The 144,179-nt window shown below is 41.1% G+C and overlaps 3 protein-coding genes across 8 annotated transcripts; all 3 read right to left on the reverse strand.

The window, feature by feature from the left end:
- Positions 1–1,036: 1,036 nt before the first annotated feature.
- On the reverse strand, positions 1,037–9,139 carry si:dkey-118j18.2 (uncharacterized). Of its 2 annotated transcripts, none has more exons than XM_053861022.1 (5): positions 7,010–8,728; positions 6,540–6,612; positions 6,305–6,464; positions 4,053–4,185; positions 1,037–3,088 (listed from the first exon to the last, which is right to left on the reverse strand). In XM_053861022.1, exons 2-5 carry the CDS (start codon positions 6,557–6,559, stop codon positions 2,865–2,867), a joined length of 537 nt encoding a protein of 178 aa, XP_053716997.1. In that variant the 5' UTR covers positions 6,560–6,612; positions 7,010–8,728; the 3' UTR covers positions 1,037–2,864. The 2 variants fall into 2 exon arrangements, with proteins under 2 accessions (XP_053716997.1, XP_053716996.1); XM_053861021.1 differs by lacking the exon at positions 7,010–8,728 and adding an exon at positions 8,811–9,139 and having other exon boundaries at positions 1,038–3,088.
- Positions 9,140–10,104: 965 nt separating this feature from the next.
- timm21 (translocase of inner mitochondrial membrane 21) lies at positions 10,105–11,833 on the reverse strand. The gene is made up of 6 exons (XM_053861020.1): positions 11,354–11,833; positions 11,177–11,239; positions 11,018–11,115; positions 10,754–10,827; positions 10,480–10,585; positions 10,105–10,351 (listed from the first exon to the last, which is right to left on the reverse strand). Exons 1-6 carry the CDS (start codon positions 11,622–11,624, stop codon positions 10,259–10,261), a joined length of 705 nt encoding a protein of 234 aa, XP_053716995.1. The 5' UTR covers positions 11,625–11,833; the 3' UTR covers positions 10,105–10,258.
- An 861-nt stretch (positions 11,834–12,694) lies between these two features.
- On the reverse strand, positions 12,695–75,010 carry neto1l (neuropilin (NRP) and tolloid (TLL)-like 1, like). Of its 5 annotated transcripts, none has more exons than XR_008414137.1 (11): positions 73,560–73,946; positions 73,338–73,472; positions 71,293–71,541; positions 34,846–34,887; positions 34,541–34,668; positions 29,151–29,233; positions 28,547–28,692; positions 22,090–22,203; positions 20,127–20,751; positions 13,364–17,782; positions 12,695–13,268 (listed from the first exon to the last, which is right to left on the reverse strand). XR_008414137.1 is itself a non-coding variant. In XM_053859223.1 (11 exons), exons 1-11 carry the CDS (start codon positions 74,370–74,372, stop codon positions 17,722–17,724), a joined length of 1,668 nt encoding a protein of 555 aa, XP_053715198.1. In that variant the 5' UTR covers positions 74,373–75,010; the 3' UTR covers positions 12,696–17,721. The 5 variants fall into 5 exon arrangements, 4 of the variants coding, with proteins under 4 accessions (XP_053715198.1, XP_053715194.1, XP_053715195.1 ...); XM_053859223.1 differs by adding an exon at positions 74,345–75,010 and having other exon boundaries at positions 12,696–17,782; positions 73,560–73,616; XM_053859220.1 differs by having other exon boundaries at positions 12,697–13,268; positions 17,708–17,782.
- Positions 75,011–144,179: the final 69,169 nt, after the last annotated feature.

Below are 144,179 nucleotides of genomic sequence, written 5' to 3' on the forward strand. Positions count from 1 at the left end.
GGCTCCTCCACAAAACTAACTGTTCATTTTTAATGGAAATCATCATCATGTTTCAAATTATTTTGCAACCGACAGCCAAAGAGACGAACCAACAGTGTCAAGAACAAACCTTCATTGGCAAAGATACAAATATAGTATGGCTGTTCTGATGATCTAGTGATAAGTAGTGAGTAAGTTGTGGCGGTATGAAAGTCAACTGAAGACAGGACACGTGTGTGGAAGTTTAAGGTTAAAAGAATACGACAACCACAGGAGGAGGGCAGGGATGAGGAGGGAGGGAAATGTGTATGTACTCCTCTATCAACACAGCGTTTTTGTAAAAGTTTAAGAGCTTTTTAGAGCATAAACGTTCACGCTTTAAAATACGACAGGAAGGTGAATAAATGTGTCCGAAATATACTATATACACTTTTGATTGGTTTAATGCATAATGACGTCAAGCTACGTTGGTCACGTCCATCTTATCACCCATCGATTCAAAGGGCCAGTGAGAGTTTCTTATTTATTTTATCATTTAATTTAGTTTGCATAAGTAAATCTCACAGATGAATAGTCAGGGTAGGTTCTTCTGAAAATCAATTTGAAAACACATTACGCGCCCTTTTCAAAAATGCTATAAACTGTACCTTGAAAAGAGGAAATATTTAATACAAAAATTGAGAGAGCATGAAATATGAATTAAAAACAAATAAATCTCAGGGATCGGTGAAAAAGGTCATTGAGAAATCACGTCGTTTTCTTTTTTTTAATCATAGGTAAATGCGTCCTCAGTGAGTGCTAAAACATGTCTAAATAAATGGGCCATTTGTCTGTTGTCTTTAATTCCTTTGTTCTACATGAAAATCTACTATTCATTTAGAGCAACAGAGACGTCCAGTACGGACGTGTTGTGTGGCGCAGCACTGCCCTCAAGTGGCGGCTACTTCCAACTACCACCATGAGGGCGAGGTTAAGAGTTTCCAGGAGTAAATGCTACCTACTGCACCTTATGTCATGTGCGGACTATGCACAGATAAGCATTATACATAAATACACACCTACAAATGCTGCATGTCTATTTCCATTCATGTAAACAGTAACCGTTAAACAATGCTAATGATACATGACCAATTGAAACAGTTGTAAATGTCCACCTACTTCAGCAGCGGGTGCAACACCAACACACACAGCCTTTATGCTCCAATGATGAGCACCCGGTGTGACGCAAGTTATTTACATTGGCACTAAAGATCAATGTGTCCCATGATTAAAACATTCAACTAAACATTCTGCACCTTTATTTCATCATGTCTACGAAATATAACATTTCAGGAAGACAGAATCGCACATAACTCGCAGGAATATGAACAAAAGTTTAATACAGTAGACATGTTTGCCCTACATCAGGAAAAAAAAAGTAAGAAGTAAGAAAAGTCAAGTTCCCCGTTAATTCACAACAATACGACCTGGAAATACGTGATATGTGAGTCCACCATTTTGGAATGAACAGACTAGTGCAGGGCCACCCTGCAACACTGGAAGTGGAACTGCTGTTATATGTGAGACTGAAATGGGACGCTACAACTGCGGCCTCGTCTCCTTCGATTGTAGACTCACAGGATATACTTGGTAAAAAGGCCACGATTTGTCATCACAATACCAAGGATCACCATTAACACATCAACCTGAATTTCTTTCTCCATGTTTAGAAACTGTACACAATCTTTACTAACAGGAGTGGAGCTTCTCTTTTACAGTGAGTTATATAGGGTATCTGAAAGATCGTGACCCCTATCTCCACCACCATTTATTGGTCTAATTCAGCTGGATGAACATACCACATGGACACGATGCTGTTTTGGTTAGTTGCATGAAGTTATTGAAACCGTAAGAAGATTATAGCCCTGTGACCTCGCCTCAATGCAGCCCAGCTTCAAACTCGCAAACATAAATCTGATTACATCAGAGTCGGCACCGAAGCTACGTAACAGTCATGCGTTCCAGGACAGAGACATTGGCAGTAACCCTTGGGAGAAAAGGACAGATTCATTGGCACAGATTTCCTTTCTGGAAATATTGTGAATAAAATCAGATCTTGAGGCTCGTCCACAGGAATTCCATTCACGTCTGCAGCCCAAACAGTCCCGGCACAGAGCCACCTTGAGGGCAAAGACCACAAGAGAGTGGGAATGGCAAGTGTATGAAGCAGGAGAACTTGTGGGGAGATATATCAGCAACTTCTTGGTTTTCAATTTCATTTTGCTACAACTGTGCAACAGATTATGGATTTTACCATCACAGCACAGACACATTGGATATTCACTGGAGTTCATCATGAATATTGACGCTGTCTTTCACAAATAAAATCCACTTTTTCCACCAACATTTTGACTGAAAATGTCACAAGAAGTGTGGCTGGCTTTTTTTGTCATCATATTTTTAATGTGACAGTCTATTACACACCCGAGGTTGAACCCAAAACAGCTGTGGAATAAGCTGTTAAATTGGTGCTGTCACATGCGCATCATGATGAATAATGGCTGCTGCACTTCTGTTGCTCATGACCGCTGATTCATTTTTCAGGACAAGCCACAACTGCGCTTTCAAAGTCAACAATTGCTGCTCTGTGAAGGAAGGGAATTCAAAAGCCATTCTCGCATCGATTATATGAAGCCGCGGGGCTGGTTCTAAACAGACGTCATCAGCTCTTGGACACAATAGAAAGTAGAAAAAAGCATCGCGCACACACGCACGCACACACACACACACACTCTGGCTTCACATGAACATCTGGTCACGTGAGGCCATAGATAGGCTGGCACCGATTACAGAGGTTATATGTAGGAAGGCAGTATGTGGGGAAAAGGCAAACTGGTCTGAGGGTTTCATTGGGTGGGTCTGGCCTCTGACGGATTCTGGCAGGAGCTGGCTGGGACCTCTTGTTGATACTCCAGTGTAGAAGAGGATGGTGTGTAAGGAGGCGGGGCTTCGTTTACACTTGTGGAGTCGCCTTCATTGGTAATGAGAGGTGTGTCGTGTGATGGGTGGGCCGCGTCTGACTCGTCGCCGTAGGCACACTCGCTGTAGGGGGGCGGCTTCAGGTCGTCCTCTGAAAGCAAAACAGAAGACTTCATTAGAGTCGTCCTGCAGAGACTCGCAAAAGGGGTTTGAAGGTGAGGAGGGGGCGGTACATCGCACTTCACTACTGGGTGCATGCTGCCACCTACAGTTAGCACAGAGTAGCTGCACAGTGACATCAACACCGGCACAGTGGATAAATGCTGTGAAGAAATCACAACTGACTGGCAGATTTTATCAGAAACTTTTCGCTTCCAGAGGCACTTAAAAAACTACCCAGCGTGCACACAAGATCTTTCCTTTCAAGAGACACAGCTTTGGCTGTGCCAAAATAAGGCTGCGGGTCAATTTCTGACCACACCCTCCTGTCACAGACAACTGAGAATGACACTTCACACTTGCAACTAGCAGCTTCATGAGAAGCACAAATGTTAACAAAGCTGCCACCAGAAATACTTAAAGACGTGTGAAACCTTGCGGCCCAATGAAGCACATGAAACACCTGGTGGAATTGTACATACATTTAAAAATATATATCGACACTACAGTTGAACACTAACTTACGATCTCCATGTATTGTGAGTCTGGTTAAGCTGTGGAATGGAATGAGTTAAGCAAAGAATTATTTGTGGAGGGTGTCATTAGTCTGGTAATGCTTGTTGCAACACAGGGATTTGACCTCTGCTCCGACAGTGATTCGCTGCGTCTGGATGGGCGATAACCCGAAAATAAGCAACTGCATAGTGTGACTATGCAATCAATTTGGAAAACAAACAAAATGAGATGAATGAGTTTGTGTTCAGAGAGTCAGAGGTCAGTGGCTTCATGTCTCGAGGAGTCAGAGGTTCTACTCCGCCTGCTGTCCACAGTTTGATCACATGACATGAGCTCACACCAGCGAGCTGTCCAAAGCGTTAGTGTTTTTCACAAACATTTCCCACCTGACTGTAGTAAAGTCTGTTAGCAAAGGCAGCGAGAGAATGAGCGAGCGTTACCTCCCGAGACGGCCTCGTACGGTGGAGGCATGTCCAGCTGGCTGAAGGACGCGGCCGGCGGCAGATTTGCTGAAGGTTCTTCAATTGACACATCGTCTTGAACTCCATACCAACTTGGCCAGACGGAGGTTTGCTGCAAAGATAGAAACACGATGAATTCATGGATGCGATCACAGGATAATAACCACAGAGATCAATAATACCATTGGAGATGTGAAGATTATCAGTTTGAGTTACAAGTGTTAAAAAAAAAAAAACCTAAAACATAACTATACTTCTATCTGCAGAAAAGAAGGTCACAGTTTGAGAAAGTATCAGCACGCCATACTGGGCTGGTTTTAATGTAAACACCTGTGTTTCAGCTTCTCTTCGTCATGTCCCCCAGGGCTGTGTGTGTCAGCAAACTCATGAGCAAACACGCATTCTCAAGCAAGAGAGTAGGAAATGGATTTCTGGTAAGCTGGAGATTCTAAGTTACACAACCACTCATGGAAGACGGAATTACCGTATAAAAATTAACCACACATTGAAGATCAAACAGAATACACGGATTAAAATAAAATACGGATACGTTTCACCAGAAAAACTGTATTCCAGGGTTAGTATCTGCTAACTTAAATGTGTTGACATTATCATGCTGCTGAGACACTGACAAGCCAGACTGCAGTGACAGACCCTGAGTTACACCACATATGGTTCAGTAAACCAAGCATGGAGAGTTTATTGCAGTTTTGCCGCTGCATGTCCCTCACTTTCAGTTTTGTAAGCAATCCAGCTCTCTTTTACTCCAGATAAGGAGATGCTGACTTCTGCAAGAAATTGTCAGTCACATTCGCGCCTCAACACACGCACTTCCGAAGAAAGATCACTAAAAGAGCCACAGAACCTGAAATACAGAACATTTATTTTCAGCTTTCCTCTGACCTTTTAAGCACTTCGGTCTTCAAAATATCATAGTTGGCTCAGAATCCAGTTTTTCATAGCAGAACCTCATGATAATTACGGTTGACCAGAAATACCATTCCATATATACAATACCATACACGTATATATATGTGTGTCGTGTAGTATATAGTGGTGCTCCCGGCTTAGAAATGCATGAGGATCTCTTCTTAAGTAGTTTTCTAAGTAGTAAATCAGGTCCAGCATAGAGACTGACTCATGACAAAAAGCTTGACATTGTTCTGAACATGAATCATGAACTTTGTTTTTATATTAAAGCGCTCAAAATTCGCAGTTTTCATCCGAGTGTCCGTAGTTCCGACACCAAAGCCGGTCTCCGCTGCGGCTTCTTGCCTGCAGGAGATCAGCTCTGTGGGCGGAGCTGCGGACACGAGGGTGAAAACGGCGCATTTTGAGCGCTTTGTTGTAAATACACCAGTGATTTCGATTCCGATATTTGACGTGACAAGGCTCAATATTTTGGCAGCATGATGCTATTGAGGCTGTAAAAATCCATACATTAGCCGGGTTGTTGGATAAGCCACCGGGTTCAAGTCGAGAGAGAAAAAGTGGCATCTTACAGAAATTATGGTGTAAATTTATGACGGCCAGAAGTCATAGCTGAGCATTTGGAATTGCACTCCCCAGAATACAACAAAAGAAATTGCCTTGTCACACATGAAATTTAAGAGTGACCATAAAAGTTCTGCATGCACGAGAACACATGACCCTAAATTTCAATGAAGTAGCTACGCATAGCATTCTTAAGAGGGGAAGAAAAAAAACACTAAAGGGAGGGCTCAAGCTACTAAATCATTTCAACCAATGACAAAAAGAGAAAGAACCTTTCTGACAATTTTCTAGCACCTATTAGGTTATTATTATTAGTGATATGGAGCACAAAAGATCTGACAAAAATGTCAAAATTCACAAGCATGTGGACAAAAAACCCTTTGGGCGAATTCCATTCCAAATGAATAGATCAGGTCAGAGTTGACCTCTTCAATCACCATGGTCAGACACAGTGGGCGCTCTTTTTTTTTGAGTGTAAAACAACCTAAATAATAACCACAAGGTCTGAACAACAATGACAACCATTCTCACTGCAGCCCTGTCACATAATTCACATGGTGTTTTTACTTCTACAGAAGTAGCGATAGTAGATCGACATGTACCGCATCAGCCTTCCACTCACATTAGGTTTGTTATACCTTGACTCATGTGAAACACATTTCAAATGCACACCCCACATGGAACGTTGACAGCGCTTGTGGTTAAATGCAAAACAAGCAGTTGCACCATTCACTTACGCTCTGCCTCTCACACATCTGATGGAGGTAGGCCCTTCCTCCAACAATGACGATCTGTGCATTGCGTGGGTTGCTCAGGTAAGCCGCCAGCTGCCGCTGTCTGGACCGATACCAGCACACGTAAAAGAAGATCTTGATGATAATAAATATTATAACAACTCTGCCAAATGGAAAGAGGAAATGGGTTATTAAACACACCAGTTTAAAGTGATTTTGAGTCAATTGGTGGACTTACATATACCAGTAAAGCTCCATTTCGGTGATAAGTAAATCACTCAGGAGAGGTTCTCACATCTGGAGAACTGATCCTGTCAAAAAAAAAAAAAAAGAATAGCAATGCACAATGGTTAAAGGGATTGCTCACATATATAAGACAAGAACAAGGAATTGCAAATTGCTTCTTTCTTCCAGAACAACTTGGTTTATGGTTCTTGTGGAGGTTGTGAAGCGGTGGAGCAATAGTTCTCTGGCATTAGATTTTATCTGGAGGCTGTCTTTAATCTCAGTGTCAATTAATGACTGTGTAGCACAGACTGTTTGTTTTGGCTCCATTACACATGCTTTCCCTTATATCCGACTGATAACCAAGTTGTCTGACCACATGCATTTACATGTGTCTCCACATTGATCTTGGGTATTTGTATGTGGTCAGAGTTTTTCGCAGAACAGGGGACTGTGACTTAAGCCTGTCTCTGTTATACTTACATGTATAATCTGTTCGGACAGTAACAGCAGGATCTGCTCCCAGATTGAGCTCACTTTAATATTTGAGTCTGTCAGAAGCGCCGACTGTTGTGTGTCGAGCTATGTGTATATGTGTGAGTAGCTCAACTCTGTGACTTGCAGACAAGTAATAATGAATATAACACACAGGATACACCACACAGGTTTAGTTGGGATGGTGAGAATACGAAATATTAAACTGACTTTAAAATGTGTCTGTGAGAAAAGTGCAACTAGGAGTTGTAGTTATTAAAAAAATATTTAAAACTATGACAATGTATCTACAGTGTGAGCACCAAATATTGGGGAACAAAACATATCAATATGTAATCCTTGCTTAGAAGGAAGAAGGGTTTATATGCAGACTGTATCATTTTGTACTGGTCATATTGGAGAATTATTATGACTTGTGTTCAGTGAAATACTGTTGTGGTTTTATCTACTTTAGTGCACATTAGTCTTTTGGAAAGCAAGTTTCATTTGAAGGCCAACTATAAATGAAAAACATTGTTGTGCTCATATTGTTTTTTTCTAAAAAGCAAAGGCTACTCAGGTTTCCGCCAAGATTATTTGAATCTGTGGCTTTTGATATTTTCCCTTGACACTTTCCCCACCAACACATTTTCTGAAAGCGTGGTGGTTGTCATTAAAGCCATAGCGGGTCGCCACGCTTGTTTATACAGGGGGACTTGCTTTGAAAAACATGTCTAAAACCTTATTCTAAAATATTTATGCAATATATATTTTAAAAAACTATGAAAAACCAGTTGATCACATTTGACAAAGTTTTTAATTCTCCTTTCGGTGTATCAATGTACATTTTGGGATTGGTTATCTAAACATTTGGGTGTGTCTTCCAACACAGATCTTTTTCGGTGTCTAGTATCTGATATACTGCAAAACACAGCCAAGTGTAAAACAGGCCTAGTTGATTCATCTGTACAGATGTAAATTGGGCTACGGACCTAGCCTTTACTCTGTATGCTGTTAAAGCCTGCCGTTGGTTTGTTAGCATCAACATTACAAAGTCAACATCCGCCTGACCCATTTCAGATTTCTTCAGGTTATAATAACTTGAATGCTGATGGAGGAGGTGTGTGAATAAAAAGGAGGTGCATCCACACCTCTTCAACGGGCTGTTTGAAAGCATGAAGTATTTTACCTGAGGTGGAGAACAAGTGAAGTACAAGTCAATATTGTTTTGTTGGAACTAGAACAAGACCGTGACTCACACACGTGTACAAAGGAATTAGTTTGAATGTGAAAGTAAATAGCAAAGTGGATAACCTTGATATATCATACCCTTCTAAACACGTGCTTCCAGACGTGGACCCTTGTAATCGCAGTGTTTTAGGAACCCCTTTTGTCTTTACTGCCATGGCTGTGTATGTTTGCTATTCAACTGTAGCATTTGTTAAAGAAAACGTTGAACAGCTGGAAGAACAGTTCAGCTTACCCTAAGCAAATAAGAAGGGCGCGATTCTACAGGAACATGTCCGGACGATACATGCGACCCTCCGTGTATTGCATCATATTCAAGTCATTTCCCATTATCTTTCGAACAATTAATGAGGTTTGTCTACTTGTACCGAACAAGTTTTCAGAACTAGTCATAACACAGACGATAGAGAGGAGATTTACAGAATGCATTGTACGCAACAGAACAAGTTAGAATTAATGTTTAACTGCTTATTAAACAACAACTGTGCTCCAACACCTGAGCTAACGCACACTGTCGCAAAGAAAGCGGAGCAAACTAAGCGTTCAAAGTGGTGGAACTTACTTCACAGCAGCAGCTTGGCCTTGCCTGAGAAACCTGCAATGTAATACATTTCCCTTTTCGCGTCGTGGCTGATGTCGACTGCGGTGAGTTCCTGGAAGCTGAAGCTAGTTCAAACTAGCATCCGTCTAGCAGGCCACAACAATAACAACAGCCGCCTCTCGGTTCCCCCACGCCGCCGAGAAAACTACAGGAAGCGACGGCGCACCGCGCTGACAAGCTTTTGCTTGGCCTTGGTTACAAACAGTACCGACTAAAAGCACCGGAGTTCAGCACTAAAGAACCATCTCTAACGACTCCTCAGTGTTAGTTAGACGGACTGTTGTAAGCAAGAAGCACCCAGTGTGCTCGCTCGCGGCTGCCCACAGCTTCAGTGGGCGTGGTTCGCCTTGGTGTTGCGTTCACTGCTTCTCCCAAATCTGCATGCGAACCCCCCAGACATCACGAAAACAAAAGCCTCGAGCCCAACTGTAGCTCAAGAAGTACATAACAAAAGATTCACGTCTGCCTTGATCGATAATGACTGATATGTTAATGCTCAATTTGCCCCCGGGTTTTACTCTAAACAAAGCAGAATAGCAGACGATTACAACGTTCCATGACAATGAAGGCGACATCAGGTAACTGACGAGCTGTTTCTGTTTTACTGCCATAAGGGCGCCATTTCCTAAAAAAAAGACACATCTGCTTTCAAATAATCTCACCTGTACATTAACTTGATCTCGAAATTACTCAATATTTAATTTTCTAAAACGATACACACTGATCCATTTACGCAAGGTAAAAAAAACTGTCACTGTCAAAAGGTCATTTTAGGTGAGGAATAAATGCACACTGTCACCATCTAGTGTCTATATTACTGAATTACAACTTGAGCAACCAGCGAGGGCACTCAACCAATGGAATGACTGTATTGTTTTAGTTTCCCAGAGTGGACTAGACACCAAGGTAAGAATTTAGCTTAAGTGTGATTCAGTTTAGTCGAGACAACAACTGATCAACAGAAAAGAGACACGTTACTGCCAAGGTACTGCAAAGGTTCTCGCTATAATGGTGTACCCGACTGGTATTTTAAGAGGTGCTGTATCAGAAATCAGTACATGCAAACACTACACAATGAGCACATTGTGATTTCCTTATTCATTATTTTCTCTCTCTATCTTCTGGAACTGCTGTTGAAATTAATCTTTGCATGTTGTCTTCAAAAATATTTTTAAAGATGGAATTTGAAACAACACACTTAAGACTATTTACTGGGTATATTACTCAACTAAAAACAATAAATAAATAAATAAAATGCAGACAAAAACCTCATCTCACACACTCACATTCAAAACTTAAATTTTCATGTTTAGGGATGATGTTCAGTTAAGATGGATAACACTTGATTACCAAAAAACACATTTATTTACAGATTGTAATTCCCAGTGACAGAACGCGACCTTGATCTTTTATCTGTTGTCCTCCACAACGATGGTTCGCCTCGGGTAGGTGTCAACGTCCACAAATATGTAACGGAACTCAAACTTTCCAGTGTCAGGATTCTACAGGATGTTCACATTCGAGAAGAACAGGTTAGAATACAATCACGACCGTAACAACAATAAAAACAGACTTTATTGTGATGTAGAGGACGACAATTAATGCACTACAAAAATAAAATAAAGCCAACCTCTTTCGATTCTGAATGCACAGTTCCTTTTATGGCTGGCTCGGATCCTTCGATGTAAAACTTCAATCTCATATATTTAAGTCCATCTTTTTGGTACATCATATGACTGAAAGAAGGTTAATATATTGCATTATTATTTCAAGTTTATTTTGATTTCAAACAAAACACATTTCATTAAATGATGCCGAACACGATTGCTGAAATATGAGTCACTGAGATATTCATCATAATAACAGAAATTAATCTCTGCTTTTGAATGTTAAAACAAGATCACCTGACTTGCTGTCTTCTTCCTCTGCGCGTCGTCTCTCCATAACACTTGATAGGTTCTCCAAATGCACCGATCACCTTTATTATTTTCATAAACATAAAGTCACATAGTTAATGACAAGGCTTGGTGTCAAGCTGATGATAAACAGAATAGTTCATATGAAGTTAGAACATACATGTATTAAAAAAAACAACAACACACACACACACACACTCAAAAACAATGACCACAAGTTAAAGAAACATCAGATCAGTGTCGGACATATACCTCCGGGTGTGACTTCACTCGGTCAAAAGCTTTGCCATATATTTTATTCGGACTGGAGGAACTAAACAGCTCCTGGAAGACCACAAACAGAAGGCCACCTGAAATCAAGAGAAGAAAAGGAGATCACTTGTTGACTAGATTTTAAGATCTTTGCCTCACCTGTCACTCCAAGTCCAACGAGCACAACGATCAAGTAGGTAAAATCTCGACCAGCTTCCTTCACTGTAATATGCCATCAAACTCCAGTTAGATTGGATTTCTTTTAGTAAACCGACCTGTCAGCAGCAGTCTGTCCAGAGACCGAGTTGAATGGCAGCATTACCTTTTGAAGCCTACCTTTTTGTCCAGTCGAAGTGTTTGGACTCCCGTACCTGGAAACTGTCAGGTCGCTCTCTTTCGGTTTTAACTTCTGACTCCGAGCAGAGGAGTTGACAGCGAAGCTCCTGGCAGAAAGCACACACGCAGAAGACGGGAAGCCTCTGTGGATCAGAGCCGTTGCTGCGTGCGCGTGACCAGGAAGGGCCGCCAGGAGTTTACGTGGATTCAACACGTATCGTGCGGTCGTCTGTTTCCACTGCAGGGATCTCAGTATCTGTGCATAAGCCATGCTTATTTACTCGTCAGCTCGCTTTGGCGTCAGCGCGCAGCTAAAGAACTACGGACAGAATACAGTGATGCATAAAATTTGAGAGAATTTTGTCGCAAATAACGTAATTCTAGCGTTGTAACAACACCTGATGTTATAGCGTAAAAACACGGTGATAGGTTTAATGACAAGCCTCCACTGCGCTACAAGCTATTCTCTTCTTCTCGACCCAGAAATGTCGCCTGAGATGTTTACTACTGCCACCCAATGGCCAAAACTACTCAAAACTATTCAAAAACAACGTGTTCCAGCTAAATAATTACAAACTAAATCATACTTAAAAAAATAAAATAAAAAATAAAATAATGATAATGCCGTTTCGTATTCAGTTGGATAATTACATGACTTGTCAAGTCATTCCTGCTTATTTTTAATACCATTGTATTATAAAACTTTCACTTATTCAGTGTCAGTCAAAAAATCATTTTGTAAATTGGTGCCAAACGTAAAATGAAATGGTCCTTAACGTGTCTATATCTTAAGTGTAACAAAGCGATTTTACTGTATTTCAAGCATTACAAAGCCAAACAGCTGATGTGAGTGACAGTGTGGGATACAGCTCCCCCCTCCAGTTCTTCATCACCTTCTACAACAGGTTAAGAGCGTTTACAGCATGTTGAGTGTTGTCCCCCAAACCAAGCTACTACTAACCAATACAGTGGTACCTCGGTTTTCGGGATGAGGCGAGTCTGGGACAGAGCGTTACTTGGTTTATGACTTTGTCACAGCCAAACTGCACAGAAGCGCACATTCAGAGCTGGACACGCACCGGGCACCTCTTCACTTCTGGAGAGACGTCACTCACTCGGCAACCCCTCCCACATGCAGCGGCCACACACATAGACGAACAGCGCACCTGCAGCAGACACTCCACATTCATGGAACGCATTATTTCTTTTTCCATTCATTGTAATGGAAAAAAGTCGATTCAGATTTCGAACAAATTGCTTCTTGAACGGCCGTCTGGAACGGCTTGTGGTCGAGAACCGAGTACCACTGTACTACTTTTAAAACAATGGAGCTTGAGTTTCATTGGCGAATGGAGATACTAGAGGAAAATTATAAACCGAGTGAAAGCACAATGTTTCATGTCATCGTCGCTTTATTTCATACATCCCGTTTACATCAGCTCAAGAGAGTTTCCAGCAATTATTTGGATACAAAATACATCCAAGTAAAGAAATACAGAAATATACCTAAAAATAAATCAAATGAATCAGCGGCTCTTGGGAATACTCAGAGATATCAGAAACGTTGTCTTAAAAAAACCTGATTCGTTTCCCCAAATAACTTTACATTAAAGGTTTTCTATTAAAATCCAAAGTTCAGTCCCTTAGCTGGCGTTACAACAGCTACATGGCTCATCAATCTTTGCTGCTTAAGGAGCACAGGCAGAGAAAATGCACCTCTGTGGTCCAAGGAAAAGACAGAACTTAAATCCGGACATTTACAATCCTTTCCTTAAAATTCTCATCACAACAATCTACACTGTTTAAGTCGCACAGGGCAAAAGTTCACTCAAGATGCACAATGAAGAGAGACCTTAACTTCGAATGCAGTCAAACTTGGCAAGATGCAGGAAGAGGATGCATCTGTATGAAGTATCTGCAGAGAAATGAAAACACTATTACTGTAAATCTGTCCAACATCTTTCTGCTCTGCTGCCAGGGCAACGGGTGATTGATGCGGTTCAGACTTACTTAATTACAGAGTGTCTGGCTCCATCTATTTACTGGCAGAAGAGTTTGTGTTTGTCTGCGTTTGTGAAATAGACAGAGTGAAAACGGATTCTGTATAAACATTAATATTCATCCCAGAAAACCTTTCAGCTATTTGAGTGACTGACCTGACCTGGATGCATGATCTCTTTACTCTCTACTTACTCTGTGGTAAATATTCTAAACGCTACTTTTTATTACTGTCAGTGCAGCTGGATACTTTAAAGCACATGATTTTAAAAATGATGATTTTTGATTCTGGCTATACCAGATTAGAACACCAGCAACCAAAAACAGTTTTACACATTTACTTCAACACATTTTCTTCTTCTGATCATATTCATATTAATGACACCATATTATTTTTCATTGTAGTTATAAATGTTACTTTGCTGCGTTCAAGACAGACGTAAACAAACAGACATTAAAAAAGTGGCAGAAAACTGCAGCTGTAAATTAACATTATATTATTTATTATTGTCAGGGAAAGGAAACTTCATTGTAAAATGGCAGTGAGGGTTCACTAGGGGTCAGAGAGCCCAACCACTGTTTTGGAGAAAGCTTAAAGTCTTAAAGCAGGGGTCTCAAATGCAGTCAGTCTCTCTTCATGCAACGTCTGATGGGCCCAACTCACTAGCCGGCGTTCTAGCTTTACTTTAGAAGGGATTACTGAGTCAAGTCGTGTCAGGGTCCAGATGTGCCACTGATATTTGTAATGCTTTTGGTGGATATCTTCACCAACTGCTCAGTGAACCTCACCAGCATTTGTAGTCATGTTTCCTGTGGTTGTGTTATCACCAGTTTTTGGTGAAGCCCGGCCAGGAAACCAAGGCAACATATCCCAACACGATTTTCGTTTGGGGCTGGAGCTAAAAAGAGTCCTTAAAATTAAGGACTAATGCCACCAAAGCACTGGAGATATTACCATGTTGGTGATATTCAGAGGATTGAGATAGCATCAATAGAGAGGGGAAGAGAAAGAGAAACACACCGACGGACAGAGGGACCTTTCGGTCCTGCGATGCTGGGCTGTCAATACAAGGACAGCGCCCTGTGACTCCAGACTGATGTGGAGCCTCAACAGGGTCAACATAATTTTTCAACTAGTCAATGTTCTTATTCATTTAATTTTAATGCTGACCTTGTTTTGTGCTTGAATTCAAATCAAAGATCTAGATTGGATAAAACGGTTCAACTGTGTGAATTGGTTTCCGACCAATTTTAAGAAATGACCTGCAGAAAGGTAAACGTACAAGCCATGTTTCTGTTCTCGTCAGTGTTGACTCACTCTGCAAGTTTGTCAAGACTTGACCACTGATTTGAGACCCCTGTTTTACATTGAAAAAAAAATCTCCATTGCAATGCAGCCAGTGACTGCAGTGTGTCTGGCCTGGAGACAATACAAACTTAAAATGGGTGGAGCGGCGCACTGCAAACAAAAGCAGAGCAAAATTGATATTGTAGCAGTTTAACCATATGCCAGCTTATCATATTCTCACAACTAAATCATTGAATCATTTTCGAAAGAACCCAAGCATGATTTAAATCTTAATTCAAAGTTAATTCAAAAGTCCTCAGTTTACCAATGTCTTGGGCGCAGCAACAACCACTCTGTTTTGAAAAACCAACCGCAGCCAATGTGATAAACTATTAATGCTTATAATGTTGATTACTATTATTATTCGAATATATCTTGGCTATTATACTACATTAAATAAATAAAAATGTCGACTTTATTGACAAACTGTGCCATAAAAGTGTTATTGTTGTATTTTCTTATTTTAACCAAAAGGGCAATTTAAATATAAATAACATACATGTCATATATTGAACGCTACCAGAAGCAGTTCAGATTCAGGGCCATTGCTTTTGACAATAAAATTTCCAAAGCAAGAATAACTGGCTGATTAGATGATAAATAAGCTCGGTTAATAGATTTATCTGGTTATCAGGATTTATGTACCTCACACAAGTCAGTTTATATACATCTAGATGTCAATTTGAAACAAGAAGTTAAGATTTGATGCGTCACTAACACTACTGCGAGAAAAAGTTGCTGCTTAGTATTTATTATGACGATTACCTAAAAAAAAGCCATGGATGATTTAAATAACTAAAATCCTCATTTGCATTTCACCCGATATCACTTAGGGGTCAACAAACAGGTACTGCTCTACTTTTTGCCTTTAGTCTTTAATATGAAAGAGTGATTTTAGAAATGTGCAGAACTCCATGTCAGTTCTTTTGTCAGAATACCATCTCAAGTTCTGTGCATCACACTCATATGTTGATATGTTACGTTCATCATGAAAGAAATTAGAAACATTTTTTTACTAAAATGGCTTTTGTCAATTTTATTTGCTAAAATCCTACATAGTAATTTTTGAAAGGAATCTGTACTAAAGAAAGACATGCATTGGTATACCAAACTATAACGTGTGTGTCTTAGTAGTTTGGGGCGTTTATTCTTAGTAAATGTTAGCATATTAAGAGTTGGACTTTTTCATGCTCAAACAATGCACCTATGTTTTGTACTGCTGTTCGTACAGTTAAACAGAGTGGTGTGAATATCAACCAGTATTCTGTGACTGTTAGTAGAATAAACTTAAATGATGAGCAACTCGAAGTATATATAGTACAAATCCATGGCATGTAGAAACAAACTGAAATGAAAACAAACATCAGTGTTTCATCTAGCTAATGATCCATTTGTTTCAAGGACGACCGTGTTGTTGATCAAACACCGGTGTGTTCAGCTTCTCACGGGGAAACATATATTTTGGCTTTTCCTCAGAGTCCAGTCATCAGCAGCAGCATCATCATGCTGGCGCAAATCTCCACTCGGCTTTCTCAAATGACAGTGACGCTCGTTCGAACTGATCCAGGATCGCACTATTCTCAAGAAGTCTACATGATGGAGACAATGCAACATAATATAGAAAATAAGCACACAGACATACAAGACAGAAATATATCACACACGGACTAAACATTTTCATGTAGCACTTTGTGTGCGTGGTCCTGTCCAGGCAACCACAAAAAAATGATGTGGGCTACACTTTCTGTTGAAGCTTACAGTATTTCAACCAAATTTCGAAGAAAATTAAATACAATTACACTATTAGCTGTGGAGCCAATTGTCAATTAGAAGCATTATATTTCCATCAATCATTTGTATGTTCTAATCTCCTCTTAAGGTTTAAGGTTCCAGTCTTTGAAGTATTGCTTTTATCTATTGAATTATTTTGTTGACAAGAAGTGACATCCACATTTCTATTGCTTTACACACATTTATTTGAAATATTTTTTTGTTGCTATAAAAGAGATTTGCATTGTAATATTAGCAATCTTTAGAATGCTAACAAACACATTTTACTCATATTTTAAAGTGCACATTTAAACGGCATGATAATAAAACTGTCTCTCCTAAACCTCTTTAAGATTTAACTTGCACTTGGTGTTGTGTATTTGTTGTGTGTATATTTGTCTTCTTATATTTTACGGTTCGTGATTAAAAAAACTAAAAGTCAATTGTGTGGTAAACATTTTGCACATTGTTGATTTCGAATGACTGACGGTGCAAGTCTAATCATTGGACGGTAGGGGGCGCAAGCCCTCCATTTATTGGAACCGTATAAAATGATCGGGCTGCATGAGCACTATCTGACAGTAGAAACCACGTGAAGTGGCTGTCTAGAGTTCAGTTCAGTATAAACTTCCGTGATTCATTTAAAAATAAATGTCTTCAATTTGAAGTGTAGTCTTATGATGGCTGCCGGCTCTATCACGGACAACACACAAAATGTTACATACAGGCAAAAATGCTGTTCATAACATTACCAAACAAATAAAATATGACACTAAAAAAATACATAAATCATGCAAAACTATACTATTTTTGGCTCTACTTATTCTAGACCTTCCATGATGTGCTGGTGACGGGAAAAACCCCCACTGCACACAACCGCATTCATATTCAGATACTCATCCATCGGCTTGAAAAATATACACTTTAACAGACACAAATTAAACATAAAATGGTACAAAGGGTTCATGCTAATGGATTTCCACTGAGAACAAGATGCATGTCCCCCGGAAAAGAGAACATACAGCCAATTTAAGCATAACAGTCTGTTCAAAACAACATCACACAAAGGCCAAGATGGCTGCAAGCAGGAAATCCATCTTGGTGAAAACATCAAAAACTGCACACGAAAAGTGTAGAACAGAAAAATAAAAACTATGCACACAAAAAAATTATACAGTGAAAGAGCATGAGTTGAAGACAACATACAGAGATGTTGGTTGCTGGGTGATGGTTCTTACCTTGAGTGTGTCTCTTAGACCCTAGTTGTGTTGTACTCTGATTCATGTTTGCTCAAAGAGCCAATGAGGCAGAACCTGAAATGTCACGGCTCTTTCATTTAATGTCAAATTACTTTTGCATAGAAAGCATCATCAGAACTGATACGAGAAAAAGAAACACTTGTGCAATACTCTGCAGAAAAACCTCTCTGAGATCAACACTTGAAAGTGCATGCAGGAGAATCCCCTGTCACATAGTCATGTCACTGAAACGCATTAAGACTGGAGCTTCTCTTAACATAAATCAAACCTGAATAAATGGTGGACTCTATTCAAAAACAAGCCTATACTTTTGATTCCAGCATAGAAATATAAAGGGGCAGATTTACTAACATCCCGGTTTGCTTGTGCTAAAGCGTACAATACGTACTGTTTAGACATTTGCACAGAGGGTGGATTCAAGTGGCGAGTGAAACATGCCAGTTGCTAGCTTCAGATTCCTCAATGCTGTTTTTCAATAGCCACCCCGATCATGCCTGAGCTGGCCCGTGCATGATGGACAGTAGTGGGCTCTCCGTTGGAGATCACCTTTAGTTACCCATAGTTTGGGCTGTGTCCCGGTTGTGTTTTTCGATCTTTTTTTTTTGTCGCATTTTCAAAGCCCTTACAAGCAGTCGCGCTTGGAGAGACACTAGCACATGAAACTAAATGGCCACATGTCCACCTACAGTTTTAAATGGATATTATTATTCCACAGTGCTTGAATCGTAAAAAAATATAGAAATTAAACACACAAAAAAACGATTGTCTTTCAGACTCCGCTCCACTATATTCAGGATAGATGTTTTCTAGAGTTTTTTTCAGGATGTGTGGTCACCATAATCTCATTAAAGCGATAAATAGAGGTCAGGCAAACATCCCTCTGTTAAATACATAATGGATCTAACTACCTCCTTTTGTGCAATAACCTCCCCATCTGCTACAATGTTTCTGTTGTTTGTTTGTATAGTTTACATATAGGTCATTCTGTTTTCTGTTTCGGGCTTTTCTTTGCACTAGTAGTATTGTTTTTGCGCTCATTAGTATTTTGTTATTATTTGTTCCGGACATTTCGTTGCCAAGGTCTCACAGCTGCTTTTTTGTGCAATGACGATTAAAAGAAATCGAAGTCTCATCTCCAGACCATTGGTCACTCACTGGGACATAATGTTCACAGAACTTTGAGTTGAGCACGACAACTTCATCTCTGTCGGTCCCTTTGTCAAATTTTGCATCAATGCAAGGACGAATAATTTTTACGACAATTCCAATGGAAATGGCACATGACCAATGATTATTTGCATGTGACATCAGAACCATGACTATCTCACTCCCGAGGCGTAGACTAGAAACTATTTGCAAGTGGAATTTTGCGTCCACTGTCGATGCCAAACCCAGCCTTCCGTGGAATGTTCACGCATGGGTGTTTCAATAGGGTCAACTGTGTCCCCTCCAGTCTAAAAGGTGGGGTTGGGATCAGGACACTTGGTATATGTAGCACCCTAAATGGCTAAGCGTGTTAGTCGTGGTGCAAATTCAGGGTGGAAACAGTGCCACTCACACTAACCCCAACATCCCTCTTACTTTTACGTGACGTCAGGCTATGTCGTGCTAGGCAAAACATGCTTCACTGTAAAGCCTGACGCACCAACAAGTAACGTGGAATGCTAACCTCAGCGTAATTCTGAGTGCAAAAGTTCACTTGAGAATAATCGCCATTTGATGCAAAAGCAGTGAGAATGTATTGGTCAGAATGTGCAAAATTACGATGCAATTTCATCTGCAATAGCTTGGTAAATCTGACAGCCGGTGATAAATATACTCAGTTCCACTTCCTCCTCTTAGACAAGAAGGGGTTCGTATGTGTTTCAAAATACGCAAGTGCTAGTAATTCTGCCCAAGTATTTGGATCATAACCCCAAACTTCATTTCCAGCTATTCATATAATATAATATAATATAATATAATATAATATAATATAATATAATATAATATAATATAATATAATATAATATAATATAATATAATATAATATAATATAATATAATATAATATAATATAATATAATATAATATAATATAATAATACTGACCTAAATCAGTTCATTGTGACACTTAAAAATTGCTTCAAGAAACCTGATCGATGTCATTTATGTGATCAAGTATGAGCATGCAATGGGGTGCTTAACTGTATTATAAAAACACTCTTGCTGGAGAAATCAAAAGGCTTGAACGAAAAGAAGCACAGAGGTTCAATGAAAAAGAAGCTTGCTTTCATAAACGTTAAAATAATCAGATGATAACAAGACAAACAAAAGAGTCAACAGAAAGTACGAAAACCATCGCAAATCTATATCTCTAAAAAGTTGAGTGCGTCTCATCAGAAATCTATGGATACTGACCGCTGTACTGCCTTCTCGTGGCGTGAAAGCCGGTGGCTGGTGGTGGGAATTTCTTCCAGGTCATCGTCCAGGTCACATCCGTTGTCAGCCGCTTCCTGTGAGTAGCTGTGCTTCATGACCAAGATGCTCCTGCGGTTCCCTGTGGTGGGCAACAACGGTCTCACTGACATCGGCGGCTGAGGAAGGTCAGCCAGCAAAGTGGCAGCCGCTGCTTCACGAGCGCTCAGGTTTCCGCGGCTCCCTCGCCCACTGAGAGACAGCTGAGACAAGTGGGCGGAGCCCGGGTTCGACGATCCACAGTGGTGGTCGTGGATGCAGCGAGAGGAGGCACGGCGGAGAGCGTGGTAGTTCTCAAAGTCTTCTGCGAGGTCCACAAGGTCGGCCGAGGCTGCCGTGGCGGCCGTGGCACTCCGTAAAGTACACAACTCGTAATGAGGCGGCTCAAAGACCTCTTGAAACATGGTGGGGTCAAAGTCCTCACGCCGCAGAATGTACTTTTTCCGTGGCTGCTTTATCTGGACGATGACCGAGACGATGAGAAGCAGGAGAACGATGCAACAAGTGACGCCAATTATGGTCCCGTTTGTGTTGTTGAGGTTGTCCAGGATGTTGGCTTTCCTTTTCTCTGTAGGAACCAGGAAAACAGTGAATCAGACAACAACCACTGTATATAAATTTCATCAAACGTTGGTCTCCACTCTAAACCCTCGTTTTATCTGAGGCATTTCAATGGTATTTACCTAAATAGAGAAATGAATAAATAAAGAAGAGGAGGCTAGATTCCATCCATAAGCTCACACTGTATGGTTCCTGTTTGACCTGGAAATAGGGTTGCCACCCGTACCTTGAAATACAGAATGGCCCCATATTCGATGTGTATATGAAGTGCCTCTATAGGTGTCCTGAACACACCATGGTGCTGTGTGTCTCTCCTTTAGTGAGTGAAGAATCCACATCTCTGTACCTACCTGCCTAATTTAGTCATAGAACCAGAACACTTTTAAGCAAAGAGTTTGACTATTTTCTGACGATTGTGACTCAAAGTGCAGTAACATGTCGCGTTTTTGTGACAGAGAAAGGAAAAAAAAACCTCTTTTATTAAATGTTTCATGATTGGTATTATGAGTGCATCAAAACCACCCATTTGTGGACATAATTGCAAATAATTTGAAGACCAAGCTAATGTATAATAATTATAATAATAATAATAATAATAAACCTCAACTCTTTTCTTACATGTATTGATGACAAGCAGCCAACAGGTTTATCGCTAACATGTTTCTTTCACTTTTCTCAGAAAAACACCTTGAAGAGACGGAACTTGTCTTTCTCCATTTTCAACATTTAATGTATTACTCCAGTATGTAATCTTATTAACTGCAAGATTGGGGCCATTACATTCAGGACCCGCCAGTCGGATGGAGATAAGACATTTCCGTCCAACACTCTATCAATTCCAATGAAAGTTACAAAGCGTAACTGAGGCTAACCGTGTGTAAAAAGGCGATCTGTGAGGAGATCCCTGACATTTCAATACTGGACGAAGGCTTGGCAGAGCGCACACCTCTTCTATGACCGCTAATGGTTACATTTAAGAGAGAAAAGGAACGAGGAATAAATCCTGACAGTTTCCTGCTAATGAGGACAAATGTAATCTTGCATTACAGGGAAGGGAGGGATGCCAATGACAGTAACAGGATTAGATACATGGCCTTTTCTGGCTGAATTTTCAACACCTGTAGGCTGAAGATTGAAGTGTGGGGAGGTTTTCCACTGGCTCAGGAGGCACAAACAAGGTGCTCTAAAGTCACATGTATTCTATGTAAGAAACTGCAAATGACATAAATGTAAACAGAAGACGACCCTTGAGGTAAGAATCATATCATCTATGAAGTGTTATTCACAAAGACTTACATATCCTGCCACTCTCACGCATCGTGTTTTAACTTGGAGACTTTCTTACCCTTGCACTGATTCTCGTCCCAGGGGTAGACGCAGTTCTGCATGCCGTTGCAGACCAGCGTGCTGTTGATGCACATGTTGCTGTGGCAGAAGAAGGCATCTGCATCACACGGAGCTAAAAAAGAAACAACGGCTGGTCATTAATCATCAAGCTATGTCAAGACAAACGCGATTACGATGAATGTAAGTAGGGCTAATGCATTATGCGCTCCTTAGAATGCATTTTATCCATAATCTACGCGGTGATTCATGTTTGTCGTTTGTGCTGCCTTGACATCCAGGTGGAATAAGTGTAAAAGAGTGGATTTATATGGCAGGATTTCCGCCGGGATTTTGTGAGACTGTGGGAAAGGAAGGGAAAGTTTTGACTTTTCCTCAGTTGGTGACAATAAAAATGCCAGTTTTTAAATCTCTACAATCAGCAGCCGACCGTCTAATCACATGTCTGACTGGAAGGCACAACTTGAGGTCAGCGACTTCAGTCATTGTGATGTTTCTTCCTGGATTTTTCCACTAAAAGCCACCATAATCATGTCCACTTCCAGGATGCGTTACATCTTATCCACATTATTTCGATGTTTTCTCTTCGTTTGAGCACATGAGACTTCAACTTAAAAAAGACACAATTTTTCTGAAGGCGTGGCGGTGCGCTGCTATCGTTCACATGCAGCGGAAAGCCTGTACGGACTCTTCAGAAAGGCAGAAGGTTTACTTGGGACCTGAGCTTCTCTTGCTTTGAACTTTGATTTCTTACATGCACTTGTTTGAGATCACTTCTAAAAAGCTATTACTCCGCCCACTTGGATTTTTGTAGGTGTCCAATGAGAAAACCAAACAAAACCCCAAAAAAAAGAAAAATCAGTGTTACACTTTGGATGGTGAAAACACTCCTAGTTGGCTTTAAGTCAACATTTGACCCCTCAAACTCATGGCTCCAGCAAACTCAAAATTGCCCATCCTCCAAAGTAATCTATTAAGAACTGTTTGAAAGCTAAGTCAAAATTAAATCACTACTAATACAAATTACACTGCTACAACAAATTACAAAAAGACAAAACACTCCAAATTTATCCTCCAACAATGACAACATATAAACGACAATTAAGACACTTACTCCTGAAGAAATGAAAGTTATTGACAAATATTAATGTGTTTTAAATCCTAGCACTGGTGTGAGTGAGATTTTAACATCCCTGCCTGAAAATATCATTTCGCTTTCAGGCATGATAGTATTTTCAATAAACTCTTGGAACCTTTGACCTTGACTTCCTGTCTGAATTCTCTGGAAAGGGTGATGGGCAAACCTGGGACAAAAAAGATAAAAATAAGTTGCACAGCAGAAATGTGCTTCAGTGGCAAGCCTGCCGATAAACAGCCCTCAACATCGGGTCTCCGGAGTCAGGGCTGTGTTCTCTCACCATGGCTCTTCTCTCTGTACACTAACTGCTTCACCTCCAGCCACGAGTCCGTGAAGCTGATCAAGTTTGCGGACGACACCACCATCATCAGGCTCATCTCAGATGGAGATGAGTCGGCTTACAGGAGGGAGGTGGAGCGGTTGGTGTCCTGGTGCAGCCACAACAACCTGGAGCCCAACGCTCAGAAGACAGTGGAGATGGTCATCGACTTCAGGAGAGTAACAGTTTCTCTGTCCCCTATCATGTTGGCTGGTTTATCTATTCCTTTTGTAGACTCCTTCTGCTTCCCAGGAACCACCATCGCTGAGGATCTCAAATGGGAGCCAACCATCAGGTCCCTCATCAGGAAGGCCCAGCAGAGAATGTTCTTCTTGAGGCAGCTACGAAAACTACGACTGCCGACAAAGTTGCTGGTGGAGTTCTAGACAGCCATCCTCCAGTCCATCCTCACCTCCTCCATCACTGTCTGGTACAACAGCGCCACCTCCAGGGACAAGAGCAGACTGCAGCACATCGTACGTTCTGCTGAGAAGGTGATCGGTTGCAGACTGCCACCTCTTCAGGACCTGTATGTCTCCAGGACCCAGAGACATGCAGGTGAGATCAGAGCCGACCCTTCTCATCCTGGACATGGACTGTTTGTTCCTCTTCCCTTACTTCAGTACATTAATTTAGGTACGCATCACTCTTGTCACTGGCAAAAGCCCTTTAATCTTCACCCTAAATGTCCACCTCCATCAGTAAATCATCTTCTCTACCCAGTGTTCTCACTGTCTGGAGCAGCTTCTTGCAGCGCTCACGCCGAACACAACGCACAGCAAACCCATGATGCAAACATTACCTGCCCTCACAAAGCAGCGCGGCACATAATGCCATGTCTCCAACACTGCATGACGACAACACAAGGGCAGGAACACACATCACCATGACATGGTAATAAAATCACTGCCATAATGTCACGGGCTCCATCTTCCTATAGCGACATAACTCAAGGCAAGGTGCCCTTGATCTTAACAAGCAATCAAACTAATGCACCAGCAAACTGATTGGCCTGCTCTTTGTTACCACTGAAGAACAGTCTCACACGAAGTTAAACACACAAATGGATTCGATATAATCTAAAATACTGTGGATGCAAAATATCGAAACTCACGAGTTAATTGACATTTCAGAACATTACAAAAAAATAATAAATTCTTACAAATGTCAATATGTGTTTAAGGAACTCTGTTGCCATACAGTCCCCCATGTATCTTCAAGAAAAGAATGGGAACAAAACTTTTTATTTTTTTATTCATTAACTGTGAAAACAATTACCTTTAAGGTGCTTTATAACCATTTTGTTATTATTATTTTCTTCCTCCTCTTTTGTTCTTTTAGTAATGAGTGAACAATTGACCAGATCAAAACATCCACAAAGACTTGCTTCTTGAAGTCCAAAGCCCGAGCTGAAATACCATTTGGCAGTGCGATGAACAGGCATTAGTTCACATGGATTGCAAGCTGCAGCACATTGATGTCGTGAAAAGGACTGAAGCAGATTAAATCGAAAGGTGTCAAGATAAACAATAAATACAAGTTACCCAATATACAGTACGTATTCTACAGATGCTCAAGGGTCTGTTGTTTCTCTGTTCACTCAGCGGGATGTGAAACCATCCAACATCTATTAGTTACACCTTTCCTTTGTCACTGCTTGTGCATATGGCACTAGGTACTAAAGCTGCTTGCTTGCACTGCAATGAGGCTGTGAATTATTTGACAGTAATATAGCTGTGGTGTGACAATGTTTGCATCTCGATGGAATAATAACACACCAAATTAGAGTGACTTATATCGATCTTCACGTCCATCCCAATCCAAGTGGGTCTCTGCCACTGTGGCCCCAGTCACTCTGTTTTTCAGCCATTCCTTTACTTGACTCTTGCACTGAGCTTCAGCACCAAACATGTGACAGCTCAGCTGAAACAAACCAGCAGAGGGAGCTTCGCCCCCAGGCCCAGAGGCTAAATAAACACACTGCAGGGCCAAACTGGAGCATATACTACTCTGATCTACTGAATTAATTTCAAAGCATTCTGTAATAAAACCAGCCGTCTGTCTCCTCATGACTGTAAGCTATTACTGCAGGCGTATATTTAATCCTTAATGAATGAAACATCAGAGGCAACACATGCTTTTGGCAGCGGATCCTGGTTTCTGACAGCCACTTCTCCCTGCTATTAAAACATCCTGCGATGTCCACGATCGTAACACATAGCTGTATTCACGCAAGGAAATTTCTTTGCCACTCTGACCTGCACTCAAACTGTGGCCACTGTGATGCACTAACTTTATGTTTTAATCGACTTATCAGCTTCACTTTTTCCATTGATTTTTGTGACTAGGATTTTAAAATCTGACAACAACAACTTCTTTGAAAACCACACTGGGAGTGAACAGCTCTTAAAAGCAACTGCTTCCAGTGGGAATGTCAGAATGTGAGCAAACATTTAAAGCCTTATTATACTGCGTTCTTTAGACACTCATAAGCACTTAGCTTTTTAGAAAAAAAACCCCCAAAACTTAACTAAAAAAACAAACCAAGCAAAAAAACAATGTATTCTGCAAATAATCTGTCAAATGGTGAATTGTTGCCATACAAGTGCATTGAGGACATTATGGTCGGTTTCCCAACACACCTGTATATCTTTTGTGGGAAAGTAGATTTCACACTTAACATAATTCCGAGCAAACTCTATTAAACAATCTTCATTCTTTTCACCACCATGTGCTTGACTTTTCACCTTCAGGTTTCTTGTTATGTGGAGCCTATGTCTCGCCCATCTACTTCTGCCTCATGGGACCTACACCAAGTTATCAAAAAATATGAGCGGAGGTCAATGGAGGGATAAGTTATTTTCTGTCAATATGATCTCACATATGATGTCTGTGAATGTGAAAGACACATTCTAATGCCGTGAGAGCACAGCTTTACGACCAGCATCCATAGTTATTTTAGGTTTTGTGTGATCTGAAGTGGAGAACTATAATGCTCACATGCAGGCTCTTACTCGATAGTCAGCCGAGTGAGAGCCTGCATCCGCGAAAGGGTCAGGGTATGTATTTTTGCTGTCTACTAGCTTTGATACCAGTACCTTTAGTATCTGCTGGAGTGCTGGAGCAGTCGGATTCTGCTGTGATGCCGTTCATGTGATCTTTGATTTGTAGTCCAAATAACTGAGTATTTTCACAAACAAATAAATCATAGATTACACAACAAACGTAGTCGAAACCCACATCAATATTTATCATTTAAGTTGAAGTACAACATATGTGTGGAACTCTCCCCATAGACTGCCATTCTTTTATTTCTGATCTTAGGTCCCATGGCTCAACCATAAGGGGCGGAGACTTATATTCCTTATATCCCGAGATTCTGTGACCTTGGAGTTTGTTTATTTTTTTATATGGTTTATGAATACATATTTATAATATACTTTATTATTATTGTCTACATGATTTTTGTATCTGGCAAGATACTGGCTAATGGATCACATCATGTGACTATCTCAGTGAACCTGCATCAATGGACTAGCTCCGCATCAACAGTTTGCCTTGTTCGGTTTCTTCATAGATTGTGATACTAACATCCAAGGACACACCGGACACAGCTGCCTTGCATGTGCCATCGTGTCTCTCGCATAGATTTCACCAAAGCAGGGGAGAAACTAGTTCTCTGTTACAAAACAAAAGCGTCTGTATGTCTTACTCAGGAAAACAATTGTTCACAAAGTTACAAGAAAAAGATTGAACTGAAATCTCTCAAAAGAAAATGTCCTTCTTCAACTGTTCTTCGTGGGAATAGAGATATCTTCCAGACAGGACTAGATGACAGCGGGGTTGCCTTTAACTCACTCTGTTGTGGAAGTGCCGGACATTACACACATCACAGCCTCAAGCCTCAACAGCTAGTGCCTGAGTTTGTTCCTCCCTGTCACCGCGGGGTTCCTGATCAAAGGAAACTCGCGCAGAGTGTGTCACAGGATCTGCTGTGAATTGGCAGAGCACGGCCGAAAGGGCCACACGACGCAGAAGTGTCCGATATAAATTGGCCTTGAGGGTTATACCAGAGGTAGATCTTTTTACTTTCGTTGAGACGCCTCAACGTGTGGGAAGGGAGCATGTGACAAGATGGAGAGTTTGGGCAGGGTTTTTAAAAGCTTAAAATATATAAAAAAAATAATGAGAATTCTCTCTATTGAGTCATGACTGCATGTGTCCATTTTTGACTGAGTTGAGAATTAAAACCAAGATGAGTTTCTCTCTGCACCTCTAGAGCTCTAAAACTACTCAGATCACTGGCGTACACAAGGGTTGGTGCAATGCTGCTGAGTGGTAGTGTTAAAGCTGTGGTGGAGCCGGGGCTGCTTGAGTGACTCAGTCAGTAACGTTGCCCTGGCAACTGCACATCCTACCGCTTTCTGGTGAATGAGCCTCATGGATGGGACATTGGCTTTCCAACACAAACAACTCCAGCCATGAGGCTATTAAATACACGCACACAAACCAAGTCAAGGAAATTACAGATCAGTCAAGGAGGAAGAAATTATGGCACATGTGAGTCCCGGCAAGCAACTACAAATTCAGGGATGGACGTTTATAATTAGAATCATTAAAATTCATTAAATATATCACTCATCAAAGCAACAATAAAACTCCCTCAAACCTAAAGCACAATTCAACCATCAAATTAAATCCCACTTTTCACTGGAAAACGCTTGCTCATACAGAGGAACTGGAATATAACGGTTGACTATTTCACACCGGCTATTATTCAGCATGCTTCTTGCAGTAGGTTTATTAGTTGTAAAACAAATTGAAAAACCTGTGACCTTCAATATAAAACAACCTCAACATATTCTTCTATTCTGATGCCTTTTTGTTATTAGGTACTGCTCTGCTCAAGCCAGGAAATCAGCGCATCTACTTCCTGTTGCAATAAACAACTTTATGAGAAGGTCCTGGGCATGAGCGCCTGTCAGTTTTATGAGATCTTACGCTCTTGATATGTCGTAAAGAGGATGCGGAAGCGGCTGTTCCTGCTCGCCTCGTCGGCCCACATACGGATGACGCCCAGGGTGGAGACCAGCATGATGTCGTTGGCTACTGTTGAACAGTACTTGCTCTTCAGGTCCTCCACGGAACTAAGAGAAAGAAGAAGAGTTTTTTGTTTAAAACGGTTCTGACTGAAGCTGAATATTAACAACAAAAGCCATTGAAACATCTATTCTGTCATTCTTATTCTGGAGCCAGCGAGTATGTTTTTATTTCACCATCCTATATTTAAAGTACCAATCGTTCACTGTATTTCCAATGTAGGTCTTGTGAATTGTACTTCAATACCTTTGGATACTTTTAAGTTCCCTATAAACAAATGCTCTAGGGCTGCAGAGTTAACTCAAGATCCCAAATTCAACTCTTGAGTTGATAAAATCTTCCTTTAAGTTACATTAGAAGAGTGGGATAAACTTGCCATTAAAGTTAAAAACAAGATTCAAGATTCTGCTCTATATTGTCAGAGGAACACAAAAGCACATATACAAATAGCGCCAGGTTGAACAAGACCACTGCAGTGAAAATTCCATTTTTCAAAACTACCTACCTGCCACCATCATACACAGCCACAAAGTTCCGCTTGCATTCATTGGAGTTTGCCATCTCATATTCGAGGAATCGAAGGTAGATCTGTTCCACAAAAAGAGGTGGACAGATGTTAGGCTAAGCGGGTCAAAGGCTCACTAAGAGCCACAAGAGAAATGGCACCACATAAGACATTGGCGATCAAAAGGATTTGACTTGGAATTACATTTATTTCAATTGTAAGTTATGCAATAACCGAAAGCCAGCTGTAAGTCTTTTAATTCATTTGGAATTAATCCATCGGATGGACTAATTTCCCATAAATCCTAACACAAAACACACAAGTTAATGAGCGTCTAAATGTGTAACGGCTAATCTTATGACTGACAAAGCTATTTGACGTCATAACCTCCCACTGAGCTCCGAAACGACTTTTTGCTGCACAAGTCTTGCTATTCTACTTTGCCCAATTTTAACCAGCACTTGGTAAAACTGAGTTCTAAGATGAAACACATGTACGGGGTGTTTCCTAAGCACAAGGCGGCTTAAACAAAAACAAAAAAAACGAAAAATAAAAAGAAAAAAATCTGCTCAAAGGTCTGATAAGGCACGCGGGAACAGAACCTTCTTCACAGTCACATGGTCATCCGCAGCTGAGTATTGTGAGATAACTGAAAGATGATGAAGATCTGAGGTATATTTTCAGTATTACTTCACATTGTGTCTCATCCACCATGAATCATTTCCAAGACAATTCAAAGTGTAAAATATCCATTTCAGATGACATCACTGTTCATCACTCACACACACTCGCAGCCATATTTCTGCTCCGCTGACCCCGACACTCTCCATTATTAGAGTTGATGAGTGTCCAGCTCACCCTGCGTGACTGGAAACGGAACGTTTCAAATCCCGAAGAATGACGGACCGAAAAGCCGATGTCGGGAGTTGAGGGAACGGTAGCTGCATCGAGAATTATGAATGCTAATTCGACACGTTTCAAAGGCGGACCTCATTTCAGGGGCTTGAAAAATGATATTGGAACCCAGTGGAGCACGGTAGTAGAATTTTTTTTGTGTAAATAAATGCAACTTGGATTATGGATTTGTAACGCTTCAATAAAAGGATTTTGATGCCTACACAGTCACACAGAGACAATGACTAATGATAATGTCAGTCAGTTGGAAACTAAAATACCTTTAAATCAAATCATTTTACAAAAAAATAAAAAAGCAGATCAAATGACTATAGACTGAGAAGAGGAGAGAGAGAATGGATTTCAGTCTCCTTGTGACCAAGGTGACATTAACTTGAATCTAGTTCAGGCTTGTTTCCGAATATTCAATTTTATCCGTTATTAATGGGGAGGTATTTTAATAACTCTTAAAGATTCAGAGGTTATTGCAGAGAAAATGTCACCGCCATAAACATAAAAAAGCAACGATTCTGTACATCCACCTCCAAGTTGTGACTTCAGGTTATTACAGATTATGTTTAATAATAACAATCATTATTATGTAATAATAATAATAACTATATATATATATATATATATATATATATATATATATATATATATATATATATATATATATATATATATATATATATATATATATATATAGCTAAAAGCTAAAGCTAAAAATCTTTAAGGTGTATTCCATTACTTTGGCCAACCCCTGTATATTAAGTATTAGTTGAATAAATAATGAAACGTTCTAAACGCCTGCATTACTTTGGGGACAATAACTTTGGACGCCCTTCAGTGACAAACAAAAGTGAGGATGAAGAAACAGCCAAGGCATCAAGGAGCCAAATGATGGCAATAGATCACATAGATACAATCACCAATTTGAAATTCTAAAGATTGGCTGCAGCAGAAAAACAGGCTGGATTTTCATTGATTCAGCAGCGCCTGGTATTGATGTGGAATCCATCACTGATAAGGACAAAATTATTTTCTCTGCGGCTGAGAGCCACTGTTGTGCAGTGATCACACGGATTCCTTCTGTGTCAGCGTTACCTTCGCCACTGTCTGACAGGCATCTTCTGTGACTTGTGAAAATATTTACATTTCCGAAGCGTTTCATGCGTTGAAATGGGACGTAAGTGACAAGCACAGAAGATATAAATGGTTCCATGGCAATACAATTATTCCCATCAGAAACTCAATTCCTGTTACGTACAAGTACATTGGAATTGCGACCTCAAATGGCGAAATGATCTGCTTTAACAAACGCACAACTTTTGTATGAATCTGTTGAACACATGCAGTGTTTCAAAGTGACGCATGATCGCTGAGCGAGATAATGTCTTTACAGATAGAAATCACACTTCCTTACATTTACACAGAAAAAAGGCTCTTTTTTTCCATTTGCACATCTTTAATGGAATGTATTATTAAGTATATCTTTGCTTTATAGTCTGCTCTGCCGTTTGGCGCTCCCTCCTCTCTCTGGAGTTCTGCTGTCTAATTAGAGCCTCTGGTATAGGATGTCATTATCTCTCCGCTGTCTCTGGCACACTGAGTACAGTGCAGCAATGTGTCAGCAGAAGGAAATTAAATGCCTACCCTACACAATGCCAAACCGCATGCGCGCTCCTCGGTACATTGAGGACAGGAGAGTTCTACTTCATTGCAGCTCAGTGTCTGTTTTCAAACTAATAATCATGACAGGTTTTTTTTATTCATTATTGTTATTTGTTGACCAGAGTAGCGGCTAGGTCAGTGAAAGAAATTGTGATGAGGATAAAGATTTTTTTTTTTCCTTTTGCTGACTCATCTTTATTTGTGACAACAGTGGATCCATGACTCCCCTGTGAGACGACCCTTCAGGGCAAAAATGACACTGATCCCATCCAAGAAAATGCATCGTACTGTCAGACCCAGTCACACTGTCACTCTCTCATTCACTACTTGCATACAAAGATGTTTTTTTTTCTTCCCCATCTGACTAAAGCACTGAAGCTATTCCTCTCCCAAATGTCAAAAAAACTGTTTTTCACAATACACTTTGAATATAATAAACTGGAATTAACTAAACCGATGGAGGACAGATGCATGTTCCCCTCGACCACTGGGCTTGACTCATCATTAGCCCCCAATCTCGACTATTAAGAAATGTAACCTGCAGCAGCGAGAGCAACAAAATGGACAAAAACAACGGCAACTGATTCGACATGGTGGAATGAAGCGATTCTTTTGAATAACAAAAGAGCAGAGTCAGAACATAAAGCTTCTCATCCAAGTCATTTCAAGCCTAGCACTACACCTGTGGCCATGGTCACCAATGAAATAGAGTAACAAGGGTATGACTCTCAGTTGGCTGCATCTCAGTGCAGATATTAGTTGGCTATGTAGTCACATTTATTACCCGACCATGTTTATTAAAGTGTCACACCTTGCTCAAATACTGCGACAAAACCGTATTCTGGCCTGAGAACATCTGGAATGCTTGCGAATGCTGAGAAGACGCTGCACACTGTTTTTAAAATAGGTGCCATGGATACTTTATATTTTACCTTACCTTTTTTTTTACATTATCAGAAAGATGATAATGTCTAGTGACACATGTTTTTATTATGCATTCATTGCATTTCACGATATTCCGCTTATACAATAGGTGAAACTAGATTGCCTTCATTTTTCCCTCAATGGGGAAATTGGACTTGGACAAAACATTAAAGACATTAAAGACAAACACTTAATATTAAGGAAGTACATATACATTAACTGCATAAATAAAGCAGCCATATTTTGCACACAATTTAACAAGAAACTCAAATATGTACACTACCGTTCAAAAGTTTGGGGTCACCCAGACAATTTTGTGTTTTCCATGAAAGGTCACACTTATTTACCACCACGAGTTGTAAAATGAATAGAAAATATAGTAAAGACATTGACAAGGTCAGAAATAATGATTTGTATTTGAAATAATGGTTTTTTCCTTCAAACTTTGCTTTCGTCAAAGAATCCTCCATTTGCAGCAATTACAGCATTGCATACCTTTGGCATTCTTGCTGTTCATTTGTTGAGGTCATCTGGAGAAATTTCATCCCACACTTCTAAGAGCCCTTCTCACAAGTTGGATTGGCTGGATTTCTTGCGTACCATACGGTAAAGCTGCTCCCACAATGGGGTTTAGATCTGGTGACTGCGCTGGCCACTCCATTACAGATTGAATACCAGTTGCCTGCTTCTTCTCTAAAGAGTTCTTGCACAATTTGGAGGTGTGCTTTTGGTATTGTCCTCTTGTAGGATGAAACTGGCTCTAATAAAGTGCTGTGTTCTTTTTGCCCATATTAATCTTTTTCTTTTATCGGCCAGTCTCAGATATGGCTTTTTCTTTGCCACTCTGCCCTGAAGGCCAGCATCCCAGAGTCGCCTCTTCACTGTGGATGTTGACACTGGCGTTTTGGCTAGTTAATGAAGCAGCCAGTTGAGGACCTGTGAGGCGTCTATTTGTCAAACTAGAGATTCTAATGCACTTATCTTCCTGCTCAGTTGTGCAGCGGGGCCTCCCACTTCTCTTTCTACTCTGGTTAGAGCCTGTTTGTGCTGTTCTCTGAAGGGAGTAGTACACACCATTGTGAGAAATCGTGGAGGCTTGATGCTTGGCGGAAGTCTGCGGAGTGTCATTCATAAATTTTTGACAGCACAACAGCTATGTTGTCAGATGTACATTAGTAGCCTGCATGTGTGCGTTGGTGTTGAGACAATAGTGAAGACAACAAACAGGCTGTATCAGACCTGTGGGTCAAGACCATTTCATCTGCATTACACTTCCCTCCATCTCTCTCAGTTAACTCGGCCCACAGTCCAACCATCCCTCCGCTTCTCTCCCATTCCCTTCATTTCTCTGGACAACAGCTCACTGATGAAAAAATACGAGCCTGACCTAAAGTGAACCCCTCTGCCTATCTGTCTGACCCGAGCTCTGGGAACAAGTCCACCAAGTAGAATGTTAATGAAGCTGTGAGCTGATGAGTAATACAGTAGCTATCTTTTTCAGTCTCACCGACTCCCTGAACATCAACGTGGGGAAGAGAAATCATTTTAAAAAGTAGTGCCAGAGCCAAAAGATGTGTTTCAGACTACCATGTTAACCCACTTGTGCCAACCGTCCTGTGATTAAAGTGACTGAACAAAATGCTCCACTGACTGAACAACAAATAATGATAAACAAAACCAACCACCAACTTGCTTCTACCATTCTTTTTCTTAATTTCCTTTTATCAAAAAGCAAATTATAGCCAACCAGACTGAGGAAACTACTTAGAAAATCTACTATTTAAATGGAAGTTCAAGGTATTTTTGTGATTTGAGCATCACTGACTGCCCTGCAAAGATGAAATTAAGACTTAAGGACATGTATAAACGTTTCTATTCCGCCATTCAGCAGTACTGACCTTGGAGCGCGGCGGGGCTCGGATGTACCACTTACAGTCGACAGCCTCGTTGGCACCAGCCTTGCCGTCTCTCGTGATCTGATGAGACTCAACAATACCGTCGGGCCCAACCATGTCATATTGGCATGCTGCAACACACATACACATAAATACACACACATACAGTACACATTCCCAACATGCTCAATAATGCAATATCAAATCCATCTACACGTGCATATCGCAACAAAGCACAGGGCATGAAGTGAGTCTTTGAAAATGGTGAATGGGAAGGAGACAAAGAGAGCGTGAGGGAGTATACCTACAGGGCAGAGGTGGAGGTAAGCCCAAGTCTGCAAAGTCTGGATCTGAGGAAAGCAGAAAAATACACACTTATTAAAGTCACATCACAATACAAACACTCATAGTAGGTTGAACATTAGTCAGATTTTTTTTAAAAAGCAACAAACTATTTTGCATTTTTGCAAACCATAGCTGTGCTAAAAAAAACAATAAGATTGTTATTACATTTTCATTTCAGGACTTGCAAGGATCAAAAACAACAAGTTCCAAATGCAAGAAAGATCAAATTGATGTCATTAGTCAGACGCAATTTCATGACGCAACAAAGGATGGGGCTGAAAATACAGTTGAAAATGTAATCAGCAGGAGCCGTCATAATAACATGGGGTCACATTAAAGCAGATTGTTGCCTTCAAACCCTCGCGGATCCCTCGCTGAGCTCTCAGCGGAAAATGAACTCTGATTGCACAGCGTGAACACCTTGTCTAAAATGTCAGGGATTTCTTTTGTCCTGGTGTTTGCCCTATTTTTCTGTCTAGACAGAACGTGTCACAGCTTGGAAAGCCTGAAATGTAACTGAGCTCCAGACTATATATATATATAAATAAATATTTTGCACAGGAACTAGATGGCATGAACGCATTTCAATATGCTTCGCTTCACGGTGTTTGCTGTTACACAACTTCTGCTACGCTAAGCCAAAAGAGTTTTGGAACTAAAAATCTGGGGAAATTTGATTTAAATTTGGGTATTGGATTGATGTGTTGGGTGTGCGGGGAACACCACACGCATTAAAATCAATGCAAAGTTTTTTTAAATCTTCATCTTTTATCATCATGTGGTGTCACTGACAGACACAGAAATGATGTAAAGTTTTGAAAAACCAACTGTGTGTTCCCCACTTCCCTACTGTAATGGAGAGTCAGACGTACAGGTAGGTAAGGAGATCTTTACCTGGACACTTTGTACTCTATCGGCTAAAACCTCTCCCTCTCTCTCTCTCTCATACACACACACACGTTAGGGAAAACAATAGTTTCATCTATATTATTTTACCTCACCGAGAAAATGTGAGAATTTAATGAATAACAAAACCTTAAATATGGATGGATTATCATTAAAAATTAAGGGCAATTTAATAAAACAATCCAATAATTTAATATTTATCAAGGATTTAGAAAATGAATACAATACAACAGAGTGGAATCAGAAAGCACAACTCCATAGAAGCAAATGACCACAATTCACGCGCTTGAACGCGGCTAATCATGTTATTGTGGGACTACTGTGAGCGAAGATCCTCCAACTCATTGAAACAGCAGTCTACTGAAATGTTTGGCCTCTGTAGACAAGCGGAGGGTCATATGTCAATGACTGACAGGTGTCAGTCAGATGCTGCAGCTGTGCTTTGCACGTATTGGTTTGCAGTTTGCGTCAGTGCAGTGTGATCGAGCCAAATGGTCCTGTTGACCATTAAAATGTGATCAATGGAGCAGCACTGGAGATGGGCTGCTTAAACTCAACTGTCATTTTGTCCTGCCTCTTCTCTTGAATTGATGCCGCATCCTGCTTGAGAAAGGGGTTTAAACTTTGCTCAAACACAGTGATTGATTTGACAATGTATATTGAATATTCATAGCGAATTGGATGACAAAAGTGACAGTCTACTGTTGTACGCAGCACTTCTGCCCCCGCGATGGTCTGCAGGATGTGTGGGTGTCAAGGCAGGTATAGGAGAGCTGACGCGAATGAAGGATGAGGAAATCAAAGCAGAGGGCAGTTAATGAAAGAGTGACCTTGCGGTCATCTGCGCTGGTTCAGCTGGATATTTATGATGAGGTTCTGACATCACTAAGCCTCAACGTTCACAAGGCCAAGCAACCTCACAGGAATTCATCCGCCTGTACATGACGCCGCACACCACTCAAGCACTTTAGTCCAAAAGCATTTTTGTAACAACAGCCTTCTCAGACTCTGCTTTGCTTACAGAGTCCTTGTGGACAACCCTTGACCTTTGAAAACTCTTCACCCAGAATTTCAATCAACAGCCTTCCTGTCCACCATCCATCACTCCCCCTCCTCGCTTCTCTCTGATACATCGATCCTACCAGTTACACAGATTGATAAAATGATTGATGAGTCACGCGAGCCCTTTAATTTAAGCACTTGTTTTATCCGCGACTTGGTTCTGCTCACTCGTACTATAACGTGATGCAGCTCAAACTTCAAAAGCATCTCAGAATGTTAGTGCAATAAATAATAGATCACATTTCCTGTGCAAATACTCTGTGGCGAGCAAAGAAAGACAGTTCATCACAGTGCACTGTGCGCTGACATCTGGACTCTCTTACGGTGCTTCCATTCTGTGCGGAATCTTTCCCTGACGCTGTATTGATGCTTTTGCTGGGACGTGATATATTCCAAGCACATCCACACGTGGCTGCACACACATTCCTCATAGAGCACTGCTAAGAATCGAACCGTCGAGGTCTTGCTGTAGCTAACCCCTTCAACAGATCCTAGCTTTAAAGCCTGGAACACAACATGAGCTGACAACAACAATGGAGTGTCGGGAAATGATGTCAGGAATCAAACTACATGAACTGAAGACATGAGCTGGGTGGGTAAATCATGGCAGACACACAGTCTTACGGAACCATGAGGTAATTTTTGGAGAAATAACCTGCCTGAATTGAGGCGACGATTATCTGTGAAAATATTTACAAATATTGGATATTTAGCATGAGAAGCACTTTGTTTTCTTCTTGTGAGTACAAGTATATTGTTTTGAATAGTTAATCCAACTTATGTGGTACTTGTGGAGGGCAGGAGGAGCACTATTTTTGACGCGTGGAAAATAGAATGAACAAGTAAAACAGAGCACTCATACCAAACCAGTGTCAGCGCTTTGCTGCCTCCACGCAGAGATGCCACTGTGCTGCTAAAACAGGATTGAATTCTATTTTTTGCAGCTCTCAGCCACAGCGCCAGTCAAGTAGGAGTTAATCAAGATTTTCCCCAGTGCTGTAGCATAACACAGGGTGTCATAGGGTCCCCTTCAGTGCGAAGCTCCAGCCCCACGTGGAGAAACCCCTAAACTAGATCACAAGATCAGTCCAGAAAAGCAGAGTGCCATGAAATTTTCAAGCATCACTTCTAGACTCTGAAGTGGGGAATTGTGCTCTTTCATGGAGTAAATTGCCCATATTATTGCAGCAAAAAAATAAAAACAACCTTCTCTCAGGGCATCGGTCAATCTTGTGGTGCAGCAATTCATGCGCGATTCTACAGAAACTGATGCCCAATGTGGGAGCTGCCACAAAACATAACCACGGAGCTGCCACCGCTATTGTGGCGCTGACACAAACTGCAACTGCATTTAGTGAAATATTTTTAATTCCATTAAATGTTATTTGGGTTACATCCGCTGTTTTTTAATCCCAAATTATTGCCCTATTTTAGTGAAGAAATTCAATATTTATTCCATGATCATTATTCCTTAAAATTTCCTTGAAATCCTTTCATAACTTTTGTTGTTGTTTTACTAACAAACACAAGGACAGACAGACAGACATCAGCAAAAACACAACTTCCTTGGCGGAGGCAAGAACAGCGCTGTCCCTCATTTATCATGGTGTTTTGTATATTACAGGAGCAGCACTATGTTTTATTAATGAGATACAACTCCTCTCATTTGGAATGAACCACGGGGCTTCTCCCCACAGCGTTGGTTTGTGGAGCCTCATGTATGTAAAGCAGCATATGAGTCATGACTGCTGGTGCGTGGTAGCATGCCAGGAATTAAAGAAGACAATCCTTAACACATGCACATACAAAAACACACAACTTCATTTCCCACTGGCCTCATTTCCTCTGAGCTTCTCAGTGGTGACATGTAAATAAGCATCTGATTAATAAGCTCTGCTAAAACGGCTGATCAAACTAATGAATTGACTGCTATTAATCACACCAGGTAGGGAGGTGAACGCAGTAACCCTGGTGTGAGGAAAGGATTATAAATGAGACTCAAATCTGAAACACACGCCACATTTCGAGCGGATCTTTGCAGATCTTCTCATTATTTTCCTCTGACCATGAGAAATATAGACATTTCTGCAGCTCTGCACACACATTTATTTTTGTCGTAAACAGTTGTCAGCGTCGGCTTCGATGGGTGACAGCTTGTTCTTATTCACAACACCACAACATTCCAGTTAAAAACCATTACTGCATATACCTTACAGGTGGCAGGCTGTAGCATGAAGGATTTTCACTTTTCCTTCCAGGCAGTTACTGTCCAGGTGATAACGGTAACACCCTCCAGCCACTCAGCAAATTATATATGATACAAACTCATTGATCTGCCTGCATCAAAATGAGCGTGCTGAAATTTCTTTTCTTCTTCTCATGAAAGTGTGTGCCCGCATCTTTTCGAAGTCAGGGTTCTCGCCATGATTGTTTCTCAGTGAAGGAGGTCTGAGTCACTCCTCCCACCACGATTCAAGACGATGGGATGGGAGAGCATGTTGTGCTACCGAACCGACACATTAGGGAGGACGAGGTTGGGCATTACGACTGACAATTGACAATAAATAACCAAAAAAAAAATGCTCCCCTCAGTAGGAGAGATTGAGCTTAGGAGAAATAAATCTTACACTACACCTGCACGGTGCTGCACATTTTCTTACCCAAACTTTTACCCTGTTTGGTGTTGGTGCTGACAACCGCTTTGTACACTTTCCCTTTCATCCTTGTCGACACCCTTTTGTCACACATCACACCTGACACTTTTCTCCTATTATTCCATCCTGCCTGCACCCGCTTCTTCACCTCCTTCTCACACCCTCCATCGCAACTTAAAATCCCCCACCTTCTTTATCTCTGCATCCTGTAACTTCACCTGTCCACTTGGGTCCCTCTCATTCACGCACATATCCCATCTGCGCTGTATGATGTTGAATTTCCCCCACTGTGGGACAAATAACTACCTAATGTGGATGACCATGTTGGACTTAGCGTGGCTACGGTTTGTAGGAGGTCAGTAACGCCACTCCCCTCTGCTCTCTGAGCTTCCAAGATTTTTCAAATGCTAGAATATGTATCAAACTATATTGACAACATACATGTAGGACTACAATATTGGGTTAAACCAAAAAAATCAAAATCAGCACCTTCCCAGAGGTCATTTTTTTAACCAAACTTCTTACCGCAAATGAAAATCTGCAGTTTTTTGACAAAGCCGTTTCTATCGTCCACGCTGATTCTCTGGAAAAGGCACTGTAATGCCCTAATAAAATAAGAACCCAACATGCACATGGGAGTTTGTGAGGTAATTATTAGCACTGAAGCATAAACAAATCGATCAGTAAGAGACTTTACTGTTTACAGACACACGATTGAGCTTTGATTAGAGTCAACACTGAGCTACAAGTCATCAGAGGCATGAGAGAGTGGACGCCGGGGACGCCTTTCAAGTCTTTTAGCAGCTTTGCTTGAATTTCAATCCTTCCTTGGTTATGGTTTGATAAAATAAACGCTCAAAACATTAAACTTGTGTTTGTGACGGGCTTCTCTGAAGAGTATGTGCCGTTCATATAAACAGAATGTAGGATGTGACATCAACATTTTTAAAAAGATCTGAATCCACTGTCCACAGGCCTGTATAGGATTATTCACTCTGGAACCTGGTTTCAAAAAGTATTAGATATGGTGGTGGAAAATGCTGGATTCGTGTGGTTAGAAGGCCTCTCCACCAAAGAACGTGTGGATATCTTCATGTGGACGGGGCATCAGTGCCCCCTATACTCAACATCTTCCTACCAATGTACTGGCTATCCCTCCTCTGTACATGTCCAAACCATCTCCATCTAGCCTCTCTGACTTTGTCTCCTAAACACCTGACCACATGTGCTGTCCCTCTGATCTACTGCTTCCTGATCCTATCCATCCTGCTCACCACAGAGAGAACCTCAGCATCTTCATCTCAGCTACCTCCAGCTCTGCCTCCTGTGTTTGCCTCAGTGCCACTGTTTCCACACCACACAACATTGCTGGCCTGACCACTGTTTTGGGCACTTTCCCTTTCATCCATGCCCACACCCTTTTGTCACACATGCCTGCACCCGCTTCTTCACCTCTTTCTCACGTTCTGTATCGCCCTGGACAGTTGAGCCTAAGTACATAAAACCCTCTACCATCTTTATCTCTGCATCTTGTAACTTCACCTGTGCACTTCGGTCCCTCTCATTCACACACATGTATTCCATCTTACTGTGCTGTTTCATGCTGAATTTCCCCACTGTGGGACAAATAACTCTACCTAATGTGGACAACATCGGACAACAATATTGGCTTAAAAAAAATCCAAATCAGCAGCTTGCCGGAGGTCTGCCCTCTAATAACCAAACAGAAATCCCATTGTAGTTGAAGTCACGCTGCTTTTCTGTTATCAATATGAGTTACTTACAGTGTGAAACTGTGTGGTCCAGGATCCTCAAATTAAACATTGATATTATCCTTAAAGAAATGTCTCGGCTAACCAAAAGAAGTAGAAAATATGCATCATGGCATTACTAAACACAAAATGGATCATCAGCTCCCCTGTGGAAGACAAATCCACTCGCAGCAGAGTCTCTGGAACAACAATACCACAGGATCTGGCAAAGACTGATAGGATTTTCCACGTGCGGGAAGTCATGGCCAGTGAGCTGGGTCTGTGCCCTAAACAGTCATTAGGAGATATGTCTACCACAATGCCACCAACTAACCATTACTGACACAGTGTAGTACTGCACAGAACTATCTCCCAGAGGAATGTAGTAGGACGCACACAGTGGATAGGAATTCTGTCCTTCTGAAAGGAAAGTGAATGTATGGACACGCCAAATGACCTTGGCCTCCTTTCTGCCCACAAAAGCCTGATCCAACACAAGCCGTGCTAAATTCAGCTGCCTTAAAAATGACCCGACTAAAGATGTTGTGGAATTTTTCAGGAGGCAGAAATATGGCTGGAAAAATAATGAGATCATCCTTCACAGCTCTGAGTGCAGCCATTCCCATCATTTCTGAGCCATAAGAATTACAAAGAACCCGATGCTTTCAGTGCTCGTGGGTGAGCTCACGCTTCCCGTGGTGCATTATCGATCTCCAGATCACAGGCAAGAAGAGCTCGTCCTAAAGATGAGGATGTCGAGTGCTAAAGTGATTGACGCACCGGGTGATTCCAGGGATTTCAACTGTCATCTGGTCTGTGATGAATTCTGAACTGCACAGAAATGATTTCTGCACTAATAGTGAGAAGTTGATGCCTTAGCAACCTTGTCCTCACCGAGAAGTAGCTACACAGTCTGACATCCACCATCTCTGAGCAAGTCTTCAGATCAAAGAAGACCACCAACCAAGGTTTCTGCTGCAGAACAAACAAGGAATAATGGGAAGATTTTAAAATCTTTGTTTCTATTATGCTGTCAAACAACAGCAAACCATTTGCTTTTTATCAAGAATAGTCAGTGTTTTTACAATTTTTACACATATTTACACAGCAATCCAAGAGCTAGAACTCCCATAAACCTCATTCAATAAAGGTATGAGGAAGCTCTGTAAAGAGGTGACTCCAGCCGGTCTCCAACGTCAGCTTTAATCACAAGTTGACCTTCCATAACAATGTGCACACAGGACGATCAGACGAACCCTCATCAAAATAAAACAGGAAGTGGCCAAAGACAACTGAAAATGTTCAAACATAACTTACACGATGACGTTGGATGTCCCAGTCGTAAGATGGGAGAATTCTCACCATCCCAAGTTTGCAATCCAAGATGTTTGGAGTGTCATCATCGAGGAGCCCTTCTGTATGATTTTACCTTTTATTAAATCTCTCTAATGCATATGAATAAAAACTGGTGTTAGCTAGCTCTGTCGATGCCTGCAACACTATTTGCCGTCTACTACTACTCTGACAATCCTCAGCATACAATGTATATATATATATATAGAGAGAGAGAGCAAGAGAGAGAGAGAGATTTTTGTCATTCATGTTAAATTTACTTACAATGCTTTGTATTTCCCCTTAGATGGCTTCAGTGCAGTCAGTAAATAATGTATGAATCGTGATGTATTGTGGATGAAAAATCCTTGGAATACATGGGTAATTCCTGTATTGTGATAATATAATTTTGAATGATTCATTTTAACCTAACATCAAACATACATACATCTCTTTCATCTCAACATGTATTGAGCGAAAAGGAGCACAGAAAACAAAACAGTTCTTTCTGTAATAGCACAAATGCTGATCACTTAAACAATGTGAAGGGTTGTCAATGTTTTTGACTCTGTTGTTACACTTCGTTTGAGCATTATTTGCTGACTTCTGAATGTGTAACTGTCGGTCAATACTCACTTGGGTAATGCGGCAGTGGGCATATTTTGCCTCCTATTGATGTCTAGTATTAAAACAGTGTACAAAAATCAGCAATTGCATGGCTGTGTAGTTTGACACTCCTACTTTCATCAACCTCCAGAATCTGTGCGTTTGAATCAAGCGGCAAGGCCGACAGCCATCGACGTCAACTTCTAGTACCGCGATCGCAAATTCATCCGTCACTGACTTGTATTTCAGAATCCACTGACAGACAACATATTTTGCTCCTGAACCTATTCTAGGACATCACTTCCACTCCATGAATAAATCTCAGCTGTAAATGAAACACAGTTATGAGCCGCTTCACATCACAGCCCTTCAGACAGATGAGTGTATGGATGAGTGTCCATCAAGAGCTATGAGGTTTTCGCTTTAAGAGGACACCAGGGAATTTGGCCCAGAATGCAGTTCCACTTCATCTTGCACCTTAATTCATAGTGATGGATTTTGTAAATGTGTTCCACTAGGTGTGTGTGTGTGTGTGTGCATCATTGTGCGCCTTCTATCTTTTTTCATTGATCAGCCCGCTAAATGCTCTCCTCCCACTTTCCTCTGACAATGCCCCAGAGAAACAACAGCAAGGACACAGAGGCTCGCAGAGAGGCAATATCTGCTCCATGTAAATTAGGATATTGTTAAACTAACTGCATGAGATCACACTAAATTGGTATTCACCCGTTTAAGTCAAGCAAACAAGCTTCATGAAGTCTTTATCCAGATGAAATGTAATGTTTACGCAGCTTATGACTGACCGTCTTGGCAAATTGGATGTGACATCTATGCTTGTGTGGGGATTGTTTGGAGTGGAAACGTTCCTGATGGAACCGGGAGTCGTCCCTGGACATCACAGGTGTTTAAATGCCGTCCAGTTGACAGACACATTCCATCCAGGTTCCATTTGGGCAACCATGCAATAAATCAACACAGCGTCACCCGCCGACCACTCAATACTGCACACAGGCTGAGCGGCAGATACACATACATAAAGGGACAGAGCAGAAATACTTGTGCTGAGCCGCTACAATGAGGACGGAGATGGGTAATTGGAGAGTATGATCGTTTTCCAGATAGTGTTTCATTTCAATGTCATGGAATTATAGCGACATTAGACTCCTCGTTCCATTGTCACAGTCATTGGGCTGCTGTTCCCAACGACCCTGGGGATCAGAGGTTCACATTGATTTGTATTATGTCATAGAAAGTTGGAAAAAAAAGACCAAAAAAACAGGCCATTGATAAAAACAAATCTGCAGCAGAGAGTAGACCTCTCAACAATGTTGGACCATCCCAAATAATGCAATAAATTGTGGGTTATGCTCAATAATTTAAGTGTGATACACCCTGCTAGATGGTCACATCATCAAGGACACTTTATTGGGTAACTACACTGGTCATTATCATTTGACTCTGATCAAGAAAGTCTCCTCTCATCGGCATTTGCCTGGATCTGGTCCGAGCCAGACAAACCTACAAAGTTATCAATTCAACACTGTTTTGTTTTTGGCCTGTGGGAAGAAACCAGAGTGCCTAGCGCAAAACCACACAAGCGCAGTTAACGTCACCAATATGATTAAAAAAATAATTGAAGTTGAACAAATATTTCAGAAAATGTGAATTTCATACACACGTACAGTAATGTCCGGACTACAAGCTAATTTTTTCTTGCTGTCTGAACCGTGTGGTTTATACAGCGACGGCTTAAGAGCGTCATGATGCCAAAATATTGAACCTTGTCACAACAAACTGATGAAATCACAAGCGTTTTGTGGACCATGAAGTGCTTCGCCAACAGAGCTTTACTGTAAATAAAAGATGTGAAGAGTTCATGATTCAAGCTAAGTCAGTCCTGATGCTGGACCCCGTTTTCAAAACTAGTGAACAAGTGATGCACTACTGACCTTTCTACGGCAAGATCTACTTTCAATCTTAAAGTTAGTGGGTGTGGCAAATATTCCGGGGCGCTCTATAGTCTGGAATTCACGGTAATCTATAAACATCTGAGTCATCAGGGTTGGATTAATACAGGCCAACCGCGACACGTAGCCCTTGCTGTACTTGTATAGTACTGTTGTCTCTGCATCACATTCGGAAACATCCTAAATCTGTCGACTGCAGCACATAGACTTCAGGACATTTTCTGATGAAATATCCATGTAACATTTTTCCAAGTAATTAATCTCTAGACATACAAAATCCTTCATTTGCGTCGTACAATTTTACCCACATTGGAGAGGACAATACGAATTATTTATGTTGCTATTAAAACATGAGTCTGTTTTTTTTTTTTTTTGGCACAGCTTGCGTTTTGTCAATGCATAGAAATCTCATTTTAATGTTCTCGGAGCAATTCCGATTAAGGTCGGGTTTTAGGTTTGATTAAATGTTAAAGGGTTTTGCATCAGCCGCAGTTTGCCCGGAGTTCAGATGTGTGAAGCAACCGAAATGATAGTATTTTCCCCTTGTAAACGAACAGATAGGATTATCTGGCAGGGATTAGACAGCAACTGAATAGTTTATCTGAGGGCAGAGAGAATCGGTTCATGTAAGAAAACAGCCTGTCCACCTTTGTTTTGAAGCATCAGTTTTCAATCTCGGTACAGACAGGAGTAACCAACGACCACAATACAAGTCAGACTACAGAAATATAAGTCATGTAAACTTATCCTCGTTGAGGACACAATACATGCTTCTTTTATACTTACTACTACCACACACTCCGAGTCCCTTATCTAACAATTTCCAAGCTAGAGCAGATCCAATGAAGGGCACACAAACCCTATATCGCTCAAAGTATTTTTAGAGGACGTGGTTACTATACCCTTTCCCTTCAATATCAGTGTAACTCAAGTGATGCATGACTGACTCGATTAGCTTTTGATCCCTGAGTTGGTATAAATATTCGTTCCAATCTAGACAGTAGCGAATGGTAAATGGTGTATTGCAGTCACAGTGTGCATGTAAAGCGTCCACCGCCCTCAGACTTCGAGATGAATCATTTATCGTGCTTATGATGGGACCGATACTCGCCTTGTGCACCTCTCGGATCGGCCCGCTCTCTGTAATGTAAAGCTCTGCACTCACTTCACTCAATCTTAATCATCAGCACCTATTTGCTTTTTTTCCCCGTGTAAACAGGTCATCCATCTTCTCCTTCATTTACAAGCATGACCCTAATTCACTCAATCACTTACTGGAGCTTTAGAGAGTGTCTAAACAACCTTGTATTATGCCCTCAATCAATTGCCAAAGCCTCTAAAGCCTGTAATTGACCATTTGGATTCTAACAATTCAACACCCAGTCAGATGGAATCAACAGCGGCCTGCCAAGTCCTGCCTCAGCTCAGGTGGCCTTTAGATTTGAAGATCATGACAGACAGCTGCACTGTTGCAGGTGCATTTATGCGCACAGCATCCAATAGTTGCTATTTATTTCAGACCACTTAGAGTTTAGAGAAAAAAAATATGGCTGAAATCTAACTGAACAATTGAAATGTCTAGTAGTTACTGAACTAAAGCATCAAACATCCTAAAGTATTCTTGCTCACAGATTTGCAAAGCAATAGCTGAGACGGAGAGATGCTGATACTGAAACTAGAGAGGGTAACGCAAGCTTGGTATTTTCAGATGGTTGTAGCAGTCATCAAAAATATACTGGATATTCTCAACAAATACCCTGGTCTGGGTGGGAGTTGAAAAGAATGATATTTTTTAGATATACTTAGGTACAACGGAGGGTTCTGCGCCCCGTACCAACCAAAGATGGGACATCAGAGTCTCCTTTTTCCTGGAACTCTTTCTCTTTAGATGGAATCATCCAATCTATTGAGTGAATTGTGTAAATTGGGTGACGGCAAGACTAGTGTCTCCTTTGCATGTGTAATCCCTTTGAAAAAAAAAAAAGACGACGACACATTTTTAGGAAATGAGGTCAAGAGTGTCACAGAATTGCTGTTTTGTTCCTCAGAAGAATTGACCACGGCATTTCATGGCATCAGCTGATGACGCCACAGTGCTCGCTCCAACATATTTCCTGACATGCAGTAGATTGGAGATGAGAGATGAAAGGAGGCGCTGTGTGTGATTTGGTATCTCATTCAAGGATGTTAATTCTCCCTGACTCGCATTGAGAGCGAAGCACGCGCCTTTGATTGCTGTGCAGCCAGACCAACGTGCTTAATCCCAGAGGGACTTTGATTTTGAGTACATGAAGGCAGGAGAGCAGCTACGGAGTGATTTGAATGTGAAAAAAGCAAACAAACTGAGGTAATATTACTGATTCCATTCAGTTATTATATTAAAAATCAACATATTTTCACACCCATAATTCACCAGACGAGATGATATAGGCAGAGAAGACACGACAGAGCACACAGTACATGACATATTTGTGCCAGTTATTAAGAATGTGTTCCATGGGAAATACAAGTGCACTATGCAAAACTGACAGTAAAGATTATCACCACTTAAAAGGACCAACAAGTTAACTGCAACATGACCTGACATCACTACCAGAGACACTTATACTAAATAAATGCATCATAACTGCAGAAAAATTCAGACCTGCAACTAACATGTTCATGACTGGTGCAGTTCTTTCAAATTCAGTCAAATTAGTCGGATTAAAATGAAATTAAACATCATTAAATTGAGTCTAACGTCCTTTGCTGGAACTAAATTTCAACTGCAGATTGTCAACTGCCCAACAGAAAGACCATGTTCCAAAGCAGCAGTTTTCCAAACCCCATAAAAAGCACTCCATTCACTGGATTGGCTGGCAATTAGTTATGGATTTTAGCATTACGCTGCTGCTCATTGAGATAAGAGCCAGGCCTTCATGTCCTCCTCGTAGTAAAACTGCCAGATGAGATAAAACAAATGTGTTGCACTACTGTGAAAGGGAATCTGCTCCATCTGATAAACAATTAAACGATTTACAAATATACACAGATCTCAATCGCCGTAACCAAGCAGACACAGATCATAAAATCGCATTTTGTGCGACTATTAAAGCCAAACATGAGCACTATCACACACCATCCATCAAAATCCCAGCCACAGTCGAGCAGCTCAATTGGCAGCCTGCAGTATCCAGCGCAGCACCGACGCAGTTATTGATTGTTACTCTGTATTTTGCTGAGACAGATGTTCCTCTTCCCAGGATGATACTCTGCCTCTCGGCTAGTGGCTCCTCGCTCTCGCTGTTTGCTTTTTCTCTCGTGCCTCCTCTCTTCTCCAGTAGCTGTCACTGATACAGGCGCGCTCATATTTGCTAATGTCATCTCATAATTAATACCCTCTAACACTGCCATTTCACTCCAGACTGCTGCTTCTTTTCTCATGTTGCCGTCATTGGCTTCCCCCCCATTTATGTCACACTGCTCTTTTCTTTCTCAGTCATTTCTTTGACCTGGAATCTACCGATTAATTCCCTTTGGTGCGAGTCAGTCCATTTCCGTTGAGTACAGTGTGCACCCTTCATCTTCCCAGAAGCACCGCTCGCCATTTGCCTGCTTGGAAAACCATCTGTGATGCGGAGGGCACAACACACTTCCACAAGCTATGGAATTGGAGAGAATTAGACGGAAACAATTGGATTTACTCCTCATATTAAAAGCAATTTCAGGAGTTACTGAAAGAGTAAAATATCAAATTTCCTCCTTGTTGTTCAGCATATTTCAGATAAACTGGGTAAGAACTTAACTATTTTGAACATTGCAGGCATGCAAAGAGGTTCTCAGTGAACTCCTCTGTCGTGGAACGCAACAGTAACAGGAAAGCCCAACAGAGAGCTCTGCAGATGGTTTGGAGTGAAACACCTTCTGCTCAAAGCCGGCAGGATGGAGGGGCTGATGGTGCACTTGTGTCAAAATAGGGGACTTTCAGACTCCATTACCGTCCAGGGGGAACAGACAAAAAGTGTGGACGACTGCAAAAAGGACAGTCTCCATCTTAACACACTGGATATATCACAGACAATGTATGTGCATCTTTCAAGTCCACATGATTCTGCCTAAAATGAGTGAGTTCTTTCAAGGTGATCAGCAGAATAGTTATGATCTACAACTGTTCGTTCAATGGTGTGTCAGGAATTAAATCACCTTCAAGTGAGTATTTCTACAGTTTAAAAAAACAACATTAAAAATAGAAGACAGCGCAAACTGCCAAACCACATGTTTCCACCTATCTTGCTTTTTAATTTATCTATTTATGATTTATTATTTACCTGATATCTTTGCCCTCACTATTACAGTATTTGCCATGCACTTAGCAGAACAAAAAAAACCCAAACAAAACAGGTGAAAGAGTGGCAGTAGCAGGCGTTAAACTTGTTTCAAAGACTCATTTTCATTCGAACCACATCATTGTAGGAGTGACGACTCGGGCCATTGTGACAGGTCAAGGCGCTGCTTCTTGTTTTGCCCTTTCTAACACATCCATATTGAAGTGTGTCTGTTTTTTTTGGGGTTATGCTGTTTACAAACAAACAAAAACAGAGGAACAGAACCCTAATAAATAACATCCACAGATTACCACCAATAACTTCACAGCACAGTTGATTCAGTGACAGTCCATTGTACATCAGTGCACACCAACTTTATATACCAATATTTGAAAGCCAGATCACAAACATCATGACTGTTTTTCTGGATGAAACACAGTGTATCTCATCACCATTTTATTTTGATAACACTGTTATTCCTAAATGCTGAGCGCCATGTTCTTAATCCCGAAAGCCCGATGCCACGTGTTGTCATATCGCTATAACCACTTCATACCTTTTGAACTTGTCCACAGAGATTTACTGTGTTACTAGAAGGCTCTCTCATTTCCTGACAAGTCAACTATGACCTGTTGAGTAATTTGGTTGGGGGACCAAGCGCTGGAGCAGATTAACCAACTGTAATCTCTTCATCTGGCACTGTCGACTCTGTTACCACAAGTGTACTTCATTTCACTGATTTCACTGGCAACCGAAGCAGAAAAGAAAAACCTCTTTGAAAGATGGGAACGAAGAGTTAGAATTGTAAACTAGAGTGACAGAGATGTAACAAGCATCCTCGTCATGCCAGAACATCACATGTCCTGCTGGTCACACACTCGAATTCCCTCCACCTTTCCTCTACCACCTCAATCTTCTCAACTCCAACAAGTGGTGATTCACATCAAAGCGCCACAAGGCCAACAAGTGTTTTTTTTCTTTTATAAGCACTGAATGAATCAAATATATTCTCTTTCAGTAGAGATCAATAAATTATGCTCATCCAAAATAACAATGCAAAGACTCACACAATTTTAATTTGTAGTGCCAATAAATGGAAAAGTGAAGAAGTCTACCATACCGAATTCTAATCCAAGATAGGGATAATTCAAACAAATTAAATGTGTGATGTCGAAAACAGGGGTAAAAGAAAAACAGTTGGGTAAGTCACGTTGTTGGAAGGAGCTACGGATTCTAAGAAAAACAAAGAGACAGACAGGAGGCAAAAGTCAGGAAGACGTCCTCCCTCCTTAGTTGGACATGTAATAAATAAATCAGACCACAGGATTAACAGATTAAATTCCAAATCCAGTTTCAATTCATGTTTGACTGAGGACATAAAAACATGGCTTGGACGTTGGCATGACAAACACATGCATGCCAGGATAACAGGACAGTCGAGGAGTCCCTCACCGGAAGGTTGCATGGCACTGGCAAACACAAGTGGCTGATAAATTACAGACACCGTGCATCTCCCTTCTTTCTCCTACTGTATGTGTTGGTAGCAGTCAAGCAGCTACGTGGAGCTAGAACCTTAAACACAACAGTGCTGAGACACAGAACGACCCTGACAGCAGAGCACCCCACGATAGTGAGTTTGTGTGTTACAACAAGGGCCTGACACCGGCCACACACTTTGATTGGTGAGATGTTGACAGTACATCATACGACCGCTGTCCGTTTGACATTTCTAATTCGTGAATGATAGCAAGGAGATGAAGGCATGTGAGGAAGTGGGAGAGTTCCCTCACCCCCTCTGTTCTGCACGAAGAGACAGGGAATACAAGAGGGGAAGAGAATGACAGGACAGCAGGGAGGGGATTTGGCACATTGACAGAAGACTCTCACCCTTATAAACACACATTTCTTTCCAAAACCACAGAGGACGCATTTACCTAGAAGCCATTTGGAATGCAAATGTGGCCTGACTCCTGCAAGGTTCATTTTTTTGTTGTAGTTTCTTATAAGCCTTGTCAACGTGGAGAAAGGGAGTGTTTCTCTGCAACGTTTAATGGTGACGCATCACACAAAAATGCTAAAGTATAACACTTGGCATTTCATTTTGGAAACCTATATCAATATCAGTGAGTCAGACACAATATTTCTTTCTAGTTTCTATTTTTTATATAGATATATATATATATATCTAAAACTACAATCATCATGGCGTGTCACACATGCATGGGCATGCGGGCATCTATACACTTATGAACTCTGGTACATTGCCTCAGTAGACCACTTGAGAAACTAAAGTACAAGCTCATTTCAAATTTTAATGAAGCCTTTACAATTATGAGCAACACAACACAGAGCCAAGACGGATGTAACTGTCCACTTGGCAGCAATCTTTCTGTCTGAGACGATGACCCTGATGCACAACACATGTCCGTGTGGTCGCATGTCAGGGCTGTCATATGCACAATGACAGCAGCATCTGTACACAGAGGTTTATACACATAATCCCCATAATCTATATGTACAGCTGCATTAGACGACAACAGATGTTCACGCACACGAGTCGGAGAAATGGCATCTTAAATGAGCTCAAAATGTACACCATTGTTGTTCATGTCAATACTCGGCAGTGCAAATGAAGAATTTAGAGTCCAATATACATTTTTTTAATTCACCTCAACGAACATTTTTTTAAACATATGAGTGAGAACGGAGATTCCTCAAATTGGAATGTATGAAGTTCAAGTGGTTCTAAGCAAAGGTTTGAACTTCAGGAAAATGACAGGTGCATTCCATTTGTGCTTTGAACAGTCAACTTGTGTGGGATACATTTGTGCAAAGAAGTTTCACAGCTGACGATGACAACCAGCTGTAAGACAACACAGATACACACAAACAACATGATAGTGTCTTGATATTTTAAGCAGGCAATATCAATCACTTTGATGTATGGACATGGACATGGATTCATATTCCTGTCTCATGTTCTATAACGGTTCAAAATTGGGTTCTTTATTCAGACGTTGACATCTAATAAGGTTTTGATTCGTTTGAACAGTTTGTAATTAACCAAATCTCTTCATGTGCCGGGGGAACACAGTGTGTTTTATTAGTGCCGCCAACCTTAACCCCTTCTCATTGTGTTATTTAGAGACTCTGTCAGAACACTGCAGACAGTGTTTCCCCTTTTAGTTCAACTCAACATCTAGAGACACAAAGCTTCTGTGCGCCAGCGTTCTGCAGCTTGACTTTGTACTGACATGGCATTCTAACATGGTCTGCTGAGTCATGTGCCATTGTGAGGTCAGGGTTGCTGCTCCAATAAGGGTTTCACTTTCCACTGCAGACAGAAATGAGTGTGGTGGAAAGGTTGCTCGGAAGTTTAACTGTGGAAGACTCAGACAGGTTATGGCAACAGACTCTTCTAACCAATGCAATATGCTAAACATTGCGAACACTTCCTCTATGATCTCTCCATGCTTGTGAGGGCTTCCCCTCGGCATGCCTCCATCTTCTTTCAGCACATCCCAGCAGGAGTTGCCACAGACAGTCAGCCTCCTCCACCTCGATGATCTCGATCATCCCACCTTTCCTCTTCAACCCGGTACCTACATCACTAACATCCTTCATCCAACATGTCTAGCATGTGCCCAAATCATTTGACCTCCAAAGTTACCTGCATAAACTGTCTCTCTGATAAACCCTCAGAGATATTGTGGGTGTGCCCTGCAGTACACCCACAATATCACAGGCGGTGGTCCCCGCCTCTCAAGTTAGGTACAGGCTCATGCGCCTCCAAGCAACGGTGGGGAAGCAAACAAATGAATTACGATTGAATTTAATATAACGGCTCACGTCCTTGTTTCAGCATCGATCAGAACGTCTTCAAAGCAATCATGTAACATGGAGGGAGGGTTTTCGCAGCATTGTCCAAGATGTTGACATTTGGGTCACAGCATTGTACAACCGTTTTGGATTATAATTATTCCACAAAGACGATGATCTCAGCCGCTCTAGAGAAAAACAATCAGAGCCTTCTTTATGATTCACAAAGGTCCCACAGAACTAAACATAAGTCAGGACTGCTGTCCATCTCATCTATAATTTTATATATATATATATATAGGGCTTAACTCTGGGCTCCCCAGGCATGAAGGGTGCTTAGGTAGGTGGTGGTGGTGGTAGGCTTATATATATATATATATATATATATATATATATATATATATATATATATATATATATATATATATATATATATATATATATATATGTATGTATAGATGCCATTGTGTGCACAAAAAAATCTGCCATCTATTCAGTCAAACAGCCCAAAGAGAGGAATAAAATAAGGAAGGAAATCAAAGGAGTTGAAAAATGCCTGAGGGCTAAAAATGTAATTTCGGACAGAGGAAATAATGTCCTTCTGACTAACTAGATAAGCTCTTCATAAAACAAGATCTTTTGATGATGTTTTTCCATTAGTCATAGCTGGGACATAATGCTAATTAAAACAAATAAGTTCCATGTTCCAGCTGTGCAAACCACCATTGTGATTATATAGCGTTTCGAATATAAAACATTTGATTGGATCAGATGTTGCCGCTCAGTGGTCCAGTGTGCATGTCTGTGATTGTGCGCAGGGATTAGGCAGAGCATGGAGATTTTCGTTTCCCACAGCTAAAATCCAGCTTGACTCAAATCTCAAGCCTTACACACACTAAGACTCTCAAATCATAGGCAGCCTTCTGCTTGCATCATACAGGGCAATATAAATAAATCAACGCTTTGCTAGAAGGTGCTGACAAAGTAAGTGGTGGAATTGAAGTATCATTTAGAAATCTTTAAAATACACCTTTGTGAATTACTGAGTGTGTACGGTACTTCACACTGATGTAATGTGGTACAATCCAAATTGTGTGGCTTGGGAGGCAAACTGTCCAGTAAAAAAGGGCAACAAAAAGTGCAGTTATATGGAACACAGGCCAGGCGCCCTATGCTAGCAAGGTGTCTTGTGCCGTGTACTGAAAATTACACAGCATGCTTTTGAGCAGAATAAACTTTTTTTCCCTCATTCCTGTTCTTCCCACTTCCCCCTAAAAGCAGGTGCACTGCACTACTGAATCGCCTGGCACCCTGTCACACCCTGCCACACCACCAACGTGTTCCACATTTAAATTCTTCACAAAGAAAAAGAAAACCAGACAAAGGCCTGCTTTTGAGGGCAGCTGTGTGGTGTCTCCATAAATAATAAAAGATATCGTCTTCTGTCTTTTAGGTCTAGGTCTTAGCAACACTGGACACACCACCTCAGCTGGCCCCGATTGATGCTTGTTCACGTATGACTTTGTGCTCTAGCAGCACACCACATCACGAGGCTTTCACCGCTGCGGCTCTCTGTGCCGTTGCCATCCTACTATTCCTCTCCTGTAAGACCAACTGCAGTGAACGCTCTTCAGATTGATTGCTCTGCAAAACCCCACCTCAACAGCAAAGGCTTGCTCTTCCTCAGTACTTCTCTCTCCTCTCCTCAAAGTTCTCCTCTCAAATCATCTCTCCCAGGGCAACGTCAGCTCTGGAACAATAATAAGTCGGAGGGTGGGCCTTGTGAGATGCCACCTGCCAGTCATCTACAGTGGTGAGGAACCCAGATTACATTAACACTTCATCGTCTTGCCTTTTTTGGTCTTCGCTGACAGCTTCAAATGGCGCAGCATATATTCACTGCAATAGTTTCAGTACCTGATTCTGGCACAAGCTGTGGCAGTTTCTCCCTTGAGCCTTTGAAAGTCAGCTGAAAATGTCTCATTGCACTAAAAGAAAATGCCAGCGTGATAATGAAGCCCTGGCAGGGCAGATTGGAGGGTCACAGAAGGACATTGTAGATTTCCTGGACTTGGGGCTTAATGTACTGCGTTGCAGCTCCACCCTCCAGAGTTGTGCACAGATCTCCTCAGTTCATTTTTATCTGGTCAAGGTGTCTTGCTGACCGACTGCTTTGTGAGCTCTAATCCTAACCTATTTGGTAGAAACATTATTTCCCCCTTAAACCTCGACCATTCACTTCTCTGGAGCCAATACTGGTCGTGGCTACGATTTTCTTAGTCAAATCTGTCTCAGTCAACCAAAGTCTTTCCTGAATAACCAATATGATCCACACTGTGGGTCGCTCTTCCAGTGCCCGTCATGATTTTCCTTTCTTTGACATCCATACTTTCATCCCAAACCTTCGGGAGGCAGAATAGCCAACAGTCATTACTCAATGGCACAAGTCATTCACTTAGGCTTGTTATTTTTTACTCATGCACACGTGCCAAACTCGAGGCCTTGGGGGTGAATTTGGCCCGCTGAATCATTTTAAGTGGCCCACAAGAGCCATATAGATTTGAAAAAGTGCATCACAACTTGCCGCCCAAAGATCCACGTGGATATGACCACCAACATTGACCAGAGCCCGAGCTTTGGCCTTCGACAGCCGATGAAGATGAAAACTTAATTTCCTCTGTCTCTATTAGGAGCTGTGTGATTGAGTTGGACACCTCTGCCCTAGCAGCTGAAAACAAAAAAAATAATTAAATGGAGGAGGTTAATTGCGCTTCATTTGGGGTACTGGGATCTAGAGAGTGCATGTCAACGTCTTAATAAACCACGTCTCCACTTTTAATGTGCTGTACGGCAACATGAAACAAAGGCTTTTTTTTAAATTGTATGATACGCCTGCCGGTGTACACGAGCTGTTTAATATATGGCTTCGGTTGAACAATGAAGAGGAATGGGAGCTCTTTTGAAGCCACTCGGTTAAAAGCCTATTGGCATCTTTTCACAAATTGTGGCGAGAAAATCCAATGTCAGCTCAATGAATATTCAGAAAGGAGCTGAGCTCTGGGGGACACTGAGCAGCCACTATCATTTATCTGTCACCCTCTCAGCGAGGCTGATTCACAGAAATCTCCCAGTGCTTTGCTATAAAGCCGAATCCCTATTTCCCTTCCGTCTACTTTTCTGCCAGAAAAAAAAAAACAAAAAACACCCGTGTCTCTGTTATTGATGTACAGTATGCAGTGCTACAGCTACAGTTTTGCTTTGTCTAACCGTAAACTTTAGACCACAATTTCCTGCATAGTGAAAAAACAGGATCCGGAGGTGGTTGGTGGTCGGCCATGCGCGCCACATTATATAGGAGCTCAGTGATTAATCGAGCTTGCCAAATGGGAAATGAAAAGCTGAAAGTGGAATCAAACTGGTCGGCAGGCTGTTACTGTATGTTTGAGGCTGGAGCTGATGTCGAAGTCTTAATTGACCCGCTGGACTTTTTTCCATCCAGCGACGCTCTTCAAAAAGCACAGATGAATGAGCATCGGTGACAAGAGAGATTGTGTACAGAGGCGTCAGAGCAGAAAAAAACAAGTTGAAACAGTGTCAAGGTGACATTTCCTTCTGAAAGAGCATGCTCAGGTTGAAGACGGTTGCAGAAATTTTACATCAGCTTTCATGAACATTGATGGGTTTTTGAACGCCTGCGACCACCCAGCAGTGTGCGCGTGTTTGTCCGGGTCTTTGTGTTCGAGCACTAATGCTGCTGTTTGTAGGAGACACAAAGAAGCATTAGCTTTATGCCGAGCACACAGCCGGAAGAAGTGACACATATTTTTCCATCAAAACTAGAAAGTGCCCATTAATTAATCTCATTGAATGTGGTTGACATTTTGTTGTCTCCAAAATTTTGCGTATAATTTTGAGTATAAATATTTTCCATCATTTGTCCTCTGGCCCTGGATAGTATGGGCCTTTAACTTTAAATGAACAAACACAAGCTGAACGGCAACTTTATTGGAATAACACAGTGCTGATACTAAATATTGAAGACTTCCTTGCTATCCATCAAACAGTCTCTTGAGGTACCATGAAAAGTGAAGCAAATATTTTACACAGGCAGATAGCAGAGACGCATTGTCAACTGCGAAGACTAAGAAACGATAGTAGCCGGCCATTTTTCACTTATCGGTCCACATCACTATCGGCCACCTCCATGTCGGTCCCTGCCGATATTATTCGAAGCCTCATTCGTGCCTTTCACAACATGCAAGTGGAATCCAGCGTTTTCTAAAAGCCCTTATTTTTATGTCATTATAAGGCTACTACACAAAACACACAGTTTAGTTGGGCATGTTTAAAAAAACAGTTACCATGGTAACCACATGTCATTGTTTTTATTTTTTTATGCTTTTGTTAATTCATGTTTTCATCAGTGATAGATTCATGTCTACTTTTCTCCCTTAATCTGTTGGCTAGGCCACTGACAGCATTACAAGTTGTTCGTATAGGTTATTGGATCTTTTTTGAAGTTTGTCAGTCAAAGTTTTCCTCTTCAACTTAAACAAAAAAAAACGTTTTCTACAACAATATATGCTGTCTTTTTTATCATGGAAGGTTTGAAAACAAATTAACATCTCCACAATATAATTTTCTTAATACCAAGGCCACATCGAATAGACAAATATCAGCATATCAGCATAGTATCGGTTATAGACTTTTCTATGCCATCAGATATCGATATGCGTATCGGCACTATCGGTCGAACCCTACTTTATAGCAATCACATAAATCGCTGACTTCTACTGCTAGATGGTAAGTATCTCTGACTTGATATAACTATGCAGTGCATTAAGTATTTGCTCATTCTAGACAGCACATGAGTAGCAGTGATTAGAACCCATACAAGTGACTACCATGTTGACATCACATTATACTAACAAGCCTACTAACTGTGCTCAAGAGAACAAAACAGCAGGTGCGTTTCCAGCACTCTGCATGCTAAAATGATATGAATGCACCTTGAATTCAACGCACTGCAAACATTCAGACGTAGCCAGTCTTTCCTGTAGGAGTATTAAGCTTCCTGTAAGCACACTCAGCGGATCCTTGGAGAGTAATACCAATCCTTCACGCAGACCCGAGGAAAAATATAGAGGCAATCAGTTTCTTTGAGTAAAATTTCAGCTTGCCTTGAAATTCTACCCTGAAGAGTTATGGATAAGCTCCGAGGTGGCCAAGAGGGTGAGACAAATCAAACAATACCTTACTGTTACACTCAAAGCCACATTAAACCGATAAATAAAACTCTGCTTGGGTCCTGATGTGTTTACAAATTCAGTTTCATGAGCCTTTCTACAGTATCGGAAGATTCAATGATCTATTGAGAGGAACTGGAGAATAACAGACAGCCATAAACCATAATCCACTTTTTATGGATTTTCAATAAACCTGTCGAATGTGAAGGAGACGCCTCACCCCTATTCAACTCAACAACACCGGAAATGTCACTGATGCTATTCATCTGAATTGCCACATTCGGTTGAGATTCACGATCATGCCATATTTCCTTTACATTCCAGGGGGCGTCCAGCGTTGTTCACAAGTGAAATCCCTTCATGCTTGTCGATCACTGTTAAGCACTAACATTAACATCCATCTCCCACTGGCTAGACTGAGGATTGCCATTACCGATTAGATAACCCACATGTCAAATGAGATTTAGGACTCTTTCAAATGAGACAATTTCTCAGATGAAAAGTTTGGAACGCAGAATCCAATCTGCTGCCAAAACTGATGTCAGAATATAAACAACAAATGATTCATCATTCCAGCAGGTATTTGACTGTGATCCCTTGTCATTAATACACTAAAATGAATTATGCCGATGATCGAATGGTGAACACAAGTCATTGAGCGTCTGAAGGCATCTGCTCGGCGACACCCATGAAATTACAAGCACGCGCAGAAAAAAAAGACTATTTCAATCAGCCTAAAATGTAATTATTATTATTCACGGACTGAGGCTTTAATATGTTTCGAGATAAAACTTCCATCACAAGCTCGTTGTTGTGTAACACACTGGATAATAGAGGGAGTTGAATTTTCTGTGTGACAGTGTGAGGACTCACTGTGGTGATGGGCTAATGAAACAGACCCTAGGGCGGGCTTTTATTCCAACAGGAAAGGGCAGAGTGGAGGAAAAGAAACATGTCGCTTATTGTAATTTCCAATGCGGTTTCAGAAGCAAAGCAGAAAAAAGAAGAGCTATATTTGAATAGATCACCCACAAGCACATGCAAACCATCCTAAGTGGATTTAGTGGACGCACACACAGCTTGCTAGTCTTGGTGCAGATCAACTGACTTTCAATTCATCTACGATCATCTTCTTTAAATTGAATAAATAATGAGGTTTGATGGGTGGACACAGCTGGATAAGTGCAACTGAACTCTGCGGTTGTTATTAGCTTTGAAAGGCAACAACATCAACCACAAAATAATAATAATAATAAAAAATAACTAGTTCAGGAATGAGATAGTGGTGGAAGACATGAAAGGGTTTGTTTCTACTGTGGAACACGTCTCACAGTTGGGAAGCTGGAAGTGGACAAACCCAAGATCTTCCTTTCTTCTGTGATCACTTCTGATTATACAGCACTTCTTTTAAGTTTCCCATCGGGATCCCTCCTTCATTATAACCCGTCACACCTATCATTATTGTCATGCCCGCGTTTCTCCATGTCTGTATTGTTATTGTCATGTCCGCATTCTTCCAGGTGATTCCCGGTTGTTCCTTCATTTCGTTTCCTACACAGCTGGCGTGCATTTGATCATCAGACTTTCCACAGTTATCAACTCCTCAACGCCAGCTTGTGTCGTCAGATGGTTTCTTCTCGTCCAATGGTTTTCCCCCAGCCTTTCGTGTACTTCCTAGTCTGTGTTCCGGTTCTGGCGCCTTTCGTTCATCATTCCTGTTCGTCTGTGTAAAACATCGTCTTTGTTTAATCTCTGTCGTCCAGCACTCATTCGCCCCTGGGTCTAACCTCAGACAAAAGAATTATGTCCTCATTCACTTCATTCATGAACCTCATTCTCCTTGTATCTGGCACCTCCCTCAGAAACACTCTTTTCTAACATGTTCTGCCATCTCTTGTCTTGTCTCCAAACCTGAACTAATTTCCAGTCTTGTCTTCCAACGTAAGCCAGAGCATTTTCAACTCTTCCACTTCTAAATCTGCTACCTCTCTTGTGTCATAGTCCTACACCATGTCAACGAAATGCCAAATATTCCATTCATTTTCATTTCAGCACTAAAATTGAGCACGTGAGGTTGTCCATTTCATTGGAACTATTTGCTCAGCTTTACTTGCCCAACCTTTGGGATAATACGAAGACTTACTTGAGGCTACAACCTAGCAGTCAGGTGACCCCAGCAGCAGCTGTAGCGGAACAGCCGGCTTGGCTCACCCACAGCTGCTGAGGAGGGAGGCAGGCTGAGCCCCTGATTGATCAGCGGGATAATTGTCTGTGGGCAACAGACACAGCCAAAGGACATAAATATCAGTCTTTCTGATGGATAGTGAGTAAAGTTCCATGTGATGATAAACTGACTTGCTGTCCCCTGAGTGACAGCTCATTGTCTGATAAGCTGCCGGGCTGCTTTCCCAGCAGAGTAGAAAGGTGCAGTTGCCGAGCATGATATAGAACAAGTTAAGTGAAGTACAGCAGCTAGTAAATAACACTGATGCCAGGAGGGGAACAGTTAGCAACACAATAACATCAGTGCACAGCATTGATTGACAAGTCATTTGTCACAAATTCATTTCAATATATTGTGCTACTGTAAGTATGACAACAAATTTCAACTAGGGCGGTCAATATGTAAATTCAAATCATGATTGATCGCAAATCAATAACACTTTTTTGAATTGGTTCTAAACATAAGGAAGATTTTATCAATACAAGAGTGGACAATAAATGCTCATGCAAACATTATGCTTCTCTAGAATAGTCACTAAATGCTCAACAGCATGTTAAAATACATTTACCAATTACAAGTCTTAAAAGTGCAGTGAGGTACCTGCAACCTGCAGCACAACATGCTTGTGTTGTTTTACTCTTGTGTAAAATGAAAGTGACAAAATAAAAAGTATTACTCCCATGCTGCTTCCTGATCTGAGCACCGCATAATATGGACGGTCAACGAAAGCACGCGCCGATAAGCTAATGGCCATCCGAACACGTGGTCAAAAATATCAACCCTTGGAAAAGTTGCAAAAATTGTGACGGGCAGCATCTTAGCATTTCAACAAGCCCAGCTGAAAACGTGATGCGTGATGAAGTTACTACTTTACATAAGCAGGTGGCGTACATCTGTAACTTCAGCCTGAGCACCATTTGGCGACATGTTTCCTTATAAATTTGGAATAAATATGCATAGAAAACCTAGAGCAAATTTGTCTGACTCGGATTCGGAAGTTGTATCTTCTTCCTCAGATGTCACTTGACACAAAGTGACGCTGCTTTTGAGCATAGTGACAGCGTGTTTGTTCACGGTGAGTCCGCAGGCAGCACATATTGCTATCATAGGTGATGCTTTTCATTTGTAGAGGAAATGTGGGGAAAAAAATAAACGGCCCAAGCATCATCATCAGATATGAGGAAGAATTTCTCCAGTGCATCAGATAAACATCTGTACGTTATGTTACACAATGGCCACCGCTGGTTGACATCGTAACATTCCGATTGAGTGAATTTACCTCGATCCCAAGCGTTGTCACTTTGACAGTATGCCTTCATCCCTAACCATTTTCTAGCAGCAACCATTTGAAATGATATCAAAGTGGAACAATTCAATGAAAAAAAGGTTTAATGCCATTAAGATCACCTATAGTTCATCATTTTAGCTTAAATTTGACAGCAAGCACAACTAGTGCCTGTTTGACACAGTGGGTTTCAGTTTCTTATTCACAATGGACTTAAAAAAAACACATTTAATTGGTAAAAACCTCTCATATGGTATTCAGAAAGAAAGGACTAGTTTCACTGTGGTCAAATTTCCAACCTCTCACAAGTTCAAATTTTATTTTGCAATTGTCTTCTCAGCACACGCTAAAATAGTGAACATTAGATATTCATGATATCTCCTGTTAAATTGTTAAATTCTGACACTACTATATCCAGATCTGTAATTGCAGCAAAAAGAATGTCCCAGTCGGCTCCTGCTCCATAAGATACACAAGGTGTCCCTTTCATAGATAACTGGCCAGAGAAATATGGGCCAAAAAGTAGGGACAGCTATGTGTGCAGGTCGAGGGAAATTGGTTCACAAGCTTAAATAAATAATAATATGTTCTAGTCTGATGAGCTCAGTCTGAAATTGAAAGGAAGAGCAAAGGAAATCAAATCTCTCCTGATTTGGCACAGTGGCTCTGGTGGATAAGAGATACCAGGAATGAGTAATAAAAATCTGTGTCTTGTACAGTGATTTTGGCTGCTTCCAAATCCCCACCTCCTCCGTTTTGGCTCTCCCAGGCGATTTGTTATTCTTGAGACAAATGCAGAGTAGTGATGGATTAGATGTGGATTCTACTTCCCAGACTTACTGATGCATCCCCAATCTGTCTGGACAAAAATCATTTTTAAGTGTCCACAGAATGTATATTCAGGGAAACCCTTTTCATTCCAGGTATACTGAAGGTCCATGTTTTTAGAAAAATCCATAACAAGAACAGGGGTGTCCGGACTGTTCCAGAAAGGGCCGCTGTGGGAGCAGGTTTTCACTCCAACAGATCAAATGCAGTCAGCTTAACCAATGAGGTGTCAGCAGAAACAAGCAGCACCAGATTGACAATGAACTGACTACAGTGCTCAGAGACCTGACTGGTGAAGCTGTGAGTGGTAGTTTGGTCGGAAGGGAAACCTGCACCACCACAGCCCTTTGAGACCCCCCTGATGTAGAACTACATTACCTTGGAATTGAGTGAGCACCTGAAACAGACAGACAAGTGACAAGCTAACTGTTTGTTTCATGGCTCTGTTGTTCCATCTATGAAATGCAGTGCACTGTGAGTCATGTTAGCATCAATTAGAAGAATGTGACTCGCATAAATATAACAGATTAACATAATAAAAAAAAAAATATTTTAAATAAAAAGTTTTCACCAGCTGAGCATGCAAACCAATTGAAAGTGCTCATAATCGGCAGGGAAAAGCTGCTCATTCTAGCCTTGGATAGAATGAGAAAATGCACGCAGGCAGCCAGACAGGAAGGGAGAGAAGAAAAGAGATAGTGTTTGTGGGGGGAAAAAGCCAGAGATGAGAGCCTAGAGTGAGCTAGTGACCGACCTCTTCCACAGCTGCAGGAGATGTGCCTGCAATGCTAACTCACTCCATCCATCACAGTTTACTAAAACAGAAGCAGTGTGGACAGAGGACCTTTTTCAGCGTGGAGCTCAAACAGTGCAGATTCAGTCCCACTGACCCTGCGAAACTCAATTTTGGGGTTTTGAGCGAGCATGTGCTTTCATATGTGTTTTGAGAATCATTGGTCTCCGAAGTTTTCCGGTGGTTTGAATGAGATAAACACCTTCAAGTTTTATGGCAAGAGTCAGTGAAGAGCCTTTTAATGTGAATATAGTCAAGTGGAACTAATAAAAAAGTGGAACTAGGAAGCCATATCCTGTGTCTATAGGACACAAAGGATAATGGGTCAAACAGACCACACTGTTTGGTGACATTACTACGAAGACAATTTAGTGGTAGCCAGAGAGTGACCTGGCTCACTTCCCAAAAATCTTCAATGGCTATGCCAGCTCATGTCAGAGGAGGAAGAACTAACTAATGCTAACCATGGGCTCCGCCCATCTTGTGGCAAATCAGTGTCCAGAAACAGAAGGAAAGTTGTGGAGAGAGATGGGATGCTTGAAAAATGCCGGGAACCAGAGACTAAAATCTTACTGCATGGATGGCTTCCAAGAGCAGTGAGAAGAAGTTACATCAGCTTTGAAGACGCTCATAGCACTTGCTAAACATTATCATTTAACAAGATGGAGAGCGGTAAATCGATCACGTTTAAGCACAAGTGACAACCTCAATGAGACGGGCATTAATAATGCTGCACTTCAACGCTACTGTTGGGCCTATAATAGAAGTGATCATCTTGGCCAGTTTGGCCACAACAATAACAGCAGAAGAGCTGAGACGAGAGCAGCGACGCCTTGTTTTCCGGGGATAGTATTTTCATGGAAGAGTGAGGAGGGATCCACAGGGTACTGCATACTAGACATGAAGGGTATTCCTCTGATTTGAAGGAACTATTTTCCACTCAGACGTTTCAACCCAAGACTCCTGTGCTCGACTACCACCAGCTTTGCATCTTACCGTTCAGCTATTCTCCGTTTGAGGAACCCATTTGGTTGATGGGTTTAGAGTGAAGTAATTGCACCTCACATGTGGAGCATACATAGCAAGTGAGTAATGTACACTCTCATAATTTCCCTGTAGAGCGAAAGAGCCATTAGCATTAGGTACACAGCCTGCTGCACTAAATACCCACAGGGAAAAAAAAAAACAATGTGAGTGGGACGAAAGGGCAGTAATGGCAATAAGTGTAATGGTCAAATATTAATACAATGTCTTTTAACAAGATTTACTTCAAGCAACTATTCACTTCCTCAGGTACACACACAGCTCAATTGTACTTGAAAACGACTGGGTAGCAGTCTTTGCTGTACACAATGATAAAGTTCAACTCACGGCGTATTACTCTCTGAGCAGAATACAAGAGCTCATTGAATTACATTCTTCTGTCGCCGCCGCAGAGCTTGGGAGGCTGAGGGGGTGGGACGATGGTGTGACACTTTATTGGATTTTGGATTTAGATTTAGATCAGAAGAACAAAAAAAACATGGTTCCCAGCAAACTTTTCTAAACTAAATTAACTGCTAACAGCAGGAAATAGAATGTATAACGTATAATAAAGGAGGAAATTGAATTGGTTTGTTTGTTATTTTATGCTAATAAAATGCCAATGATTTCATTTGTGATTGGACAGTCAAGCCAACTGATGTACTTCTTAATATAGCACTGGTGTGAAAACAGAAAGTGGTAACTGAACAAGTTATAGCTTTTTTTTTAGATCATGTGACTGCCACACGATATGCAGGTCTAGCATTACATTTAGAGATGTGATTCAGGAAGGTCACTCACTGCAACATGCAAACGCTGTACATACACATTCTAGTTCCACCATTTTACTTGGTTATTCCAATCTTAAGAAATCCCATTAGCTAATGCTCCCCCAGGTTATCGTAGGAGCTCTGATGGATAGTAGGCTCCAGAACCTCAAGCTGGTCTAGTAAGATGCCAAGATTACTATGCCAACTAACTTCATAAATTTGTGCTGACAGTTAAATCTTCCCACTGAGGACCTCCGGGTTCCAGCTGTGTGCTTTTGTATTCTCAGTTCTCAGCCTTCCAACCTCTAATATTATAGTCTGTTAAGTTTCATCAGAAAACATTTAATCCAGGGAGCAAAACAGGTGAAAAAAAGACCAAAAAAAACAATGGGAAAAAAGAGCTTTCTTAAGCAATAACATTGACATACAGTTTTTTAACCATTTCAATAAATGTATTTCTTAGTTTTCATGCCAATAATGAAGCAGCACCCTTGGTGAAGGCAAATGTGATGGACGAGATGAATCAAGTGTTTGATGACAAATGCACAAACAGCAGTGTTTCTCCTACAATGCTGCAAAGGGGGCGCTGTGCTCTCCCAATGCCACATCCTTGGAGGATCAAATTCATTTAACAGTAGATTACAACAAACGGTTGATGTTTATCTTACCTCTAGAACAAATCAACTCATGAACATTCTTATTTGTCCTTATTGATCTTATTTCACACGTCATTGTGTGATTTACCTCGTACAAGTTCACTTCCCCGACAAGTTCATAAATGTCCAAATGGCGCTATAGTTTTAACAGGATTATTAAAACTCCAATGCAAACGTCTGCTTCAGCTGGTGAAGTGGACTCTCTGAACGTCAGAGGTAATGAGTGGACGCATTATCGCAAAACAAGTGATTCTGCAAAAACTCACCACCGCATTAGATGCCACACGTCAAGACAATGCTTTGCAAATTGTATTTCATCATTGATTTCAGAATCTACAATGGAGAGAAACAGTGCTGCATTGTTACGGTGCTGCTCATTGGGGCGTCCCTCTTCCTCCCAAACCCAAAACCTGCGGGAAACACCGAACAAATCGGCATGCAAGTCGTTCCACAAGTTCACTTTAATAGCCCAACAAGTTGAGGCGTTCAAGAGCTGCTGTGCTCCATTACTACGAGCCAATAAGCATGAATGACAAAAACTTTGCACATGAAAATGGGGAATTAGAGGCAATGACTACCCAGAAAATGCCACGTGTTGCCAGGAGCAAAAGACACCACAGGAGGATTCCAAAACTAGGAAGCCGATTAACTTCATGTACTCATCGAAATACTTCCTCCCAAAACTCAACTCAACTTCTCGATTTTAATTCAGTCCGTTCAGCCCCTTCAACTTCATTGTTTTTGCTTCCTTCCAATGACCTCCTGTATCGAACTGAAGCATACCGATTAAAGAAACGATATTTCCCCAAAAAGGACCTCAATCCAATAGGAGCTCTGGTGAGATGAAGATGACTCAATCGATCAGTGTCCACTGAATTATAGATTTTGAAAGTGGGGCCAGAACTGTGCAAAGATGGAGGCAGTTTCTTCTTTCGTCAATATCGCCTGGCAAACTCACAAATATATTTTCTTTCATCCACAGTCCATGGCAGGAACAGGAGAGCAAGGAGACTCACATGAGAATTCTGCTCATGAATTCTCTCACTTCCCAGAAATATTTTCGATAACAGAGGGCTACATGCTGCCAGTCCTGGGATCAAGACAAGACACAAAAACACCATTCATCTTCCACATACATTATCCTTCGCACCGCTGTGCGTTGACTTCACAAACCTCAGTTATCACAGTACAAGGTGCACGAGCAGCAAGAACTTGTGCTTTTTTATGTGCGCCAATGTCGGTTTAAGGTTCCAGAAGACCACTTTATCTACAAATCCAGAGGCTCCACAGTGGCAGTGCTGGAGGTTGACCTGAATAGCACAATGTTGTGGAAATCCCTCAACCCAGGTGTACAAACAAAGCAACTATACATCAACCCCCATCTGTTCTATTCACTGCCGAAATCTGCACTGAATGTGTCAGCGGCGCTAACAGACAGACTCCTCTGTAGCATTTCAATGCATAACCCTCAAAATGATTCAGAGCTGCATTCATTAAAATATTGCGTTGCAACATAGGATTAGAGCTGTGCCTTTAACCAGATCGCTAAGGTTTGAATTAACACAGGTGATAGATGAGTGGCTCTCCTTTACAATTTCCCCATGTTGCAGCTATTTGTCCTGCAGGACAGCTGGGATTGGGTCCAGCTCTCAGCAACCTTGGCTCGATAAGGAGACAATGAATGGACATAATTGAATTAAGGCCTGTGTTTATGTTGTGTTATGCTAATCTCCTGAGGACGTTATCCTGCAATCACCATAGTTTTTAAAGTTGGTCATCCAGCTTCATATTTTATCAACACTGTAAAATGAATTTACATTCACTTTCAGCCAGTAAAGACGCTGACCAGGCGCAGAACGCATATAACATTAATTGTATAATGTGTGGCCAAAATAGATTCTATGACCAGTGGATGTTTTATCGTGGCTGTTCATGGCCATCCACAATTTTGGGCCTTGTCTGACTGACTGCAAATATTATATTCAGATCGATTCGATCCAACGAATACTTGATGCAGTGTTTTAACGCCCATCATTTCATTTTATCCCCTTTATCATCTCTTTCCTCTAATATGATCATAAGTCTGCTGCATGTCTGATTTGTCAAACCCAGATTCTGATCCAGGTTTATTTTCGAGCAGCATCTTCCATTTGACAACTCAAATCATAGCAGTGGTTTTCTATACGAGAAGAACAGAGTGGAGAAGTTTGGAAACAAGATTAAGGAGCCTAGATGGTTTTCGAACAAGGAGAGGAGTCAGGGTGGACAAATTTGTGATGGAGACAGTGCAAGTAGCTCTAAGACCTAGAGGATGTATGGCCGTCTATTCCATGTCAAACAAAGCAAAACACAAAACAGTGTGTCCCAAAGTGACGAAGAAGTCAGTGATCTGTGTTACATGAAGACATTTGAAGGCGTTCATTTGAAGCGTATATGTTGCCTTCTGAGCCCTTTCCTGCATGTCATGCAAAAGAAAGACAGAGGTCACATTTAGGGTTAAGCCAAGGAGTGGAGCTACTTCCACTCTGAATGTCACATGGTATATATAGTACCTCAAATGATCATGCGGAATGCATTATCAAGTAGTATCAAAAAGCAAGTAGCGAGTAGAGCCCGCAATCGACGCCCTCGCAAACATATGTTCTAACCCTGACACCTTCTTTTGAACGACAGATGGGAGAGGACACATTTGACTCCATTGAACGTGTTATCATTGAAAACAATCGCTATTTGATGCCTTAGTGGTGTAGCGGAGCAAACAAGCCATGGTTGTGTATAGAATGCTAGAGAATACTAAACCCACCTGCACAACTGTCACATTTACATGCAAATTTACAATCCAAACGGTCATGTTAGGTCAATGGAAACAATTGCACCTTGTGATTGAACCAGGTAATAGTACATATATTCAGTAAATCCTAAATGTTGTTAAAATGACTATAATATACATAATATAGAATAATTTGGCACTCGTATGTGGTGATGATGTCAGCACAAAATAAAATGTGCACTGCAGACATTTGCATCTAATTTTATCACAACTGAAGGTTCAGTGGTAAATTTCACCTTTTGTAAGCTTTCAGAGGTCATATTTTGCTTTTAGTCTTTGAATCTCGACATGAAACAAGCACCTTGACTTCATAATGCCGGCTAACTAAGATAAAAACAATCCTGCATATAAATTCCTTTTGTGACAAACACTTCTCTATTCTCATCATGGGGCCATTCATACGAAATGAAGAGGCTCCCCACTGTTCTCCGGACTTCATTTCTGTTGTACAATTTGCTGCTTACTCCTCCATCTTCTGCAGAATGTGATGACTACTTCAAATCGCTTACAGTACAAACTAACTGAAACAGAGCAGGGAAACTGCTTTACTTATACTGCAAGCATTACAATGAGAATACTATATTGGGACTTATTGATGTTACACACAAAAAAATGGATTCAGCAGTTGATTTATAAACATACACACAGCCAGCATCTAACACTGATCACCCACTTTTCTCACTTGGAGTAATCCATAAGACAAAGGAATAACAGTGTTTAGAACAGAACAAATCTGTTCATGCCACAGTATTCAGCCAAATACACGACAAGGTTACACAGCTGGTGACACAGCTAAACCCTGCTGCCCTGTGGCGCTGCAGATAACGCGCTAAAAAACAGTTTGTTTTTTCATGTTGCTTGCAACAGGGACAAATATATTCTGCTTAACTGAGCGGAGAAACACAAATTTAAAACGTTATCCACCTTCATATTCAGGGGTTCCACTTTTTCTCAGAATAAAATTAACTTTATCCTTTTTTAAAATTTGATTTCACTTTGACTTTATAAACCTTCCTTCTTTTGGTAATTATTCATAAATATTTATGGATCATGAACTTGTGACGAAAAGTATAGTTGCAGTGTCCTTCTATATATAAAGATTTATGCTGAGAGGAAAGAAGTAGAATATGTGTTGGATTAAATCCAAATTCAGTAGGTTGCATTGATTGGAACTCGGAAGACATCGAGTGTTTGTCGCCTTAAGGATGTGGTCAGTCAAAATGAACACTTCCTCATGATCGTCTACATGCTTGAATATGACCACCACCATTACAACAAGTTCTCAGTCACAGCACAATCTGCGCCAGCAGGGAAGCACTCCAACTCCCTGTTCACACCACCTTTGTCTTAGAAGCTTGTCGCCAGCAGGATGTTGATGCTGGCTGACCGATCAATAACAGCAAAGCTTTTTATCATATAAGCCATGACACACTTATAGTGACCCCAAAGCTGCACAGGCACACACGTGTGCAAACAGCGTCAGTCTCTTTTCGTGAGCCTGTTTGAATCTCAAACGCTTGTAAAAAAATTGACAGTGTTATTAAAGCTAGTCAAGTGTAGGTGAAGGAATATTTAATCACAGTTATGCCCCGATTCCCTGTCATTAGATCTGTTGTTGCTGCAGCAATGTGAACTCAAGCAAAAATGAAGAATCAGAATTCTGATTCTGATGTGAACTCAAGCAAAAATGAAGGAATTGTAATGACACATAACAACATTCCGCACAACGTGAATGACAGCTTGATATATAGCTCAATAGAGTTTTTAGTTTTAATTGGAAAAAACATGATGCATTTCTGGAAAACACAAAAATAAAAAAAATAAAAAAAAGTGTCACAAAGCTAAAAATAAAGTTGTATAACTAAAGCTTAAATGAATCAATAACTTGTACTCATGCCAAATATACAAAATCAATAATTATTTGAAGCAAGTGCAGTGTATTTCATTGGCTCCTCCGACTGGCTAAACAGCAATGCTAACAAAAGTGCTAACCCTGTCAAAGTGTATTTAGGCAAGAGCCCTCATGCAAATGGAGTAAATTAGATGGTAAAAAAGTCATTTTTAGATCTAGTCACTCCAAACACATTCATTTAATAATTATTTGAAGCACTCAATTTCATTGGCACCTTTGGTTCGGACTGGTGAAACAGTTATGCTAACAAAAATGCTAAGCTCTCAAGTACGCTTTGGCAAGAGCACTAATGCAACCAAAGTCAATTAGGTGCTAAAGACGGGCGGCTAAACCCCTTCCCTTTTATCTACTAATATCCATGAAAGAAATGTTTCCTCTTATAGCCTTCTATTGCAGTTCGATTCCACACTGACAGTCGACAATGACAAAAACAAACTCGTACCTGCTGTGAAGTTGTAACTCGCTGAGAAGCCCACCGCTTCCAGTTCACCATCGGAAACAAATTTTATCCAGAGGTAGCGACCACTACTCCTGATGTCCGGGGGGCTCTGTTGACCGCAGTAGCGTCCGAGCATGGGAGAGAAGCCGAAGGGTCCATCCCTAACCTCTATGTTGTCAAATTTACATTCCCAAGACGACTCGATGGAATAATTCTCCTCAAAGTGTAGATCGATGCACTGCCTCGGGGGAGCTGGGAGAGAACAGAGAAATCATAACCACCAAATGCAATTAAATCGGTAAAACAGAACGCATTGATCTAAAGTCATGAGGAAGAAGCTGTGATTCCACTTTAGACGCTGAACAAATGTAATGAACTTTCAAGACTGTCATTACCTCGCAGCTGGTGAACGGTACACTTCAAAGGAATCAAAACATGGAACGAGTGTTTGTAGCTTCTGGCCCTTCAGTGAAATCTTTCAATCGCTGAAAAGGATGTTTTCTGTTTCAGCTCGACAAGAACTGTTTCACCAGGCAAGAGAAGACAAGGAGACAAACTACTAATCTTTCTGTCCAGTCATATGCCCTGTCCAGTAATTTCATCTCTCCCGACATTAAAACCAAACTCAGTCACGTGATGAGCCAAACTACAATATTTAGTATTTAGTATGCAAGTACTTTTAAGTGGCTTAAAATAGCTCAAATGATCTCCAGATGCATCCAAGTCATGTTTAAAAAGTTCAAGCGCACAAATAGGAGATCACCAGCACCACAGGTTGATGTCATGACCTATAAGGTTTAGTGTTCCAGACTGGCTGGAAAGAGGAATTCTTCTGGGAAAAAAAATCAAAATTCAAAAACATTGATTTGTAGGTAAAAGGTGATTTGATGAAAGATAGGAAAGCGGGTGGATGTTTGGGCTCCAAGAAAGAAAGCAGACTGTTTACTCTGATGTGAGTCAGTGGTAGAGGTGGACATTTTGTGTCTTGAAGCTCACCACACAGAGGCCATGTGTAAAAATTTGCCTTCAAACACTGAAATGGTCGCTGATTTCCGCCTGTGTTTCAACTCCATCAAACACTTGGTCAGTGTTTGGAGGGTTGACCCCTTGTGTGACTGAGTTTGACACCCATGTTTTAGTGTAAAGCATCTCTCTGCTTCACCACTGACTTGCGTCCTCCCCCACAACATAAGAGGCGGTAGCTTTCTCCTTGATGCACAAACATACATCACCCTCGCGTCTTTCATCTAATTGCCTCCCATCTGGCTTTTGGAAGTCCACATTAATTGTCAACATTTACAACCTCCTGTCAAACGGCAAGGCTTGAACACTGTGCTCTTCGTGGGTCGCGACATCGGCATTTAATAGGAGGTGGCCTGTTTCTTGCATGACTGGAATTTATTTTAAGCCCCTGTGGGCCACAAAATAACATGGCAGGGAGGCTGGGTTTGGCCCCTGGGCCTTGACTTTGACACATTAGGTTTAGACTTTATGCTGTGCAGCATTAGGACATACAGGACATAGTATCCAAAGTGATGAGTGTTCACTATCTCTGGGGTTCAAACCCAGAACCACATGAACCAAAATGCATTCTCAGCTTCAAGCAAGCCAACAAATGTTTCCCAATCTAGGTGAAGTCAAGACAGATTTGAAGTCAGGTGCCACACATATGTTGTTCCATTTGGGAGGCGCTACAGCCATTGAGGAAGAGGCAAGCGGATTGGCCGATGATGACATGTTCATATCCAGTTTGGCGAACAGTATGTTGTCAATTTCACTCTACAATAACAACATTTGAATAACAAGAGAGACGTACACAATGGTGCATAACTAACCCCTGGTTCAGCTGTGTGCCGGAAATGTCTCATATGCTAGTAATTTGTGATCTGCAGTTCCCCTATTCGCCCAACACCTGGTACTGCTATATATGTTACAAGTATATTAAGGGTGTTATTTGATTTGTTTTGATGAAGTCAGGTGAAAAGTAAAAAAAATGAAGCACAAACTTTCTATCTGCAATCATCACAAACATCTGGACTCAGATTTACCTTCAAGTATATAAACACACTCTGTGTCTGGGGGGTATTTGTCGGGGTATTTGGGAGAAGTGAAGAGTCCTCCTTCTGGTTCCTTCACCCATGTTCCACACTGGCCAGCTGGCTTGACTCCAGAATTGTTTTTCACTGAGACCAGAGAACAGCAATTGAGATGAACATTCAGACGAGAGGGACACAGTCGAGCGTGTGTGGATTCTGAGCATCAAAAAGTACCTGTTGTGTCCTTCTTTGTTGCACCACACCAGCCAAGTATGAGAAGACTTGCAACAGCTGTCGACAAAAAGAAACCAAAACATGTTTCACCAACGGCTTCCCTCATTCTCGTTCCTCTTGGTTGATGATTTCTTGTTGTGCTTCAAATAGGTTGAGTCAGCAAAGAGCTCATTTATGGTTATGGATTTCATCTGCTCCACATCAGCAGTATGCTAATAGAATTTAGAAGTGCCACCAAAAATCCTTGGAAGGAGCAATAGTATCAGAGTGATGTTTGATCTGTAATCACGTGTAATGGTTTCAATTAAATCCGAGTTCAGGATGCTATAAAACTGTCAGCCACAATTCCATGTCATTAAATGCTTGACCTCCGTAGAACCTTTTCATCGGCCCACCGCCCCAAATAAATAAATAAGTGTATGAAGAAAAAAAAAAAAGGTAAGGTAAGGAGGTTAAAAGTAGTACAAAGGACGTTTATACATCTTTGAACACACTGAAATGATGAAATGTTTTCAGGATGAAAGGAACAATACAATGCACATTACTGGCATTTATGTGCATTATTCACGTAATTTTTTTTTTTATTTTACATTTATATCGTATATATTTTTCTTTTTCACCTAAAAAGGAAAAAAAAATGTATTGCCAATATAATTTGGATGGTTTTTAAACAGAGAATTATACATCCCAGTGCAACGTAAGCTTTGAAACTATAGCTGTTGCCATACACCAAAATCCCCATAGTATGCTGAGATGTGGAACGCGCCAAAGAAGTGCCGTCTTACCGTGAAGGAAGCGGTGTCCATGTACCATGTCTATTCCTTTCACAAACCGCTTCAGGCTCAACTAATTCCATTTAGATGTGGGGATACTTGGTGCGGAAAAGAGAGTTTTCTGGGCAAACAAATCAGACCGGGAAACATCTCATTATTAGAAACCAGATAAAGCCCAAAAATACTCCTGGAATAAAACAAGTACTCCTGGGTGTTTGTTCGCCGAACTAATCACCAGTTTCGTAGAGGACCAAAAACAGTTCTAAACACTCGCCCGATTTCCATCCGAACGTTTCTAAAACCTTTTGGTGCTTCTGGTGCACTGAAGGGATTAATAGTCCCGTCATCAGCGCTTCTCTAATCGCTCCACCTTTGTGATCTTCTCTTCAGAAACATCATCCGCATCCTCCGTCTGTCCTCTTTGGTCCCTTTATCAGGAGAGTGGCTCCCCCTGGAACACGGGGAACCGCGGCGCAACACTCATCGCTGCGTGCTCTCTGCGGTCTTTTCTCGCTCCTGAACGGCGCGTAAAATCCAGACTCAACCGAGTGTTTTGTTGATCAAAAGTGGTTTCTTGAAATGAAAAAGGACTCTCGCGTACAGTGTGACCCGAGTCTGTGCTCCTGCTCCGGCTGCTGTCAAGTGTGCTGCTCTTTTTCTGCAGCCACTGAACGCATCATCACCCTCCTCCTTCCTTCGCTCAACACCGGCTGCCCAATGCGCCACAATCACCGACGCACGGAACTTCGCCAAGATGAGACTTCACTGTGTGAGCTTGTCTTTTACTACAGGCTTGTGCCGCAGAACTGAGTCGCATCTGCAGAGGGTACCGGAATGAACGGTAAGGTGTGAAGCAAAAGAAAGCAAACAGCAAAAGGATAAACAACAACAATTAAAGCATACACAAAATTCCTTGCCTTTATAATAAATACGTCAACATACTGCCTTATATAAACATCTTTTTTTCACACTAGCAGGTGAAACGCAACTAATGGAAATTCATCGTAATCTGTTCTGGTGAAATGGTCGTTCAATTTTACAGTGTTGTGCAAATCAATGTGCTGTGTAGATTGTGACTAGACACCACACCAAAGGTCTTCAAACAAGTCCTCAAAGGGCCTGGGATGGTGCAGGTTCGAACCCTCATAAATGAACCTATCTCCATGTTTCATGTCATTGGTTAAACTAAGCCTGTGTTTAAGGCATAGCCAGCGATTTTCAGAAACGGAAATTTCAGCCTTTCCGTTTTGAAAAATAATCACGTTCGTACAAGCATGGGTATGTCTGCTGCTTGGTTAGCCTCCCAGACCTCCCCAAAAAAGGAACAACGGCAACCCAGATGTTGCTCTGAAGGTCAGTCACACTTTTGAAGCAAGTGCAAGTTCTTTCGCATCGTGTTTAATATCTGCCATTCCTCCATTTTGCCCTGTTTATGTGCAGCCAGTTTTTGAAAAGTGTTTTTTCCAGGGGCGAATTCTCTCTTTATGAAAAATGAAGAGTGCAAACGCCGGGATATTTCTTAATTTCCTCAAAAACGTGCTCACGTTGCTGATCACTTTTTTTTACACTTTTCAATGTGGTTCAGCAACAAATGCCTTTGTTATTGTTTAGAAATAAAGTCATACATTTATAAAGCAACATCCTGAACTTAAGAATAATGTTGATGTGGACAGTGAAAAGGTAAAGGAAAGAGTATGTTTGCTGCCAAGTCCTCCTCACGGTGCCTTTTTAGTTTGACATGCCTGAGGAACATTCAAAGAAAGACAGCCTGGTTTCATCCGTACTGAATTTCCATAACCACCCCTCTGTGGTGAAGCAGCGTCTCTCCTCAAATAAGCTCATAACCCAACAAAGAATCAAGGCACCAGCAAGAAAAGGAAGCGCCTCTATCTGTGCTCTTGTCCTATCAGATAGGAATGGAAAAATTTGCGTAAAAGTGACCTAGCGCTTTGAAAACAGCGTGGAAGATCGCAAGCAAGCACAGCACAGATTCAAGGAATCAGTCCACACTCCATCTTTCCTCTTTTTAAAATTGGTGTCACTGGTGCACAATCATGTCAGTGAACAGACCAAATAAATATTCTGGTTCTTCCAAACAGGTAGAACTCACCCATCTTCTTGCATTCATGCTGTGTCCTGCAAACAAAAGACTGATGCTGGAAAGTCAGATCTGAGAGTTGTGTTTCCTGAAGTGCATGGTAGACACCAGAAATCCAAAATTCTCCTTGTGATTTGTAAGAGTTCAGTTGGCCTCTCAAACGACCGGCTCTATTTTCCATCCTGTTACTCAGTGTAGCCTGTTATTCACCTCACACAGTTGCTTGTTGGTGGCAGGAAATGGTTTTGACTTTGAACTGTTTTTGGAACTGTACTGACTAATAATTTGCAATTTAGTCCTTTTCTCATCATATTATAAATCATCCAAGGAGTGAGCAGGAATTATGGTTGTGGAACAGCTTTTTATAAAGAAATAATTGAACAAGTTAGTCACATGATTCTTTGATAAATAAACATAAATTTATAAACTTGGATCTCAAGTTCCAATGGACAGTGGATTTTCTATGTTTCCAACTATGGATAACAGATGTAGAGAATGGAATGTTTAAGCATTGGACTCAAATGTTCTGATGGCAAAATCGCTTGCACCACTTGGATACTTGGAGTCAATAATTTTCACTGCTGTTTCAGGCGTCCACAGGATTCCACTGACCTTAAACAATGTAGTTGTATGCCAGGCCTATAGTGGGCACTGTCACGCTCTACAAACAAACTGAGAAGACGACACATTTTAATGAAAGAGCCGCTGAAGATTCAGTGTTGTGGTGAATCTTCACCGGTGCATTCAGTGGTGTTCATTTAGCTGTCTCACTCCAAAATAATTTCCAGGACTTCCTCAAATTCCTTCTCTTCCTGAGCACAGGTTCAAAATTTTGTTTGGTACTGGGGACAGAAGGGATCACAGAGAGACTATTTATCACTCCCTTTAAAGGAGTATCGAAAATGCCAGACACATGAGGATGAAAGGCCCAACTTTCTCTGTTCAACTATCTCTCTACATGAACAGTTCCTAAAAGACATGGTGGACGTGACAAACGACAGGGAGCACAATCCTAGGAAATAAAAAACACAAAGAATCTGTCTGCTGGCGAGAATTCTGATCCAAAATTTCAGATGAGCCACAGCAAAACCTTTTCTTTTACATTCGCTTCAATTTGTACTTATAGTTTTATCTCTCCTGCCTCCGTGAGTTCCGTCTTTCCCCTGTAAAACCACAAAACAAAGGCATCAGTCACAGTATTTATTATTGAGGACCCTCAATAATTCCATGATATAACTATTGTACGGGGGATTAAATTGACTACGTGGTCATGATAACACTTTTTTATTCTAAATGTAAAGAATTGGCACCATCAGTCACGCACTGCGCAGCACATTGGGTTTTTAAGTCCAAAGCAGATGACAAAGACTGAAACAAATATTTTTGTTGACATGAATGTTTGATAGAAATTCTTTGTATGCTTCCTGTTGTTTATTTACTGCATTATCATATAAACTGTGCACTACTTAACAAACATAGCGCACCACCTTAATCATTGGTGAACGGGGAGATAAAGCAGCACTGCTATATGGGAATTATTTAAATGAGGCTTATCTGCCTGACTGTATGCAACAGTAGCCCTGGTGAATTTACCAGCAGCCTCCAGTTTAGCACTCTGGCATGTTCAAACTGTCTGAATGAATAGCGGCGAATCCGTCGAAGCCTCACAGAGAATTATTTCATTCAACAGCAGCCAGTGCCAGAGTCCAGATCTTTGAATCCGCCAACTCCACAGCGCTGACTAAAGATGTGACCAGGGTGTAACGCTACCGTCTGGTATCATGCAAAAGCAGCCTCACAGTCTGCCATTTTCAATTACGGAAGTCTATCATTCGGGGAGAGATAAGAATTGGCCTGTGTCCGCCTTGCCTTAACTAAGAACTGCTTTTAATTTTGTGGTTAAATGACACGTTTATGATTCACTAAACGTAACCAAAAGATATTTAGGCGCATCACCTCAGGGGAGAAATGATTTCAATTTAGCGCATTTCACTTCCTAAAATGATGGCGCCTACCCCCCATTGGCCTTTGCTGCATGGCATTCCATGACACACGCGGCACTTTGTCTTCGTGTCATGGACAACCCGAGCAGAAAAACACTTTGGATAATGATCTGGCCCCTTCGGACACAAATTACCAGTGTAACCCATGCATCAAGCACGTTCTTGTCCTCCAAAAACAGAGTTTATTTGTCATTGAAGGTGTCTTGAGGCTCATTATGAAGGACCTCATGATGAAAACTTGACCCTCAGGTGGTTTTCTAATTGTTTTCCCTCTTCTTTATGAGCTGCCTTTGGTGTAGTGAGACATTGGCAGCTTTCAGGAACTATTTAAAGAAAAAAAAAGATCCTGCAAAAAACACCTGACATTGGTTCCATTCAAGAATATCCTTTTCACCTACATATCCAGATATTTATCTTTATATATACAGTTCAGTTTGATGACACGTCTGAAATGGAGGTATGAAAGAGAAGACAAGTGCGTGGATGTGATGAAGGCGGACCTTAACAGGACGTGTGACACGGTAGCACCCAAGGCAGGGAAATCCAGTAAGACACAGATCCAACTGAAATTCAAATGGCAGGAGTAAATTAAAATAGAATAAAATAAAATAAGACACAAGAAAATAGCGTGCAATAGTATGTGTCCTCTCTCTTTCTCTAGTCATTAAGGACTACAAAAAACGAAAAAGCATTCCACTTGACTGTCAGTGGAAGTATTTACCATTAAACAAACATGTTAAACAAAGAAAACAGCCATGATTAAATGCAAATATTTTCTGGGTTTATGTCAAATAATACCATGATCCTGCAGGCCAGAGGTGCCCAAGCCTTGCCGACTGGAGATCTACTTTTAATGTGTCTCCAGTGTCGAGGTCAACCTAAGCACTTGCCAACCACATTTCAATGGTATATTTGTGACACACACCAAAGTGAGGCTGCCACTGAAATGAGCAAAAATTCATTCCTAGCAACATGGTGTCTAAAATTGAACAAGGAATATCTACATTTTTAGTATTCATTGGGCATACAGTTTTCATCAGTGTACCTGTCCATAAATTTACCTTCATCATCCTATTTCTAGTTTTAGCCAGGCTGATCATAAGCTCAGCTTGATCCATAATCTTGTGCTAAATTCTAATCTTTGCGTGTCTGCATTTTGGGGCTCATTTATTTGGTGGTGTATTTCATTAAGTTTGTGAAGACACCTATCCAACATGAGGGAAACCTTGAACTACAGGTGAAAACAAAAATGTCAAATAAAACATCATGTTAGCTCTCTAAGATTTGATGGACTCAAAATGGGTCGGTGACAGAATGCAAGCGTTCTGTCTGATATTTTCCAAGTAATTATCTGATTTTTGGAACCAAATCAGAATCAAGAACACAATATGGAATATGACTGTAGTAGCGTTGCATCACATCACTTTTGAACTTACCCCTGACCATTTCCAGCTGATATTTGACCACAGAGTGGGGATCCAAAACTCAAATCACATTTGGGATAGCGATGATATATGATAATTATTATTTTTCTATGATAATGACATATACAATATTGATAAAATCATTTTAAAACAAACAAAGGATATGAGTCAATAATAATAACAGATATTACTGTAAGTCTGAGGAGAACACCTGTCACTTTATCATGATCTCCTCATCACTTGTTTTCGTGACTAAACAATGAGCTGTCACAGTTGTTCCTTAATGAAGGTGGGGTTTTAGTACCAGATCCACCTTCATGCAAAGTGAAACTGTTTGTTGGATATGGTCTTCTGTTTATGAATTATTTTCGTAAATGTTGCACTTGTAAAAGGTGCTTTTCTGGCAATGAGTAAGATCTTATTTTGTGATTTAGCAGAATGTGTGATGCAAAAATAAAGCTTCATCACAGTCGATGTTGAGCTAGGGAAAGTAATGTTTCTCACCAAGATGCACTCAGAGCGTACAGGTTACTGTCAGAGCTGCAGAACTATGCAGAGCAATGGGCCTTTTTCCAGAAGGGTCCTCATGGTTATAGGTACCTTAACAAGGACAAGAACAGTTCTCCTGCTGGCTTCTTGTTTGTGCCATAAAATTGTGTTTTCTCAAGCATGGAGGGTCAAGCAGTTTACACAAAGCATATTTGCTTAGATTCTGATGTGAAGTGCAAACACACTATCAGTCTATGTTGGCTCCTTTTCATTAAATGTTCATCATAAATACACATGAACTGTCGTGAGATGAAAACAAACATGGCGCATGCGCCTCATTATTAGAGCATGTATGGGGTCGGCCTTTAAGCTCCCTTGGGAACGAAATACAATGTAAGAGGTTCAATTTCTCAAGCTGCACTTGTGGTTTTTCAACCTCTGTAACAACTTGTTTCCTCTTCGCAGCAACACAGACTGGACACTAACCGAACATTGTGTGCGAGGATGGCTCCTGACAACTTCTCAGAACTAAATAAATAGACGTGATATGGCCATGTTTTTATACACTTAAATGGGTGAGATAATAGTTTACATCAGAGGTGGGCAATTAAATTTCCTGTTGAGAGAGGCCCTCAAACCATGAGAAAGGAGGGTAAGAGAAAATTGAAAATAAAAATGAAGTGATGACATCAAGTGTGATGATAAAATTACACTTTAAAAATGCACAGAAAATATTGGTTTGTTGTTTTATTTAATTTAAACCACATTCAAATTGAAATTGAAATTGAAAGATTCCTGATGTGTATCATACATTTCAAAATCTACTTTCAATTCTGATGTATTTGAAGGGACAAAAAATACTCAACTATAGTCAACGGAAAAGATAACCAAGTAAAAAAAAAGTTAAGAAATTTAGAAAGTTATGCTTCAGTTGCATCATAATGACCCCAAAACAATGCACAACACAAAAATGTCAGAGACAACAACAATGGCAGTTTTATAGTTTTACACTGACCCCAGGAGGGCCACATAAATACGGTCAAAGGGCCGCAAATTGCCTGGATCTGGTTTACGTCATCGTGAAAATGCATGTGTGTAGTAACGGAATGCTGGTATCCTGCGTCTTGGTGCTTGTCTTGTAGTACTTGAGACCAAGACGTAATTTTCAAGGTCTCAGACTCAACTGTATTTGGTCTCAGTCTTATCTCAGACTTGGACGCGGAGCACTCATTTCTTTTTGGTCAAGACTAGTTGTCCACAGAAGATTATTTTGAAATGTGAAATGTGTGGAACTCCTGAGCCAGCTTAATCAGATTTAAACCCTGTTGCGACAAGTTTTCCCATTTCGGCACCTGTCAATACGAGTACTCCCATTTGATATAATCCAGAAGAGCGAGAATGTAGAGCTCTGAGTAGCAGCTGAGTTGTCAAAGTCAACAATACAGTGGTACTTTGGTTTTCGACCGTCCCAGAATTTGAACAAATGTGAGTTTGAATCAAAATTTTTAGATTTTTTTGCTTCGGATTTTGAACAAAAATTCAGAACTCGAACACCGCGAAAAAAACCCGGAAAAAACATAACGTGCGCGGACCGATCAGCTGACCCACGACGTGCTTTGTTATTGTGTGTAACGCAGCCTCTGTATGCAGACGTGTCCTGTTAGCTTCATTTACTGACTGTTTTTTCTTCATATTGAGGTGTAAAACCTTTCCTGTCTCCGCACTGGACCGTGGTAGAGTGTCACAGGGAGGTGCTCACTCTCCACACCTCCACTCCAGGGTTTGATGTCCTGTTGTGGGCTGGAGCTGGGACAGGGATGAGGCGAGTCTGGGACAGAGCTAAGTTACTTGGTTTATGACTTTGTCACAGCCAAACTGCACAGAAGCGCACATTCAGAGCTGGACACGCACCGGGCACCTCTTCACTTCTGGAGAGACGTCACTCACTCGGCAACCCCTCCCACATGCAGCGGCCACACACATAGAGGAACAGCGCACCTGCAGCAGACGCTCTACATTCACTCCTACAAAAGACTATTTTAAGGCTTGGAACGCATTATTTCTTATTCCATTCATTGTAATGGGAAAAATCGATTCAGATTTCGAACAAATCACTTCTCGAACGGCCGTCTGGAACGGATTGTGGTCTAGAACCGAGGTACCACTGTATTTTGATTTGTATTCTTGCAGGTAACTTTTGCCAAAGCGGCTGGGAGGTCGAACTTTTACTGTCACCTGGAGTGAAAACATAATGAGAAGAAAGTATTGAGCTGCTCACATTTCTACATTAATGCAACAAATGATCAGTCCCCTGGGTGAGCGTGTGTGTTAGCGTGTGCACTAGCATCAATACACATCAGAGACAAAATGATTATGCACACTGATTGGGGGCGGGGCATATTTTAAACCACGTGATGAGATAATCCAGCAATAACACATCAAGTCGAATGACAGTTCTCAGTGTAATCACAAAAGCACTTGTTGTACTTTTTAGTGTCACAAAGCTTCCACAGTGTGTGAGAGAATACAGACTAATGAGCGCCTCCTCGACACCACAATTTTCAAATGATATCCAGCACGTCCATTCAAACATCGTGAATTAGCTCTGTTTCCGTGGCAGCTCCATCATTTGTAAATCACACAAAGCCATGCGCTTTTTTACCGAAAAGAAATGCTATGACACAAAGTGAGTCTTTTTTTCATCCGCCCCTCGGCCGTCTCACTGTAGACAGTGAAATGAAAGATGGACCGCCTGACAGTGAACCACTCGAGGGATAAGAAAAGGAGCTCAGTATTGATGTGGCTCTCTTCAGGTGTGCAACTTTGACTCCGCACCATATTTGACTCTTCTCATTTACTCAAGCACCGTGTCAATCACATTCTCTCCATCCATCCGGGCCCAGGAGGTGCTACTGCACTATCTGTGAACCGAAAAGTCTGCCGATCTCATATTCCGGCTCCGTGGGAAGAATCTGCTGAGAGGGGTTGCATTTCAGCCGGTCTTTGTTTTCATGCTTCCACTGAACCTCTGCCTATAAGAGGAGAGCTGTGATTTGCATCGCAGGTGTCCTGGAAGCAGTTTACGCTGGGCAATCTGTTCTGTCGCGGCTGCTTAGTGAACCTGACCGTGTGATACCGTTTGACCTCATTAGCCACTTGGTTGGAGACTATGGCGACTCTGTGGGCGATCACACCACGGATGAAAGCGAGACCAGTGATGGCATACAGCCTTTAGAAGGAACGTGTGCGAGATAAACAAACACCGGGCCACTGTTTGTATCTGGCAGGCAATCATTTCTGCGGCTTGCACCGTCTTGTCAGCCATCGGGGATCTGTTAGATAGTGATGAATGAAGTTCTCGATAAGACTTATGAGCAAGCTTTTTCTGTGATCCATTTCATATTGGACTGTTTGCTCTGTGACAAGTTTGTTCTGGGGTCCACTTGGAATGCAGTATGTTAGCCTTGGCTTGCCGTGGCCGGGCTGGTGCTTCTTCCCGGTCACGGCCTTGGCTCTGGTTTTCTTTATTGGCAGTCCTGTGGTGGCGAGTGCTCAGTTCCAGCTCATCATATGAGTGTGAGTGCAAGTATAGCTGAGAGTGTTTTAATATCATTTTACTGAAATCCTCCTCCCTCTGTCTCCTCTTAACAGCTTTTGTTCATTAAATAATGTATTGTTGAAATAAAGACTTATTTATAGACAAAGTGAGGGGCTGGATTATGTGTATAATGTCATGCTATGCATGGTTCAATACAGTACATTTACTTGAGTTACACAATGCAGTAATTCTGTGGTAATATTACCTGGACTGAATCATAGGTTGTTGAATTTTCCGCTGAAATTTTTGGGGAGAAACAGCATCTTTAAAAAGGGGAAAAAACTTGAAGTCAAAAGCCAGAAACTATTTATTTACCCATCGTTTTTAAGTAAATAAAACAAAACAAAATATGAATTCAATTAGGATGTTTTGAAGGAAAAAGTGGTGATTAAAAATAAACTGAAAAATGAATGAAAAATGATTTTTAAGAGCAATTTTAAGAGATTCATCATCAAAGTTTGTTATTCACGTTAAAGCATGTTATTCAGAAAAACTGTGTATTGGTGCCATTTTCAACCAGACACCAATGAGACAATAATGAGTCATTTTAAGAATATGCAACAGCAAAACAAACTAAAAATAAAATTCCCTCGGATCCAACGGATCACTGTTCTTATCTCATAATACTGTAATAAATGATGAGAAAATATAAAACTTGTATGATTAATGGAGTCATTCATTTAATAATTTTACTTACACAATCCACCAAAAAGCTTTGCTTATAGTTACACCAGCATTGCTGGTGACTCCTCACCACTGATATATGCCGTATGGGAAAGCATTCTGAAGCATTATGAAGCAATCCTCTGATGTTGAATGCAGGACCTCACAGCACGAAGTGGTGGATGTGTTTCTCGTGGCTGACAGTGCATGACATTCTCATTAGACGGTGAAATGTTGTGATACTTACCATGTAGCAGAGGCCATCACGAATCAGTATCCAGCTGAACTCTGACTTTATATGACCGTAATAGATATATAGCTACTAACAGCTGTAAATAAAGTTCTGGGAGACGTGTTGGGGGATAAACATCAAGAATGATTGTGTCAATAAAGCGCTCGCACAACTGTTGACTGCCACCATATGCCCCTTCACTACCTTAGCAACCAGCTGGCTCATTAATGCCGCTCGCTCTTTGTGTGCCGCTATCTTGTTTACGCTCACCCAAGAATGTTTTAGGATCCTCAAGTCTCTCCACACCTTCACTGCCATAGCAACATGCTGGCTGCTCCTTTATGATGCGTCTTCACCTGCTGACACTTTGTTTGCCCCGGTCCGAAGCTGTCAGCTGCTACATTTGACTGAGAACAATCCTCACATTACTGGATCTTAATTCACTTGTGTAGCATGTCTCACTGTCACCTCCCAGGCTGCGGCTCTTAAACTCCACAAGGTGGTGAATGAACTGTTTTAACCTGTGTGTCTGAAGACACAGCACGACCTCACCCGTTCACATTAGCACTCCACACCTCAGGACGTGCGCTCGGCTCATTTCATTTAGTAAAGGCTGTAAAATGTCACAAAGTCCTTTAAGGTTTGTGTGGCCGGTGGCCCTGAACTGAATTCAACAGGAAGAACAATAGAACATTTTCTTTTCTTTTCATCTGCACCCATATGTGACATGACTGTTAAAATTAGCAAGGCTGCGTTTTCCATTTTCCAGCCCTTTCATGATTTGGTGAGGGCATATTGAGATGTCAAGTCAAGCCCCTGACGTGTGACCAATTGAGTTTTCTGGGCCACAATTACAGAAATATCAATGTGGATGTTCAATAAGAAGTTTGAAGTTTGGATTCTTATTGAAAAAAAATGCAGCACATAAAGCTTGCTTTTTTTAGATCATTTTTTTTGTAGTGTTGACTATATCTGTATAATAAATAACATTGATATGAAAATGTTAAGAAATTGATGTTTATTTTTATATATCATTGCAGCCATACAGACGGTGGTGTATCCTGATCATACTGAAATATTGAAATAGTGATATTAAAGTGGAATATCTCAATGAAAATTGGTGTCCAAAGGGCTAATTCTAAATGGACCTCACAGGTAAACAGACCAGATGTTTATCATAGTTATGGTGCGCTAGCATGAAGTTCTTTTCCACACAAGTCTCTGAGTGTCCACCTGAAAATGCATGGCATACTGCGTGATGTATGGAGTAAAATATGATATTCTACAAACACAAAGAGAAACACAGATTTTTTTAAACACGGCGCGAGCTGTCAACAAGCAGATTTCATTTTCTAGTGTCAGTGAACGGTTCCATATATAAACATTTTGACACAACTGTTCTGTTTTCTGTTTGAGTCAGTCTCCACTTTCAGGTGAATGGGTGAAGTGTTCCGTATATTAACCCTTTTCACTTGCTTGTAAATATTTTCCTTTGCACCAGAAAAGAGATTTTCATGCGAAGGACAAGCTGCCATATGGATTCATGAGAGAGTAATAAGCCTGCCCAACGGTCGCAATATGGCATTTAAATAATTCATCTTAGTTAAAGCTTCTTGCCATATTGCCTGGTACTTGTACCACAAACATGTTGTGAAACACTGATGATGATCATTCCGTGTTGAATGAACTTCTATTGATGTGATTCCACCCATTTGGCATCACATGGACACAAGAAAAACAGAAGGGCAGAGTGAATGGATGGATTTAAGTCGCTGCAGGTGCCGGTGAACGATCACCTGCAGCGAGTGCGGACAGAAGAGGAACAAAAGAGGTTCCGCGACACTGCACATATTTGTTTGAAGCCCAGGGATGTAATATATTCCCTTCCCATTGTCTTCATTTTAAGAGTTTCAGCATCTCGTGGCATTATTTCAGGCGAGAGTTATGTTCACAGATGGCGCTTTTGAAGCTGCTTCCATTAACAAGCAAAGGAGCTGTCAACATGCATTTTCAGAGGAAGCAAACATTCTGCCACTATGGAATGCACAACCCACAAAAAATAATAAGACAAAGCAATCATCAAGATGACACCACGGTAGGATGCTGAAATCCCACTGCTTCCACTCTGCATGCATAATTACAGATTCCAACAAGATAATTCTCTCATGTCACAAGTGCCTTTCTGTCATGTCACTTTTGACTTCAGCCGACTGGATTCTCTTTTCCTCGGTTATTACTGTACAGTAGACCCTTGGCTCCAGAATTCCTTATTAAAACACCACCATAAAATGATGAAATGCCACTGCTTTCAATCTCCACATCAATCTTTCATTCATTTTCTATTTCCTAATCCACAGGTGGAAATGTTAAGGAAAAAAAAAATCTTAAGTAACAAAGATTAAATGAACCATAATAGGTTCAATGGAAGCAAGGATATTAAGAAGTGAATATATGACATGAACCCTATAAAAAAATCGTTTTACATTTTACGAACTATGGACCAAACATCAAAGATGAAAAAATTTCAAAATATATTTTAAATTTTCTTTCAACAAATTTGGAGGAAAATATTAAAATGACAAACGTAAACAAGAAGCAAAATGTAGTCATGAATGCATTGTATTTCCTGTTGAACTTACTGTATCAGTTGAATAGTCTTAGTCTGACCTTATGAGGGCCTCAAAAACACAGGCGAAGGGCCACATATGGCCCCTGGGCCACACTTTGCCCAGGTTTGCCCTAATCCCTAGTGGAATCTCAAGGGAGGTGGAGTCTCATCCAGCTGCTAGGGGCAGGAGGTGGGGGGAACCAGGAGTCCTGCCAATTACCAAGCATCTATAAACAAACAACCACCCATGCATTTGGACACACAAGCATGGGTCAAAAAAACAGAGAAGACCTATGCTCACTCCAAGATGCCTCAAGCTTGAATTGGACCCGCAAACTTTGCTGCCTTCCATTTGATTTGAACTCCAAATATGACTGACATGATAAAAACATGATTTTTACTGCTGTCATTGGGACTCATTTAAAGACCATTCATGGATTTTAAAGTCTAAAATGTTTTTTATCACACCCTGCAAACCCCCTACAGTGTGCAGCGACAGTGGCCTGTGGAGGAAAACAACACTGTCAGGGGGAGGGCTAGCTGATGACCGCTATCTTCCACCGCCACCCGCCGGGAGATGTACTTTTATAAGCCACATAAGATGAGGCAGTGGTGGCCTTAAACTCATGGAACCTACATTTGACTTTGTTGGTGGTGTGCGAAGATGCACGGCAGAAAAAACACCACAGCTGAACAAAAACATTTAGTGCAATAAAAAAAGTCTTATGTACGTCACGTGCACCATTTTTTCCTTGAATGAATTTCATACTGAAAGATGGAAAAAAAATCTACAAAATGATTAAGCTTTTTTTCCTTAAATTCACGGTCATCAGCCTGGTGGGTCTTATCTCACGCATGCAGATCTTCGTCCAATACCGAAGCACTATGGCTCCAGCACAGGGAAAACAGATCGTGAGGAGTGAGATGATAAAGGAGCGAAGGAGGGGGAAGGGTGGCAAGTCGAGAAAAGGGTTGGGAGAGGAAGAGCGGAGAGATGATTAATGATGACTGTGGAGAAGATGGCCAAGGTGGTTAGTGGAATTAACTGAGGCTTAGCCAGCAGCAGACCATGGGGAGCAGCAGGGACTTCAGAGGCGCGGGCCGACTCCCGAAATCCAACTGGTGTGGATGCAGTCATGCCCAAATTCATACGCACGCATGCTGTTTGGTGCTGATATGTATCACAGCGGCAATAAATAGAATGGATTTGTCAAGTCATTTACCAGAGGGTCATTGGCTGAAAATACGGCTTGCTCCTTCAGACATCTGGTCGTGAATTTTGCCAGACTCATAAAATGACATCAAGCGTGTTTATTGGATAATTACGACCACTTTTATACTGAGGATCATTTAAGCGAACAAGTGTCTGGGAAGAAGCACTTCATTGCTTCTTGTTTTACACTATGAAAAAAAAAATGTTACAAACATGGTAATATGTGGAAACGGATGGTTTGGCAAAACATGAAGTCAAAGGAAAAGTAAGAGTCTCAGGCACAGAAGGAGTTGCATGGGAAAGAAGACGTTTTTTATTTGTTGAAGCACCTGTGAGTCAGCATGTGACGCGGAAGGCTGCCTATGTCAGATACAAAATTCCACTTTTCCATGGTCAATATATTACACCATGGGAGTGAGGATGTGCTGTAGACTTTTTTCAGTTGACAGAAGAAAATGTTCTTAAATTTTTAGTCATTGGATTGACAACATTGCTATGTGAACACTCCTACAATTTAAAAATGCTTCAAACCGATGCTTTGTCAATGACAATACAAGGTTCAACAGGGGTCTCTAAATAACAGCAGAGTTTTCTGCAGTTATTTAATTCCATCTGGATTGTTTTGAAGAATTTCCCATGCAGTTGAATGGCTTCCAACAATAGTTACTCACGCACTCAACTCCATCCAGACAAAGAAATAAAAAAAATAATGAAATAAACTCACTGCCATGTGACTGCTGAGCTGCTAGTTCTGAATGGAAAACCCTTGAAAACCCAGCAACGCAATGGAGGTGATGCTGTTGGCGGTCTAGTAGAAAGGGTCCTTCGCAAAGTCAGTGCATTTCTTTCCTTATTTTGAAAAGGCTGCTTAAGATGATTTCATTTTAGTGAAGAAGTACACCATCTGGGAGCATTCACATTAAACATCTGGAAGGACTTATGAGTTGCTGTACAGCTGATAGATGGTCCACTGGGTTTTGGGGTTTTACCCTGTAGATCCCTTTAGTTTAAGATTATCTTTGCTGAGCGAGAACAACCTCATGATGCGTTTATAAAAACGGGCTCCACAAAACACACTGAATATTGTCAGCAAGAGAAACCAGCCAACGTTGAGGTAATTCATTCACAAACATGAAGAACGAGGGCTGGTCAGTCTTTGCTCAATTTATCTTCCTTCCTCTTCCTTGGTGTTGATTTGTGTGCTGAATGCGAGAGGCGAAAAGACAAGCTGGTAAAGTGTCACTGGGCCAAAGCGTCAAATCAATTGGAATAGCCAGCAAATTGGAACAGACAAACAATCGATGAGGGCAGAAATCCCTTTTAGCCTCTGCGTGAAAAAATCAATCATTTTAATTGTGCTGCAGGACACATAATTCTAGTGTTTTAATCACTCATTTCAACTGCAGCTAATCTTGAATGGACCCGTGTGAGACTGCCACACTCGGAACACAGTGTCTCAGAGCCATCTTAACTGTTTCAGCTTCAGCAACTGCATGATTCTGTCATGTCATTTTGGAGTCCAAACAACACTGGCATATTAACTAAAGCAGGGGTTTGTAACGTTTTTGATCCTGGGGGCCACCTTTCTTCCTGAGCAAGTGGGTACGGGGCCCATTCAAGGAATAGAACTACTAATTCATTACTGTGATTTCTTTTGTGTTACCATAGTAACCTTATATGTAAACAAACGGAAACCTTGTGAAATGATATGAAACCATGTGATGTCAAGATATTTGTCATGAAAAATTCCAACCAGCAGCAAGTCATGTTCATCAAATTTACTGAAGAAAAAAAGAAGAAAAAAAAAACCCATTGATGCAAACTCTTGAGAAAGTTGGAATGAAGACACGTCACGCAGCCCAACCATGGGCCTCAGCCTTATAGTTAAGAATCACTGAACTGAAGCATATCCTTAAGTAAAAGAGTCCTCTTACATCACAGGCGACTGGAGTTTTGGTTTTAAATCACCTTAAGTTACGTTGTCATGTTCCTGCAATATGAAATATTGATTGAAATGGGTAACATCCAGATGTTATGACGGTCGAACCACCCATAACTGTGTGCTTGCCTTTATCGTTTATTGAAAGTGAACAACAAAACAACAATGCAGAATGGCTAGTGCTTTCATGTATGTGGTTCTACCACAGCTACCTGTGAGCTTCTACTCAATTACGATGTACAGGGAGGGCACTTCAGGTGTGAGGCTATAAATGGTATTCACCTCTAAGGTGTTTTATACAGTGGCCAGGAAAGGTCACAGCAAAGGCAAAATGCTGCAACGTATGCAAACACTGATACACAAGAACATTGAGCCACAATATTACTACATAAACCACAACAGAAGTCACAATGGAAGTTCACAGTGTAACCCAAAGGACAATACATGGTAACCTGCGAGGTGGAAAAATACTATCAAGTTCCAATGCACGTTTGAGTTATTTGTCTGTATTCAAAATTGTATCGTTACCATAATTATAGCACGAGCCACTGCATTATACAGGTATAGTAATACTTTTAAAAGTCAAGTAGATTTCTGAATACCAGAAAGTGACATACATCCCTTAAACTGACTTTTATGTACTCTTTCGCCGCTTTCCCCCTCAGTTATTTGGTCCCGGCTCCTGCCTGCAAACGTCTGTTGTTGTTTATGATAAGTAAATAAAAATGTGTACCATAGAATGAATAATTGCACAATTGCAAGCCCACAAAAGTCACCCAATTTAAGGTCCAGAGAGTTGTGGTCTCACGGTCAGTGGGATGGTGCTCACTTGAATGTACTGACTGTCTCTCAAGTGATCGACAGCTTGTGGACAAGAGAACACTCCAAGCAAATCAGAAGTAAATAAATAAAAAGCTACAACATTTTTTATGCATTTATTATGTCTTGTGCTTATTCTCTGTGGTTACAGAAGAAGGCAGGTTGACTTCAATTACAACCTCAGTCTACAATCATTAAGAGAGAACAGAGGGTGACCTCTGAGTAAGTACTGTTGCATTGATTTGCTGTGGCCATGAGTTATGTGCCACTCCTGTGTTTACTGTTGTTCAACATTAATGTCCATCCATCCACTTGCTTCTGCTTCTTCTCCCCAACATTCTCGGGTATCTAGCCCACTCCGGCCATGTTGAGGGGAGCCAGGTCACCAGTACATCAAAAGTGTCAAGGTATGCAGTGAGAAAGGTTCATGTGCAGCCTGCCAAAGGGCACTTGCCAAAGGGCACCTTCAACAGTTGCGATGCCAAACAATTTCCTGCCATCTGTTAGTCTGAAAGTCTTTGTCGTAGAACAGAGGAGAAGAATCTTGTGGAAGCATTCTCAACTAGAATTGAACTAAAGAATCTTTGATGTCGAGTTTTAACATGTGCAATCGTTGTCTGCTACTGTCACTCCGTTCCCCGCATTCTCTCACTGACTTTCTGTGTAATACAAATGGTAGCCCACTTTAAACAACACACCATAACGGGTCCAAGATAAGCAATAAGATATTTATGAAGGCACTTCGATCTGAAAGAGGCTTCTTAATCACGTTAAAAGGTTACACGTTTGCTTGACTTACTGTTGCGGTGTCTGACCTGACATGACAGATCAGGACCTCAGAGACCCGGTGCTGACCTCAGCGCTCCCCAGCGCAGCCGGCTGATAATGAATTGAGTGTTTCCAGTATTTGAATATTGATCTTGAGGTCAGACTCACGGTCCCATTGTACAGGTAAATGTTTCGAATTAAATGCTGATTCACTGTTGAGGCTGCAGCTGTGGTGCTGTGCAATAAAAGCACATATTTACTTGATACATTTTCAAAATAGGCATCATTTCATGCTAAACTTAAATGAAACACCTTTTACTGAAGACAAATAAAGAAAGTCCCCATTGCATGACGAACAACACTCTAAGCTAAATTGCAAATGCAATAATTCCTCATTGCTGACACACGGATTTTTAAAGTGAAAGTCAGATTTTATTGTGGGAATAAAATGTAAATGTCAAAGACCCTTTCATGTATTTTTCTATGCTGTTAGAAAAGTTACAAAAAGTTATGTATTGAACTAACCTCTTTTTTTTTTTGTCATTGACAGTGTTTTTTTTTATGTTAAATTTTTTTTCCGTATTCAAAACTCAATGGCAGAGATAGCCCTCCATATTCCAATATATTTTGATGTATCTCCTAAATTCGACTCAGGACTTTCCTCTCGTCAGAAAAATAGTAATGACAGTGACACTTAGCCCTAAACAAATCCACCACTGTGCCGGCGGACATTGAATTTTTTGCTGAGAGATCGAGAATAACATGTCTTTAAGATCCCACTCCTAAAGCTCAATGGCTTATGTTTGTAGACGGTAGTAGAAGACAGGCTCCTACAAAAACCGCTCATGCTCAATCAAGGCACTTTTCTAAGGATTCGATCTGGACCTGAACTTTTATGTCTGTCGGAATCTGTGAATCATCTTCCTCTGGTGCTACTGAAGTGTATGTGGTGAGTTTGCCCAGTGATAAAACAGCAATAAACTCCTCCTGGAATGAGCAAAACAACTTTATGATGTCCACAACAAGAATGAGGACTAATGTATTAACTGAGGGAGGCAGAGATCAAGTCGACAGAAACACAGTGCTCCACAAACCTGCATCTCAGTCTGAAGGTAGAGTGACATCACATGGTTTTGAGTTTATGTGATGAAATCCTACAGAAAGAAAAGTACGTCTTACCAAGATGATATGAGTCAGTTTGTTTGCTTTCATTGACAAACCATCAGCGATTTACATTTGTGATCCGTTGAATAAACCAAGTCATGAACCTGTCATGGTGGCTCAAAGGGCCAGATCCAAAAGCTGATTGCTGCAGAGTTATAGAAGACTCAGACCAGCGAGAGAAACGTTAACACGTAACCTTAATGTACCAAGTGCACAAATAAAACAAACAATGAACCAAAAGCGTAGCCACCAAACCCGAGCGAGAGGACAGATCACGCACTAGTGGCAGATAATACTAGTCAAAAATTGGGAGAACAACAACACTGAGTACAAACACATGCGGCCCAAACAACTGAGAACACTCGTTGCTGAAAAACAGAGGGAAAGAAATGGAAGGGCTGAAAATCTGCGTACAAAAACGCCAACCCAAGGTAATCCAACGACATGTAGCGACAAGAACAAAAAAGGCGGTTTAAAACAACACACAGCATTATCTAATAAAACAAAGCACGTAGAGATAAACACAAAAACACAAGAGCAGGGAGAACCTGACCGAGGCACGAAAAGCAACCATCTGGCACCACAGGCAGGAACCAGGAAGTCGAAGTAGGGGCGGAGATGATCACCCGATTGGTCCCATCTGCGTTCCAACTCTGGGGAGGGGTGACGGACACAACATAGGAAACAACACAAAAACGCAATTGAGGGTAACAATAAATAATGACTGAGCCGAATGCATCGGCCATTTTTGTCGCCCTTGTTGTACTACCTACGCACACTTTCAGTGAGACGTCCATTTTGTTTACTTTAACTCAATAAACCCAGCTTAATACAAACATTTAAAATTGTGTTTTGCTGTAAAGTTACTTTACAAGTTTTGTTTGTTTTGTTTGTTTGAGACACAAAAAGCACCTATAAATCCTCATTGGCCACATAAAATGATGGATTAGGCAGGTTTATGCACACAGGCTTTAAATCATAAATGAGGCAAACTCTATTGTCCCTTTTGTGTGGAGTTTGCAATCACCATCATCAACATCTTCATTGTCAAAAAGAAACTTTGTGGCATCATAAAGCCTCCACAAAGTGCAACTGCTGTGTAGTTTTCCTCATGATGGATGCGGAATGAGGGGGATAAAACCCTTACTTGGTTACAGAAGGAGCCTCAGACCATTTCAAGCTTGTTTTTTCAATTCTGGAGACTCTTTGGCTGCAGTCACTTTGCATAAATCTCTTTGATGATAGCCAGAAGAACATCTGCTCGGGCAGCAGAAAAAGAATTCGAGGAGGCGATGGCGGAACATATGCTAATGGTAATTTGACTTGGTCTGAAAAGTTTGTTCCAAAGAGGCGGGTGCACTGATCATAAAATTGATACCTTCACAAAAAAATTTAAATAAGATATGTCTTAATGTTTGTTTTATTTTTGAATGAAAAGCTTTTTTTTTTTTCAATCCTCTCTTTACCTCATCTAAACTCCTTCTGAGAACAGCGAGATAAAAACCAACTGCAGAGTCCCTGTGTGTACAAGTCATTGTGGCATTAAATTAAATTAGAAATGTATCATCAAAACAAAGCGAGGTTCACATATATACAGAATAATTATTTAGTGAAAATATTTGAAACAGTCGAGCATGACCCGCTATAAGACCTCTAATGTTGAGACACTATAAGTTATGTATGTGGGGTCAGGTGATGCCGAAGCTCAGATCTGTCTTGTTGTGGCAAAGCAAACACAAATGTCCTTGAATCTCATCACAACAGTAGGTATGTAGGGGGTATGTGCAAACAACTGTGCGTCACAGTCGTGCAGCTTTTCTCCAGTCTAATTAAATCCTGCCTGCCGCTCGTCCCACATGCACAAGAGAAGTGACTCCGCTGCAGGAGCTGACCACAGATGTTACCAGATTTTCTCTTCTGCAGGTCGGGGTGGCGGCGTATTCAGATCGATTTTACAACGGTGGAAGATATTCCCAAATCATCCAGACGTCCTTTCATGTATCAGGCGGGAGTTAATTGTGTGGGAGTGGTGTGGAATGGATTCTGTGACTGCATGATTGATCCATTTTGTGGGTGTGAAATCCACCCATGGAGCCTGGTGAAGATATTGCCTGGAAAAGCATACGCCATGCTCTAATCCACTCGTCGCTGCACTCTGGAGGTGTGTGGTCTTTTCCGTCGTGCAGAAGCAAGAACCCTGCTGAGACCACAGGAACAAATTGTTTGCTATGCTTTCGATTTCAACCTGTTTTCCCCGGTGAATCACCAGCACACCCTGTATTGCAGAGTCCCACATATGTAATTTAATAACCACAGCATACATGTGTCTCATCTGGAGTGAACAGGTGGATATACAAAGGGAAGGCACAATCTTATTCGTACTGACATGAAGAAAAAGGTCTTGTTTTGTTGCATTTTACAGTAGCTGAAGTTAGCTTCAAAACCTATACACAAGTGCATATACATCTCTACAGTTGCTACCAAGAGACATGTATCAGAGTAACTTGGTCGTTAAACCTTCTCGACCAGCATCGACCAGGTCCCAAGTCTTCTCCAGGGGACCTGTTTGGATTTGACAGAAGCGAGGCATGCAGATGGAGATGATGACACGACACTCTGATCCAAGAGCTTGACTTGAGAGTACAGTCCTTAGACAAATGCCTTCTGTAGATGATCTCATTGGATGGCCTTTTCATTCTTCCCATGGTTGAAGTGCTATCAAAGTGAAGGAGCTGCAAAGATTTGATCAGAAAACTGGTGATTGCATTTTGCCAATGGATAAAGGGAATGTGGTCGACATGAGGTTGACTTGCCCTCCTGGTGCTTTGTCTTCCACAGTGGAACTACCTCTGGTCTGAACTCTGATATAACAGTTCCAACTTCCATGCCGTGCAAATACTGAGTTGTGCTTGTGATGGTATTCAGGGTAAAGGAGGGCATGTCAGGGTGGTCTATTATCACAGAGCAGTTAAAGTTCCAGCACACCCTTCTAAAAACATGATAAAATAAAAAGGACTTGTCTGAGTAAATGTAGTTTTACAGTGAGTGTCGACAGAATGATGTCCCAGAGTGAGCCGTCAGCTTTGCTGGGTTAGGCTTTAGGCTTTCAATTCAATCACGTTTTGTCTTCATGAAGCTGGAGGCAGTGTTAAAAACTTGACTTCAGAGTAATGCTACTGGGTGGCGCTCCATAAGGTTTCCCTCTTGAAAGCCCATTTCATGGTGCTTGCTATGTGCTGCACCTCATAGGAGCTTCATTCTCCAGTTGGTAACAGGAGTGAAGCACGTATGAGGGGCTATAGAGACCAAGTCCATCCATTGTGCACCAGCACACACATTTTGCTGTCTTTGGTGAGAATCATCTTCTCCGGGGCAGGTCCTGATAAGAGCCACCTGGGTCGGAAGGAAGGGAGCGTGTTTTGTGATCGTTGCCATGGTTACGAGGAAGCCAGCGACCGGCACTGGCGTCAGTGGACGAGGACAGAGCCCACGTGGAGAACTTTTGTGTATGAAGGGTTCAAGACATCAGATAGTTTTTGTCGCTCTACCAGACTACTGTTAAGGCTAAGTCAGGTGCAGCTGCTGACCCAGAATTCTGCTTTTGTTTTAGACTCCTCTGTCAGGGAATACATTCCTTGGATGTAACTTCTTGGTCTCTTGGTAGTCAATAAATGGCCACGCGGAGATACACAAGAGGTGTATTTCCAACACTTGTTCTGTATTATCGCCGCATAGATTCAGTGACTTGGTTTCTCTATGCTCCATACTAGTATTTAAAAGTCACAGGTGTCTTAGGGACTTTGGGAAGACCCACTCTGAATACATCTTTAAATCTAATCGCTTCACAAGCCTTCTATTGGGGCTTCAGTGGAGCAATTAAAACATCATCATGGTACATTCAATTATTTTTTTCGTTTGAATGAGAGCTGACGATCTCCGCGCACAGCTATTCAAAAGTGCAGTGCTGTTACTGTGAAGGGCCGCTCAGGTTTAAAGTGCCAGACTGGATTCTAGGGTTTTTGCCACTCGGCTGAGAGTGCATGTCAGAGAACCGCCATGCATATTTAAGACTCAAGGCCACATCATTAGAATAAGAGGGCCTTCATTAGTAAGTACATGGGAATTAAGCAGCACCCCACATTCCGCTGTCACTCTCAGGAAATCATCAGCTGTAACTGCTCAGAGGGTTTCACATAATTGCCAGAGAGCACAAAGAGTGATTTGCCACCAGCAGCCGCCTGATACCCGCTTTGTCCTTCGCTTCCAAGTGTCATCTTGAATATGGGAATTAGAGAAGAATCCAAAAGAAAATCAGGTTTTTTTTTTGTCCAAAGAAACATAGCTGAAAAAGTTGCAGTTGAATAGAGAAAGCGTGTAAAAGGGAATTAGACGGTGGCGTCATTGACATCTCCACGCCACATCACTTAGCATTCAGTCACTGTCGCAGAGGGGAAGTGGAGATGATCATCTTCTGACTTGAGCTGCTTCATTTAATACTATTTTTTCATAACCGTGAATTAACTGGATGAAGGCTTGATGGATACCGGACAAGATATGATTTAGTTTCTATTGATTTGAATGATCAACATGCACAATTTAGTTCTCTGTGTAAGGCACCTCAGCGACTGTCACCTTTGCCTTGAGACCAATAGTGAGTCAGGTTTCCATCTGAGTTTTTTTTTTTTAGCCAATTTCAATTTTGAGAAACACTTTAAAATATTTTAATCACATTTAATCGTTTTAATTTAATTTAACGGTTTGCTCTCCAGACAACACCTTTCTAAGTGCAGGAGTTCCTGGTCCACTGATCACACTGATGCACAAGACACGTGGCAGCTAGGATGATAACAGCAACAACAAACATGGAGGAATCCCTGAACAAAAGCAAACAAAAGCATCTGTTTGCTTTTGTTCAGGGATGTTTTTTGCTACACAATGGCCAGGGTTTCCACTTCTCTGAATGTACTTGAAATTCTTATGAAAATGAAAGTCTTGTACAAATATTTTCAAGACATTAAAAGAGCTTTAGTTTAAATAAGGTTGTATTAAAACTTGAATATAACCACCATCGTCATTTATTGTGCTATTGCCAAACTGATGCAAAATAAACAATATTTTGTTGTTTAAGTGTATGTGTGGGTCCAGAATATATATATATATATATATATATATATATATATATATATATATATATATATATATATATATATAGCCTGAGATTGCCTCTCAGTCACTCGGCTGACCTGATCATGGACCTGTTTTCCATCCATTTGTGCACTTGTGTTGTGCTTCTTTGATCACGCCTGATGCCTTGTGTGGACAACCAAATGCAGCATTTCATTCATCGTATCCTTGTGTCCATTCATCCAAACCTAGCTGAGCTATGATAAGAGCAGACATGATGACAGTACTATGGCCATTTTTTTTGCTGCAGTTTACTGGTTATATATTTCATTCTGTGCAGTTGGATTTAAGCCCCTTATATTAGTCTTGAGCGACAACTCAATTTGGTGACCTTAGGTGCAAGAACCCTCTGTTCCCAAATGACGTACAATCTGTTAGGAGAGGGATGTGTTGACGGCCTCATGAAGAGAAATTTTTATGAGCAGGAATTGATATTCTGGTGTCATTCTAAGGGCTGACTCACACCAAAGCCTCTGTGAGTCATCGCTTTATCTTCACGAAGGAAATTCCACAACAAATGAAAATGGGGAAAAAAGGTAGACACCAATTTCCGCTCATAAAAAAAAAAAAAAAAACATGACAAGATTAGCTTGTGGGATACATGTCTTTTGAAAAGGCTCATTTTAAAGGACTACCACGCTCTCAATGTTGAAACGCAATTGAGTCGTATGAGACGATGACAAGCAGAAATGAAGCCGACATGACTGTCCTATGAGTTTGAAGACAAATTGATATTTCTATTAGTACCTGCAGAGTTGTTGCAGCTGGAAATGATGAATGGCTTTATCTATCTTTATGCTGTTCATTCAGATGTTCACTTAATTGGCTTGCTAATAGAAGCCATCAGTCAGTGTGCAAACAGCAGCCAGCCAGGCATTCAATAATCCAATTTTTCTTTCTCTAATCCAGTGTCCTCAGGCTTGCAAGGCTGTTTGTTTTAGCGCAGGATAACCACACTTACGTTCCCAGATAAGCATCATAAGAGCCTTATTTGACATCAAAACATTCCATCGATATGAACACCAAGCGGGAGGATTGTAAGTATTCAGACTGAAATCATGTCTGAAATGATACAAATTCACATTGTGATCAATGACTAGGTCAAAAAACAAAACACTTAAAGGGTTTGACATACACGTTTCAACTCACCATAAACCCTCGAAGGTTTATCCTGTTGAGAAAATGCAAAGACCAAATGAAAGCAGAAAACTGGGGCTTGTTCACATAAGTAAAATGATCAGTACTTCTGCCAGATTGGTGCAATTTATCAAATTCAGTCAAAGAGAATTTACCAGTGAGGCACGACTTTCATGGGCATAAGAGTGAAAGTTTGTCAAAATGATATTTTATTTTAATTTGAACGGCAGAGTGGTTCCTCAAATGTCTGCCTAAGAGTCTCACTCTCCTCTGTTTCTCTCTTCTCTGTGAGATCCGTCGGCAAAAGAAATTTACTAAAAAATAGACAAATGTTTCACACTTCTGCATACATTCAGGCAACATTTTATCTTTACAAATATACATCACATAGTAAAACGCAAAAGGGCCCTTTAACATATTACAAAGTTGAATAATCCACTCAAAAACTTGCATGACAGGACAATGAAAAATGAACCTCACTCATAGTATATTTTGTATATACTATGGAGTGTAATTGTATATGGTATGTTATGGAACAATTCTACAGCCATAAAATGAAGATAAACATCTCTATATATAAAACTGTTGCAGTGAAAGGGTTCAGTACCTTGAAAATAAATTATTAATAATTAATATCAATACTCAAAAATACTCAAAACATGTTTTTATTTTGTTTCTATTATGCTTTAATTGATTGTTGAATTTATTTTTTAACCAAAAAATTCAAGTTTTTACAGACCGCATGAAATGTCTTGGTGGGCCACATTTGGCCTCTGGCCAACACCATAAAAAAATAAAAATACAAAAAAAAAATCATCGATTGGTTCTGACCAAAGCAACAGATACTAACAATTGTAAACTGTTGCAGCCCATTATGGTAATTTGTTTTCATTTTTTAGTATTTGATTTATGTTTATATTTAATGACAAATGTTGACTTAAAAGGCGTTTAACAAGAGCAAACACAGAATTAAAATCATCATCACAGTTATTTGATTCAGGCTTTGTTCACCCTGAAACCGCAAGAGTCTAGCCAGCAAAAAGCAGCGCAAGCTGCCCCCACTAGCTAATACCTACTACAGCTGGTCAGTGGTTGTTCATTGGTTGAGGAGGTGGCGATTGACCAATGCTATAAAATACTACATTTGTGTGAAATGACAAAAGTATAACTGAAGATCCCGCAACTGGAATACTCAAGTGGTTACACACTTGAACGTGTTGGTCCGATCACTGCAGAGCTGGAGCGTATGATGTGATGTCCTGATGGAACTAATGTGCCTCAGGAGGTGACTGGACTGCCAGTGGAACACGAGTGAAAGGGAAGGTATTCCAGTAGCCGGACAGAAGGAAGTGAAAGCAACTAAGGACTAAATTGCAGAACCACTCAGCGGACACACGAGGATGTACTTCATAGTACCAAAACACTGTAATTTCCTCCCAGAGATGAAGTAGGAACTCTGTTGGTGCGTGCTTGAATGTTTGTGTCTACACTCAGGTGGGAATGACTCCAGCCCCTCTTCCCTTTGCTTTTTTTTTCATTTTAAGAATGTAAAGATTGAGTGACTTATTTTACTGCTGATCTATCAGTTGTCTAGTTGCTGCAGACGGAATATTGAAGTGGAATTTGTTCAAAGTCAAAAGGAACAATTGATCTTTTCAAAGGCTGTGAACATTACTAGAGCAGATTTATGACTCCCAGGTAGGAAAAGAAAAAAAAAAGAATTCACGCACATGAATCTTTCTGCTCAACATTTGTAGTTCAGATATCTCTTTTCTCTCTCTCTCTCTCTCCCAATTTATTGCCATTTGGCCTTTTAACTTTAGACTTTCTGATTCTCTCTTTTGGATTTCTGCACCTCTCTGATTCATTAAATGCCTCTCCTTTGTACATCAATGGTAAGTGAAGTGCTGAGAATTCCAGCCGGAATTAATGATGGAGCCGCTGAGCTCGGCTGTGCTGAAAACACAAGTTGAAAAGAGTGACGGAGCATTTAGTGTGAATCACAGGTAGCTTCCTTTCAAAACAGCCTCAGAAATACATGGACGTAGAAATGTATAGCTTAATAATTCGAAATAAAAAGTGACTTTCTGGCTCATGCCCTTCTACCTTCTCAGGTAATAGAACCACAGGAGTCATGACACATGACCGGTCTGTTGTCTAGACAGATTGTCCAGCAGATTAAGGACACGCATGAGACCATGGACCATTGTGCAGGCAGGCTGCTGTGTCCATTTACACCCGCTGATGACTTTTTGATGAATAATTAACCAAATTCAAAGACTGACTGTGTGGCAATTCTGCCAATGTCGATCACCTCAGTCTGACAAACAACTGTGCTCCACTGGCCGTCTGTTATAATTGAGGGAATCATTAATAATGTGGTGGGGAGGCTTGTCTGACCGCTGGAAGCATTCAGTTATCGGCAGAAGGGAAGTTCATCCATGTGTCGTCACTTTGGAGAAGCGGCTGACAGGCCCATTTGTTGCCAAAACATTTGTTTTCCTCAAAATACAGTCAAATGTTCAATGCCAAATGGATGTCAGTCTGGCGGAGACAAGACTGAAAAAACAATAATAACAGTTTGTGTGGCCACTTGTGTTGGAAGGAGGTTTTTGTCTACATGTACTCACTGGGCTACGTGCACACTCTTACTGTCTCACTCTACTTCTACACCATCACTTGCAATTCAAGCTTATTTGGTGAGAAAACAAAGCAAAAAAAAAAAATGTTTATAACAGTGCCAACAGTTTGGCATCTCCCACCGTCCTATTGCCGACTCCCACCTCATGGGACCGTGCTACCATCAATCCCACATATGATGTCGGAAGATACATTCTAATGCCGAGAGAGCGCCCTTTTTGACCGTTCAAAAGTTACCTTAGGTTTTGTGTCATATATAGTAGTAACAAACATACAACAAACATAGTAAAAACTGACATCATTATTTATCATATAAATGGAGGCAAAGCATATAGAGTGGTTGCCAACCTTTTTATCACTGCAGACCAAGTCAACACTGGACAATTGAAACATGGCCCGGGGTGTATGAAGTTGCCACTTTGACTCGTCATAAAAGTCCTCTGCATGTTAAGGCTCACAAACTTTCCTCCTCTCAACCAGTGCCCTGACACTCTCTGACTCTGGTTGCTATGGTAACATTTAAACATGCCTTTAAAATAGCATACAGATACAGCGCAAAACCAAATATAAAGTGCATGAAAATTTTAGCTCACCATGTTGTTAAATCAATGGGAGCCCTGAGCTTGTTTCTCTGCAACGAGACGTCGCGGTAGACGGCCGCGATAAATCCATATTTCGAGTATGACTACTGCTACTGTTTGTTAAAAAATGTCTTCTTCTTGGAAGTCGTAGGCTCTTCCGTCTATTCACTGAGCCTTTTCCCCTTCGCAAAGAAACGGATGTTTCCTACTCATTTTGCGAGCATGTGAGTTCAATTTTGGCTGTCAAGTGACCGAGGCGTAACCGAAAGAATCCCGTAATTTTTCAAAATAAAACGTTATTCAAAATAAAAGGTCCGTCAGACTCAAATCATACACAAAATGGAAATAATTATTTCTTGTGCTGCCCGGTACCAATTGATCCACTGACCGGTAACGGTCCCTGGCCTCATACCACTCATTCAGGGTATGAGGCACAGTGGACCGGAAAATAAATTTGATCTCTTTATCTCTCTTTTTTTCCTGATCTTAAGTCCCATTGACCGACTGGAAAGGGCAGAGCCTCAGGCTCCCTATACACAGCAAGGAAAGCAGGTCCTGAGGCAGAAGCACGAGCAAAGAGGCCCACACTTTCCTCTTCCCCGGAATCTTCCTCCATCTCTTGCTCCCAGTTGGACCACGATGAGTCCTGGACTACCTCTCCAGGATGAGATCCAGGAGGCATCCTGACAAAATGCCTGTGCCATCTCTCGTGGTTTCTCGCGATGTGGAGGAACTGTAGTTCCCTTGGTGCTAGTGTTGTACCACAAATGACTGGTCTTGGTCTCATTTTTGGATTGGAGTGATTTTTTTTTTCTCACTCTAATACAAAATTCCTGCCTCATTAAGTCATGTGTTTTTGAAAATCCACCACTGGAATGCTACCTTCGTGCTCATTAATGATCCTGCAGAGATGAGGGCGGAATGTTCTCTGATGGTGAGTGCAAAGCTGGCAAAAAATACGACATTGTTGTCATCAATATTTTACTCCACCAATCATGAGGCTACATATTAGGGTTCATTTGTAAACCGAATGACTGTTACATAAGTTTACTGGGGTTCACTGGGCACATGGTGTCAATCGCAGTTCGCACCTCATGATTCCTGGTCTCACACTGTATGAGCCGATCCTCAGACAGTTCACAATGTATGTCCACACATGACACATTAAAAAGGCTCTGCTGTGCTTACCACAGTTCTACAAGTCAAACCTCCATAGCTTGGGTCCAGGTCCACTGTGCCCCTCTATGCTGCTCCATCTTATTTGTTCGCGCATGTGTAGTGTGACAGGTTGATGTAGAGGGGATCACGACACCGATTCAATATTGCAATAGCCTCACAATGGCCGACCAGTATTTCTAGGTTTTATTTTCATCGATCAACTGAGTGAGCGTCATGAGCTGGTATTCACTTCCCATGTATACTGCACAATGTCTAAAATAGCCAAAAACTGCACTGTGCATACTTTCCAGCTTTAGAAGGAATTTAATTTTGGTGATATTCTGTATTCTGTTTAGTCTCTGTCTTTGACTTGCTCTCAGCCCCCAAGTCTAGGGATTGGAGGTCTCGACTTCTACGGTACTTTGGGCTCCTCACACAACCTCAAAGAGAAAGTCCACACACCTGCAAAGGAAAACTTATTTTAGCCAGTGATCTTCTTCTTTCTACTCAAAGCTTGTGGCCATAGTTGAGAGATGGATCGTAGACTGACCAAGAGCTTCACCTTTTACCTCACCTCCCTCTTCACCGTGACTGGGCAATACAGAGTCTGCATGACTGAAGGACGCTGCATCAGTCACTCTCCATCTTTCCCTCCCTTGTGACCCTGAGATGCTTGATCTTCCTCCTCCTGGGAAAGGATCTTGCCAACAGGTACAGATGTATTTCAAGTCACATATGAATATGATTTATAAATCTGCGTGCAATGTTAGGTTTCAGGCAATTTCACGCTCAATATATCCTGGTTAATGCATGAGCATCTCTCGACACCACTAACAGCCAACGGGGCCAAATCTATCAGAGTTTTTTTTTTCCATTCAACATGCTTGTATTATTGCCATTTTGAGTGGCATTAGATTTAAATAAATAAATAAATGTAATTTCATTGATAAGTTTGGTAATTAGCATGCTTGCTAATTCAATAGTTTTGATGAAAACTCACCAGATAAATATCCTGCGCTTTTGGTGGAATACAGTCAGATCTCGTCTCCCCTCGCTCAATCCTGTGTTGAAAGAGAAAAGCTGCTGCAAATGAAGGAATCCTCTTTTGAAACCAGGCGCCGAGCCAAACACACTGTCTGCTGGCACTGCCAGCCCCCAGGATTTAAGCTATTTATTTTTCTTCCTCTTATGTTCGGCACACCGGAGACAAAGGGAAGGATTCATACAGGACCAGCAAAGAAGGTTGACTTTTCAAATTAACCTGAGGCAACAGATTTCTGGTCCGGGTTTTGAGCATGTCCAAAAGAGAGGCGTTCGACTCCTCCGCTACTGGTTTGGTTTCTTTGATTGAAAATAGCAGGAAAAAAAACACATTGTACTGGTTTGGAAACACCTGCACCTCACTGCAGTTGAGGCTGCTCATTGTTGTGAAAGTAGACCAAAATGTAGTGAGAAATTACTGTGAGGTATGTTGTGTTGATGTTTTTGTCTGCATCTATCTATCTAATAATAATAATAATAAGCCTCGACGTGTCTCTATGGATGGATTTGGGGAAATGTTGTCCCCTGTTTTACTAGGTTGTGTGAGTCCGTTCCAGAACACTGTAGACCAATGATTCTTCATCATAGAGCCGGCGCCCATGGTTGGACTGCGAGCGCCTCTGATAGGTCCGCTAAAAGTTTTTCTGTTTTACACCTCTGAGCCGTGAGGGCCGTGAGATGCTCAGTTTTAATACATTTGCCACATAAGGTGGCAGTACTGTGTCACTGAATTGACTGGACAGCTGAAAATCATTTTATGGCAATACTTTCATTTACATTTCTTTCCTTACACGTTCTTATATTGTCTTTGGAGTTTAAATCAAATATATTATTTTTATTTTATGATATTTGGGCATGGTTTTATTATATTTTTTCTTCTTTTTTTTCCTCAGTTTGCATCAAGTGTATTACTTTTTTCTTTTTTTTCTTTTGTAAATTGAATGTGACTTGCACCTGGTTCTGCTGTTGGTTGGACTTTTCAATGACGAATGTCTTTGCGATGATCACATGGTTTCATGTCATTTCACAAGGTTTTGGTTTGTTGAAATGAAATCAAGACAAATGAATCAGTTGTATTGAATGGACCCCGGGTCCATTTGTTCTTGGAAAGGTGGACCCCCAGATCAAAAAGGCTAAGAACCCATGCCGTAGACTTTTGTCTCTTTGAGCTCATTTGAATTTGGCAATACGGACTTCAGTGAGCGGCGTTTTAACTTATGTCTTGAAACAAAGTTTGCGGCGGTGAGGGAGAGGAACTGTCTTCTGTATTCCCAAGAATCTCCGTAAGAAGGGTCACTGCAGGTTGCGGCATCAGTCTCCCTATGTAGCGCCACAATCCGTGCCACATTTCATGGAACATTTTCACAGGCATGACCCGCTGCATAAAATTTGGGGGATAACTTTTTTTTTTCAAAGGCTTGTCTGAGACCTTTAGTTTTACAGTATGTTCGTCAGAATCTGTGTACCTATCTTTCTCTCCGGCTGCTGTCACTGAAGTCACGTGGCATCGACATTACGCTAACTTATGCGTTGAAATGATTCAACTAATATCTGGAGTCTGTTTGGTTTGGATACCAGTTTTGATTGTTTAAGCTGCTCTAAAAGGGGATTGATATTTTTGATCAGTTGAAGCTGGAGCAGAGGCGCCGCCCATCAGCCATCACCCCAAATTTAAAGTGGCTCTTGTCAAACTTTGCAAACACATTTAAACAGAGCTACTTTATTAGTATCCGAGAGTTGATCTGTCAAGGCGAGTAATGCATAATAGGGCCCCTTTAATATCAATGACATTTGAAATGCTAAAAAATGTATTCAGTCACTTATGCATGTAAAATAGATGCAGTCACGATCGATGATACTGGATGAACTTGTTCTGAACTGTTCAGAAGTCAGAGTGAGAATGTACTGTATATTTAAAATAGAGTCGTGCACGTTTTTTTTTTGTTTGTTTTTTTTTAAACAACCTCAGGCTAATAAAACCCTTGTGCCAACTCACCTTTTCAAGTGCTTTAGAAATAAAGTGATTCATTGCGTGGTGAGGAGCTAAGCTGATTTGTACAGACAGCTCAAGTAAATAATGGAAGCGCAATTAAAACATTCACCTCCGGCGCTAATGATTGACTCAAAGCATCGAACATCTTGGACAACAGGCACACATTCGCTGACAAAGCTGAAACATGATCTGGTAGCAGCAGGTCAAAGGATACTCAGCAATTTGTCATGCACAGCAGTCCCATCTCCCCTTAAACCACACCGCCATTAACCTTCAGTCTCTTATATCAGATGGAGAAGCCACTGAAGCAGCATGTCATTTGCGTAGACATCGACCTACTTACTGTACACGCCTGGCTGAGGTAAGTCTTGTCAGCTCAAGGTGCAGTGGAAAAAGAGTTTGTAAAGGGGAAGGATAAGCCCCGATGGATGTCTCTGTATATCCATTCACGTATGGCTGAAAAGAATGGTGAGGGCCACTTTTCTGTCTTACTGTCGTGAGGGAAAACTATCCTTTAAACATAGAAAAGTGAGATTGCAATGACCAGCCTGTGTGACAACGACAATATTGGTTAGTATGAAGTGGAGAATCGTACAAATAATGGGAATAAAATTACTAAGTGGAAATAGTAGAATACTCCTGCTGAATGGCTTCTAACTCACGTTGCAATGAAAGAAACTTTGACTGGAACAATGTGAGCTTCATGTCTGACAGTGGCAAGTGACACAGACCTCTTTCCTTCTGCACTCAATTTAAATGCTTGACCAGAGCTCGCATAATTCCGGGATATTAAGCTGGTTTGCCGAGTTAGTCGCACCTCGAGGTGGACATTTAAAAATGACTTCTAAATCAGAGCACGCTGATTTACTTGGTCCGACAGGACAAAAAAAAGCCAATGCAAATCATGAAGAAAGTACATAATTGTGTGTTTATTTGATGGGGGCAGCAATGCTTGTACCATTTGAGAAGAGGAAATGCAATTCAATATATTCACAGACTGCTATATGCAGAAATTCGCTTTTATTTTTTGCTTGCTCCAAAAGTGTTTTGGAACTCTGACTAGTGAAAGGGAGACATTTTTCATCCTTGTATTAAGCTACTATTTCTTATCAACACATTAACCACCAAGGTTCCAGCAGAGTGCAGGGCTATCACACAGATTCAGCCCCACCCCATTGAAATGATCATACAGTATCTTGAGTGAGATGATCCTATTAAACAATCCTATGGCCTGAGGTCAGTTAAAAGTGATGCTGTCCCATACAACAGCTCCAAAAATGATCAGGGCAACAATTGTAAATGTCGACCGTTTCAGAGGTGAACAGTGACAGGGAATGGAATGTCACCAATCGATAAAGAAACAATAAAGCAAAGGGGAAAGCTTCGATGTTGACTTCATACTATTTACTTGATGATGAGAAGAATATTACCGTTTAATCCTGAGGAGTAAACCTCACAACTATTTACTGCCTCCGTGTGTCTGTTATTTTTCAAGTTGTTGCAATGTTATTTCATCATTTTAATTTTTTATTTCATTTTACGTGAACATTTAAGATTTCTGAGCAGGAGGACAAGATTTTAAGTCAGTAGTGGGACAGTATTTTGTTCAAAATTTTAAAATAAAAGAAAAAAGAAAAAGGGATAGGATTCAGTTACATGTGAACGCTGCTTACAGTGTGCAGTGTAATTCCACCTAAATTCTGAACTCTGAAGGATGTTAAAGAAGCCAATATATTTTTGATTCTACAAGTAAGTAAGGTGATTTTCATTAAAAAAAAAAAAGAAACTACAAATACATACATGCATAGTCAGTTAATGGTGGTTACGGCTTAGCGCTCAGTCCTGGTCAGGGTTGCGGGGAGTGCTGGAGCCCATCCCAGCGGTCATTGAGCAAGAAGCAGGAATACACCCTGGACAGGTCACCAGTCCATCACAGGGCGCACACACAATTCACACAAACACACGCACCTAGGGACAATTTTAGAGTGTCCATTAGACAACTGAGCATGTCTTTGGATGGTGGGAGGAAACCGGAGAACCTGGAGAAAACCTGCAAATATGCACACTCTGTCCAGACAGGCCAGAGAGCTAACCGCTGGGCCGCCATGTGGCCTACATCTACTAATATGAAGCATTAAATGTTAAAAATAATCTTAAAAGCTTGTATAAAAGAGGTAGGTGTCAGCTGAAAAACTGTAATGCCTTTGTATCAAAAAACCCAAGCGACACCGTCATGAGCTACTTTTGAAGTGTCAACTGAACAGCCACTTCAAACGTGCTCCATGGCTTTTATTTGATGACACATCCTGAACTGTCACCTCACTAATAAGCTGGCTTTCTGAGGACGGAGATGAGGAGAGAGGGCCAAAGGCCTCTGGTTTGGTAACAGACAGGCAGGGACATCAATCACAGTCCGGTGCTGGTCCTGATGAATTGACAGGTTACCGTGGAGATGGCATCCACCGAGCAGCAATAATCAATCACGCCTGGAAATGCTCATACTTCATGACTATTGACACACAGGATGGCATTTTTTAAAGAACAATTCATCCTGGTAATGAGACCTCCACTGAGAACGTTCACACCACTACATTCAACTGCTATATTTCTGAGACCCTCCACTTGCTTCACCTCCCTCCCCTCCCCTCCCTGTTACCATGGTACGACTCAGTCAGAATACAAATAATAAACATGGTAAGCAGCATACAAGAAAACAGTGAAATGAATGACAGCCCTCTGAATAGACTCATTCAATCAGCAAAGTTGCATTGAAAACGTGGAAATGAGGTTAATGGGTCCTAGAATTGATTTGATCATGAAATGTACGAAATGAAATAAGGATGGTTCATTAGTGCCTATTTTCAAGCTATGTGAGAGTGAGGGAAGAGTTTGGGAAGACGTTCCTGGGATGCACTGATGCTGGCATTCCTTGCTGACAGAAGCAGATTTGGTGTGTGACTCTCACACCAAGCCCCAGATACCTTGTGAGCAATGGGCACCGATAAACCTAAACACGCCAGTCAAGTTGACTTCACATCTCTCTCTTTCTCCACTTCAGCTTCGTAGGTAGAAACTCTTCATTGCATGACGGTGAAGGTAAATCTAAGTGCAGTCGAACATTGTGAGGCTTCAGTTTCTCTGCTATAGACTGTCTGCTTCTGTCAATACAGTTGCATTTCTGTCAGGTACAGGTAGCACGCAACGGTCGAAGCATTGCAGTCATCTACAGCCCGATGTGATTTATGGTAGTAACTGCAAATAGATTTTTATGGAAAATCTTTGTTGTATACCTGTGAATACAACAAAAATGTGACATTTCGCTCCTCTGCAAGAAGCCGCCTTATCTGGTACGTTTTACCGGAATAAACTGGAACCCTTTTTTTTTTTTCAGCCATCTCCGGTTAATGTATGTTAATCACTCTAGTTTGTCAGCATATACTGAACCATAAAACAGTCCTTTCTTGCAGTGCCCAGAATGAAAATTCAATATTTCTTCTTTCTAATTATGTCTTGGTTGACTGGAGTCTATGACCATTCTTTCTGTTTTGAGTATCTGATGTGCTTGACACCAATGAAATATAAATTCTCATATTTTGGAACCAAAGCAGTTCAGCCAATCACAGACATGAAATGGTCACATGGCACCAGAAATTCATCCAATCACAACGCTAGAATCGGTTGCCAGTGGAGCACCATTCAGCACAAACCCCATAAATTCAGTTAGAGCTATTCTTCTGCTTCCAAAAATTGCTAAAATATGAATATACATTATATAAATATATAATATATAAATACGCTAAAATAACAATTGATAACACTGTCTCTAAAAAACACCGTTTAACACAACATTGCTATTATGCTGTTTACATGTTTTGAGATTGGCCACCACTGAATGAAATTGTTGTTAGCATCACAGTCTCTTCGGTTTGTCTCTCTCCTCATAGCACAATGAAATGATCACAAATCAATGAGATGAAGACAGTTATAGCAATAAAAACTCCAATAACTATGGATGAATAAAAACCTAGATATTTCCTGTAATTTTGAAGAGAGGACTGTCAATATTTAAAAAGTGACACTATTGGACAACATTCAGACAAGTATTTTGCAGTGTGACTTATGGTTTTATGATCATTTAAATAGGAGCCTGGAATACATCATCAGTGATTCTCAAACATGCCACACCACTCAAACAGATAAAATCTACCCTAAACAATTCAAGTGGAGATGGACTTTCTTCATCATCATTATATGAAGAACAAAAGAATGCAATTCAAGTCCATACTGTGTGTAAATGATAACTGTCGCTGTGAGCAACAATCGAAGCGCTTTAAAGGAGTCGGTTTAAACAAGAACGTTCAGCTCCTTTCTGCTGCCTGTCCCCACACAACTTGACTGAGTATAGGCAGTGAAAGTGACCCGGTTATAGTGGTGGAAGAGAAAAACACTCCTGTGATCGATGTGGACATCAGAGCAGGTGTGAGGAGCCCTTGTAAAAACTACTATGAAGGCAGTGAATTGGGAATCACTGACAAATCGCTCACATCAGCTGTCTGCTAGTTTCTCCTTGTTGCGCTGCAGGCTAGGGAATAAAAATGCATCCAAAGGGTGCGAGGCTTTCAATGGCCAAAAAGGATGAGACAATTTGCTGATTAAAAATGCCTTTGTGATGACTGAATGACTCGGATCATCTCAGTCAGGTGATACAAATGTCACCTGGAAACAAAGGACTCTACAAATACCACTATGAAATAGTCACGTCCTGTAACTACAGACATTCTTCATAATTAAACTAAAAAGATCATTTAAAGTCATCCTCCTGCTGTGTCCTGGCTTTGGTCTGTGGTTTTAATGTCTCATAGCATGACTGAAATAGATGAAACTGAATGGAACATCTTGTACCACTGCTGGAGAAAATCTTGAGGTTTTTTTTTTGTCACTTTAATATTTGAACATCTCATTTGAGACCTTACATGAGCCCGATGGCTCCTTAAGCTTTGTGACATTTCAGATCTGCTCAGTGCACCAGAAGATGAAAGAAGCCGAGTTAATACCATCAAACAAGAGAACTCTACATGTACAGTACTTGTTCAAACGTTCATCCTGATCAGTGAAATTTACAAGACGCTAATTGTGACATTTCTATTATGTTTCTACTGTCGATGCTCGGATATGTTTTACTTTTGATCCCAGAAGTAAAAAAAAAGAAAACAGACAAACACTTCCATGTCGATGTCAACTCAACCGAGATGACAAATTGAAGATCATGTTTCTGGGGATCTGACAGATGGAATGAGCCTTGTGCTGAAATGAGTTTCCTGGATACAGCTGGCTGATCTCGGAGAGGAGGAGCGCGGTGATTGATAAAGCTAATGTTCGCTGGTATAATAGCTTGTTTAATGCACCACCATGTCGCGGTGCACTCACCTTCTTATAGCGGTCGAGCCTTTCCCACATTATGATGCATTTCTGAAGAAATTGACACGGCAAACCACTCGAGCAACTGAAGATGTGCCAAAAACCGAAGTTGATAAAGCTAAAATGCAATGAAAATACCATGAGATTCATGTGGCTTTGCTTCGTGTTTTCATTTGTCTGCAGAAAATAGTTTGCGACTGGTGGTGAGTTGAAAATTTACATTAGAGTCAATGAGGCATAGTGTTAGGTTTGGCCCCGTGTTTGTGAGGCTGACACAAATTCTGCAGGTCTAGGACGTAATGTTTCCTCTCAGCAAGACAAAAGTGAGAGTCAAATTTTCAGGAGTCTCCCGCTAACTTATTGTATCACACACTGCAAGAGTTGTGATGGATTTGGGAATACAGAGGAGGAGGGTGGTGACAGGTGAAACTTTGAATGGAATCTCTGGGGGAAAATTTTGAAGTGCTGTCAGCTATTGAAATAGTGGAATTCTAAGGATCTTCCCCCGCCCCACCTCCTTCAATCTCTGGAATATTACATTGTGAATATTGGGCCAAGAAAAATAATACCCGGCCAAGTTGCATATTTTGGCATTTTCAAATGGTGAAAACTGAGTGAGGCGGAGTGAACTACAGGGAGTAGACTGAATAGGTCAACACGCTTATTTTGTGTTTGGACCCACGCCAAACAATCCTGCCAGGCAGTGGTTATCGGCATTCGCTTTGTCCCCCGGTGGTGTTACAGTCAGCCCCTCTTTCACCGGTCAATGTCCCTGACGTCTGCATTGTTGTACATGACAATTGTGTCCTGATTTGGTCACACAAACAGAATCAGATGTGCCCTCTTACTTTCAGATCCAGCAAAGCTGTGGGTCATTTGTTTTGTGTTCATCCTCATGGCGTAATATATTGAGTGCACTGTTGCGTACAAGGGTGACACCGACAGAAGCCTTCAGCGTTGCATGGTGATGCATGCGGTTTTCAATTGAAGCACATTCACACCTGATGCATGCTAATGAAAGATGGAGGTTGGGGTTAGGTAAGCCATGAGATGGCACTCCTTTAGCTGTTTGCTTAGCAACATGTCAATTGCTATCTAAACCCCCTGATTCCAAATGTCTCCCTGTGCCATGCGGGAGGGAAAACGTTTTTTACAGAAATTGAAATGCCAATGTGTCAACGCGGGCGGGTGCCCTTGTCGTCAATATTGGATGCAAAGGTCCAATTTCCCAAGATCAATATATATTATATAATAATATAATATATTTCACGTTTGCATGCTCTTATTCATGCAGCAGAGCCAGACCTCCCTGTTGATGTTTCAGCATGTAAAACTCAGTACTTGCTCCATTATATCACTCAAATATATGTTGTGAAAAGACAATTATGAGAGCACGCCAGCAGAACTTATTGTATTGTACTTGCCTAAAGAACAAGCCTTGTACGACCATGTAAATTGACCAGGTGTCTGGATCTTTATATGGTGACACTGTTGAGCGCTCACCTGTGAAATTGAAAATGTAAACACTCACCAAAGTTCAGAGTTCATGTTTTCTTTCAATCCCAAAACATATGATATGTATTTGCTGTTTGATGTGTGCGCCTCACCGGCTCCACTGGGTACCAAGATGAATCTGAAAATCTTGGTTTTGACTTGAAACTGTCAGAAATCTAGACAATAAACATAAAGGAAGCAGCAATTTGAAGCATCAACAACATGACAAACACCCTTGTTAGTTCAGCAAATGAAACACATACAGAAGGCAGATTGCAAAGTGAAGGAGAAAGTACAGGGAAAAAAAGGAAATCTGTTGCGGGGCTGGCCAAGCGAGCCGGGGAGATAAGCCACAAGGCAGACCCCCGCATATCAAGCGCTTGCCTTATATTCGCCACATTTCCAAACAGTGACTTGAAAAATGTTAGTGCGGGAGTGAACCCTGGCGAGTGCACGGTGCCTGTGACAGTGTGAGTCTGTCAGTGTCTGGCTGTGCCTCAGATTAGGAGAGAAAGGGAAATGTCTGAGAGGGGTTATGGCATGGTTATTACCTCTGCTCACCGCCTGCAACAGAGCACAGAGCAGAGACATCGATCTTGTGTGGCTCTGTGCAGCCAAGGATCTCAAGACTTCCGCACAGGATGAACGTTGATGCCGACGTAACTGAGTGATAGGTGATTGAAAACCGGACCGCAGAGGCACCTTTGGCTGACGTGCCTGAAAGGCCTGTCCCTGACAGATAAAAAGAATTGAAAGGACAAACTTCTTATGATGTTTACGATCCTGATGGTGCACACCTCGTAGAAGTTAATTTCCACATACGAATTTGACAATCATGGAAATTGCATTTTACATAGGCTTGCAAATGTCGAATGAGATAATGGTGGGCTTGCATTTCTATTCATGAGTGCAGAGACAATATCACACTTAATAATCATCTGTGTGTGAAGCTGTGTGAAGTTTGGACGCCTCTCATCACGTCGCCTTCTTTTTTGCCTTGTCAACATTCAAGAAAAGTTTCACATTTTTATTATAAACCACTTTATGTAGAGAAGAATTTGGTCATCATGGGGGCACTTCCACCCTGATGGAGATTCAACAGACTCAACATAACTTTGATCATTCTGGTGTCAAGCATTTAAAGCATGATATGATATTATTATATATTATTAACATGATATTATTATTATTAATTCTAATCTTCTGAAATGTGTATGCAAATTTTCCTACATAGTATTCATCTGGAAAAACATGAACTTGCCAAGTCCATTTTCTTTTTATCTGGTAGTTCTTGCCCACCTCTGTCCTCCCTCACCTCCTTTCATCATGTTCTCTTTGCTGCTGCTTCACCGTTGTACACATGAATGATGAGAGTAGGGGCACACCCAGGCACACACTCACACGCCTCAAGCGATTTATAGTCACCAATTAATTCTGTATCTAAAACATATACGATCCTCCGCTCACCAGCTTTGGCAGAGACTGAAAGAAAAGGTAGTGTGTTGTGGCTTTTCCCTTTGAGAAACAGTGAGAAGCTTGTCCATCCCGGAAAAACTCAAACGACGGCACGCCCACATTGAGCAAAGACCAGCTGAGTTGGCTCAGGCATCTTTTCATCATTTATTCACTCTAGTACCCGGTTTCAAAACGCATGGGATCCGTGTGGATAGAAGGCCTATCCGACTCTTGCCTTTCAAAATAGATCACTCCGATACCTTTCCTATTACCCAGTTTATTTGGATTACAGGCATGGGTTGATAAGGTTTCATGAAACAGTGTCCTGTTTTTGAGAGGCCACCAGATGGCACTGTCTGTTGTAAAATGTCAAACCACCTCATCATTTTGAAACCATGAGTTCCACTTGGTGACAATGACAACTCTGTTTCATGACACCTTGTCTACCCATCACGAGTGGGACGTACCAGCGTGTTTGTCTCACCCGAGGGACTGCACTACTAATACATACTAATACACACTACACGCCTGCACCAACAGGATTAATGAAAATACTATTATGCAACCTTGAGACCCACTACTAAGGCCCAGTGGATTAAGTGGGAAAGTATTGCAAACATGACCTGCTTCGTTGCTAGCATTTTAGAACATCAAGAATCCACACATTTTGCTATTCAATCATTTTCCATACAGTCCACATGAATCCAACCCGGAAACAATGTAGCACATATGCCAGCACTGCGATACTCTGACAACAAGTTAAGAAGGCAGCATGGTGCATGCGCACAAAAAGGTAGTGTTGTGATATTAGCAAAGGAGCATACACAGATTGATGGAGACACTGGTGTTTACCCAGTCAACACTGAACTACAAGTTCAGCAGTCCGAACTACAAGCTCAGTAGTTCAGTGTTTGCCAGGAACAGGGACATGTGTTTCTCATGTTTTGAGCGTTTGTCAGCTCTATGGTCACCTGCTCTGTGCACCATCGACACCAAAGGGAATTATCTGCATGACTTCTTCCTGAACAGCCAAGCCAGACAGGGCCATTAAATCATCATTTTCAAATACATTTTCAAATCATGGACCCAGAATTTTCAATGTATTCTTCCTGGGAAGTAATGTATACGGTGACAGAACGGCAGAGCCATGTGGGCGAAAGGCCTATTTGACACATCAGAATTGTCAGAATTTGAATCCATCTTTTGCTTGAACTGGTGTTATTGAAGTGAATACATAGATTTTGCAGTTCACTACAACATAAACATCTTTTGGAATGAATGAACTGTGAACTTAGTGTAATGCTGGCCCTCAACCAGATTGAAGACATGTTAGATTTTGAGAGTGGGAGAGAACATCACAACAGAAACAGCGCTCCTCAAGTAAACGTCTGACTGGGATCAGTTTTGTTTCACAATTTCACAATTTTATGTTGGCTACCCCTCATTTATTTATTTATTTATATATTTGTAGTTGAAATAATAGACAGTCGCTTGAAATTTGGGCAGGAATGTGGGCTGTCTGGCTTTCTAAAAGGTACACCGCTTCGGCCATTTTTGCAGTCTCTTCCACTCTTCCTGTTTAAACAGCCATTTCGATGGCAGGGAGGCAGCCATTATGTAAATTCTGACGAAACACAACTTGATTAAAAATGCTGCTTTGTTGAGAAGCAGCTCTGTAAGTATGTAAAATTCAATTACGATAGGAAGAAAAAGACATGGCAGCTCTTCATTATATGAAATAGAAGCATCGAATTCAGCCGGACATTTTTTCAAAGCCACTAAAGAGCATGTTAAGTGCACAGACACACTGGCTGGAGTGGGCCTCCATTGATCCAACCAGGAACGTGTGCTGCCACCAATTTCCCTCTATTTCGGGCCTAAGTGGAAGCGACGCAGACAAACCACCTGTGTCCAAGCCTGGTAATGGTTAGGAGCCCTCCTTAATAGCCACTGGGAAATAATGCTGAAAATGTGTGTCCTATTTTTATGGACAAATCAGCATCATGTGGCACTAAGTCGTATAATGTGATAAAAGAGTGTGGGAGAAGAAGATGTCCAGCCTCGGCCTCTCATGTCTCCAGCCAAATGAATGGTGAGTCGTCCATTTGTTTCGCTATAAACACATAACAAAAATGAATACTACCATATTAGCTGCTGGCTAATTGAGCTTGGCAGTTTAGAACAGATTTCTGGGAGATCGTTTTTTTAATAGCTGATCACACAAACACAAAAGTTGTGTGAAAACCATTCATTGATTTTGCCTGTAGAGAGACACAGTCGCTAAGGGAATATTGAACCCACTCCACTCTCTGGCTCTCAGGGGAATTTGTTCTCAAAGGTCAATAAAAGCAATGCATGTGTCTGAGATTTAGAAATGGTTGCACTGAGCTTTGGATCGGAGGGGGACGTTAGGACACATCTTTTTTCATGCCAATAGTACAACAATTGTAACACACGTTTCTGGTATCCTATTTGTAAATGTTTCTCACAGAGGAAATTTGGGTTTTAAAACGTGCACTTTTATCCAGACCACAGACAGCACTAGCTTATATTCAACTTGAATCGATGATGGCACTGTGTTTCACTTATGGAGAGTGAGACAGGTGTATGTGAATGCATCCAGGTTTACCTTAGAAGCTGAAGATCTGGTGCATTGTCTGCCCGAGGCTTCATTGCATTGCACAGTTTCATCATTGAGTAGTCAATATGTGGAAAACGCTCTGGATAAAAGGCCACACTTTATTTAGGATTGGTTGGTTTGGGTCCAAGTTTTGGATGGAATTGTTTTTTTCCTGCCTCTAATGTTCACTGCATGTCATATTTTCTGTGGTACACAGAAAAATCATTTTAGCTGTAAGAAAAAATAAGTGTGAAGATGATTGTTGGCAGACAGGCTTCAGTGATTTAGTAAACAGGTTTAAAAACAGTTCGCCTCTAGAGACAATTTAACTTGTGGGTGTAACTAGGACAGAAGTAAAATGAGGTTCATATAACTGAATAATGCATAGTGTCCATTTCCACCTTACTGTTCTTGTGTTTCCACAGAAAATATTGACCAAACATGTTGTTAATGTCATTTACATATAGTGAGAACCTTACTCAGAAAAAACAATGCTCCCAACCGGCTGCTTCGACTGAATGACTATTGTCTTGCTGGTCTGGACCTAAGGACTTTTGAGTGAGTTGGACACTGAGATGAACTGTGATTCAGGACCAGTACTTCCCTTTTGTTGGCATCGAAACAGATCACACAGGAGTGCTATAGAATGTAAACACTTCACTGGGCTTCATTAAAAATCATTGCTAGTATGGAATAATTTCAGATTGTGATTCACACATTTTCCTCACATAACAAGGCTATTGATCAACTCTTAGATAAAGTCTTTCCAGACAACAAAAACACTTCACAAGTCACACAACACCATTGGAGCCTGTGGCTTGCAGGTCGATATTCTGTCTGATCTTTGATATTGTTGCCATCGCACCTCAGTCTCATGACAGATCATTGTTTGCCAATAAAACATTCAGCTTTTGGTTCTCGGTCACAGTGTCAATAAAATGAGTAACTCAAAACCCATGGATAAACTGCACTGTTGCTACTCATTGGCACAACAGCAGCAGTCAAATTCACCTTTATCTCATTCATCACAGAACCATGTTATTAGCCCGAAACTAGAGCAAAAGAGAAACCAGCTTATTATACATACTGGGTCGAGGTCTTCAATACCCCTTGATAGCACAACTTTCTCATAGGTCTTAAGGCCTATTTATGGCCCATTTACGTACGTAATTGTACCCATCCGTTTCAAACGATGTAACCGTCCCTGATCACAGACTTCTCCCTTTTACTACCTGACTTTTGTGTGTGTCGCACTGGTGGCTCCTTGGACGGCTGCGGTGTCAGTCCACTTTAGCCACACACAGTGGCTCGCTTCTTGCTGAGGTATCTGCATGAGCCTTTACACTCCTCTGCTCAGCATAACTACTGATTTCAAAGGACCACGTCTCGATGCAGGTTGGTTAAATTAGACTGGAATAGATGGTTGAGGTTGTTTGAGAGTTGCTGGGGTAGCAGACCTGTGACTGGATGTAAGACAGGATTGTGCCAGCCAGCCATGTGAGCTGGCTGGAGATGGGACTGGACGCATGTATGACGCTCAGCATAGTAAATTCCATGTCTCATGTTGTCCAAACAACCCTTCTTCATTTCACGCCTGGCTTTTCTTGGGGTCCAGCCCTAGCACACCAAACCGCTTCCCTCGGTTGATACAACTCTTATAGATGTTGTTCTCAAACTTAAACCCTCTCCGGCAACGGGGCCCACTTTGTTCCAGTGTCTTTGAGTGGTCATTGACTGTGCTACTTCCTCTCTCCACTTCCGTCTGGTGGCTCAGGTTGGGGCAGCTCACCTAACCTGGGATTCTATGAGGGTGATTTCAATTACTACTGTGGAACACGAGTACTCCTGCACGAGGGTTGAGCTTGGGAAAATGTGCCTCTGTTGCCATATAAGACTATGTATTTGAGGCATCTGGGTCATTTGAGCCACTTATTTGCCGGTGTATTTGCCAACCCCTGCAATCATGTGATGTCTGATGGGGTAACTTCATAGATGGAAACTGGCCACGACGAGGGGCAACTGTCCGAAGTGGAAGCGCATAGTTTCAGCTTCCCTGGATTACCATTGTTTAAGGCCACCAGTTACTGGATGTTGCACTTCCAACACGTTCTCATGCAACAATATTCTTATATTATTGAAATGTAAATTTTTTTTGTCAAAGAAAAAAAATGTAGAATTTATCTGGAGATCTTGTTTTCAAAACAGTGACAGAGCACGCTGCCATACTTGTATGCTGCGTCAGGCACTTGTCTCCCCTCACCCCCTCATAACTACTTAGGAAGCCCTGTGACGCTGAACAAATGACACAACAGCAGCATATATCACCGTGACGTTCTCTATTTTGATTCATATTCCCATCTACAATTGAAGATTTTATAGATGGCTGATACCTGGCTTGAATTAATGCATGATGTTCAAGATGAATTACATTCACCAACAAACCACAATCCCATTCAGAGGAAGGCGAAGGACTATAACATTGGCAGGGCAAGTGCCATGGCTAATAGAAACAGTGCTGACACGTGCATAGAAATCAATAGCAATTTAAAGCTTCAGGATGTTGTTTAAGAAAATGCTTATTGATGCACTTCAGTGAGTTTGCTGGCCTTCTGTTAAATTATACTGTATTTCAGTTCAGAATAAATCGCCAAAACCTTGAGATTCCACAAATGTAACCTCAAATCCAGGAGGAAATGAAAAGAGTTCCTGGTATCCAAGCATGGAACCAAACAAACGTACAGGCAACCAAGGAAATAACAGACCATGGTTCTCTCTTATTGGGGGATGGCTGTAAATTATGAGCAAAGCACGCATAGTCAAGTGTACTGGAAGCTGTGAGAGAAGAGAGAAGAGTGTAGGAAACATGTTTCCAGAAAGACACTCAAAAGGGGGCGTGGTTTTCCATTCCACCTGTATCGCCATATTCAATTGTCGCATCTCTGAGAGGGCGGTGTCATGCATTTTTGGGCAAATTCTTGGCTACTTTTTCCCTGAATTGTGCCAACACTGACATTAGCTGTGGAACCTGCTTGTGTAGAATGTTCCAATATTATTGTGCAACTCTTTTGCTATCTTAAGGGGACCACACACCCGAGGGCTGTTTTCATCCCAAATTTGCTCCTTCCAGACTAAGCATGGTACAGAAAACGTCTAATTCTCTAAATAGTCCTATAAGCAAACTCTTTTTTTCTGGGGTTTGTTAGGAGGGTATTCGTCCTCATTATTGGCTGCGACCATGACAAGTGTTAACGTAAAACGTTCAAATTGACAACCAAAAATCTTTGTTTGTCCAACCAAAAGCGATCCCACTAAGATACAAGGAGGCAGGGGGAGAAGGGTCCTTTCCATTCTTCCTTCACATCAAACCACCACCATCCAATGTATTTCCATGTTGCTTGTGTTTTCTGCTTCTTGTGATGTTTCCACTTTATTTTGTCATGTGAGATGCAAAATTTCTGGCTTTGAGGATGAGCTTCTCGATCAGTGCTGTGGCAAAAGCCTTATGTCTCTGGCCTCCTTTAGGAAATATAATGAGACATCATGAATTGTGTTCTGGGTGCAGTCATTTCATAATGTTAGATAACCTGATCTACGAATCACAGTCTGCATGCAGAGCTAAGTGGCGGCCAGTAGTGACTGTGGCCACCAGTTGTAACTCTCTGGTCGCCCAGTGGTTGTGCGTTGCAGAACATCAGGTCCATATAAGCACAATTTCAGTTTGACTGTGGCTCATAATAGAGCTCCTGTGGGAGTCCTGCATGAAATACTTTAGGTAACTAAGCTTTGATGATTTCTTTGATCATCCATATGTCTGTCCATCCATTTGTCTTTCCATATATCCTTCTATCGATTTGTCCTTCAGTCTGTCCATTTGTTTTTCCGTGTCTTTTAAATGTATGCTAATTTGAGATTTTTATTCCCCTGCTTAAGCTGTAAGCAAGTTAACATTTAATGTTAGCATTTCACAGTGACAAAAGCATTTTACCCCATTATTATCGTGTGGTTGGACTGTTGACTATTTGAATGGGCTTGACTACATATGCAGAATAAATACAGCATGTGATCACCTAGATACAACAAAGATTCTTATAAATTATTCAAAAAATACTGACATAACTGATTTGAATCATGGACGTCATCATCATCCGGAAGCCAATGATTGCATTTATAAATGAGTTTCATATCTTTTAATCATGCAATCAAAAACATGTCGACCAAATTTGAACACCTCTGACAACAAAGAAGGTGCAGCGCTTCAGCTAGCACTGATGATTTTGTCATGTTTTGACAGATAATGCCTGTACTTGCTGCAAAGAAACAGGAAGGATTATCTCTGTCTTAAATGCTTTTTTTTCCCCCTTTGCATGGAAATGTTCGAGCTTGTCAGTTGGATTGAATCCACAAAATAGTGCAAGGGAGTTCATGGGAGAGGGATCAGAGGAATTTAAGCCTCCATTGCATGTGAAGCTGCTTTAAATGTATTGTTTGGAGACAGGAAACGGCACTGAAATCCTGAATAATGTCACAAATTGTGTAATCGCCAACGTTAATCTCAGCTTCATGTTGAAAAAGCTCAAGTTGTTTGAGGACAAATGTCTGTTTTTTTCCCCTAAAATGCTATTGTGTTTGAGATAAAATAAGCCCTTTGCAAAAGGGCCCTTAATGAATAAAGAGAAAAATGGAAGTATCTGACATACTATGCCTTTCCATAGTATTTATCTTTTCCATTTTAGTACTCAGGTTTGTGTATTCTGTATGCAAAAAAAAAACAACAAAAAGAATCACTAGTGTTTGGGCATCAATAAGAACTCACTGGTGACCCTGCGGGGAGTTCACATGCTGGGGGATAAGTTGATGAATTGTGGTTTGGTGGTGTGGAACATTATAATTACTGCTTTTCCATGTGAACCCGTTATGTTATTGTACAATGCTATGAATAAAATATATTGTCTCAATGTAACTCAATGTATTGTTCCAATGTAAATTAGCTTCTTTGTGCAAACGTTTGCACAAACCAGTTACATTTTAGTTTATTAAAAGCATGATTATAGGTTTATTATTCATTTAATGTCTAAAATGCACCTCAATTTATTTGGGGCAGAGAAAAATGACCCCCCCCCCAAAAAAAAAACCCAAAAAACAGTAGTTTTCTCAATGATGAGCAAAGACAATATATCACAACAGTTGAAGCATGGTTAAAATACTCAATGAAAAATGGAAATGTTTTTAAATGAACAATAGAAACAATGAAAGAAACTGTCACAAACCCATTTTGACATGCCTTCTAATATAGGAACAATACGGCTTCAAGTGGCTTCACTATGGGATCTGCCCTCGACTGCTTCTTCAACTTGTGCCATGATTTTATTTTTTCAAATGAAGTCAGAACATGCGACGAACAATGAATGACGTCATCACGCATGTGCAACATGTCTGCATTGAAGAACAAAACTCATGTTTCTTTGAGCGAAAACCATTTATATTTGGTTGCTGCTGCTTCTTGATCCAACTCTCAGATCTCTATTAAAACTTTTAAATGGCTCATCAGTGATGTCAGCAAAATGCAACGTAAACAGATGAAATGTCAATCACTTTTATCGCAGCACAGCCATGAGAGAGGGAGTGACAGAAGCTTATCACTGTTCTCCTCCCATCAGGAGAAAAAACAGAAAGTTCTGTTTCAAAGAGATTCTTGCTATCTACATTCACAACAAGCAGTGCGGCATGTGGAAAAAAAAATGTCTATACCAGCAAAATGGAGGCTTAAATATACATCGCACATGTGCACATTGAGATTTCTAGATGAAAAACATCCACATGATGAAGTTGTAGAACAGAAAACCCTGGTATTGTTGAAGCCCATATGTACTTATGTGGTTTAATAACCTCTTTTTTGGGGGGGTTTGTGACCTCTATGATAATTGTTTTAAATCTGCTCGACTTTGACAGAAGGTTTTCCTGTTAAAATTCATGAGCATCAAACTTATCTTTGGCAGGGTGACCTCCAAAATGGAAATACTATTTATAAATATTAAATACGTGAAAGTGTTGTATTCTGGTTTTCTACTGATGATCACTCACCTTGGGAGGAGAATATTAACCAGTCTTTTTTTGAGTGAGTTCTCTACTTGAAGTTCCGACCCAGTCCAAGGACCATAAATCATTCAGGATTTTAATATCGTTCCCTGTGATTCTGGAGGGATTCTGCAGCACTTTTTAAGATGGAGAGGAAAGCTGAAAAGTCAAATGACTGTACCACGCTGGAAAAGAAAAAGAGTGGCCAACCATCAAGTTTGCAACTCCCTTGAAACATGCTGTTCTATTAAAGCTGCAGTTGGTAACTATGGAAAAGCGATGGACTCCCAATGGTTCTCATGGCCTTCCCAGCAGATGCTTGAGCATTCTAGACTGAACAGTCTTCTACACAGATGTTAGCTTTGCTTTTATTGCACACTGTCAAGTGGTTGCGAGAAGGAACCATGTTCCTTGGCTCCCACGTCTTCACTGGTGGCAAAACCTGAGGTTTGAACACGATCGAAACATTTTTAATCTTAATAAACTATAAAGTTATGGTTATTTGGGGTGGTTCCGCTGCAGCAGTAGCAGTAGCTCAAGATAGCATCTCTGGAAAGGCCTATGTGAGTTCTTAGATTAGTTGCATATTTCCACAGTATTTTCCCGCAACATATCTTACAAACAGTATGTGTCTTGTTCACTTTCAACACGTTCATAAAATCTGAAATGATGCCCTCTTTCACCAAACCTGGAGCATTTTTTCTTTTTTATCAGCTCGAGGATTGTCGTCGTAAAGCTGTCGCTTTTTTGACTATGCGGTAGAAGCTGTTGTAGCCAACAGTGAAATTGGTTATTTCCATTCCACATATATACATACACACATATACATTAGAGGCCTGCAAACAGTAGTTTTGTGTTTTTTGTTTTCTGTCCAAAGTTGACGCAGATGTCAGTCTTCTACGGCACACAATGATGCATCTATTTCAAATCAAACGTTACCCTTCTTACACAGTACCTTGTGGCATCATGAGCTTGTTGGCACCATGACTCATGGTACTGAATAGCCATCACTGACAGTCAGGCTCTTGATCACAAGGTATTCTGTATCCCAAATGACATGCAATTGCAATCCAAGAGCAAGTCCTAAAGGAATGCAAGCCAAAGTTATTTATTTTTCTCACATGTTGGACTGAAGCGCTGCCTCTCAAGGAATGCCGCTTAATGATCAGCAGTATGTTACGCCTTGGGAGTGTGAATGCGTTGCAGGTCACAGATCGACATACACTATTGTGACATGCAAAAGGTGAAGAAAAAAAATGACAAAATTTACGGAAAAAGACAGTACATACTGTATGACTCTTTGAAGGTAGTCAGCTCAGGTGGGGCTTTTTAATTTGAAATAAGGGTGTGGTTCAAAGCCAACTGGAGAGTGGCTTAAATGCAGTGGACTGCTTTGGTAGCTGGTGAAAATTTTGTATCAGCTTTACTGAATTTTCTAAACGCACCTCAAGCTGTGCAAAAAATAAAAAATAAAAAAATCAGACTGTCTCAGTGTTGTCATTATTGTTCATGTACTAAAAATGCATTTCAAAAATGTGATATTGGATCAAAGTCTCTCTGATTCTCTCCTCGCTGTGGAGCAGTGTGAGTGAAGCAGAGCTAGCGGGGTAACCACTGAGCAGCACGCTGGGCAGGGAAGGACTCGCCATGCAGGTTTGACGTCAGAAAATTCAGAGGATGAATTCACACGTCTCATTCTGAAGTCTCATATTGAAGTCTCATTCTGTCTCATGCTGATACACCTCTATTCATGAGCCCCTTTAGCAAGCGTGAAATATGGCCGAAATATTTCGGTTGTCTTGTATCAGGGCTCAAAACAAGATGGATCAAGATGCACGTTGCGATGATTTACGTTAAGACAGACGGGGGGTTTTGTCAAAGCATGTGGAACAAACACAAAATCAAAGAAGTGAGCATCAAGTTTCTCAGATTCAGTGTGAGTGGTGGCAATTTCCTGTTCTGCCGAGTGAAAAACTGTGCTATAGGTGTTCCATGCTGGTCATTAAGTGCCTGCAGCAGCGCTAACATTATATTGACTTCAAGGATCTTTCTGAGGTAATGACGCACAAATGCGCTGAGCGAACGATTTCTGTGTGGTGTTCCTGTGATGCTGTTTCCCCAGTGACACTGGTCATGCTCTGGAGCAAAGCTTTGACATGACACATTAAATATGGGCGTCGATGCTTGGACTTAAATGCAACAGCGCAGCAGATCCAGAGTCAGCAGCATGCATTAACTCGTGGTGTTGGGTTCCCTTTTATTTCTTGCTAAGCTCTTTCTTTTAAGTACAAAGGACGACTGAGGTGCAGATGTCTCACTCTGAGACTGGAGGGTCGGGATGTTAATAATGGCCTGTTCGTTTTATATGAAGATGTTGGGAACGCTGCAGTCTTCACAGAGACAACGCTTCTTATTGGGTGTTAAAGCAGGTCTAGATGTGATTTAAAGTCTGACTGAGCAACTGGAGAATTACAGAGCGACCTGGCAACTATGTAGAAATGTGTGTTTTTCAAAACGGCACGATTCCTTCTTAATGTTCAATTCTGATTCTAAAAGGATGAAAAAAAACAAAATCTTGTGTCTGTGCGGTATCACAGCCTCCCAAATCGTTTCTTTTTGAGGGACGAAAGATCGTTTGTGATCAGAACTCAGCCCTCAGTTCCCCTGACACTTCTGAAATTGGCTTTTCCCCACCAGTGTGTCTCAGACAGGATGCAAGTTGGCAGTTTGGCTCACTATCTATAAAAGGAAATGTTAAAAAGGACGATAGGATGGAAATAAACGGAGTTCCTTCAATTTTTTGTCATCGGTGATGACACGCACATATTTGAATATGTTGTATGTCAATTAAAAGAAAAAGTATTTGTTACAATGATTCCAAATATCATTCATTCAACCTTTCCCTTAACTACAGTGTGTACCAGGTTTCACTATTAAACAGAGCAGTGTTCAGTCATGTGCACAGTGGTGTGAAACAACAAATAGTAGGGAAAATAAAAAGCCTGCCTTTGTGTGTGCAAATATAGCTGTACACACAAATGTACTTGATATGTTTTAAAGAGTGAGGGCAGGGAGGGAACGGCTCATCGCTGTAGCACAAACTGAACCCAGCTGAACACACCAACCTACAGTAATGGTGTACTAGGATTCACAAATACATTATTTTATATCACATTTTTCTACACATAAGTGATTGACTGGACTTAACCGTAATAATTACTGAAACAAGCATCAGTGTTTTGTGTCGTGTCCACCTCCGATCACGATCAGCTTTATGTTGAAAAAGTCCTGAATCTCATGTCACCCTTAAAAGTTTGAGGGCTGCCAGTGAATGAGGGGTCCACTTATTCATAAAATAGAGGTCATCCCGGACATCTCTCTGACATAAAGTGCAACTGAGCTGACAAGTGAGTCATAAAGTTCAGTGAAGGTTGGTAATTTAAGGCCACATTCAGAAAGAAATGGATGTAACTATTCACGACAATCTCAGGAGCCATTGTGTCAGAAATTTTTCATTATAAGTTTGTAAAAAAAATACTATTTATGTTGGGACTGATCATTAAAGAGGCCCTGTTGTGCTCTTCCGCAAGAGTCATCGACAGTGTTAGCAAGAGAAAGTGTCACTTTAACATATACTGAAGTGTGAAAGTGTGAGTTATTTTGTTTTAAACGTAAACCTACACAATATCTAAGGTTTCACCTAATCTGTACAAGCTACAAAAAAATCATTGATCATGTTATTGACCGAAAGGGTTCAGTTGCATGCTGGAGTGAGATTTTTGAAATGCCAAAAATCAGTTAGTTTTGATATCAAGACTTGAGTCGCTTTGTATAAATAAGTTTCACAAGCATGTGTTGTTGTTGGCTGCATCTCTTGTGAGGAGGAATTAGCAAGAAACAGCCACTGATGTTTGTTTATAGTTTCACTCAAATTACCTTCCAAGCATCATTGCCTTTAGCTGCTGGGTTCACAGCAACGCTTCCAAATGTGCACAAGCTGAGAAGAAATCTGAGATATAATTAATGTCAGCAGAAACCAAAGACTCAAGAACCTTGACGAAGACACCGGTAAAGGTCGCACAAGGTAAGCGGCTGCAAGCAGCATGGACTCGGGGCTCCCAGAGAAAGAAGTGCACTGTTGGCAAAAGCCAGGTGACGTTGATAAATGTTGTCCTCCGAGTGTTAGGTAATATTCTCTGATGAGCTGCCTCACATGATCCGGCCCACAAGGTTGCGAGTCAAGCAGTTGGATGATGTGTGGAAGCCTTGACCGCTCAGGCGAGGAACGAGGGGTCGCATGTGAAAATTATCGACGTCTAAAATACTAAAGAGGTAAGGAAGACCAGTCATCCGTGTCATTCATTTCAGTCTATATACTTGTCATATTTTAACCCCCCCCCCAAAAAAACAGCACTGCAGAAGTGCTGCCAAGGCTGATCTGGAACAAGCAAGAAAGCACGGGTGATTTATATCGTTCATGCAGCCTGGCCAAGATTGTTCAGTCGTTTCAGGCTGTTTTTTTATAAAATAAAGATGATTCATTATTTATTATATTCATTATTAAAAAAAGACCTCTGCTCATTACAATGATGGAGGTGTCGGACATGCTAATAGATGTCAGTAGTGATTCAAATGTGTTGCAAGTGAAAGTGGACACAGACCCTCTCACATCTCTGTCTTGGGATGTTGGGACATTTACTGATGGAAATTCCACCATTTGATGATTCTGTGGTACTTGTGGATGACTAACAAATGCAACCTTAAATCCTCAAAATAAACATACACTAAATAGCCTTTGATTTCAAAGTGGGAGCAAATGCAAACATTACATGATTCTAACACTAATTATTTCAACATTTGGACCTTTAAAACGACCAACTCTATATGTGGATTTACCTTTGGACCTCGAACATATTTTGTTAAATGAAAGTTTTTTTTTTTTTTTGTTCTCTTTCTGAGCTATTGAAACCCACTATGCCCTGCTATTAAAGAAAAAATCCATAGGAATAACAATTTCATTTCATTTATTCACATGTGTGAATGAGAGAGGTTGCAGGACCAGTGAAGATGAAGGGAGTCCAGGTGGTTGGAGCAAATAAGTTGGACATTAGAGATCAGTCATGTAGAGTGACAGACATCACAGAGACAGATATCATATATATATATATATATACAGTGGTACCTCGGTTTTCGAACATCGCGGACCTCGAACAAATCGGAGTTCGAACAAAAATTTCAAGATTTTTTTTCTGGATTTCGAACGAAAATCCAGAACTCGAACGCCCCCGAAAAAAGCCGGAAAAAACATAATGTGCACGGACCGATCAGCTGACCCACGACGTGCTTTGTTATTGTGTATACCGTAGCCTCTGTATGCAGACGTGTCCCGTTAGCTACATTTACTGACTGTTTTTTCTTCATATTGAGGTGTAAAACCTTTCCTGTCTCCGCACTGGACCGTGGTAGAGTGTCACAGGGGAGGTGCTCGCTCTCCACACCTCCGAGGCTGGAGCGCACACTCCAGGGTTTGATGATTGAGTAACAGAGCGTTACTTGGTTTATGACTTTGTCACAGCCAAACTGCACAGAAGCGCACATTCAGGGCTGGACACGCACCGGGCACCTCTTCACTTCTGGAGAGACGTCACTCACTCGGCAACCCCTCCCACATGCAGCGGCCACACACATAGAGGAACAGCGCACCTGCAGCAGACACTCTACATTCACTCCTACAAAAGACTATTTTAAGGCTTGGAACGCATTCTTTCTTTTTCCATTCATTGTAATGGGAAAAATCGATTCAGATTTTGAACAAATCGCTTCTGGAACGGATTGTGGTCAAGAACCGAGGTACCACTGTGTATATATATATATATATATATATATATATATATATATATATATATATATATATATATATATATATATATATATATATATATATATATATATATATATATATATATATATATATATTCAGTTAGGAAAAAAAATATAAAAAGTTATGATAAAATTCCAACTACAACAGAGATTACAAGAAATCAAGCAGTTGTGAATTCTCATCACGGCTTCCATTCATGTTCATCCCAGGCGCCGGGTCGACATCAGGTAGCATGACACAGCTTTAGGGAGGATGTTACAAAGCAGATTATCTGGGAAGCATTCATGGACTTAAACTAGCAAAGAGGTTTTGTCATATTTAGAGAAACAGCCGAGCTTAGACCCACAAATCCCCAACATTAATTTTGACAACAGCTATATTAAGTAAGACAAATGACACCGATTAATATGTAATGTACAACAGATTTACTGAATAAACAGAACTCCAGTATATTGGTGCTCTAATGTGTATTAATGGAAGACAATATTGAGGCTTAACAGCTTTGTGTTATCCTACATTACTGGCCACTAGAAACCAAAAACCTTTTTGGACAGAAATATCTTGGTAGAGAGTATATTTATTGTTTTGTTGTTGCATTTGCGCCGACTATCTCATGTGATAGACGACGGGGCTTCTTATCTGTGTTTGAGCAGTTGTGTGAGTTATGGCGTAATGTTCACCGTGTGACAACTTCGGAAAACAGGAGAGAGACGATTCCAACCCATATCATCATTTTTGTTTCCTTCTGTGACGTTTTGCAGCAGTATTTTTAAATATATTGATCGTACTTTCCGCAGCCTCAGCTCCTCCAAGGAGAGGGTGATGGAGACCCATGGGGAGCTTCATAATAAACACGTTAGTTATACAGTAATTGCAGATCCCACAGCTTTGACCCACAGGACAAACGTCTCATCTTATACTTATATATATCCGCAATGCTGGAAACTCAAGGCAGATATTGGAGTGAAAAGAAACTACTGGTATCATTAACCCCTGGTGTTTGTGACGGTTGAGGTGACTATCAGGAGACAGATGAAGTCTATGAATAGAAGATGAAGAAAGTCAAGTTGCAACCCTGTATACAGGTAAATACACATTTGGAGCTCTGACATGTCAATCCATGCCTAATAAGACCAGTATTCTTTCGGACTCTACTCATATGTTCAGATGGGAGTGAAAAATACAGCCATGAAAAACCTCAAATCATTAATAAATGGAGATATTGTCAACTAGACTGTGACTGACCTTGCTTTCCCTGCACCAAAAAGAGGGTCACGCTGCTCCGAAGTTCAAGACCTGTAAAAAAAAAATATATATTTTTTTATGTTTACGTTTAACATTTTTACAAGAAAAAAGGACACCGTTACATGAACCTGTTCACCTCTTTTTTTGAATTCATTTCTCAGTCTTTAATTGGTCAATGTTGACGCTTTTCACATTCCTCTGGTGGTTCCTCACAAGGAAGCACCCACGTGGTACCTTGGTTTTGTTTGCCCCAACTCTGGGCTGGTGCGCCCCCTGTGCCTTGGTTGGCCATTCATCACGTTTTAGGGCAGCCACTCTGTTTCTTTTATTGATGGTCAGACGCCTGTTAGTGCGCCTTCCTGGGGGTGAAAATATCATCCAATGACCCATCATGTTCCACAAAAGACGAGTAAAAAGTGTGACTGACTGAAAGTGATGTGAAGTGATAAGCTGACTGGTTGCACTTGGTTAAAGACGTACGCTAGCTTCTTATGACATTGTTAAGAGGCAGACTGCATTCAATTCAAATATAGGGGAGATCGCTTGTTTGGGTATTGCATTCTCTGTTAGTGTGATGTGGACATCAGTGTCAGAGGAAAGAGGGCTGACACAACAGGTGAGTCATGACTGTAGACTCCAGTCTACACCCCTGTATGACCAGTTATTCTTTTCTTTGCTTCCATAAATGGCCCAAAACCTTCAGTCTTTTTATATTTGTCTTAGTTTAAACACATATTCCATGATACACCATGGATCAAGTTGTGTTTCAATGAACAGAATATCACAGTCATAATGCACAAAATTCTATTTCGGAATACACAAGTCCTATATGTGGTGAATATTCCTCCTACCTGAAATGCAGCTAAGAGTCCGCCTTTTTGGTGCAGTGGACACTGTGTTGGTGCCACCACACTTCTCCAGTTCATTATCTGCCACATTCAAAATGTCGATGTGTGTCCTCCAACTTCATTCTCAACTGCAAAGTAAACTGTAAATTATTTTAGTAAAATGCTTTCCAAAAACATTTCATGTGAGCAGATACAAAGGTGCGTCAGGAGAGTTCCAGACAGATTTCCTTAACGCCGAAGTGTCTTTCAGAGGCTTCCTCAACGTGCGATAAATGCCTACAGCAATTACGCTACAGTAGTGAAGCTGAATCAGAACGCCTTGAACCAACATCATTCAAAATGACTTGGCAAGTTTCCGAGGAAATGCCCCAATATCAGTGGCAGGTTGCCCAACAAATCCATCTTAATTTGATTTGTCGACAGGTGCGAGGAAGTGGAAACCTTATCGCGGCAGCAGCGACGGCCATCATCCCTAATAGGTGTCAAAGACAGGTGGCCCCACTGCAGGGATTTGATTAAAAAGCGCTCTCTGTGAGGAAAGATCTGCTGATCCTGATAAAAATAATAATAATAATTAAAAAAAACCCTCAGGAACTATCAGCAACTTTAACAGCCACAAAGAAAAAAGCTCAACCAAATTCACGAAACAGAGAGTCGCTAGATGCATATAATGTTGAAAGTCCCCAGTTTCAGTGTAGATCGGTGGATTAATGTATTTACTGATGCAAATATATGGTACATTAAAAAAAAAGGTGTATGGGTCTGTTAAACTTTATCTTTTACTGGTCTAGATATTGAGATGTTGAGTTAGACAGACAGGTTCACATGATGATGTGCCTCTGAATGTTTTACTGTTATTTTCCTCGATGGCTTGGTGGGAAGAGGTTTCTTAATATGGTACTGTACTTGTCGGATGAGAAGAATTACACAAAACGGTTGTCTGTTATTCTCGTAGATTTACGAATCAACTCAGCAATAATGCCCTAGCACTTTTAAATCGTTTCTCTTGAACCTGGCTTCCTACCTGTTTTGCCCTTGTCTATATATTAACTCTACTCATATTTACAACGGCGTGCCTCTTCTACCCGTGACCTCGAGTCACGTGGACTTTTTAAAGTCCATTGATAATTTTGTCCTTTTAGCTCCTAACTCAAAACGCAAGGCACAGGGTGCTTTCGGCGTGAAATAAAGACTGGAGTAGGAGCTGTAGTCTGATAAATCACGGCCAACCTTTTCCTCGCAAAAAACTGCTGCCTCACACAAACTCATCTTGTGAGAGGAGACAAAAGCAATACTTTGCGTTATGGAAATAGCGTCGCACTTTCTTCTCCTCTATCTGGAAGAAACGTAGCCACAGGAAAAAGTCACTCCATGAATGGTGGCTGTATTAATGCAGTGTGGTCTCCTCCGTCCTGTTGATGTCGTGAAAATCGTAACATACTGGGTAAAGTCGAACACACAGATAAAGCACAAAGATGAATTTCGCACCCCAGTATCTGATAACTGGTCATTTCACAGTGAAATAGAGAAATGTATCATTTGATTTTCTCACTAATCGAATACAGAACTTGGCACATCTTTTCAAGGGGCACAGTATGTTTCTCCTCACATAGTTTTTAGAAGGTTAGGCTGAATAAATTGCCACCTGAAACAATCACAGTCATTCAGCGGGAGACTCAGAATCATTCAGACTCCTGGCTCAGGGCCAACTCTGGCTCCAGTTCTTCTTTGCCTTTCAGCATCTCCTACCACAGCAAGACGGCCTCCACCACCTTAACCTGTCTTGTGCGTCGTCCGTGATCACACCCGGCCTCATTGACGTTTCCATTCCAAACATTCTTCAGACATGAACTGGTTTCGAATCTTGTCCGTCCAAGTCACTCCCAATGAAAAGCTCTTCCAACATGTCACTTCAGGCTCTAACTTCTGTGAGTGTGAGATCTACTGTCTCTAAACCATATGTAACGGCAGGCCCCATTTCTGGCCTAAAGATCTTCCTGTTAACCCTTTTTTTCCTACATTAGCTGCAATTTCTCTCCCACACATCACACCTACAGTCGTCTCCACCCACTCCAACCAGCCACACCCTCATCTTCTGCTCTACTATTTCATGTCTATTGACTGATGACTGAGCCTAAATACTTTTGAGTCATCTGGTTTCACTGACTCTACACTTACACACGTATTCTGTCTGTTCTACTGACCTTCATTCCTTCATTCCTCTTCTCACAGTCTCACATCTTCGACTACAGATCGTCTTATCATCGGCGAACATCACAAGCCATGGAGACTCCTCCCTAACCTCATCTTTCATTCTGTCCCAAACAAAAGGAAGGACTGATCCCTAATGTATCGTAATTCCCAGAATATAAGGCACTACTTTTTTCTTGCAGTCTAAACCCTGAGGCTTATACAGGGAAGCAGCGAACATATGGATTTTTACAGGCTAAAGAGCATCATGCTGCAAAATATTGAGCCTCTTCACATCAAACAAAATCAGAGGTGTTTTATTAACCATTAACCTTTTCACCCGCGTGTTCTCAGCTCCACCACCCACGGCTTATTGGCCGGTGTTATGTGTGACTTGTATATGAACGAGATCTATTTTCCTTCTTAAATTTAGTGAGTGCAGCTAATATTCTGTTGCGCTCTGTGGTCTGGAATTCATGGAAATTCGACTCTCACTTTTGTGCTGTGGGGCCCTTCCCCTACAAAGATTTGAATCCTTTTTTCAAAGATAAATCGATGAAGGATGTTGTTTTCTAGTATTGACAGGAACACAGATCATAAATGGTGAAGAGAAACTCTGTTTCATAATTAATTTCAGCAGAGCTGCGCAATACATGATTGACTGCGGTGCATCACAAAAACAAAACAACAAGTGATGAATTCAGCCTCTGGAGAAATTTCTCATTGAACCAAAACTCAAGCATGTCACACCATGTGAGGAGTAAATATTTATATAACGCTGAGAGAAGTGACTGAGAACTTAGTTGGCTATTAGAGATGTGATGCCTTCAACATTTAAGCAGTGTCTTTTTCAAATGCATAAAGAAAAGTGGCAAACATGAGTCGGCGCTCCGATCTGTGTTGGTCTGTGGTTTTCATGTTTCTTCTTCTCTCCATCTATTCTTCTTAATAACGGAGCGGGTCGATGCAGTTTGCCTCTGGCGCCAACCTTTGCTCTGTGACAATTGTTCTAGGAAACCTGGATCCTGAGAAGCCACCCTCCTTTGCATCCAATTTCCTTTTGGTGATGTTTATATTGCCTAAAACACAACACGAGAAGACAAAAAAAAAAAGGTTTTCATTCATCCTGAAAACTGCTTTGCGTGAAAACCAAGGATTATCTGCCGCAGGACAGACGCACTCAGAAAAACAAACGTGTTAACTGTGTGCTGACTCATCAAATCTCAGCATCACACATGAGGAATATAGTTGCGAGAGAATGCACTAAAGATACACTTCATTTATCTCACGCATGCATGTTGAGGATGTGTGGACTACATGCCTTTGGTTTCACTATTCAAATCCAGCGCAATAGAAGGAACACAGGACACTGCCAGTGGTCTGACACTGGTTTCCAAGGCCACGGCTTGTAAGACCCAGCAGGTCACTCTTGAGAGAGAATGAAGGGCTAAAAATGGTAGTCAATTTCTTCCACATTCGCCTTTGAGAAAGCTAAGAAATATAACAGCAATGACTGTCGAATTTTCTGGCAGTGCTTGTGGATTCACTGGACGCATGCTTGCCTTTATTCCTGTCAGAGGGATCAGCTGGAGGCTGTGCCGATGCACTGCGCAGCGCGCCATTGTATTCCATTATTTACAGAACAGCGCCATCTACTGGTGACTTTTACGCAGTACGTATATCTTGGCCAAATTCATGTCATTCCGGTTACTGACTTCGATCACTTGAAGTAATAAACTAAATTTCACGTTTCACGACTTTAATAAATACATTAAAAAGTGACGTGAGGCACATAAAGAGGATGAAAACAGACATCACAAACATCACATGCTGAGAGACAAACGCAATAAACACCACCAGGTGAAGGTGAATATACACCATATGACCAAAAGCATTTGCTCAGGTATGAACTGAAGTGGCATCCCATTCCTAACGCCTAAGGTTCAATACGATGTGGGTCCACCTTTTGCGGCTATTACAGCGTCAACTCTTGTGGGAAGGCAGTCCACAAGGTTGAAGAGTGTGATGAGAGGGATTTTTTGGCCATTCATCCAAAAGCGCATTGGTGAGGTCACACACTGATATTGGTGGAGAAGGGCTGACTCTCAGTCTCTGCTCTAATTCATCCCAGAGGTGTTCTACGGGTTCAGGTCAGGACTCTGTGCAGGCGAGTCAAGTTCATCCACACCAGACTCTGTCATCCACGTCTTTATGGACATTGCTTTGAACACTGGTGCACAGTCATGTTGGAAAAGGAATGGGCCCACTCCCAACAGGTTTTACAAGGTTGGGAGAAATGTCCAAAAATGTTTTGGTATCCTGAAGCATTCAAAGTTCTTTTCACTGGATTTAAGCAGCCAATAAAAACAACCCCACAGCTATAATTCCTCACTCCAGAGAAGGCTTCGCCACTGCTCTACAGTCCAGTGGTGGCAGCTGCTTTACACCACTGCATCCAGCGCTTTGCATTGCACTTGGTGATGTATGGCTTGGATGCAGTGACTCGGCCATGGAAACCCATTCCATGAAGCTCTCTGCGTACTGTTCTTGGGCTAATCTGAAGGCCACATGAGGTTTGGAGCTCTGCAGCAATTGACTGTGCAGAAAGTCGGCGACCTCTTTGCCCTGTGCGCCTCAGCATCCGTTGACCCCTCTCTGTCAGTTTACATGGCCGACCACTTGCCGGCTGAGTTGCTGTTGTTCCCAAACATGTCCTTATAATACAGCAGGTGACTGTGGAATATTTAGGAGCGAGGAAATTTCGAGACTGGATTTGCTGCACATGTGGCATCCTATGACAGTTCCACGCTGGAAATGAGCTCCAGAGAGCGGCCCATTCTTACCCAAAAGTCTGTCAAAACAGTCTGCAGGCCGAGGTGCTTGTGATGAGGACACCTGATTCTCATCATTTGGATGGGTGAGCAAATACTTTTGGTCATGTAGTGTATGAGCATGGCTGACACGCGGAGTAACCATCAGCACACAACTCCTCTCATACAGAACCTCAGACTAACAGGTATGGAGAGCAATGAGAAGTTAGCAGTAAAACTGAGACTGAATACACGCTTTAAGAAGTATTTCAAAAAGTTTCCGTAGGGCTGCATCTGAACTTTCCAATCCAACCGGCAGAGGTCGCTATATCTACATCAAACAATACTTTTTTATATCAAGAGAAGTCGAATTATCCAGTTAAATCTGTGAACCAAACGCTATGTTGCGGTTCAAGACTTTGTGAGGTTGAAATGTGGCTTACATGAGTTTGCAAAAGCTTCATCAATATACGTAGTATGTAAGACAAAATGAACATCAACGACAAAAAAGACCGCTGTACACGCTAAGCTATAAAGATGAGATGTGAACAATGAATTTACATTTCCAAAGATACAACAGAACAAACTCCTTGATATTATTAGATAAAACAAATTTTAAATAGGGTAGAGTGAAAGACAATTAAAATATATAATCGCATTATGAAACAACACCACGTTTTCTAGTGTTTGCAACAATGAGTGCTTAATAAATAAATAAAATCTCATATTTGGGTTGAAGCTAAATTTTGTGTTACAGAGAAATTTAATTTATATTTGTGCCATTCATGTATCATACAACCAAAGTAACATGTTAATTTAAGTGCATCATCTCAGTTTTACCCAAAACTAAGTGTCTTGTTTACAGTCTGCTCTGTGCATCTGAGTTCTGGAACGCCGGTGCCGCCTGCCATCATTTGAGCTCATTTATAGTGGACTATTGATTATATTAATGCAGTTTTATATGTTCAAAAATGGCCTCTTATTACAATATCTCCATTACCAAAATGTAGCACCATAATGGGTGAATATGTGCATCCTGGAGTGTTTTTCCTGTTGATAATTTTATCTCGATTCATAGTCCAGTCAAGCGTCAACAGGCTCCTTTCTAAAGGGACAAAAAGATATCTTTATTCTCAGGGAAAAAAAACAAAAACAAAACAAAGGTGGCTGGGGGGGACGTCTGTCTAGCACCATGGAGGCCAGCAGCCTCACACACATGTCACACATGTCGAAGAAATTGACCCGGCTGGGTTTAAATGTGGTCTCTTTTCCACTGTTATCAGAGACAGTTGAGACATCTGAGACAAGGAAGGAGAAGGTTTGAAAAGATCAAGTACGATGTTTTCTATGGATGCTCTGATCAGGATTTTTGCTGCCGATCACTGATACGATCATATGGATTTACACTGAATTTATAATCACAATGATGAAACCTTCTGAATACATGATGTAAAAATGACCTTTAAATCATTTTAATCCAGACACGTTTTTATATACCTCTTCAAAGTGGCCAAAATAGAAAAAACAATTATTCTTTCAAAAGGACAACTGAAAAACATTTATTTTGATGTGAGACCTGGCCGGTGAATCTCTAGAGACTGTGCTATGTCCGTGAAATATTTACATACTGTAGCGGGAACCGGAGATAGAGAGCAGTGCATTATGTTTTCAAAAGTTTCAGTTTCAGGTGGCTAACGCAGCACCTGACTCCAAAACGGCGACGGATCCGGTCATTTCTGTTTCCGTCTTCGTGTATACGACACTTGACAAAGGCTGCTCATCTAGCTCGGTGATCATATTTATTTCTTATCATTCCGAATGTCATGTTCGGACCGGCAGGTGTTGCTAAGTGTCAGCTGCACTAACAGCCTGCTGCTGAGGAAGCAGCGGTCTCACTTTCATGAGCCCGGAAAGCTCTCCGTGCTCCGTCAAATGCTGGTGCTTTAAATGGCGTGTTTGATTTGAAGGCGCTTCCCTGCGGAGCATTTTCCCGTGCATGTGCTGCAGGATGCAAACTTTACATGACAGATTGAATGAACCTCCACAGCAGACATGCTGCTGCTTAGAGAGCAGTGAGTAGGGAGGAGAGGATGCATCACAACCAGCGGGGCTTCATCACATGTGATCAGTTGTTGTGATCGGCAGTGACAGGTAGTGATCGACATTCACAGATCGGCGGATCATGATCTGTGACTGATCGATCGGAGCGTCCTAATAATTACTCCACTAAAGCTAATCCTATGGAGATCACGTGTCTTGGGAATGATGAGGGTTGGTGGGAGGTGGCTGACGTTAGAGTATTTTATACTATAAATTATATGTTTGCCTACCTGCATCTCAATAAGCGAATCATGTCATTTGAAATGGATTTTTAGCTGACGCATCATCGATTTCCAGCCGTATCTTTGGAGCGGCTCCAGCTTGCTTATCGCCTTTTCTTCCATTTTGTCATCAGCTCCATGTTTGCTGAGACCTGCTCCACTGTTTTCAACAATGAAGTGATGCGCGGCGAATATAATGAACCCGCATCAGCTGTGAAAAATCTCTTGATCTAATTCTGTCTTAACTGTGATTCAGGACATTCCCCTACTGTGACGCAGCCGGTGTCTCACTGAGGCACCATCCAATTACCAATTAAGTGGAGGAACAAAGCCAAAAACTGGAGCAGCCCAGGAGGCCCCAGCTGACCCAGGGGAGTTCTCTCTGCTGAATCTGTATGTGTGATGTCTGGCGGAATGATTATTAGCAAGGTAAATCGCACGCGCCTGAGTGTCTCTAACAGACAGAGCCCCATGGGGATCTGTCTGAAAGGGTGGGAGTGGGGAAGAAAGGGTAGGTGTGTGCACATAGCGCTGTGGATGAGGGGCTGGGGAGGAGGTGAGTCATTTATTTCAACTATTCAGACAGCCTCTGCAAGGAACACAATTATTCCTACTTCGCCTCTGTAACAGCCACGGTGCAGAATAGAGTGCAGCACGTCCTCTAATCAGAGGTTATAAACACAAAGCATAAACTGCGGAGGAGAGGTTCTGAGGGAGCATCCCCCTTCAAGCGTCGGTGTTCCCTTGAGCGCACGTCTCATTTCGACAGAGCCCTCCACTCCGCTAGCCTTTCATAAAAAGCTGTCGCTGAGTCCGATTTACAAAACAAACCACATTATTTTCGACACCTGAACCTGCTATCTTCCCTGACAGCGATAGTGAGTCTATCATCTTGGTCGGAAACACACAGGAATCCCAAGGTACCAGGTTCTTTAGACACTGAAGGCGCTTCGGTGAAGGTCTTCTCCTGGCCGCCTCATTTCCTCATCTTTTTTGACTAACTTAATATCTTAATTAAATAACTTAGTTCCACAAGTTGAAGCATGTTTGGGCCTCACAACCACCATGTGACTCCAAAAAATTGGCAAAATAAATAGCCTCATCCATTTGAAGATCGGGTGAAGATGTATCCAATACAAACCATTGTTCTCCGTTTATGCCTCTGCTGTTCAGTCCTCAGTGCAGGGAAGAACAGCAGGGACTGTGTGCAGTCTGATACAGCAATGCAACCACCTCTCCCACCAACACAGGAGCAACAAGAGGATGTCAACAGGATCAGAATCACATGTAGTTCGGTGAAAAATAAATAATCATAGTTGAAACCCCTAAAAAAATATCCAAGTTATCATAGGTACAGCGGGGTTAAGATGAGACAGTAGCCAATTAAAATTACAAAAACACTGTACCTCACATTACTGATATTACCGTGCATTCACACTATATGCCTTAAATAGGCATCAATAAATTAATGCAAATTAATATTAAAAAACAAAATGTTAAAATGTAATCCATCAATCAACTTAGTTGCGACTGTGTAGCCTTGGTTCCAGCTGGTTTTGTTTTTATTAAATCCAACATACTCCCCTCAAAGTAGAGCTATTACTGGCCGACTACATGACATATAGCTGCTTGTTGATCATTTCTGAGTGAACAACACAAAATAAATGTAAACCCCGCTAAAATGAACTGCAGTAACAGCTCTCCAACATGCTTAACACAGACCTGTGAAGAGAACTTTGAGTGTGTGCAACACAAGACAAGACGCAGGGAACAACTGAGTTTAAAAAAAATACGTGACACACAAAATACTGATGCAGTTCTGACTTTGAAATCTGACTTTTGGAAGTGTGGATAGCATCACCAGCAATAGTGATTTGCCTTAAAAAATAACGGATATATGACAGAGTTGAACCACTTCTTATGTTTACTGTTTAGTGTTGCACTGCATCCACGGACCATTTTTTTGCACGTTAATGATGTTTAGGTCCAATCGACAATGCCTCAGTTATGTTCCACTGATCTGAAAATGTTTTGTGTATAGAGTCCATTGAAGCACATATCCCGCCTGTCACGGCAGTGTGTAACATAAAAAAGAAGACAGAGGTTGGGGTTTGGTTAGCCATTCTTTTCCTTCTACATGTAACAACTGGTTCAAACAGCCATGCATTTCAGTCACAGTCACTTACTGGCATCTTCAGCAAGGAGGAGAGTCACGGAAGGAGCAACTGACATCCTATGTAATTCAGTGACAAGAGCCTCTGAACGTCTTCTCTGCTGATGCCACCATGTTCTTTTGCAACCCAACTGCAAGACTTTCAATATGGTTGTTTTTCCAGTAGCCATCAGGCAGGACTCCAGATTCCCCTTTATGCGTCGAATGTAGCATGTTCTTCACTTCTCCTTTCTCAAAATCACCTTCTTATATTTCACACCAGAGAGCACTGTGAGGGTTTTATTGGAGGAAATAAAAGTGTGTAATCTAATGGCGCATAAATGAGTACCATAAAGTTTTAAGATTATTTTCAGGAACTGACTGAATAAAAGTAATGAAGCGGATGACTGAGACGACAAGAGGACAGTCCTGATGATTCACGTTTACAACACCTACATACGTGCACTATACAGTACATAGCAGTTCTAGTAGCTCCTGCGCTGTATTCACAAGGCTTCTGGCTTTTAACCACAACACATCATTTCTAATACAATTTCTAATACATTTAGTTTGACTTTCAACAGCTTTTCAGAGCTGTTGCTGGTGAATTGAACGTTAATATCTCTACCATAAGCCATCTCCAAAAACCTTGGCAGTACAGTGAACCAAAATCTCAACCTCAGACTATGTGTAACCGCCAGGGTAAATGAGGCATCACGAAGCATTTCGACACAATGACACACGGTGTTGATAGTGTCTCACAGAATACTGACACCTGTTGGACATTAAAATGCTCACGCTGCATGTTGCAGGATTTGCAGGCAATTCCTGCAAGCTAAAAACATAGCAGTTCTTGCATGGCCAGCATACTCGACGGACACGTCACCCATTGAGTATGTTTAGACTGTTCTGGAGCGGCGTTTTCAGTCGTGTGTTCCAGTTCCTGCCAATATCCAGAAGCCTCACACAGCCATCGAAGAGTGGAGCAACATTCCACTACCAACAACCTGATCAACTGTATGTGGAGGTGAAGAAAATGGTGGTAGCAGATACTGACTGTGGAGCAGTTTGCCCACCCCTGGTTTAGACCAGGGTTCTCAAGCAAGACCTCTTTTCTGGATCAGTTTTCGACCCCTGGTTTTGACGATAACTTGTCATTGAAGTGAATACATTAGTAAAGTTGAAATCAATTAATTTCTCAGACACAGGAAGGAAGAGAGTCTCCTTTGTTTTCCACTTTTTCATTAAAAGACAAGCATCCTTTCACCATCCTAACAGTCCTGCACACCATGGAGGTGCTTGTGACTTCTGCGCCATCACAATGAAGGCTTTTCTATTCTGTCATTATCGTCCACTTACTCCCACAACACTCGCACATCCACTGCATGTTTTTATCTGACATGTTCTAGCTTGATGTTCTGATTGTATAAATCTTTAGCCTTTCAGGACAGATTTCCATTGAGAGGAATAACATAAAAAACAACATGAATCTTCACTTTTTTTTATGTCTTGCTTATGTGGGAATTTTTTGACTGATGAATTTGTGAATAGCCCTTGTTGTTTGGAGGTTATTTTATTTTGTTTTATTTTAAATATGTTCATTTATTAAACGTATATATTATTATCGAATTATTCATATATTATGTTTTTGTACATTATTGCACGTTACTTCAAAGCACTTTCCTAGTTGGTGGGATCCTCACTGACCATGGCAATAAAGCTGATTCTGAATTCAACCATATACTTTGTGATATTATGCATTGTTTTCGGCACCACTGACTGAAATGTGTTACTCACTCATGTTTGTGTTTTTTATGTTTAATGGCTTTATATGACCAGTGCTCAAAATGTATTCAAATTCACATTACAGTTACAGTTAACCTTTGACCTGTGGTAGGTCACTGGAGTGCCAGGACCGAAACAAAAAGAGTATTCAAGAATCTTGGTTTTTCCACCTTACATTTTCATGTTTACACACAGCAACCCTCGAAGTCAACATCAAAATTAAATTTGCTTGTGTTTCCTGCCAGGTTTCTATGAATCGTCCTCAGGGCTTCTCATGTCACCAAAAAGTCAAGCATCACAGGTCAAGTGGGACGACTTTTAAACTGTGGGTAGAAGAGAAGATGTGCTAAAGATACAGACATGACATTTGGATGTACACAATTGTAAAACCGCCTCAAAACAATATATAAATCAACTCTACATTTTAGATCAAATGACCATTTACAAACTGTTGAAGAAGAGAAATACCACCACATCATGGAATGAGTCATATTACTTACAATGGCAGATGGCTCTCTTTAAGGCTTATCCCATAATCGACCTCCATGTTCCTGGAAGCTAGTAGGCTCTGCTCACTGTCAGGAAAAATCACCATAACATTGTCTGTCAGCGCAGCCAATCCTCGCGCTCCATGGACGCAAAGTCTCTTTTTTTAGGGCAATATCCGCCCCTGGTGTGCCATTGCCATGTCGGCCGCAGTCCTTCCCTGCGTGTCCCTCATACTTGACATTTGATGTTTGCTGTACGTGTCCTTCGGATGGCCTGGGGTCAGTTGTGGCTCTTGGATACCTGATGTCACTC

This window comes from Synchiropus splendidus, chromosome 3 (assembly GCF_027744825.2).
Source record: "Synchiropus splendidus isolate RoL2022-P1 chromosome 3, RoL_Sspl_1.0, whole genome shotgun sequence".
NCBI lineage: Eukaryota > Metazoa > Chordata > Actinopteri > Syngnathiformes > Callionymidae > Synchiropus > Synchiropus splendidus.

Bases quoted from the DNA above. Each gene is read 5' to 3' on its own strand.
- si:dkey-118j18.2 (XM_053861022.1), bottom strand. From the start codon at position 6,559: ATGGAGCTTTACTGGTATAT. The intron at 6,465-6,539 runs GTAAGTCCACCA...TCCATTTGGCAG, and splicing joins ATGGAGCTTTACTGGTATAT to AGTTGTTATAATATTTATTA. The intron at 4,186-6,304 runs GTAAGTGAATGG...CTATCTTTGCAG, and splicing joins AGATGTGTGAGAGGCAGAGC to CAAACCTCCGTCTGGCCAAG.
- timm21 (XM_053861020.1), bottom strand. From the start codon at position 11,624: ATGGCTTATGCACAGATACTGAGATCCCTGCAGTGGAAACAGACGACC. The intron at 11,116-11,176 runs GTGAGGCAAAGA...TCTTGATTTCAG, and splicing joins CGTTGGACTTGGAGTGACAG to GTGGCCTTCTGTTTGTGGTC. The intron at 10,828-11,017 runs GTATATGTCCGA...AAAATAATAAAG, and splicing joins GAGTGAAGTCACACCCGGAG to GTGATCGGTGCATTTGGAGA.
- neto1l (XM_053859219.1), bottom strand. From the start codon at position 73,665: ATGAGGGAAGCCGTTGGTGAAACATGTTTTGGTTTCTTTTTGTCGACA. The intron at 73,473-73,559 runs GTACTTTTTGAT...CTCTGGTCTCAG, and splicing joins AACAAAGAAGGACACAACAG to TGAAAAACAATTCTGGAGTC. The intron at 20,752-22,089 runs GTAAGAAAGTCT...TGGTTCCTACAG, and splicing joins GGACGAGAATCAGTGCAAGG to AGAAAAGGAAAGCCAACATC.